The sequence below is a fragment of the Sciurus vulgaris genome (assembly GCF_902686455.1).
Source record: "Sciurus vulgaris genome assembly, chromosome: 6".
In the NCBI taxonomy this organism is placed as follows: Eukaryota; Metazoa; Chordata; class Mammalia; order Rodentia; family Sciuridae; genus Sciurus; species Sciurus vulgaris.
Window position 1 is genome coordinate 39,359,062 of NC_136466.1, and position 133,404 is coordinate 39,492,465.

The 133,404-nt window shown below is 37.4% G+C and overlaps 4 protein-coding genes across 9 annotated transcripts in view; 3 read left to right on the plus strand and 1 right to left on the minus strand.

The window, feature by feature from the left end:
- The window catches only part of CAMLG (calcium modulating ligand), an 8,867-nt gene extending 3,392 nt beyond the window's left edge, over positions 1 to 5,475 (plus strand). Inside the window, exons 3-4 of the mRNA XM_079145920.1 lie at positions 596 to 661; positions 4,743 to 5,475. Coding sequence (XP_079002046.1) covers positions 596 to 661; positions 4,743 to 4,934 — 258 coding nt within the window. The 3' untranslated portion in view covers positions 4,935 to 5,475. The remainder of the gene's footprint in view (positions 1 to 595; positions 662 to 4,742) is intronic.
- A 53-nt stretch (positions 5,476 to 5,528) lies between these two features.
- On the minus strand, positions 5,529 to 5,982 carry LOC306664158 (cytochrome c oxidase subunit 6B1-like). The gene has a single exon (XM_079144935.1). The coding sequence runs from the start codon at positions 5,905 to 5,907 to the stop codon at positions 5,647 to 5,649; it is 261 nt and encodes an 86-aa protein (XP_079001061.1). The 5' UTR covers positions 5,908 to 5,982; the 3' UTR covers positions 5,529 to 5,646.
- A 5,640-nt stretch (positions 5,983 to 11,622) lies between these two features.
- On the plus strand, positions 11,623 to 88,928 carry DDX46 (DEAD-box helicase 46). Of its 5 annotated transcripts, none has more exons than XM_079145333.1 (24): positions 11,623 to 11,811; positions 14,694 to 14,717; positions 15,610 to 15,798; positions 17,921 to 18,064; positions 22,551 to 22,647; positions 23,600 to 23,765; positions 25,628 to 25,779; positions 26,752 to 26,862; positions 27,693 to 27,858; positions 28,403 to 28,523; positions 29,284 to 29,459; positions 30,406 to 30,527; positions 34,164 to 34,242; positions 35,959 to 36,041; positions 47,802 to 47,966; positions 48,720 to 48,882; positions 57,531 to 57,724; positions 59,783 to 59,920; positions 60,192 to 60,341; positions 63,721 to 63,897; positions 65,421 to 65,639; positions 66,154 to 66,298; positions 84,728 to 84,801; positions 87,126 to 88,928. In XM_079145333.1, exons 1-24 carry the CDS (start codon positions 11,795 to 11,797, stop codon positions 87,171 to 87,173), a joined length of 3,120 nt encoding a protein of 1,039 aa, XP_079001459.1. In that variant the 5' UTR covers positions 11,623 to 11,794; the 3' UTR covers positions 87,174 to 88,928. The 5 variants fall into 5 exon arrangements, with proteins under 5 accessions (XP_079001459.1, XP_079001457.1, XP_079001458.1 ...); XM_079145331.1 differs by having other exon boundaries at positions 11,624 to 11,811; positions 26,749 to 26,862; XM_079145332.1 differs by having other exon boundaries at positions 11,624 to 11,811; positions 26,749 to 26,862; positions 63,721 to 63,894.
- Positions 88,929 to 101,022: 12,094 nt separating this feature from the next.
- On the plus strand, positions 101,023 to 111,001 carry LOC306663086 (UPF0461 protein C5orf24). Of its 2 annotated transcripts, XM_079143436.1 has the most exons (3): positions 101,023 to 101,299; positions 106,587 to 107,016; positions 108,709 to 111,001. In XM_079143436.1, the coding sequence occupies exons 2-3, from the start codon at positions 106,590 to 106,592 to the stop codon at positions 108,747 to 108,749; spliced, it is 468 nt and encodes a 155-aa protein (XP_078999562.1). In that variant the 5' UTR covers positions 101,023 to 101,299; positions 106,587 to 106,589; the 3' UTR covers positions 108,750 to 111,001. The 2 variants fall into 2 exon arrangements, with proteins under 2 accessions (XP_078999562.1, XP_078999561.1); XM_079143435.1 differs by having other exon boundaries at positions 106,587 to 111,001.
- The last annotated feature ends 22,403 nt before the right edge of the window (positions 111,002 to 133,404 follow it).

Here is a 133,404-nt window from a genome sequence, read left to right on the forward strand (position 1 = left end):
TTTTCGAGAGTTTTGTTTTTCTAGTTTTCTTCACTGTGAACTTTTCAACTGTAGTTCTCACTGCTCTCACTATACTGCCATCTAGTGATCTGTGCTCCTTTGTTCCTGTCATAATATTTTTAACTTTAGAAATAATTATGTAAATTAAATGTTACTTTGATCTTTTCCATTTTGCCCAAGAAGCCAGATCATCAAGTCGTTTTATCTATAGTAAGAGTAGCTCCTCATTTGAGGGCCCAAGACTGTAGCCATCTGAGTTCTTCTTTGCCCCAAAGTCTGCAGATTGAATGGTTTTCTGGACCTTTTAGGTATGCTTCAGGTGGTCAGGTGGTTCCCTCTAGGTGAAGGAGATTCATAATGTATTATACATCTAGCATGGGTTTATACTCTAAATAATTTAAACGGTAAATTTTTATGAGAGAAGACTTTTTTGGGGAAATTGAAAAAAAATTGAAAGAACTATATGATTTTCAGCCACTAAATTAGTATTTTATTATAGTTTGTTGCTTAGAATTTTATAGCTTTTGTTAGTTCAATGTATTGTGGTTCAAATGATTATGTTGAAAATATTTAATTTTATCTTTTATCTTCACAGTCCATATTTGCTCCATTTCTTACTTTACAACTTGCGTACATGGGACTGTACAAATATTTTCCCAAGGTAAATTAAAATTTTTCTAAGTTTGGTGATGTATTTAAATTGATTCACGACTAGCTAATTTTAAGAACTTGAAGAAAATATGGTCCTGCTGGGCACATTGGATCACTGATGTAATTCCATTCGCTCAGGAACCTGAGGTAGGATTGCAAGTTCAAAGACATCCACAGCAACTTACTGAGGCCCTAAGCAACTTAACAAGACCTCAGCTCAAAATAAATAAAAAGTGTTGGGAATGTGGCTCAGTGGTTAAGCACCCCTGGGTTCAATCCTCAGTACCAAAAAAAAAAAAACCACCTGGTTCTACTTGTAGTCTGAATCAGTGCTACTCAAAGTGTGGTTTGCCTGCCTGAGCTGATCTTCACACTAATTGTTTGTATTTCATGATGTATTAAGTTCAGAAAGTGAGTAATTAGGAATTTTCGTTGTGCTTTTACATTGCCATATGCTTTCGTTATATTTTACAAAAATATTGGTCCATGGTGGTTTGGGGTCCATAGTGTTTTAATAGTACTTGTCTAAGAAAAGTGTTCAATTTAATTACTAAGTAAGTTTGCTAATTCATTTTGTTTATAATAAAATTAATTTTTTAAATGAGTTCGATTATCTTACTGTGTCCGTTAGTGGACACTTGGTAACAATGCACTTTATCTTTAATGTGGAGAACAAGAAATATCTGGCCAAAATTATAGAACAGAATATGATGAGGTCTATATATGTGGTCTGCTTGACTGTAGGTATATTTAGTCTTATGGGGCTCGACTTGCCTGACATCCAAGATAACTTTACTTGTGTGATCAAGTTTCATGTGAATATTTTTGCTGAAAAATGGCTACTTGACTGTTTGCTTAGTCATTTTTCTTGTGTGTGCAGTGCTGGGGATCCAACCCAGGGCCTCATGCATGCTAGACAGTGCTCTACCACTGAACTATGCCCTCAACCTAGCTTAGTCTTTTTTTTTTTTGGTACTGGGGATTGAACCCGGGGTGCTCAACCACTGAGCCACATCCCTAGCCCTTTTAATATTTTATTTAGAGAGGGTCTTGCTGAGTTGCTTAGGGCCTCACTAAATTGTTGAGGCTGCCTTTGAATTTGTGATCCTCTTGCCTCAGCCTTTAGCCACTGGGATTATAGGCATGCGCCACCACACCCTGCATGCTTAGTCATTTCTAATGGGCCCACAGATCTGTTTGTGGTTTGCATGGATTTGAAACATCTGTGTTTTTGAAGCTCATATTGGTCAAATACAGAAAGTAAAACGGTAAAGAAAGAAATGTCATTTTTAATTAAAGCATTAGCTTAGAAGTTCATTCTTGGATTGGGAATGTAGCTCAGAGTTAAAGCACTTCCCGAGCATACATGAGGACCTTGGTTTGCTCCCCAGCACCACACAGACACATACACACACAAAAGAAGTTTTCCCTGTACTCATAGTGGTAAGCTCTCCAAGAAATATTAAGAGAAAAGACAAAAATGCAAAAATAGGATGGGTAGCATACTCCTTTTTTGTGAAAAGGAGGCAAAATAATTCATATTTGATTTTGTTTATATATGCATGAAACTATTAACAGTAATAGTATTAACAGTAATAATAATAGAGCTGTACATAGGTTACTAGGTAAATAGGGGGAGAAACAAGAAAGGGAGACTACACTTTCAACAAAATAACATTTTGTTATGGTGGTTTCTTTCTTTCTTTTTTTTTTGGTACCAGGGATTGAACCCCCAGGGGCGCTCAACCATTGAACCATATCCCCAGCCCTTTTTTCTATTTTCTTTAGAGACAGGGTCTCACTGAGTTGCTTAGCACCTTGCTTTTGCTGAGGCCGACTTTGAACTTGAAATCACTGCCCCACTGTGTCCATCTTGTTATGGTTTTTTTTTTTTTCCCCTTTTTTTGATGGTGCTAGGGATTGAATCTAAGGGCACTCTACCACTTAGCTACATTCCAACCCCAGCCCTTTTTATTTTTTACTTTGAGACAGGGTCTCACTAAGTTAAACTGCTTGTGCTGGCCTCAAACTTAGAATCCTTCTGCCTCAGCTTCTGGAGAAGCTGGGATTACAGGCATGTGCAGTGTTGCAGTAGTTTTTAAACACACAAAGAATTGTGCAGTGAACGCTTTTTATACTTACTATGGAGATTCTGTAATTAACATCTCATATTTACCATGTATCAAATTTTCTATTTTCAATTTGTCTCATTTTTCTTGCTGCACTTCAAAGTATGTTAAAGATGTACATATCTGTATACTTCACTCCTCTAACATAGCATTAACTACAAGTCAATGTTTATGGTTCTTTTTTACTTTTGGGGGGTGGGGGATTCTGAGGATTGAACCCAGAGGTGCTTTACCACTGATTTATATCCCTAATCCTTTTTTTTTTTTTAATTTATTTTTTATTTTGAGACAAGGTCTAGCTGAGTTGCTTAGGGCCCCACTAAATTGTTGAGACTGTCCTTAAACTTGCAATCCTCCTTCCTGTCTCCTTAGTTGCTGGGATTACAAGCGAACATTCCCTTGCCCAGTGGGTTCTTGTTTTGGTTTTGTTTTTGTTTTGTTTTTGTACTGGGGATAGAACCCAGGGATGGTTTTACACTGAGCTACATCCCCAGTCCTTTTTATTTTTACTTTTCATTTTGAGAGAGGGTCTTGCTAAGCCACTGAGACTGACCTGCTGGTTCTTTTTATTTAAGGTTAACTTTTTGTAAAGGAAATGCTCACGTTCCAAGTGAATGATTTGATAAGTTTTGGCAACCTTCAAAACTCAAGGTTTAGAACCTTGTTTCATCCCAGAAAGTTTGGTTGTGCCCCTTTCCAGGCACTCCCAGTTCTTAACCCACAAAGGTCTAATTTTCTTTTTCCCACCATAAAAGTTTTGCCTGTTTTAGCAATTAATATAAATAGGATTATATTCCTTTTTATGTTTCTACAAGCCTGAAGTCTGCATGACATTTTTGAGATTCATCCAAGTTTTTGAGTATATTTGTAGTTCATTCCCTTTTATTTTGGTGAGTAATAGTCAAGGGTACATATATATCCATTTGTTTATCTGATTTCTTTTTGATGGACATCTTGGTTGTTTCCAGTTTTGGGGTATTTTGACTAAAACATTGAAGAACTTTTCTTCTGTCTTTGTGGACATAGGCTCTCATTTTTCTTAGTTAATTATAACTTTAATTTTTATTTATTTATTTATTTTTAGACAGGGTCTCTCTGTGTTGCCCAGGTTGATCTTGAACTCCTGGGTTGAAGTGATCCTCCCACTTCAGCTTCCTGAATAGTTGGGCATGCCACCATATCCAGCCTAACTTTTTTATATTTTTAAGATTATTGAACCATGTGAGTGGTTTTCTTGATACCAATTAATAACTTTTTTTGAAAAGCAACTTTGAATTTTTTTAAAAAGTGAGATTAGAAAATTATATTAGGAAATAAATGTTTTCTCTTTCCCCAAAAGTATTCTGACTTGTTCAGTTACATCCTATTGCGTGTATAATCAGGTGCAAATTTCTTAGCATATCATTTAGGACCATTAAGGATGCTCCTATGATTTATTTACAAATTACTCACTGTTCTTCAATATGATCAGTATTCTTCTGCCTCTGGCTTTTGTTATGAGACTTAAAATAAGATTTCTCATTATATTTCTACCAATCTAAGTGCTACTCATTCTTGAGAAGACCTGTTTTCTGCCTCCTGTGGAATTATTGCTTGTGCCTTAATTACACAAAACTTCAGCAATTTCTATCTCCTTTGAGCCCTTGTGCCACATCATCCATGTCATTCAAAGCCCTAACTAATAATGATTTTCCTGTTTTTTGCCTTGTGCCACCATACCTATTTTAAAGTATTTGTGTCTTGTTTCCAAGATGATACCTTTTAAAAACTGAATCTTGTCTGCTATTGCGTAGTTTACTGATTTACCTATTATATTTTCAGTAAATGTTGGCATATTGTTTTGAAACTTCCTTAACAAGTTCTAAACCAGTTAGGCAAAAATAACAGAATTGATCATGTTTTTATAGAGTTTATGTAGTCTGCTGAAAGATGTAAAGTTAATTTGAATCTTTGTCTTTACAGAGTGAAAAGAAGATAAAGACAACAGTATTGACAGCAGCACTTCTATTATCTGGAATTCCTGCTGAAGTGATAAATCGATCAATGGATACCTATAGCAAAATGGGCGAAGTCTTCACAGATCTCTGTGTCTACTTTTTCACTTTTATCTTTTGTCATGAACTTCTCGACTATTGGGGCTCTGAAGTACCATGAAGGCTACAGAACTCAGAAGAAGCTTACCAAAAAAACCCAAACAAACAAAAAAAACCAATTTCTCTTCTATATTACAGTGTCTCTAAGAGAGTCATATCAGTTTACACCTTTATGTAATTTTATTTCTTTCATAGGGATTGTAAAGCCAATAGGAAAGGAATGACAGGTTCCTTGATTTGAAAGGGTTGCATTTGTATTAGTACCGCTATGAAGAATAGAGTACCTATGTCATTAATGATTTTCCTTGTTTAATTAGAATCCCTAGTCTATATATCTTTTCCCTAAATTCTCAGATTTGTAATCCCTCTTTTGGGGGCTGAGTTAGTGCTTTTGGGAGAGCAGATAAATATGGTCTCAGCCAACCCTGAAGCTTGTTTCCTCTATTTGTGTCATTCTGTCCTAAAAAGTGAAACCATCCTAAAAATAAAATGAAAGAAACTGAATTGAGTGTTAAATCACTTGATATTACATTTCCTTACAGATTTTTGTATGGTCTATTTGGTTAATACTCATGATATTAAAAACATACTTTCATTGCTCACTAAGTCTTAGTTTTTGTAATTTTATTTTATTTTTTTATTTTTATTATTTTTTCCAGTGAATTTTTATTAGTTAAGTCATGATTCAGCCCAGGGTACGAACTACCAAGTACCCAGGTCCCCCTTTACCACCCTGGGAGGACAGAAGACAGGAGAGGCAGGGTGGAACCAGTTCAGATCTTCCCAGGAAACGTGCCTTCTGCCCGGCGGTCATCCCAAGTCGAGACCCAGGATATGGGGCAGAGGGACTTGTACACACGCCAGTACCACTCACACACAGAGACATCACCCCCTTTCGCAGTCATTGCCTTCTGGCAGCGGTGGAAGTCTAGGTAGTTATGCCAGCATTTCCTGGTCTGATTCTGGTTGGAGAAGTGGCTGTCAAAAGGGGCAGTCTTATAGTTCTTGATTTTGATCTTGATGTCTTCTGCCATGATGCTGACTCCTAAAGACGCCCCTGCAGCAGTGCACAGCTCAATGTGACCCTTAGCAAAGACGCCAGGGTGAGACAGGAAACTAATTTTATTTTAAACCAGAGTAATGGAGAATAAGTATTATAATTTAAGTCTGTTCCTTTGATTTGGGATTAAGATTACAAGCACACATGTTTCTTGATTTCTTAATGAATCTAGAATCTAGAGAGAGATACAGAGCATCCTTAGAATTGTCACTTACCCCCCTTAATCCCTGGGAAGACACTAGTGGTCTTGAATTGCATGTTTACCACTTGTATTTCCTTAAATAAAAGGGGGGGGGGGGCGGGCAGGCATGGTGATGCATGCTTGTAATCCCAGTGACTGCATAGGTTGAGGCAGGAGGATTGCAAGTTTGAGGCCAACCTAAGCATCTTAGCAAGACTCTCGGCAACTGAACAAGACTGTTTCATTACCAAATTTTTATATCAAGAAGATCTCTAAGATATCTATTGTTGCCACTTTTTCTCTACAACTGATTGACATCCTCCTGATTATTTTGAATAATATCAGATGGAAAAGGAAATCTCTTAATGTTCAGAATAATTTAAAACCTTTTTAGAAATTTCAGAATTAACATGTATATGAGTTAAAATGACTGATACAGATGGTCATTTAAAGAGGACATCCTTCAACCATGTCACCCAGTGGTTTTTTAGTCTGATTAACTGTGTATCACCATTGGTATTAAAAACAGTAAGATGGAGAGGTTTCAAGATGGCAGCCTAGAGGGTGGCTGCATTTTATGTTGCTCCAGGACTCAGGATTCAAAAGAGGAGATATTGAGAGACTTGGGACCAACTCAAAGCAGTCGGGTGAGTCTCTCCTGTTGGGGAGGCGTCCTGGATGGGACGGTAGTCCCGGAACGCAGGGAACTTTGTGAAGTAGAGCTGCTGGCGAGACACCCTCCCCCCAGCTGAAGCAGTGAACTCAGACAACTGGGAGTGTCGTAGAGGAGGCCGCTCAGCACAGCGCTGGGACTCGGAGCAGCCACTGGGGCTCCGGTGGCTGTCCAGGGGAGGAGAGGCGAGGAGAGCTGTGTGGACTCAGAACACTGGGGCCTGCCCTGAGGAGGAGGAGGAGGAGGAGCGTGGCCGCTTGGATTCGGAGTGACTGCGCCAGAGCTACAGGCAGTTGCCAGAGGAGGAGCGGTGCGGCAAGCTGTTTGGACTCAGAGCGACTGCTTCTGAACACCGGGGCCTGCCCTGAGGAGTAGTAGGAGGAGGAGCGCGGCCGCTTGGATTTGGAGTTATTATACCAGAGCTACAGGATGTTGCCAGAGGAGGAGCTGCATGGCCAGCTGTTTGGACTCAGACCACTTCTGAACACCGAGGCCTGCCCTGAAGAGTAGTAGGAGGAGGAGGAGGAGCGCGGCGGGTCGTTTGGACTCGCAGTGACTGCATTAGAGCTCCAGGCGGCTGCTCAGAGGAGGAGGCGATTGACAAAAGGGCCAAAAATATGCAATGGAGAAAAGATAGCCTCTTCAACAAATGGTGCTGGGAGAATTGGAAATCCATATGCAACAGAATGAAACTAAACCCATATCTCTCACCATGCACGAAACTAAACTCAAAATGGATCAAGGACCTCGGAATCAGACCAGAGACCCTGAAGATTATAGAAGAAAAAGTAGGTCCAGATCTTCAACATGTCGGCTTAGGACCAGACTTCCTTAACAGGACTCCCATAGCACAAGAAATAAAAGCAAGAATCAATAACTGGGATAGATTCAAACTAAAAAGCTTTCTCTCAGCAAAGGAAACTGTCAGCAATGCGAAGAAAGAGCCTACAGAGTGGGAGAATATCTTTGCCAATCATACTTCAGATAGAGCACTAATCTCCAGAATCTATAAAGAACTCAAAAAACTCTACTCCAAGAATTCAAATAATCCAGTCGACAAATGGGCTAAGGAAATGAATAGACACTTCACAGAAGAAGATCTACAAGCAATCAACAAACATATGGAAAAATGTTCACCATCTCTAGTAATAAGAGAAATGCAAATCAAAACCACCCTAAGATTCCATCTCACCCCAATTAGAATGGCGATTATCAAGAATACAAGCAACAACAGGTGTTGGTGAGGATGTGGGGAGAAAGGTACACTCATACATTGCTGGTGGGGCTGCAAATTAGTGCAGCCACTCTGGAAAGCAGTATGGAGATTCCTCAGAAAACTTGGAATGGAACCACCATTTGACCCAGCTATCCCACTCCTCGGCCTATACCCAAAGGACTTAAAATCAGCATACTACAGAGATACAGCCACATCAATGTTCATAGCTGCTCAATTCACAATAGCCAGACTGTGGAACCAACCTAGATGCCCTTTGATTGATGAGTGGATAAAGAAACTGTGGTATATATATACAATGGAATATTACTCAGCCATAAAGAATAATAAAATCATGGCATTTGCAGGCAAATGGATGAAATTGGAGAATATCATGCTAAGTGAGATAAGCCAATCTCAAAAAGCCAAAGAACGAATGATATCGCTAATAAGTGGATGATGACACATAATGGGGAGAGGGAAGGGTTAGTGTTAGGGTTAGAGTTAGGGTTAGGGAGGGGGTCAAGTATGGAGGAAGGAAGGACTGTATAGAGGGAAAAGAGGGGTGGGAGGGGTGGGGGAAAGGGAAAAAATAACAATGAATCAAACAACATTACTGTATGTAAATTTATGATTACACAAATGGTATGCCTTTACGCCATGTACAAACAGAGAAACAACATGTATCCCATTTGTTTACAATAAAATTTAAAAAAAGTAAGATAAAAAAATAAAAAATAGATTAAAAAAAACAGAAAGATGATTATAAGTTTCTCAGAACTGGGTCAGAATCAAAATCTGCTTTGGAAGCCAGGGCTGTTTGTTCTAAGTGATGTATTCACCTGTGCTAATAGATAAAAGCAGTGTCCTTCAGGACAGAGAAGTAATGTGAATTTAACCATCATTTTATTGTGGACATGAATTATTTATGGCAGTGAGATTGCCTTGTTAATGGGTTCTCTCAAAGGGGAGTTAAAGTTTCTCGAAATGAGCTCAGGTCTAGATTGTCAGATGCCTAGATTCTAGTTCCAGCAAGATGAGTGAGCTAGGACTAAATGTGTTTCTTGAGTGTTTGTTTTCTTAAAATCATGAAATTTGAGTATGTGACTTAAAAATCTGTTCCAGCTATTAACATTAATTCTGTGACTAAGCAATATTTGAATTTTGTTACTTCCATTCCCTTCCATGTGACCTCACCCAGTCCATGGCTGTATCATACTTTATACAAAATGCTAGTAGCCCAATTCTCTCCCACTTCTGTTTCTCCTTGCACTGCAGATTCATATAACACCTTATATAGCCATTAGTTCCTGGAAGTCTAGTAGGCATCTCAAACATCTCACAAGCAAAACAACTGCTCATTTCTTTCCTTCCCCACAAAATGCTGCTCCCAAGCCTTTCTCATCTCCATACATTTACCACAATCAACTATAGCTCTTCAAAACCTGGGAGTCATCTACTTCCCTTTCCCTCACAGCTTACAGCCAGTTGATCAGTTTGTTTTGAGAGCTGCCTCCAGAATATATCTGGAATCTATTTCTTGTCTCTATTGTTTAAGCCTCTAGTGGTTTTCTATTTCTTTTTTTTTCCCTTCCTCCCTCTCTCCCTCTTCCCTCCTACCCTCCCTCCCTCCTTTCCTTCCTTCTAGTTCCTGCTACTTTGTCCAGGCTGGCACCTAAGCCCCTAGAGCAGCAGAGCAGCTGGGACTATAGGACTCTAGATGGCCTGTTTTTCTATTTCTCTTAGGCTGAAATCCATACTCCTTGCTTACAGCCTACATCCTAGCAATTTATGTGGCTCTGGTGCCTGTCCTTCCTTGGTGTTCCTCTGATCATATTAGTTGTATTTCCTTACCCTTGGATGGTGCCAAAGTCTCCACTCTCCATCTTCCAATCCCTCTTCAATGCAGCTCACTGCTCACACAGGTAGGCAACAGCCATAGGGGTGGGGGCAGGAATGCAGCTTGGAATCTTAGTCTTTGATTTCACTTTAAAAAAAAAAAATCTTTTTATTTGAGGTTAAATTTTAAATAGAATAAAATACCAATTCAAATTGTATAGTTTGCTAGGCATAGTAATTAGGCATAATCCCAGCTACTCAGGATGCTGAAGCAGGAGGATCACAAATTTGAGGTCTGCCTGGGCAATCTTCTTAGGTCCTGCGTCAAAGTAAAGTAGGCAGTGGATGTAGCTCAGTGGTAAAGGGCTTAACATGCATGAGGCCCTGGTTTCAGTCACTAATACCACAAAAATTAAAAAGTGTAGAGTTCAATGAATTTTAACAAATGTACATACATCTACACAATTGCCACAATAAGGATATAGTACTTTTCTATTTAGGTGTAAGAAAGTAAAACAGTACAGTCACATGCAAGGTATAAATGAGAGATTCTTCCCGAACTTCGTGACAGCTTTCTGCAAAAACTTGGGCATGTGTTCCACCAGATCATTAATTTCCAATCTTGGCTGCTTCAGGGTCTCCTGGGAAGCTTAAAAATTCCCAATGTTGCTGGATGTGGCACATGCCTGCAAACTCAGCCATTCAGGAGGCTTAGGCAATAGGATCCCAAGTTCAAGGCCAGTTTCAGCAACTTAACAAGGTCCTAAATAGCTTAGTGAGACTCTATCTCAAAATAAAACATTGAAAGGGCTGTGGCTGTAGCTCAGTATTTAAGTGCCCCTGGGTTCAATCTCCAGTTAAAAAAAGAAAAATAAAATCCCTTGTGCACAAGATCCAGACCAAGTAAGTCAGATCATCAGTGGAACCCAGGCATATTCATATTTGATTTGCCCTAACCATTCCCAGGGCAGACAATGTTGAGATATGCATTTCTTTTTTTTTTTTTTTTTTTTTTTTACTGGCACTTGAACCCAAGGACACTTTACCATTGGGCTACATTCCCTTTCTATCCCCTACAGGTATTTTTATTTTGAGACAGGGTCTCCCTAAATTGTTGAGGATCTACCCTAAATTTCAAAGGCTTTTCTTGAACTTGCGACCCTCCTGCCTCAGCCTTCCCAGTCGCTGGGATTACAGGCATGCACCATCATGCGGGGCAAGAACTGTTACTGTCTTTTGCTAATATATTTTTAGCTCGTGTCTTCCTTCACCAGGTTAACTCCCAGTAGGTGTTCAAATCTCGCCTGCAAGCTGAAAGGTCACTCCCTTAGGGAGCTCTTCCTTTCTAGTAAGCACTCTCCTTATGGTATTACATCCTCTTTGTTTTCAGTCATATGTATCCCCGGCCCCCATGAGACTGTAGGATCTAGCACATGCCTGGCACACGACAACACATACACATAAATGAGTATAAAGGAATAAAAAGCGTGAATGCAGAAGGCTGTAGCATTATTTAAGCTAGATTAAGGTGGACATGAATACACCCTCTGGGACAGCAGACTGTCCAGGAGGCGTCGGTGGCCTCTGCAGCAAAGTCACTCCCAAGGCCCGCAAGGCTGAAGCGCTGCCCTCCAACGCACCATCCAGACTCTCTTGTGTTGCGCAAACCTGGCAAGGGCATGTCCTTCCGGCTTGGTCGGCGCTGCGCGCCCTCCAGCCGAGAGGCGGCGCTGTGGAAAGACAGCAGCTTCCGGCCGGCAGTTTCCTCCCTTCTGCGGTAGGCGCCAGCACGTCCTGTTGTCGTTGGCTGCGTTGGGATGGCTGCCTCTGCTGTCTCTGCTACCAGTTCTTAGTGCTAGTCTTCGCCTGGCGCGCCGAGGGTAGCGGGTCTTTTTCCTTTGTTCCTTTCGCTTGCGGGTCGTCCTAAAAGACGCGGCTTTCCTGCAGTCGGCAGAATGGGCAGGGAGTCGCGGTGAGTTAGTGCGCCGAACGGGCGAGCGGCTTCTTGGGGTAGGAAGGAAGAGGCGGGAGTCGAGGTGGTGGCGGGGCCAGGCCTGGGGTGGCTACACGTGCGGCCACTTTGCTCCCCGGCCACTGGACGTGCTGGAGTCTTCGGCTGAGGGAATGGCTGTGCTTGGGTCCGTGATGGGCACATTCTTACCCTGCACTGCCATCAGCCGTTTTGAGCCCCTGGAGCGGGAGCAGCCCTCCAAGACGCCTGGGACGGGGTACCACATCAGGCCACTTTTTACCCCGGTCTCCTCAGACAGTAGTGAACCCAGTTGAATTTTTTGTCGCTTCGCATTTGCAACATTTCTCGGCTTCTTTCACTCTGTATTTTAGTTCTTTGTGCGCTGGTTGTCTTTTCCCAAGTCGATTGAAAGGACTGTGGGCATTTTTACCGCACCTTCAGCACTGTACATGACTGGCGCTTACTGGGCTGCAGTATTTGTTGCATGCATTTTTGCTTCGCAAATGGGTTTCTTATTTCTTTGTCATCTGCTTTCTATCTTATTGAAACTGCACTGGGAGACCTTATTAGGACTGTGATATCTCTTAAGAACCAGATAACTGGTTCAGGACCTTAACTTTTTTTTATCTTAAAGATAATTATTTGATATGTTTTTAGCAGTAAGTGAAAGATGCTATATATTTAGGGACAGTGAGGGTTTTGATTTGTTTTTAATGCTTAGTGTTTTATCGTGGCATAACTAACGTTCAGGGAAATGGACAAAGTGTGAGTAGAGCTTGATGAAATTTAGCAAAAATACGAATCGTGTAACCATCATCCAAATAAGGAATATTTCCTTAGCTACGGAAAATTTCCTGTGAAGACTTTTAAATTTCCCTAAAGGCATTGCCATTCATCTGCCTATTCAGACCAGAAATCTGGAAGTGCTATTTCTCTCATTCTTCTCTTTTGTTGCCTACATCTTGTTAGATTCTGCATCCTTTCCCCATTCCTGATCTCCCTGACTTGAGGCCCTTAATCCTTTATTGCTCAGACTCCTTGCCCCTGCTTCAGATTGATTGCTCTTGAATTATCATTCTTTGACCTGGCTTTTCTAATCATTAGATCCCTCATACTGCAGCCAGAGGGACACTTGTGAAATAAAAATATAATCAGTGTCATCTCTCTGACTTGTTTACAATAGCTCCTTTTGCTTACAAGATGAAATTCAAACTTTGAAGGTAGGCTTCAAGGCCTCATTCTAGCCTCTTAGTCTTCTGCCATACCCTTGTCTCCTAGGGCTTGTGTATTAGATTTGTTCAGGAGATAATGAAAAAGCTCATATGGGAAAGAGCAAGGTGTTAGAGAAATACCTAAAGAATCCAGTTTTCCTACATATATGGATTTCATGAAAGATTGAGAATTAGGAGGTAGATCTCGAAAAGACCCAGAAAATGAATCGATTATCAACTTAATTTTGAAGATAAGAATTTGTGAGCTTTTGAATAAGAAGTATGTAATAGGGTCAGAATTCTACTTTAGGAAGATGATCCTAGAAGCAGGAAGACCAGGAATCTTTTAAAGAAAAATCCTGACTGGTCACAGTGGCTTACACCTATAATTCCAGTGACTGAATGCTGAGCCAGGAGGATCCCAAAGTCCAGGCCAGCCTCAGCAACTTAGCAAGGCCCTGTGCAACTTATTGAGACACTTTCTGAAAATAAAAATAAAAAAGGCTGGGAATGTGACTCATTGATCAAGTGCCCCTGGGTTCAATTCCCAGTGCCAAAATTAAAAAAAATTTGCTAACTACTTAGATCTGATATGGATTAGTGACAGTGAAAACTCTGAAGAGGTGATAGAATGTGAAAGGAATTACAGAGGTGAAACTGGTAATGCTTGGTGTTTTATTGGTTGTGTAGAATGAGAAAAAGAAAAATATTGGAGATAACTGATGTTTTGAGCCTAGCGACTTGAAGTTGGGATGATAAATAGTTTGGGGAGGGAAAGGTAACAACAGATAATCAGGTGCAATCATTCCCTAATTGTCTTATCCAAGTTTATAGCTTTGAGTAGCCTTTGTACATTGATGGCTCTCCAGTATATTTTTCAGACCAAACCTCTTCAATTCCAGACTCATATTTTACCTATGTATTGTATATCTCCACTTGGATATCTAATATTCTGATTTCTTGCCTTCCTACTAAATGTATTTCTTCGTTCTTCTCATGTTAGTATGTAGCAACTTTATTTTTCTTTTTGGTGCTGGGGATTGAACCCAGGACCTCATGCATGCTGGGCAAGCATTGTACCACTGAGCTATATCCCCAGTCTTACTTACTTATTTTTATTTATTTTTTGAGATGGGGTCTTGCTGTGTTATTCAGACTGGTCTCGAACTTGTGAGCTCAAGTGATCCTATCTCCTCAACCTCTAGTAGATGGGACTCTGGGCTGGGCACTCATCACCATGCCCAGCGTAATAGCTTTCATCTTCCTCAAAATAAGTCCTTTATAATGTCATATAGGGGTCTCCATAATTGACTATGTTGTTATTTATTTGACCTCCTCTTCTGGCACTGTCTAGCTGATTCAACTTTGGCCTCAGCTGGCTTCCTTGCTGTTCCTTGATTGTGCCGAACTTCTCAATGACTTTGCACCTGCCCCTTTTGCCTAGAAAACTTCTCCCATATGTATCTACATGGTTCCTACCTTTATTTCCTTCAAGCCTCTATCAGGAGTGTCACTTTACTAGTGAGACCTTCTCTAGTCACCTGCAGTAAAGTAGCAAGCTTCCCAGTGTTCAATCTGTCTTTTTCCTTTGCTCTGATCTGTTTTTCTCTGTTGCACTTCTTGATATATTGCATATTTGTTTCTTTACTTGTCGGGCATCTCCTTTACCAGAACGAAGCTGCCTGGGACTCGAAGGTAGGAGCTTGGTCTATTTTGTTTGTTGTCCTTGCTTCCCTTTCAAGACAGTTTTCCACCTCTATATGTGCTGTAACAAAAGAGTTAATTCTTTCCTTTTTTTGGAACTGGGTATTGAACCCAGGAGGTGGTTTACCACTGAGCTATTTCCCCAGTCCTTTTTACTTTATTTTATCGTTTTTTTGAGACAGGGTCTCTGTAAGTTGCTGAGGCTGGCCTTGAACTTGTGATCCTGCAGAGTTGCTGAGATTACAAGAGTATGCCACCAAACCATCACACTTGACATTTAATTCATTGTTTTGTCCAATCAGAGCCAGATTTTTATTTTTTGTTTTTCTACATTTCAACCATTCTTAGTATCTCTGCTTGCCATTCTGACCAAAGCCATGAATATATTCTATTCATTTTGGTTCTGTTTTGATTCTTCCCCAAGAGAACTGACCATTGGGTTCAGAGCAGCTACTGAATACACAGGAGGACTCAGGGCAGAGCTATCTCCAAGCCCTCCTCCTGTTTTAAACTGCTTTAATAAACTGTTTTAGATTTAACTGAAGAACAATCTAATTTTTATTATATAATTACTTGATTACATATTCATTATGCCTGACTTTTTTTTTTTTTTTAATTTTGTAATTGTAGATGGACAGCATACCTTTATTTTATGTTTATTTTTATGGGGTGCTAAGGATCAAACCCAGTGCCCCACACATGCTAGGCAAGTTCTCTGCCACTGCGCTATAGCCCCAGCCTCCTAGCTTCTTCATTTTAAAAAAGTTTATAAAACCTTTCTGTTTTTAATTTGCCTCATGAGATTTTATTGGAAAAAACTAATAAAACAGTAGAATGCAAACTGTGTTTCCTTAGCTTAACTTTTGATTCCATGCCTTCGTAGCCATTATCGGAAACGATCAGCATCACGGGGACGTTCTGGAAGTAGATCTAGAAGTCGCTCACCCTCAGATAAAAGAAGTAAACGTGGAGATGACAGAAGATCTAGAAGCAGAGATAGAGACCGAAGGAGAGAGAGGTCTCGGAGCAGAGATAAAAGAAGATCTCGGTCAAGGGACAGGAAGCGTCTAAGGTAAGACATTAATCTTTGCAAGACCACATATAAAGTAGGCCTTCTTAACTAAATCAATCTTTTCAAAAAGCAAGTTTTGGATTTCAATTTACAGACCCATTTGTGAACTCACAGCTTTATCCGTGTTTGGTTATAGTCAGAAGGATTTGCCTACCAAGATTTTCTCTAACATTATTTTAAGTTTGGAAACTTAGTATTTCCTATAATCCAGAGAGAACCCCTGAAACCTACTGAAATAGGTAAAAAATGAAGTTTAAAAAAAAAAAGCAGAGGCTCTATTCTTACTCTGCCCCAAAGGAGCTGACTACTTGGGTTCAGAGCAGCAACTGAAGTAGACAGGAGGAGACAGCACAGAACTTTCTTCAAGCCTCCTTGCTGTTTTAAACTACTTTATTAAACTGTCTTAAGATTTACATTGAAGAGCACTCTAATTTTTATTTTACATTTTGATTGTATAACTACTGGCACTAGTTGAGAAGCCATGACCTTTCTGGAGATGAAAAATAGTCATTAAAAAATAATTTTCTCTACACTAAAAATTTTTCTTCTGATATGTTTTCTCATGAAAATAAGAAATGGAAACATGAGGCTCAATCTGCAGTACAATGACAAAAAAGAAAAAAAGGAAAGGAGGGCAAAGTTGTACCATGAACAGATTACAGAGCTGTGAACTGGTACTGTGAACAGATCACAGAAAGAATTTGACAGTATTTTTCAGACATTGGAAGGAGAGGATGCAATAGTATTATCTCGTACTCAGGTAAAGTATTCACCTATAACAATGTGGCTAATGCTAACTATTTAGCTTCATGTTATGTGGTCCCTCGAATAATTTCACACAATCACTTAAGTAAAATTGATCATTTAACATTTGGTCTTTGACTTTTTAGCGTGAAAGCAGAATCACAAAATTTTAAATCAAGAAGTATTTTGAAAGTATCTAGTTAAGTCTTCATATTTTATAGATGAGGAAACTGAGACCCAGAGAGTTGGAGATCTGACCATTGTTATTGTAACTGGTTACTAGCAGTACCAGTGAAATTCTTGCCTTCTAATTTTCAGATCAGTAGATCAGTAATCTTTTCATAGTCTCATCCTGTTCTGTCCATCCTTCTACTTTTTTTTTTTTTTTTGGTTTGGTGCTAGGGATCAAACCAAGGGCCTTGCACATTATAGGCAAGTGCTCTACCCCTGAGCTATAACCCGCAGCCAACATAAAAGTAGTACCATAATATTTTCATTGAGTATTTGCTAGACTTGACTTTACTTGTTTCTTGGGTGATGGGTAGGTGAAAGGCAGGCGATGGGCAGGCAAGAGGCAGGCAAATGGCGAATGATAGGTGCCAGTCAGTGAGCAGTCTGCACTCAAAAAGTAGTCAATGTGCTGGCAGACTGCAGATAATCGTAGTGGACAAATGGGGTAAACAGCAGGGGACTGATAAGCAGCAAAAACTGCCCCACTGAGAAACAGATATCCTCTGCTTGAAATCTGAGTTACGGAGTGACAAGGAACGCAGCCTCCCTCTAGTCCACCATCTTGGATCTCCTACTTGTTTCTTTTTTAGTTGTTTTGATCATTAATTGAAGCCTCTGCCTTTAATGATTGTAAATTTAATTATTTATTTTTGATACTGGGTATTTAACCCAGGGATGCTATTACTACTGAGCCTCCCCATCACCCCTTAAAAATTTTTTTTGTGACAGGATCTTGCTAAGTTGTTGAGGCTAGCCTTGAACTTGGTGATCCTCCTGTCTCAGCCTCCCAAGACTCCTGATTCACAGACATGTGATACTGTGCCAAGCAACAATGGTGATAATTAAGAAGCTTTGTTCAGCAGGGTGCTCTGGTGTATACCTATAATCCCAGCAATTCGGGAGGCTGAGGCAGGAGAGGATCGTATAACTGAGGCCGATCAGAACAACTTAGCAGGATCCAGTCTCAAAATAAGAAAAGAAAAAGAAAAAGGACTGGGGATACAGCTTGGTAGTGGAGTACCACACCTCCCTGTGTGCACTTACAAGCAGCACACAAGCAGCAGCCCTTTTCAAATGGCACAGAATCATGATCTGAAATAATAACTCCCTTTGGTTGTAGAATAAATGAAAATTGTCTCCCTTTCAGGCGTTCCAGAAGTAGAGAAAGAGACAGAAGCCGAGAGCGAAGAAGATCTCGCAGCCGAGACAGGAGACGTTCAAGAAGTAGAAGCCGGGGCCGGCGATCCCGATCTTCGAGTCCTGGCAATAAAAGCAAGAAAGCTGAGAATAGGTAATGTCGTGTAGGTTGGGAAACTGGCTCTCTTCCCTGTGACTCTTTTTTTTTCTTCTCCTCCTTTTAAATTTATTCTTATGAACAATTATTGAATTTGGCTCCTACTATGAACTATTGGCAGAATTTTAACCTAGTAGGTTATGAAGTTCATAATTTAGTTGGAAAATACTAGATTCTATCAGTTGTAATAATTAATACAGTTTACCCTTATTTAATACATACCATTAATGGTCAGAAATATGTTTTGTAGACATCTTTCTGGGCATTATGAATCTTCCTTTGAAATTATTTTCTTAGGTGATATTTCTGACATTTGTTGACCAATAACTTTGAATTTTTGGTATGCATTGCTGAAGTGATATTTAGGAAGGGTAAACTTTGCTTGTATAAATTAAAAATACATATTTTCTGGAAGTGCCAGTAACATTCAGTTTGAGATGTAATTTGTTTGTTAGACATAATACATTTACTATATTTCTTTATTCAATAGTTCTTTTTTGTTCTGGGGGTACTGGAGATTGAGTTCAACCACTGAGCCACATTTCCAAGCCTATTTTGTATTTTATTTAGAGACAGGGTCTCACTGAGTTGCTTAGTGCCTCACTTTTGCTGAGACTGGTTTTGAACTCATGATCCTCCTCCTGCCTCAGCCTCCCATGCCACTGGGATTTCTGCACCAGGCTCAATAGTTTGTTCTTTACCTATTGTTTCTTCACTGAGTCATAGGATAGTTAATATATGGGCTTAAGTTTGTTTTCTCTATATTCTTCACGTAGTTATTGATATTTTTTCTATGTTATTTTAAAATTTACTTTTATTTCACTGTTAGTGTTATACTATTGGAATTTTTAAAAAATTAAGAATAATCAGAAAAGGGAATGAAATATTAACATACAGCTTGTTAAAAAATTATAAAGCAAACACATACAGATCCACCAACAAGGAAAAGAGATAAAATAATGGTAGTGAGGTGTGGTGGTGCATGCCTGTAATCCCAATGATTTGAGAGGTTGAGGCAGGAGGATTGCAATTTCAAGACCAGGCTTAGTACTTTATTGAGACTCTTGTCTCAAATTAAAACAAATATAAAAGGTTGGAGGTTGTAGCTCAGTGGTAAAGTGCCCCTGAGTTAAATCCCAAGTACCAAAAAAAAAAAAAGTAAAGTAAAGAAAGGAAAAAGATAATATTGTCAGTATCCCAGCAACCTTTTCTTTCCCTTCTTTAATTCAGCTATCTACCTCCCTAGATAAATCACTATTGATTTTTTAAAATATTTTTAATTGTAGATGGACTCAATGCCTTTATTTATGTGGTGCTAAGAATTGAACCCAGAACCTCACACATGCTAGGCAAGTGCTCTACCACTGAGCCACAATCCCAGCCCCACTATTGATTTTTATGCTAGTAATTTCCTACCTGTGTTATCTGGAAAAATAGTTTGAATACCTGTTTCTTAACTTTACATGAATGGAGTCCTGTATTTTATGTCTTTGCTTAATATTGTTTAAGATTCATTTTTGTTGCTTCTGGCGTTAGTTAATTTTCATTGCTGAATAGTACTCTGAGGTATAAATAAACCTCATTTTGTCCTTTCTATTGAGATGGATGTTTGGATTGTTTTAGCTTTGGGCTATTGTGAACATTTTTGTATATATATGCTACAGAACACATGTACCAGTTTACCTAGGTTATGTATCTAGAATTGAAATTGCTCCATCACACGTATAGCTTTGTTTTTAGTAAATAATTCCGAATTGCTTTTCAAAGAGTTTGTACTAATTATACTCCCACCATCAGGGTATGAGAATTCTGTTGCTTCATACCTTTTCCAGTGTTCAAAATTGTTAGTCCTTTAAATTTTTGCGTGTTGGTTTTATGTGTAATAGCAATATCATTGTGGGTTTTATTGTTGTTTGTTTTTGTTTTTTAAGATAAGTTCTCATGGGCTGGGGTTGTGGCTCAGAGGTAGAGGGCTTGCCTGGCACATGCGAGGCAGTGGGTTTGATGCTTGGCACCAAATAAAAATAAATAAATAAAGGTATTTTGTCCACCTACAATTAAAAAAAAAAAGTTCTCACAGTGTTGCCCAGTCTGATCTTGAATTCTTGGGCTTAAGTGATCTTCTTGCCCCAGCCTTCTAGGTGCTAGGACTGTAGGCATGCGAGGCATGCCTGGCATTTTCATTGTTTTAATTTGCATTTCCCTGATTACAATTGAGATTGGGGACTTCTCATATATTTATTGGCCATTTGGATTTTCTCTTTTCTGAAGTATATTTCATTTTAAAAATTGATTTATGGGGGCTGAGGATATAGCTCAGTTTGCCTAGCATGTATGAAGCCCTGAATTCAGTTCCCAGCACCTAAAAAAAAAAAAAAAAAAAAAAAAGAGTAAAAATAAAAATTGATTTATAGGAGGTTTTTTTTGTTTTTTGTTTTTTGTTTTTTTAAGTGGCCAGGTTGACTCCTTCAAAATGTTGGGGACCAGAAGTGTTTAGAGTTTTGATTTTTTTTGTATTTTGGTTTATTTATATATTCATGATGAGATGTCTTGGGGATGAGACCCAAGTCCAAGCATAAAATTTATTTGTGTTTCATGTTTTATGCACATAGCCCAAATGTAATTTCATACATTATTCGTAGTGTATCTGCATTTAAAAAAATTGTTTTTGTAGTTGTAGATGGACAGCATGCCTTTATTTTATTTTATTTATTTTATTTTTATTTTTATTTTTATTTATTTTTATTTTTATTTTATGTAGTGCTGAGGATTGAACCCAGAGCTTCACACATGCTGGGCAAAGTGTTCTGCCACTGAGCTCCAGCTCCAGCTCATTGTATCTGCATTTTGAGTACAAGTTGTCATATGAAGTCAGGTGTGGAATTTTCCACTTGTGGTGTCATGGGTGCTTGAAAGTTTTGGATATTGGAGCATTTCAGATTTTGAATTTCAGATTAGTTTTTACTTCATTCAGATGATCAGAGATCTTATGCATTAAGAATAACATAGATACAACCCTAACAAGGGCAATACGAGAAAAGAAAATTCTAGGCTCCATTTAATATAAACATAAAGATTAGCATACCAAATCCAACAGTCTACATAAAACGTAACATCATGAATAAATTAGGTAATTTCAATAATGGAAGCATGGAAGCATGGTTTAATTTTAGAAAATCAATCAACGTAATATTCTGTGTTAATAAGACTTAAGGAGAAAAGTCATGTGTTAAATAGATTAAGGAAAAATATTTCATTAATTTAGCATATAGTCATGTTTTAAAGTTTTTTAGCAGAAATGAATAGAAAGGGCATTTTATGATCTCTTCATAAAATTAGAAATATAAAGGAACATAAATATTCTTGAAGAACAAGGTTGGAGGACTTCTGAAGTCTCTGAAGATTGTCAAAAAATTATAGAAATCAGGGCTGGGCAAATAGATAGTGGAACATGTAAAGAGCCAAGAAACAGATCTACATGATCATTTGATAAATGAAAGAGGGGCCACTGGGAGTCATTGAGGACAAGTTTTTAAAATAAATGGTGTTAGTTTCATTTGCTAGTCCACGATAAATAAAACCATCTACCTCACTGTGTGCACACAAAGCAATTCCAGGTAGATTAAAGACCAAATTAGATGGCAGCATTAAACCTTTACAAGTTTATGCTGGAAAATATCTTTTTTGTCTCTGTCTTCATCAAATCTGCAAGTATTTCTAAACTCAGAAAAGCACCAAAAAGTGGGGGGAAGATTGACTAATTTGATCACATTAACATTAAGACATTTTTATTCATTATAAGAAATCCTAAGTCAAATGCAAACCCATTGTGTTTTTTAAAATATTTTTATTAGTTGATGAACCTTTATTTATTTGTATGCAGTGCTCAGAATCAAACTCAGTGTTTCACACATCTAGGCAAGCACTCTACCACTGAGCCACCATCCCAGCCCCCCATTGTGATTTAAAAAAAAAAATTAATTTTTTATTTTAGTTGCTGATGAACAAAATGCCTTTATTTTACTTACTTATTTATTTGTTTTTAATATGTCCTGAGAATTGAACCCAGTACCTCACATAGGCTAGGCAAGTGCCCTACCACTGAACCACAACCCCAGCCCCCCATTGTGATTTTAAATCTTACTATATACATAAATTACCTTGCAAAACGTGAAGATCTTAGTGTATTTCTTTCTTTATTTAAGTTTTCATTTTCCTATTTAAATTTCATAATTGTTTTTTATATGGTATATTCACATTTTCTTGGTTAGATTTCCAAATAGTATTCCTTGCCATTGGTGTCAGGGATTAATTTTTTCATTATATTTTCAGGATTTTTTTAATGTAATATGAAAATGCAGTTGATTTCTGGAAGTTTATTTCTTACCTAAAAAAGTGAAGTACTAGTCTGTGAAAGCATTTTAAAATGAATGTTTCCAAGGACAAATAGATGACATCTCTCTCTCTTTCTCTTTTTTGGTAGGTCTAGGTCCAAAGAGAAAACAGAAAGTGGGGAAGGTTCTAAAGAGAAGAAAAAAGACAAAGATGACAAGGAGGATGAAAAAGAAAAAGATGCTGGCGTATGTTTACTAACTTACAAATAATCCTGTGATATCAGTCTTGTTTCCATGGTGACAAATTGTTTCCTTAGTGACATATAGCTTAATTATCCCCCACCTCTCCCCCGCAGCTTCCAGTACTAGGGATGGAACCCAGGGCACTCTACCACTGAGCTACATCCTTAGCCCTTTTTATATTTTATTTTGAGACAGGATCTTGCTAAGTTGCTTAGGGCCTTACTGAGTTGCTGAGACTGACCTCAAACTTGCAATCCTCCTGCCTCAGCCTCCTGAGTTGCTGGGATACAGGTTTGCACTGCCATACTTGGCACTTTTTTCCCCATTTGGGTTGGGTACTAGGGATTGGACACAAAACCTCATACATCTAAGACAAGTACTTTCTGAGGTACATTGCCAGCCCTGTGCTTAATTTTTAAATGTATTATGACAATAAGATAAACAGGAAGATAACATAATAGTTGTCCCCATGAGAAACTTTTTCTGGTAAAATTGCATTTTATACATATTATCTGTTTTTACTTGTAAAATGTGATTAGACCATGTAAATGTCAAATTGATCTCCAAAAAAAGTTGTATGTTTGTACTTCAGTATTTATTCATTTTTGTTACTGGGGATTGAACCCAGAGACACTTTACCAGAGGGCTATATCCCCAGTCCTTTTTATTTTGAGATACAGTCTCACTAAGTTGCTGAGGCTAGCCTCAAACTTGTAATCCTCCTACTTCATCCTCCCAAGTTGCTGGAATTTTAGGCTTGTGCTACCTGGCTTATGGGTTTAGTTTTAAAGATACATAATCTAGTAAATCTGGTGTACATTTAGCAGTTTAAATTTGTACCTTTTTTTTTTTTTTCCTTGTTTATATTTGGAGAACTTATTTGGACTATCTCTTGGAGTAAAACTGCTAATATTGGCTCTGCTTTTTATTTTCCCTCTCTCTTTCCTTTCCCAAGAACTTCGACCAGAATAAGCTGGAAGAAGAAATGAGAAAGCGAAAAGAAAGAGTTGAAAAATGGCGAGAAGAGCAACGTAAGAAGGCCATGGAAAACATAGGGGAATTGAAAAAAGAAATTGAAGAGATGAAACAAGGAAAAAAATGGAGTTTAGAAGATGATGATGGTATATTTATTTGTTATATTCCAGAATTATTAGTTAACTTCATATTGGGATTAGGGGACTTTTTTTTTTTTTTTTTTTTTTTTTGGAATTGTGGAAAATAAACATGATATATTTACAATTTAAAAGTAGACAATTCAGTGGTAATAAGTGTTGGAGAGCCATTGTAACCATTTATTTTCTGGACTTTTTCATCATTCTAAACAGAAACTCTATACTCATTAATAACTCACCATCGTGCCTCCCTCAGGCTCTTATAACCTTTATTCAATTTATTTTTTAAAATATTTTTTTAGATGTAAATGGACATAATACCTTTATTTTATTTTTTTATGTGGTGCAGAGAATTGAACCCAGTGTCTCACAAGTGTGCTAGGCAAGCGCTCTGCCACTGAGCTACAACCCCAGCCCCCCTTTTTTGGACTTTCAGTCTCAAAGAATTTGCCCATTTTAGGTAACTCATAGAATTGGAATCATTCAATATTTGTTCTTTTGTGTCTGGTTTGTTTCACTGAGCACAGTTTCTTCAAGGTTCATCCATATGAAACTTGCATGTGTCAGAATTTCTTGAATAATACTTCTTTGTGGTATAGGCCACATTGTGTTTATTCATTTGTTATTGGACATTTAGGTTGTTTTTGTATTTTGGTTAGTGTGAATAATGCTGCTGTGAGCATTGGTATGCAAATATATATATTTGGGTACTTTTTTTTTTTTTTTTTTCCCTTCCTTTCTTATTTTGTACTGGAGTTTGAACTCAAGGGCAATCTACCACTGAACTACATCCCTAGCCCTTTTTAAAATTTTTTATTTTGAGACAGGATCTTGCTAAGTTGCAGATGGTGGCCTTGAACTTTTGATTCTCCTGCCTCAGCCTCCCAAGTTGCTGGGATTACAGGCATGTACCACCACAAGGGACAGCTCTTTAATTTTGTTGTTACCAGAATGTTATAATGAGAGTAAATGAAGGGCATGTTTTCACGTCCCTCATCTGAAAGTTCCAAAGTGGTTTAAATAAATACATGGATATATCTATAAGTGATCATGATGTCTTCATTACATAAAATTATTTTGAGTTAAGAGTGATGTGCCATTTTTTCTTCCTGTGATTAGGTTACTTGAAAGAAAATAAATGATTGTAAATGTCATTTAGTCATATAACTATAAAATCTGAAACTGGAAGTAATTCTTGGTTTGTTTGTTTGTTTTGCAGTACTGGGGATTGAACCCAGTGCCTTACACTTGCTAGGCTAGTGCTGTACTACTGAGCCACATCCCAAGCCATGGAGATCCGTTTTCTAAGCATAATTAACATTCCCCACGTTTTTCTTTTTCTTTCTTTTTTTTAGTTTTATTTATTTTTATGTGGTGCTAAAGATCAAACCCAGTGCCTCACACATGGTAGGCAAGTACTCTACTACTAACCCCAGCCAGTTTTTCTCCCTTTTCAGTTAAGTAATTTATTAGCATTTCTTTTTCTATCATTGATACATTGTTGGGTTTGATGGTGCAGGCGTATAATCCCAACTGCTTGGAAGACTGAGTCAGAAAGACTGCAAGTTCAAGGGCAGCCTGGGCAAATTAGTGAGACCTTGTCTTAAAATAAAATATAAAAGGCTGGGGATATAATTCAGTGGTTGAACACTTGCCCTAGGTTTAATCCCCAGGAACCACCCAACCACCAGCAAAAAAATAGTAATGCATGATTTAAAAGTTTAAAAACTTCTAAGTGTAAGTATTGAACTGTAGCGAGGCTAGAGTAATTGGAAAGGGTGGACGTTAGCAACGGGAGAAAAGGTTAGAAAGGTAAGATGTGGTCTGTGTGAAGTATTTTAAAACACAAAGAATATATTCTGATATTTTAGATGATGAGGATGATCCTGCAGAAGCTGAAAAGGAAGGAAATGAAATGGAGGGTGAGGAATTAGATCCATTAGATGCATACATGGAAGAAGTGAAAGAAGAAGTGAAAAAGTTTAATATGAGAAGTGTAAAAGGTGGTGGGGGAAATGAAAAGGTATGGCATTTTTTTCTTCTTTTTAAAGATTTATATCCCACTTGGAAAACTTAATTTATCCTTGCGTTATCCAACTATTGATTTGTATTTTTAATTGAGTTGATGTTTTTTTTTTCTCCCTCACCTCAGAGATGACAATACTTTTTCTAAGTACCAGAGAAACTGGTGAATTTTAGTTGTAAATGTACATCAAAAGCCATTCTATTACCACCATCTTTGTTTAGTGTCTTTGTTTATATATTACTGTCTCATGTCCTTTCCAAATCCTCAGTGATCCCCTCACACTTTCCTTAAGAGCATTTATTACCTTTTCATATATTACATAATTTTTATTGTGCTTTCTGTTTTTTCCTCCTGCCTTCAAAATAAACTCCCAAAGAACAGTGACCTTGACCTGTTTGATTCATACAAACTCCCAGAACAGTGCCTGGCTTGTCTAATGAGTGAAAAGTATCATTTAATAGTATTTTAAAAATATATCATCATATCATGTGAGATATATTGTGGAATAAACCATGTATATATAAATGTGTTACACAATGTAATGTAATTAAACTACGCATGGTAGCACACTCCTGTAATTTACTCCCAGCGCCTTGGCTGGCTGAGGCAGGAGGATTGCAAATGTAAGGGCAGCCTTGGCAACTTAGTGAGACCCTGTCTCTAAATAAAAAGTGAAAAAGGATTGGGGTGTAACTCAGTGGTAGAGTGCCCCTGAGTTCAGTCCCTAATACTGTCAGGGAGAGGTGGGGGATTGTGTGTGTATGTGTATACATTTACATATAAAATGTAATTATATTACATTTAAAAGTTTATACAAATTAGAGGGGAAAACACACTGCTGTTTGTCTTTTCAATAAACTGTCACTAAATTAATTTGATTATAAATTGTGATGCCATTGTTCTGAATTTAGTGTATAGCTTGTTTTTCCCTTTTGCAAAACAATTTATATTGCTTTTTTATTTTAGAAGTCTGGGCCAACAGTCACAAAAGTTGTCACTGTTGTGACAACCAAAAAGGCAGTTGTAGATTCTGATAAGAAGAAAGGTGAGCTGATGGAGAATGACCAGGATGCCATGGAGGTGATTTTTTTTTTTTTTTTTTTAATTTTGACTTTATTCATGGCAGTATCGTACAAACATTTATTGTATACCATTGATGGAGTCATATTATTCAGTGTACAGAATATTATGAGGAACACTTGCTATTCTTAGTAATATAGTAGTATTTAAATATGGTAGAACATTCAGAAGTCTTTTTTTTTAAAATTTTTTTTAGTTGTAGGTGGAAACAATACCTTTATTTTATTTATTTTTATGTGGTGCTAAGAGTTGAACCCAGTACCTCACACATGCTAAGCAAGTGCTGTATCACTGAGTCAGGACTCCAGCCCCCTGAAGTCTTTCATTCTTTGCTCTATGTCGATTTTTTTCATCCCCTTCCCTCTTACCAACCTACATCAAGTATACAATATGGAGAGAAATGAAATGACAGAATGAATTAAATTTCTTACCATTAACATATGCTTTTTGCAAATTTTTTGAAAATTTATATAGTCAAAACAATAGCAAAATTTCATTAAGCCATCTTGGAGAATTACTGTAATTTTGTATTGCAGTATAGCTTTCTGTAAGGGCAAAGAAAAAAGGTTATGTTGTAAAACTTTGCAGGAGGTGTTATTTTTACTCTAAATGACAGGAGTCATTTCAAGTGATTTTTGAAATTAGGTTTTAAGTTCTGGAGTTGCACAAAAATCTCATGGGTTAAGTAGTCTCTTTTAGAAAGTATAAAAGCAAAAAGAGCCCAAGAGTAGTTTCTAGGAGAGGAGACTTTTAAAAGCTGGAACTGTTGCTTCCTATAAGAGGACAATAATAATGAACTTTTTCCTTTTTTTTTTTTTGGTCAACTAAAGTATTCTTCAGAGGAGGAAGAAGTTGATCTTCAGACGGCCCTTACAGGCTATCAGACCAAACAGAGAAAACTTCTGGAGCCAGTTGATCATGGAAAAATTGAATATGAACCTTTCAGAAAAAACTTTTATGTTGAAGTTCCAGAACTAGCAAAAATGTCTCAAGAGGGTAAAGTTCTTTTATTTGTTTATTGGTTATCATGGGATCAAAAGAAGGTACACTTCACTCTGCTTAGGAGTAATGTGGACAAACCTGTGAGTCGGAGGGTTTTATGGGAAATATTTTTTAAATGAGCAAAATTAATTCAGCTCTGTACTTGTTTTTAGGGTTTAAAAACGATTCATGTGAAGTTGACAATGAAATATTTCTGTTAGTCCTTCTGGTACTTGAGAGGAGACATGGTGAATATGAGTGTCATTGGTTGAAAAAGGGTAATTGGACAAGTCATGGTAGAATAAATGGCTGTATTACTTATTAGTTGTTTGTTATTGTAGTTTAAGAAAAAAATGAAAATCAGGTTGTTGAAATTAGAGTCATCCTTAGTTGTTTGCTATAGTAATTGCTTTAACTGACTCATTGCTTCCTCCTATAACTCTTCTATAAATTATGTTTGTTAATATCAGGGAGGAAAAATAGCTCATGATTCTTAGTTCTACCATGACTAATTGAAATAGAAGGCACCAGGAATTTTGATCTGGGTTTTGTTTTGTAGAGGTGAATGTATTTCGATTGGAAATGGAGGGTATCACAGTCAAAGGAAAAGGTTGCCCCAAACCAATTAAATCTTGGGTCCAGTGTGGAATTTCCATGAAGATCTTAAATTCTCTCAAAAAGTAAGTGGTTGTCCACATATTTCAATGTCTTGCTACTCAAAATTGCCCTTTCAAACAAATATCTCTTGGTTACATTTTTACTCTAATATAAAAACTTACTTTTGTTTTGTTTTGCTGGGTATTGGTGATAGGAACCAGGCCCTCAAACATGCTAGGCAAGCACTCTACCACTGAGCTACACCCCCAGCCTCAGTCTTTCTTTCTTTTTTTCTTAAATGGCTTTATTGAGATATAACTTAAATATAAAGCTTACTTTTTAAAAATGTTCTTATTTTTTGGTTTTGGGGATCGAACCCAGGGCCTTGCACATACTGAGCAAGTACTCCACTGTTGAGCCACACCACCAGCCCTGAAACTTAACATTTAAAGTATACAATGCAATGACATATTTATGGAGTTGTGCACCCATCTAATTTTAGAACATTTCCATCATCACAAAAAGAAACCTGTATATTTCCATCACCTCTACCCTGGGCATTCATTAATGTTCTGTCTCTATATGTTTAGTTATTCCAGACATCTTTATATTAACAGTATCATATAATATGTAGTCTTTTCTGACTTTTCACTTAGTATAAAATCACAGTGTTTTCAAGGTTCATTCATATTGTAGAATCTCTGAATACCTCATTCCTTTTTATTGCCAAATAATACTTTCTTGTATGAACATGCCACATTTTGGAAGAACTTAATTTTATGGGATTCTGGGGCAATAGGAGATCTCAATTCTTACCTTATCTTTCTTTTCTTTGTTTCTAAGGCATGGGTATGAAAAACCCACACCAATCCAAACACAAGCGATTCCTGCTATAATGTCTGGACGAGATTTGATTGGCATTGCCAAGACGGGAAGTGGAAAGACCATTGCTTTTCTGTTGCCCATGTTTAGACACATTATGGATCAGAGGTCATTAGAAGAAGGAGAGGGGCCAATAGGTACAATTCTTCTCATTAAATTAATTTTTGACATATCCTTATTGCCAGTTAATCAGAAAGACCTGATAGTCTATATTGTTCTTAAATATAACAATAAAGATGTCTTTATGTACAATTCCTTTATCATTTTGGCACTTTGGGGCTGATTTCCCCTTACCAGCAGGTGGAGTGAGAATCTTCAGAGCTCTGGAGTGACATCTCAGAAGTACAAAAACAGCCTCTCCTGGCACAGCTCAGTTTTTAAACTCTGACTCGGCAGGTAGTCCCCTCATGCATATATCTGTTTAATTTATGTTGAGGTCTGTTCTTAGCCCAATATCAGTGGATATATAAACTCAACATGGATAGATAATATGGAAATGTATTTTCCTAAGGTTTTTTTTGTTTTTTTTTTTTTTTTAATGACATTATAAGTCTGTAGTATCAGCATTTCATTCAGGATTAGGTCTTCAGATTCAGATCTTGATTCATTTTGGCAGAGCTATCTTCTGCAAATTTGAGTAGGGTTTTGGAAAATCGTTTGGCTCCTTTCTTGGAAATGCAGGGCACTGTATATTTCTTCTCTGTCTGAGCCATTCAGACCAAGGTTGTTTCTGGAAGCAGCGATATGGCTTCTACAACACAGTGAGTCACTTGATTTTCTTTGTTCTGTGATTTGCAGTTGAAAATTATGCATTCTGTTCAACCAAGTATTTTCCTGAAGGTTGAGTGTGGTATTTTTAACTTTCATTTATTTTCCTATAGCATGTTCTTAAAAATTTGCCTACCCTTCACCACAGTCTCTGCCATTACAAAGCTTTTGAAATAAAATTTTCAGAGTTGCATAAGAAAAAAAATTTTTTTGACTGAGAGATCTGACTTTTATTTCAGAAGTTAAACTTAACATTTTTAAACCTAGTCTCAAGAATTTTGGTACTTAGGCTTTTGACGTATTTTATCTTTTCAGCTGTCATCATGACTCCAACTCGAGAACTGGCTTTACAAATTACTAAAGAATGTAAGAAGTTTTCGAAGACCTTGGGACTTAGAGTGGTCTGTGTTTATGGAGGAACAGGAATCAGTGAGCAGGTAGTTATAACAGGAACTTTCAGTTTTTCCATCATTTCTCAAATTGAATGATTCAATGAAGTAAGAGTGATTTTTTACTTGAGTGTTTTGAAAAGTGACTCTTCTAAAACCTTAAAGAGAATTAGGTGTGAAAATAGTTTTAAGAATGAGTCATGTTGTGCAAAATAAATATGTTTTGGAAGTCTAAGTCTAATATGGTGACTGTGGTTAATATTGTATTATGTACTTAAAATTAACGAAAAGTAGTGTTTTTTTGGTACCTAGAATCGAACACTTAATCATTTAACTACATCCCCAGCCCCATTTATTTTTTGTTTTGAGATAGGGTCTTGCTAAGTTGCTTAGGACCTGGCCAAGTTGCTGAGGCTGACCTCAAATTTGCAATCATCCCACCTTAGGCACCCAAGTTGCTGGGATTATAGGCGTGCCCCACAATGCCCAGCTCCCCAGACCTTAATACATACATTGTATTTATGTTTTTACTGGGGATTGAATCCAGAGATGCTTTACCATCAAGCTGTATCTCCAGCCCTTTTTATTTTTATTCATTTACTTCACTTATTTATGTACTTACTTACCCTGAGGATTAAAACCAGGAGTACTTTACTACTGAGCTAATCCCCAGCTCTTTATTGTTTATTTTGAGATAGAGTCTTGTTGAGTTGACTTGTGATCTTCCTGCCTCTGCTGCCCATATTGCTGTTACTGACAAGGTCCACCCAGCTCTAATAATATTTTTTGTTGATTATATCTCGATAAACCTGGTAGAGCCACACACAGTGGCACAAACCTGTAATCTCAACTACTTGGGAGGTTGAGATAGGACGATTACAGTTCATCAACTTAATGAGACTGTCTCAAAATAAAAATAATATGTAAAAGGGAGTACCCTTCTACTAGAGTGCCCCTGGATTCAAATCCTAGTACTGCATGTGCCCTAGTGCTGACACACCCACACATAAAAGCTGGGTGGGAGGAGAATGATTATGTTAATGCTCTGTTTTTAAAATTTGGAGTCATTTTATGTTAGCATGTTCTTCCTCTTCTACTTGAGGAAGTCAGATATATTTTCCATCTTATAGATCAGGAAATATTGAGAAGGATTAAGTAAGTTTGACCAATTAGATTAATAAGAACTGGAATCTGCCCGAGGACCTACGTCTTCTGATTCCCAAACCAGCATTTATTGTCTCTAATGCATGTTGACATCTTCAAAAGTGGCAATGAATGGTATGCCGTAATATCACAGTTTCATCTGCATTCCTAAATGATTTTAGAAAGAATTATTTAAACCATTTTAGCTCTCTTTGGTTTGGCATTTCTCCAAGTGTCTTCTAAAGAATAATAGTGAAATAAAAGCAAGAATCAACAACTGGGATAGATTCAAACTAAAAAGCTTTCAGCAAAGGAAACTATCAGCAATGTGAAGAGAGAGTCTACAGAGTGGGAGAAAATCTTTGCCACTCATACTTCAGATAGAGCACAGATTTCCAGAATATATAAAGAACTCAAAAAACTCTACCAAGAATACAAATAATCCAGTCAACAAATGGGCTAAGGAAATGAACAGACACTTCACAGAAGAAGATCTGCAAGCAATCAACAGATATATGAAAAATGTTCACCATCTTTAGTAATAAGAGAAATGCAAATCAAAACTACACTAAGATTCCATCTCACCCCAATTAGAATGGCGATTATCAAGAACACAAGCAACAATAGGTGTTGGAGAGGATGTGGGGGAAAAGGTACACTCATCTATTGCTGGTGGGGTTGCAAATTAGTACAGCCACTCTGGAAAACAGTATGGAGATTCCTCAGAAAGCTTGGAATGGAACCACCATTTGACCCAGCTATCCCACTCCTCGGCCTATACCCAAAGGACTTAAAATCAGCATACTACAGAGATACAGCCACATCAATGTTCATAGCTGCTCAATTCACAATAGCCAGACTGTGGAACCAACCTAGATGCCCTTTAATTGATGAATGGATAAAGAAACTGTGGTGTGTGTATATATATATATATATATACACACACACAATGGAATATTACTCAGCCATAAAGAATAATAAAATTATGGCATTTGCAGGCAAATGGATGAAATTGGAGAATATCATGCTAAGTGAGATAAGCCAATCTCAAAAAACCAAAGGATGAATGATCTCACTGATAAGCGGATGATGACACATAATGGGGGGGTGGGAGGGGGCAAGAATGGAGGAAGGAAGGACTATAGAGGGAAAAGAGGGGTGGGAGGAGTGGGGGAAAGGGAAAAAATAACAATGAATCAAACAACATTACCCTATGTAAATTTATGATTACACAAATGGTATGCCTTTACTCCATCTTCAAACAGAGAAACAACATGTATCCCATTTGTTTACAATAAAAAAAATTAAAAAAAAAAGAATTATAGTGATATTTTTGTTTAATTAGAAGAAAATTTGTGGGTTTTATGATCAAACAAGTTCTGGAAATGTTGGATTATACAAAGTTAAAACAGGTTTTTTTCCTGCAAGACTTTCTAGACTGATGAACTAACGTGTATTGTGATACCAGGAAAATAGATGTAGTTAAGTGGCATTTTCTGAACTTATTTAAAATAAAATTCTTTCTTAAGACTAGTATCAGAAATATTTGATTTCCTTATCCTAATGCTATTTTAAATATTTAAACTTTTTTTTCTTTTTTTAGAAACTATTTTTGTAGTTATCGATGGACAAAATGCCTTTTTTTGTTTGTTTGTTTTTGCTTATTTTTATGTGGTGCTAAGAATTGAACCCAGTGCCTCACATGTGCTAGGCAGGCACTCTGCAACTGAGCTACACCCCCAGGCCAAACTTGGTTTATTTTCTAAGTTTATCTTTGTAATTTTTTGGAACACATCCTGTAGTAAGAAGTGCATTTAAAAAACAAATTAAAAAAATAGGAATACATTTATAAAATAACCTGATACAAGTATGCATATTAGATTTATATAAATCAAACAAAAGTTTTATCATGTGCTGAGTGTGATGGTCCCTACCTGTAATCCCAGTGACTTGGGAAGTTGAGATGGGAGGATCACAAGTTTGAGGCCAGCCTCAGCAACTTAGCAAGTCCCTGACTCAAAGTAAAAATTTAAGAAGGGGTAGAAGCATAATTCAATGTTTAAGTGCCCCTGGGCTCAATTCCTAGTACCACTCAAAAAAAAATTTTTTTTTTCATGTCTAGGGCCCTGGTATTTTCTATTCTATTTCATTATTTAAATGTCTGGTTGTGACTTATGAAATTGATTTAATGACATACTGATGGTAGTAACCCTAAATTATAAAAATGTTGATATGTTTCTTGTGTGTTTTACAGTATTTTCTTCACCTTCCTTTCTTGGTTTTGAGGGACAGTGGTAAATTAAAATTGGTAAAATTTTTTAGTTTCATTGATTTCAAATTTATGGCACCACGTGGTCATGCTACTCTTAAATATTCCATTGGTAGTGCTCCAGCATGCCAAAGAATTAAGTAGGAGGTTTTAGAGTCTTCTAGTCAGACCTTGTTTTGCTTGGTGGAGCCATGCAAGGACCAGATGCAAGATGTTTTAATCTGTTTAAGCATTAGTGATGATTGACTGGAAAATTTCATCTTTTTAATTAGATTGCTGAACTGAAAAGAGGTGCTGAAATTATTGTTTGCACACCTGGTCGAATGATTGACATGTTAGCAGCTAACAGTGGTAAGTCAGAGGTATTTTTTTCTTGTTCTGTTTTATTTTTGAATTTTATACATTTTTGTCAAAGCAGATATAAGAAACCATAAGGGGTTTCTGTGTTTCCTCTTAAAGCTGTAATATCTTAAATTTGTATTGTAATAAGTTTATTATCATATACTGTAGGTTTTTTTGCAATTCAATTTACAATTTTTTTTCAGAACCAACTACATCTGTTCTTTTTTAGCTTTTAGATTCTAAATCCATTTTTCACCTAGCTTTGCTTTTAAAATATTGGGAATACTATCCTATTTGTTATTATAAAATTTAGACTTTTTTTCTTTGCCGTATTTTACAATACTAGATAAATTAAGATATTGCAGCTTCAAGAAATTTTATCTTTTGTAAATACTGCATGTTTTTAGCTCAAATGTGCTTTGTTAAATTATTCCCTATCAAAACTGTTACTAAACTGTTGACATTATTTAACTTCTGTGGAGAAAGGCCCTTCAAGATTTATAGAACTGGGCTTCCGAGACTTAAACCATCAAAGGTAGGTAATTTAATGCTGTTCCCAACCTTGCAAAACTAATTGGGGCTGCAAATGTTAGTGTGAAATACTTAAATATTAGGAAGTACTTATTTTGGCTCATTTCTATTTTTTGATGAAAATGTTTTCAAAGGTTTCCATAGTGTTCAGTGTATACATAATAGGATAATAAAAGCTGAGTAATGCATGTTTCTAATAGCATTCTGCTTGAATTTCTGTATGAACTTAATTCTAATTCTACATGAAGTTGGCAAAGTGACGTTGAAATTGTTTGATAAGTCATTGTGCTTGTTTAGCATATGAAAAGTTTTGGGATGAATGCTGATTAAATAATCCCTTGTTTTTTCTCAATGCTGCATTAATTAAATCTCCTGAAATTCATCTTGATTAATTTTACCTTTTTCCTTTATCTGTCCTTTTTGGTTTATCTTTAATAACTATTTTATATGTGTTTTGCCAGGTGATTGATTCAACATTTGATAGCAATGCTTATATTAAAGTCTTTCGAAAGAGATTCCTGTATATTTACCATTCACTGGTTAAGAAACCAGGAATCTACTGGTTTAAATACAATTATAGTTATATCTTTGTATAGAAAAATGTATTTATATAATGTATTTTGTATTTAAAGTTTTTGTGTAATATATTAGTTACTTATGACATTAAATAGCTTCTCATTAATGATTTGACCTGCCCATTTAAGGAACTTCTAACTATATGGAAGTAGATGATAAAGTAAGATTAAGAGAAATTTTCTGCGTCTGAAGTAGTTAGCACTGGAACTTGCTTTCCACACATACGCTGTAATCTCTAATATGTTTTTTTCTAGGTGATGCTGTCAAATAATGGCTGATGTGGCTCGATGCTTCATCTCAGTCTTAGTTTTATGATGTGTTTTGGAGAGGGCTGTTTTCTGAATTTTACAGGTTCTTCAGGCCCTATGATGGTATGCAAGAGACGAGTTTGACAAAATAAAGGGCCTCATATACCCATTGTCAGAAAGTATTTGTCACTAGATTAAGATATTGTAGACCAAAATTTCTTTTCACTGTTTAAAAATACCTAACCTACCCCTCTGGTTAAGTCAGGCATTTTAGTTCCCTTTACAGTTTTTTAAGTTCTTGGTGGTCATAAAATGAATTGGGACTGATTTTTAGTTTTTCTTTTTGTTTTTATTTTTCTTCTCATCTTAGGTCGGGTCACAAATCTTCGAAGAGTGACTTATGTTGTTTTGGATGAAGCAGATAGAATGTTTGACATGGGTTTTGAGCCACAGGTAATTGTTAAGTTTCTTAAATGTTTTGAAATGTAATTATAACTGTGTAACTGCCATAAGAATGAAATATTTATGTGGTTTCTGAAATTCACACACATTTCTGTTGCCTGGAAATATTAGGGACACATGGAATTGAAATAGATATTTATGTTTCAAATTACTTATAAAACTTGCGCAGGCAGTATTTGTGTAACTTTTCCTTAGAAATCTAAAATCATCTTTAGTCAAACCAGAATTAGAAAATGGATAGAACTGGAGACTGTCATGCTAAGTAAAATAAGCCAGTCCCAAAAACAAAGTTTGAATGTTCTCTCTGGTATGTGGATGCTAAAACAATAAGTGGGGGGAGGGTAGAATAGAGGTTAATTGGATTAGACAAAGGGTAATGAAGGGAAGGGAGGGGAGATGGGAAGAGTAAAGACCAGAGAATAAATTGGACATAACTTTTCTATGTTCATATATGAGTACACCACCAGTGTAACTTTACGTCATGTTCAACCACAAGAATGGAATCCTAGAGTAAGTTATACTCCATGTACATATAACAAGTAAAACATTCTATAGTCATGTATATCTAAAAAGAAAAAATACAAAAACTAGAATTAGAGTACTAACCTTAAACTTTCATATTTTCTAGTTGTTATTGTCTTCCCAAATTGTTTTAATTGCTGCTTTTAACTACCCTTATGATCTAGGTAGCATGTGATATTTACATTTTCCAAACATAAAAACTTAGGTGCAAAGCATTGTCCAGGTTAGGTTTTTTTTGGGGGGAGTACCAGGGGTACTCAACCACTGAGCCATATCCCCATCCCTACTTTGTATTTTATTTAGAGACAGGTCTCACTGAATTCCTTAGTGCCTAGCTTTTTGCTGAGGCTGGCTTTGAACTTGAGATCTTCCTGCCTCAGCCTGCTGAGCTGTTGGGATTATAGGCATGCACCACTTCACCTGGCCAGCTTAGGTTTTTATATATCTCTTATATGCAGTTTGCTTAAATGCAAAATTTCAGTGATAGAAATTTATAAAAACTTTTTTTTAGAGGGAAGGGGTGCTAGATTTTGAATCCAGGGCCTTGTACACGCTAGTCAAATACTCTGCCACTGAGCTATACCCCCAGCCTTAGAAACACATTTTTGAAAGGTAGTAGAAATTTAAGAAGAGCAATGTGAGTCGTCATATTTTTTTAATAAAAATTTATAATCTCAGACTGCAGTAACATATATCTCCAGTATGTTGTTTCTAGGTACTATACACAGAAAAGAGCATACCATATTTTTCTCCTATCAACTTATTCCTTTTCAATCGTTGAAAAATATTTGAAACTTATATTTAAGCATTTTATTTTCCACAAATTTTCTTAAATTAGCAAAAAGCACACAAGTGCCATTTAGTCTCTCCTCCTAAACCTACTTACATTCTTTTCTCTAATACATGCCACACCTTAAAATCAGTGGATGAACCAGAAAAAAAAATTTGTGGGTGGGGGGGGGTCTGTTTTTTTATATTGGAGATAGATCTGAGGAGCACTTTACCACTCAGCTATACCCCTAGTCTCCCCCTTTTAAATTTTTGTTTTATTTAAAAATAATTTTTTTCATACATGTATATAGGGTAATAATGTCTGTCTCAAGCTACCACCCTTCCACTCCTAGCCCTTTTTATTTTTTATTTTGAGACAGAGCCTTGCAAAGTTGCTGAGGCTGGCCTCAAACTTGCAGTCCTTCTGCTTCAGTCTCCAGGTATCTGAGTGTGTAGGCATACATCACTGTGCCTACCTAACCAACGAACTCTTGAAAAAGACAATTAAAGAAAATACTCTTCATGGGTCACAGTGGCACGTGCCTGTAATCCCAGCCTCTGGAGAAGCTAAGGCAGGAGGATCCCAACAAGATTAGCCTCAGCAGCTTTGTAGGACTCTCGGCAACTTAAGGACACCCTATCAATATCACTTTTGCTGTTTTAAAAATATCCTATTATCTTCTATCTCCTTTCACACTCATAGGCTAACATTTAATAAGTCCTACCTCTTAAATTGCAAAATTAGCAATTTTCATTGATTCATACTCTTCAGACTCTAAGTAATTGTCATATGCTTATTTTAAAGATCCTCTAAAAGTTTAACCCATTAATCACAAAAATGGTCCCTGTGATGTTAATATGTATTTTGAAGCCAGGTGTATAATTCCAACAGCTCGGGAGGCTGAGGCAGGAGGGTCACAAGTTGGAGGCCAGCCTAAGCAACTTAGTGAGATTGTCTCAAAATAAAAATAAAAGGGGCTGAGGAAGTAGCTTAATGGTTAAGCACCCCTGGGTTCAATCCCTAGTACCAAAAAGAAACACAGTATATATTTTGATAAAAATTTCCTCTGGCTGAGATCCAGAAAGTCAAAGGTCAAATATTTTCTCTGATATGCATTAGCTAGTCCAAAATAAAGGAAAAAAGAAGAGAATAGCCTTTGTGGGGGAGAGATTCTATTAAAATAGAAGAAAGATCAGATCAGTGAAGTAGAGGAAGGGAATTGAAGGAGAGGGAGGAGGGACGGGGTAAGGGAAGAACAGTGGAATGAATCTGACCTAACTTTCCTGTATACATATATTCATGTACCACAGTGCAACTCACCATTATTAGCCACAAGACATTAATTAATAAAACAAAACAAAACTATAAATAAATAGCAGAAAGATCAGTAGAGGGAAGCAAACAGAGTGAGGGAAAAAGGGAGGTAAAGGAGAAATGCTGGGGACTGAATTAGAGCAAATTATGTTCTGTGCCTTTATAATTATATCAGAGTAAATCCTAATGTATAACTTAACCAATTTAAAAAATTCACATATTAAGAAAAAAGAAATTGTCCTGACTGGACTTGCAGGATGTGGGGACACCCACCTGTAACCCCATCTCAGGAGGTTGAGGTAGGAGGATCTCAGATTTTCTTAAAAAAATCACATTATCTGACCTGTTTTTGTCAGGGTTCATTGTGCTGTTTTTCTAAATAGCTGTCATCTGGTGAACTTCATCATTATGAGGGTTCCCTTTGTTTCTCCTTTGTGTTGGGAGTCCCAACATTCTGTATCCTAAGAGTTAAATCTTTTCTTTATTAATTCATTTTAAAAGATTTGTTCTGCTTATAGGTTTAGAGTCTCCAAATTGATTTTCTCTATGTTTTGGTCTGTGAGCTTAGAGGCTTTCTGTGGTAATCCCTTGTTACCTACCTACATTAAAGGGGTGGGGAATTGGTGACCTCAAAAGTAATTTCAAAGCTTGTGCTAGAATGAGACCCAATGACTTTGAGGTTCACTGTAGTAATCTGGTAGTGTTTTGTAGTTAGAGACCTTTCAAGGTTAGCATTTTCTGCCTATCATCTTGAGCTGGGCAGTTTTCCCCAGAGAAGTCTTAGCCAAGCTTGCCTGGAGTGGAGTCTGCTAGTTCTGAGACTGGGAAAGAAGACTTGGGGGAGAGTTGGGATTTCTTACATTTCCTTCTAAGAGTTTTATAATTTTAGGTCTTATCTTTAGGTCTTTAATCCATTTTGAGTTAATTTTTTACATGTTGCTAGTTTCATGTTCAGTTTCATTCCAGCATGTGGATATCCAGTTTTCCCTTACTTGAAAGTTTTATCTTTGCCTCCTTGAGTGGTTTTGAAACTCTGGTCAAAAATCATTTGAGGGCCAGGCGTGATGTTGCATCACTGTAATCCCAGCAATGGGAGACTGAGGCAGGAGGATCACAAGTCTGAAACTAGCTTCAGCAATTTAGCAAGGCCCTAGGCAATGTGGGGAGACCCTGTCTCAAAATAAAAAGGGCCGTGGATGCAGCTCAGTGGTTAAGCGCCCTGGGTTCAGTTCCTGGTATCTCCCCCCCACACCAAAAAAAAAAAAAAAAACCACTTGATCATATATGCAAGCCTTTATTTTGGGGTTTTCTCTTGTATTCTGTTGGTTTATATGTGTTTCTTCATGTTAGTACTACACTTGTTTTGATTACTGTAAGTTTGTAACAAGTTTTAAAATTGGGAAAGTTGAGTTTTCTAGCTTTCTTTTTATTTTTGTACCAAGGATTGAACCCAAGGGGGCTCAACCACTGAGCCATAACCCCTGTCCTTTTTATTTTTCGAGACAAGATCTCACTTAGTTAGTTGCTTAGGATCTTGCTAAATTGCGGAGGCTGGCTTTGAACTTGTGATCCTCCTTCCTCAATCTCCCAAGCTATTGGATTACAGGTGTACACCACTGTGCCAGGCTCCAGCTTTGTACTTTTTTAAGGTTGTTTTGGTTCTCAGGTTCCCTTTATTATCCCAATGGTAGGATGAGGTAGCTAGCTAGCTTTCTTTTCTCTCTTTTTCTTGTGTATATTGGTGCTAGGAATTGAACCTGGTCTCTCATGTGCAGACATTCTTTCAGTGAGTAACATCCTCAGTCTGTGTTTTTATATTTCTGTAAAAAATGTCATTAGGATTTTAATAGGTATTGCATTGAATCAGTAGATTTCTTTGGGTAGTATTAACATCTTGGCAATGTTGTCTTCCAATTTGTGAACATGGAGTGTATTTCCACTTATTTATGTCTTTATTTTAGCAATATTTTGTAGTTTTCATCTTAAAAGTCTGTTTTTATTTCCCCCCTGAACTGGGGATTGAACCCAGGGGTTCTTAACCACTGAGCCACATCCCCAGTCCTTTTTTTTTTATATTTTATTTTGAGACAGGGTCTCACTAAATTGCTTTGGGCCTCACTAAATTGCTAAGGCTAGCTTTAAACTCACAATTCTCCTGCCTCGGCCTCTTGAGCCATTGGGATTATAGGTGTGTACCACCTCACCCAGCTCATCTTAAATCTTTACCTCCTGGGTTAAATTAATACCTAAGTATTTTATTCTCTCTCTCATTTTTTTGTTCTTTGTGGTGCTGGGGATGAAACCTAGGACTTCATACATGCCAGGTACTTTTCCACTGAGCTATATCCCCCAACTCCATTTTCTTTCTTTTTAAAATTCTTTCAGATGTTATTGTAGATAGTATTTTTTTTATAATTTCCTTTTCAAATTATTTATTTTTAGTGTATAGATTTGCAAATGATTTTTGTGGGTTGACTGTGTGCCTTGCTACTTGCTGAACTCATTTTTTAGTGAAATCTTTATGGTTTTCTACATTTAAGATTAATTATAAACAGATAGTTTTAATTCTTCCTTTCCAATTTGGTTGCCTTTATTTTTCTTGGCTATCTCCTCTGCCTGGAACTCCTGTCCTAGTTCTATGTTAAATAGAAGTGGTGAGAATGGGCATACTTGCTGTGTACTTGGATCTTAACTTTCAGTTTTTCTCCATTAAATATGATGTTGTAGGTTTTTCATATGAGTTTTCTTTTGTTGAGGTGCTTCCATACTACTACTAGTTTATTGAGTGTTTTTAGCCTGAAAAGGTGTTGTATTTTGTCAAATGTTTTTACTGCATCAATTGAAAGGATCATGTGATTTTATTCCCTCCTAACATTCTTGTTAACATGATATATATTAACATTAGTTGTTTTTTGTATCTTGAACTATCCTTGCATTCCAGAAATAAATATCACTTGATTGTGGTGTGTGATCCTTTTAATATGCTGCCAAATTCAGTTTGTTTTTATTTTGTTGAAGATTTTTGCAGTAGTGTTCATAAAGGTATTGGTGTATAGTAGTATGCTTGTCTGGCTTTGGTGTCAGGGTAATGCTAGCTTCGTAGAATGATTTAGGAAGTGTTCTTTACTTTTTTGGAAAAGTTTGAGAATAAATCGTATTAGTTCTTTTAATTTTCGGTAGAATTCACTAGCAAAGCTATAAGGTCCAGAGCTTTTATTTTATGGGAAGATATTTTTGCTTAGCAGCTCATTCTCCTTAGTAGTTGTAGCTATTCAGATCTTGTTTGTTCAGTCTTGGTAGGTTTTGTGTTTCTGGGAATTTGTCCATATCGTTGAGGTTATTCAGTTTGTTGATATATAATTATTTGTAGTACACTTTTATAATCTAATTTTTGTAGACTCTGTCATGTCCCCACTTTGATTTCTGATTTTAGTAATTTTAACCTCTCTCTTCTAACGGTTTGTCAGTTTTGTTTCAAAGAACCATCTTTTTTGGTTTCATTGATTTTTTTTTTTTTTTCTCTTTTTTTCTATTCTATTCTGTTCTCTAATTCACCGATCTCTCCTCTTAAACTTTTTTTTTTTTAAACTGCTCTTTATTATTTTCTTCCTTTATGCTAGCTTTGGGTTTAGTTTGTTCTTTTTTCTAGGTATTTAAGTTGCAAAATTATCTTATTGGTTTGGTATGTTCCCCCCCCCCACCCCTTCTTGAGACATGCTGTCACTGTGTTGACCAGATTGGTATCCAGCTCCTGGGATAAAGTGACACTTCTGCCTCAGCCTCCCAAGTAGTGCCTACAGGCAAGCATCATCATGCCTGGCTGTTTTTCTTTTTTTGGTCCTGGATTGAACTCATGGATGCTTTGCCACTCAGCTACATCTCTCATATCTTTTTTATTTTTTATATTGAAACAGGGTCTGTGTCTTGCTGGGGGTCTCAGTAAATTGCTAAGACTGACCTGGAATTTGGCAATCTTCCTGACTTAATTTTCCAGATCCCTGGTTTACAGACATGCACCACCTCACCCAGCCTGTTGTTTTTTAATCTAAGCATTTATAGCTGCAAATTTCTTCTTTCGGGGCTGAGTGTATAGCTCAGTGGTAGAGCATGCACGTTATATCCCCAGCACCCCTAACCCCCAAACTTGCCCCTTATGCATTGCTTTTGCTAGGTCCCATAATTTTTGGTATGTTGGATTTTCCTTTTCATTTATCACATTTTCTCATTCCTCTTGTGATTCAAGAATGTGTTTAATTTCCACAAATTTGTGAATTCTCCAGTTTTACTTCTGCTAGTGAGTTCTAATATCCCATTGTGATCGCAGAATGTACTTTGATACATATTGTATCCTAGAGACATACTATGCCGCTGAACTTCACCCCCTCTTTTAAAATCTATTGAGATTTAATTTGGCCTAACATATTATCTTGGGAAATACCCATGTGTACTTGAGAATGGGTATGCTTTTTTAAATATAGTATTCAGTATATGCCTGTTAGACTAGTGGCTTATTGTATTAAGTCCAATTTCCTTTTATATCCTTTCTATTTGTTAGTTTACATAAATGTGTCATGTTGAATCTTCTAGCTATATCAGACCTTTTATTAATATACTATCCTTTGTCTGTGGTAACCTTTTTTCATTTAGTCTATTTTTTCTCATATTAACACAGCCACCTCTGAAATATTTTTTATTTTCAGTTGCATTCAGTTTGCATTTTAAATCTAAGATATCTTGTAGACAGCATATTGTTGGATCATATTTTTATGCATTTTATGTCTTATGATTAGAGTTTAATCCAACTACATTTAAAGTAATTTGTAATAAGAAAGGGCTTTAATTTTACTGTTTGTTTTTTATGTGCCTTATAGTTGTTCGTCTTTCATTACATGTATTACTGTCTTTTATCTTTCGTTGATTTTTGGTAGTGAAATATTTAAATTCTTTTCTCATTTCCTTTTGTGTATAATCTAATTTATTTTCTTTGTGGTTTCCATGAGGATAATACCGAACATCCTAGAATTATAACACTGATTTTAATTTGTATCAGCTTAACATCAATAACATAAAAAATACCTGCTTTAGCTGGGGATATAGCTCAGTTGGTAGAGTGCTTGCCTTGCAAGCACAGGGCTCTGGGTTCAAATCCCCAGCACCACAAAAAAAAAAAAAAAAAAAAAAAAAACCAGGAAAAAGGAAACCTGCTTTATAACTCCATCCCCACCTATTACAGTTGATGATGTCACTATATTACAGTTGATGCCATTAAATTACATTGTGTGCTTCAAAACATAAGCTAATAGTTCTATTCAATGCATTAGTCTCTTAAATTATATAGAAAACAATGTTACAAAGTGAAGTTACATAGTACTAGCTTTTAGATTAATAAATTTACAATATGTTCTTCTTTTTATGAAGAAAACAAAAAATGTAGTTACAAAAAATTGTTAAGATAATACTAATGGCCAGGTGTTATGGTGCACATGGGAGAATGAGGCAGGAGAATGGTAAGTTTGAGGCCAGCCTCAGCAATTTAGTGAGGCCTAGAAACTTTGTGAGACCCTGTCTCAAAATAAAAAATAAAAAAGACTGGGGATGTAGCTCAGTGGTAAAGCACCCCTGGGTTCAATCCCCAGTTCCCCTGCCAAAAAATATAATACTAGTATTCCTAGCTAGCTGCCTGCATACTTCCCTTTTTTGAGTTCTTTAGTTCTTCATTTGCCTGAAAGTTATTGTCCCGTGTTTTTTCATTTTACCTTGAGGACTTCCTTGTGCATTTCTTGCAAGGCAGACCTGGTGGTCATGAACTCCCTCAGCTTTTGTTTATTTGGGAGTGTTTTAATTTTTGTGTTGTTTGTCCTGACTTCTCTCCAAAGTTTCTGGTGAGAAATTTACTGATACTTCTGTTGAAGTTTACTTGTATGTAACAAGTTCCTTCTTTCTTGTTGCTTTCAAGATTAGCTGTCTTTGTCTTTAGAAAGTTTGATTATGATGTTTCTTTTCTTTCATCCTTTCTTTCCTTCTATTTCTCCCTCCCTCCCTTCTTTCCTTTTCCTCTTCCTCTTCCTTTCCTATTTGAGCCTGAATGATGCTATGTTGCCCAAGCTGGCCTCCAACTGGTGGATTCAGGTGATCTTCACTCCTCAGCCTCTTGAGTGGTTGGGACTATGGGCTTGAGCCACTGAGCCTGTTTGTTGGGTGTGTCTTTCAAAGTACAATTTTGCTACCTACAGGATTCTTGGTTGACAATATTTTCTTTCAACACTTTGAAATTATCTGTCCACTGACTTCTTGCAAAGTTTCTGGTGAGAAATCTACTGATAATTTGTTGAAGTTCACTTACAGGTGACAAGCTCCTTTTTTCTTGTTGCTTTCAAAATTTTCTGTCTTTGTCTTCAGAAAGTTTGATTATGGTATATCTTAGTGAGTGTCTTTCTGAGTTCCTTTTACTTAGACTTCAGTTAACTTTATGAATGTTTAAAGTCATGTCTTTCATTAAATTTGGAAGTTTTTGTTTTTAATTTATTTATTATTTAAAAAAATTTTAGTTGTCTTTATTTAATTTATTTATTTATATGTGGTGCTGAGAATTGAACCCAGTGCCTCACACATGCCGGGCAAGTGCTCTACCACTGAGACATAACCCCTGCCCCTGTAATTTGTTTTTTATACGACTAGGGATTTATCCCTAGGGCACTGTACTACTGAGCTACATTTCCAGCCCCTTTTCACTTTGACACATGGTCTTGCTGAGTTGCCTAGGGTGTTCTCCGACTTTTTATCCTCCTGCCTCAGCCTCCTGAGTCGTTGGCATTATAGGCAAGTATCACTGTGTTTGGCAAATTTGGGAAGATATTTCAGGCATTATTTTTCAAATTTTTTTTTCTGCCTTTCTATCTCGTTTCTTTTGGGGCACCCATAATGTATGTATTGGTCAGCTTGATGGTGTCCCAGGGGTTCCATGTGTTCTCCCTTTTCTTAAATCTTTTTTTTTGTTCTGCTTCTCAGATTTAATTCTTTCCATTATCCTGTTTTCAAGTTCATTGATGCATTCTTCTGCATTCAGATCTGCCTAGATGACTAGTAAATTTTTCATCCATTGTACTTTATAGCTTCTTTTTGTTTTCTTTTAGGTTCTTCTTTTTTTGATGTTTGCATTTTGTTCATGCATTGGTTTCTTGATTTTTCTCTTTATCTTCCTGCAGTTTTTTTTTTTTTTTTTTTTGGTGTGTGTATCTGTGTGTGTACGTGTGTGTATCTGTGTGGTACTGGGGACTAAACCCAGGGGTGCTCTGACTGAGCTACATCCCCAGTCCTTTTTAAACTTTATTCTGAGACAGTTTTTGTCTTACTAAATTGCTCTGACTGGCTTTGAACTTGTGATCTTCCTGCCTCTGCCTTCTGTGTCACTGGGATTATAGGAATGCATTACCATGAGTAGCTCCTATAGTTTTTTGTTTTTTGTTTTTTTTTAATTACTTCTAAGACAGTTGTTTTAAAGTTTTTATCTAGTAGATCTGCCACTGGGTCATCTCCATGGGTAGTTTCTGTTGATTAATTTTTTTCCTTTGGTCTGTACTTTCCTGTTTGTGTATCTTGCAAGATTTTGTTGAAAACTGGACATTTGAAACTAATAATATGGTAACTCTAGCAATCAGATTTTTCTCCCTCCCTAGGGTTTACTTTTTTTTTTTTTTTTTTTTTTTTGTTATATTCTATATTTGTGCCAAGGGTTAGACTGAGGCATAAACTTAAGGTCTTCTCGTGTCTTCTCTGCACTTGTACCTTCTCCTGAGTATATGTGGTCATTTTTTAATTTTCTCTGTGTATTTGGTTGGTTTTGAATGTCCTAGTCTTTTTATTTATTTTTTTTTTTTTTTTTTTTTTTTTTTTGCAATAGGGTTTCATTTTGCCCAGGCTAATCTTGAATTCCTGGGCTCAAGTCCTTCCTGAATATCTGGGACTACAGGCATGCCCTGCTATGCTGACTGAATGTCCTAATCTTGTTTTATTCATTTATTTATTTTTATATATTCTAATCTTTAATGTTTGGGTGCTAAAGGGGGAAAAGGAGAACAATGAAAGGAAGAAAAAGTGGGTCTTGAACTTTAAAATCTCCTGGAATTCACTTCAGCTGTAAGGGGAGGATCTCACAGCAGTTGGAGGGGATGGGTGGAACAACAGAAATTGCCTCTTTGTTTCTACCTTAGTGATGTAAAGTAGCTGGCAGAGCACATATCCTTGATTTTTGGCAACTCTGGATTCCAAAAAGCTATGTGTAGTCTGCTCCAGGAACATATTCAGGGGACCTGTGTGCAGTGGGGCAGGGGGCATAAGATACAACTACTACTGTGCTTAAAGCTAAAAATATCCATAGTTTACCTTCCAAACCCTCCCCTGGAAGTTGTAAACTTTCAGAACTCAAAAAACCAGTACAGATTCTGCCATTGAAGTAGTTGTCGAGAAAGAGAGAGAGAGAAAGATTCTTGGTGCATCCACTCTGCCATCTTTTCTTTTTGTGTGTGTGTGTATGTGTGTGTGTGTGTTTGAAACTGAGGGTTGAACCCAGGGGTACTTTACCACTAAGCTACATCCCCAGTTCTTTTAATTTTTTAAAATGTTGGGACAGGGTTTCACTCAAGTTGCTGAGGCTGGCTTCAAACTTAAGATCCTCCTGCCTCTGCCTCCTCTCTCTGGGATTACAGGTGTGTGCCACTACGGATGGCTTTTGTGTGTGTGTGTGTATTTGTTGCACTTAGAACAGTGCCTGATACTTGAGTGCTCAATAAAAATGGGTTAAATAAATGAAGGAAAATGGTGATAACTGTAAGTATTAGTTACATCCTAGATATAGTTTGAAGATGAGACTAACTGAATTTGTTAATGGATTATGATGAGATGAGTGACAGAGAGAGTTTATAGATGACATCTAGACTTTCGACCTAAGTGTGCAGTTGTCATTTCTTGAGATGGTTCAATGGAGAACATCAAATTAGGGGAATAAAGTGAACTGTGATATTCTAAGATAACAAGTTTAAAAGTAACTGAAATAGTTGGTCTCAAAAGTTTCTTCTACTTGACTTTAACATTGTATGAGCTTTGGAAACTACACTTAACCATATTTATTTGTGTTGTTTTCTCAGGTCATGCGCATTGTGGATAATGTCCGTCCTGATCGACAGACGGTTATGTTTTCAGCTACTTTCCCAAGAGCTATGGAGGCTTTGGCTCGCAGAATCCTGAGTAAGCCCATTGAAGTACAGGTTGGAGGCAGAAGTGTGGTTTGCTCGGATGTGGAGCAACAAGTGGTGGGTACTATCTTAGGAAATCCCTAGTTTCTTTGATGTTTAGGCAGCATTTGTGATCTTTTTAGAATCATCGTTTGTGAGCTGGATAGTTTCTAAAATTTTGCCAGGTTATTTGATTATGTGGAACTCACTATTTAAACTGCTCTTTTTATTTTCTTTCTCCAGAAATGGGAGACTGGTAAAATAGAAATGTAACACACCTATCTTAATCTTTGATTACTTATGAAGTTAAGAGATGAGTAAACACATGATTGCTTGCTTGTATTTGCAAACCTGTTACTCCATGAAGATTTAGAATTTCTTTCTTTTTTTTTTATTGCTACCAGGGATTGAACTCAGGCACTCAACCACTGAGCCACATCCCCAAACCTATTTTGTATTTGTTTTAGAGACGTGGTCTCACTGAGTTGCTTAGTGCCTTGGTTTTGTTGAGACTGGCTTTAAACTCACAATCCTCCTGTCTCATCTTCTTGTCTCAGCCTCCCGAGCTGCTGAGATTATAGGTGTGCACCTTCGCTCCAGGCTAATTCCTTTTTTTTTTTTTTTTTTTTTTTTTTTTTTTTTTTTTTTTTTTTTAATTTTTAATTTAACTTACTTGTTTTCCAGTTAAAATCAACATTTTTCTAGCTCTTCCTTAAAATATAGAAAGGTATTATTTTGTATTTATTCATCACAAACTAAATGAGTATTTCTGTCTAAAGGAAGTATTTTACATTTTTACTCCAATAAGTTGGTGCAATTTGGTGTTTTTAGATTGTGATTGAAGAAGAAAAGAAATTCTTGAAGTTACTTGAGCTTCTAGGCCATTATCAAGAATCAGGATCTGTCATTATATTTGTGGATAAACAGGAGCATGCTGATGGTCTATTGAAGGATTTAATGAGAGCATCTTACCCTTGCATGTCTCTTCATGGAGGTAATGTTTAATTCTACTCACACATGGTTTTAAATACTTAACTTGCCAAGCAGTGTGCTGTTTTCTGAATAATAATATTTGCTTTGTTCTCTGTAATTTAGAATTAAATTTTATATTATGTATTTCCATTTTTACTCATAGAAGCTTTCTGAGATCAACAATCAGAAAAAGTAAATGAGACAGGCATACATTGGATTTTTGTGTGACTTTAGGTATAACTTCAGCATTGTTATGTATACATGGGGCTTAGAACACATGTGGAACAGGTACAGTTTTAATTACCCTCAATTAGGTATTCTGACTATATAGTTTTGTATTGTACTACTTTGGAATTTAGAGGCAATAGTCATTTATTTTCTTATAATTCTGCAATTTGGGCAGAATGTACATCTAGTTTGTGTTTCATGGCTTTGTAGCTCATTTGGGTCTTGAATAAGGGGCTTGGGATCTACTTTCAATTTGCCTCACTTACATGGCTGGCAAGTTGGCACTGGCTGTTAACTGGGAGATTAGTCAAGCTATTGGCCAGGTGTTCTTTTGGCCTGTTAGGTTTTATAAAGCCCAAGAGGCAAGAAGCACAAGCTGGCAGGCCAGTAAGGACAGTCCTGGGAATTAACAGAGCTTTTACTTCTTCCATATACTGTAGGTCAAAATAGTTCCAAGACTGGTCCAAATTTAGGGGGATGGAGATATAGACTTCACCTCTTAACAAGAGAGTATCTTACCACATGCAGAAGATCATGTGGGCAGGAGATACTTGTGCTGTCATCTTTGGAATAGTCTACCATACCTGGCTTCCTATGGGATAAAATTAAATGGGCTTGTATTCATTTAACTTTGTAAAAGCATTTGTTTTATTTATTTGCTCTACTGGGGATTGAACCCAAGACCTTATGTATGCTAGGTAAGCACTCTACCTCTGAACTATATCACCAACATGGCTAGTTAACTTTTAATGTTTGAAAATGAGTTATATTTTCCTTTTTTAAAAAGATTATGGTGAATATACATTACATAAAATTTACCATTTATTTATTGGTACTGGGGATGGAACCCAGGGACGCTCAACCCCTGAGCCACATCCCCAGCCTTTTTTAAAAATATTTTATTTAGAGATAGAGTTTCACTAAATTGCTTAGGGCCTTGGTAAGTTGCTGAACTGGCTTTGAACTTTGAATCCTCCTGCCTCAGCCTCCTGAGTCACTGGGATTACAGGCCATGTTCCACTGTGCCTGGCTCAGATTTCCTTTTAAGACTAAATAATATTCCATTATGTTTATATACCACATTTTCTTTATTCATCTGTTGATAGAGACCTGAGTCTCCTTTTGGCTATTAGGTATGTTGACACTGAATGTGGTGTACAGGTATCCTCTTATGTCTTCAGTTCCTTTGGATGTATGCCTAGGAATGGAATTCCTTGGTCATATGGTAAGTCTGTGTTTAAATTTCTGAGAAATTTTTAAATTGAGTTCCATAATGATGCTACCATTTGATATTCCTACCAGCAGTGTACTGGCGTTCCAGTCTCTCTACATCTTGGCCAACACTTGTTGTCTTCGTTTTTTTGGCAGGGTGGGGGAACTGGGAATTGAACTCAGGGACACTTGGCCACTGAGCTACATCCCCAGTGCATTTTTAATATTTTATTTAGGGATGGGTTCTCGCTGAGTTGCTTAGTGCCTTGCTTCTCTGAGGCTGGCTTTGAACTCGCAGTCCTCTTGCCTCAGCCTCCTGAGCTGGTATTTTAGGTGTACAACACTATTCCCTGCTGTTTTCCATTTTTTTGATAATAGCCATACCAGTGGGCATTATGGCATATCTCATGATTTTGATTTGTACTTCTCTAAGAAGAAGTGATGTTAAACATCTTTTTTATGTCATGGCTATTTGTATATCTTATTTGGAAAAATGTATATTTGAGGCCTTTATCCACTGTTTAATTGACTTGTTTTGGTTTTTGCTATATTCTGTATGATAATGTGTTACCAGCTGTATGATTTGCAGATGCTTTCTCCCATTCTGAGAATTTTTTTCTCTTTGGATACAGTCTCCTGAGTACCAAAGTTTTATATTTTGAATCAGTTTACTTTTCCTTTTGTATCTGTACCTTTGTTGTCATATCAAAGAAATCATTGCCAAATCCAAGATTATGAAAATTTTACCCTTTGTTTTTCTTCTAAAAGTTTTATAGTTTCAGCTCACATATTTAGAACTTGGAGGGATTTTTCTGTCCTTTTTTTCTTTTATTTGAAATCAAGCCAAGCTGGTCTTGAACTTCTGGGCTCAAGTTATCCTCCTACTTCAGCCTCCCAAATGACTGGAAATATGGTGCCATTATACCCAACTTGATACATTTTTATTTAATTTTTGTATATGGTGTAAGAAGGGGTCCAAGCTTTTGCATCTGGCTACTTGGTACCCTGTTAATTAATTGACTGTGTTTGTGAGGATTTGCTTCTGGACTCTGTGTTCATTTCCATTGGTTTATATGTCTGTTATGTCTTGTATGCCAAGGCCTTTCATTATAATTTGATCTTTTTTGCATTTACTTATTTTAAAGAGCAGTTTTAGTTTCATAGCAAAGTTGAGCAGAACTTTGGGTTGAGAACTTAGGGTTCTCACATGTCTCCACCCCTCCCCCAGCCTTCCTCACTATTAAAATCCTTACTTGAGAATGGTACCATTGTTAAAAAATCAACAAACCTGGGACTGGAGTTGTAGCTCAGTGGTAGAGTACTTGCCTAGCATGCATGAGTCACTGGGTTTGATTCTCAGCATCACATATAAATGGTGCACATGCTTGTAATCCCAGTGGCTTGGGAGGCTGAGACAGGAAGATCATGAGTTCAAAGCCAGCCTCAGCAACGGCAAGCACTAAGCAACTGAGTGCGACCCTATCTCTAAATAAAATACAAAATAGGACTGGGCATGTGACTCAGTGGTTGAGGGCCTCTGAGTTCAATCCCTAGTACCCAAAAAATAAATAAATAAAGGACCATGGACAACTAAAAAAAAACCAAAACAAAAATTAAAAAAATCAACAAACCTACACTGATATATCATTGTCATACAAAGTCCATAGTCCATTAGGGTTTACTGTTGATGGTGTACATTCTATTGAGTTGACAAATTTATATTGATTTTTGTCCATCATTACAGTATCATGCAATATAGTTTCACTGGTCTAAAAATCCTTCATCACACTCTCCCCTTAACATTGGCAATTCTAGTCTATTCACTTTCTTCATACTTTTACTTTTTCTAGATAGAAAGCACTACATTTATTTTTTAAATTAGTCTCAAATAACTAGTGTAATTAATATTGATGCATATAACTTTAATTTTTGCCATACTGGCATCCTTGTCTTAATTTTTTTTTTCTATTTGCAGCAAAGATTCTAGTCCAGAATTTTGTTGTTTCATACATTTGAAACATGGGCTTAGGTTTCTCACCCATGACAATTTTCTTTCTGCTGCTTGTTATTCTGTACTTTTAAATTTTAAATGTTTTGATTAAAACTGGTTTGTCCTTGTATGTTTTGTGCCTCGAAATTAGTTCTTCCATTTTGCACATAAAAGAATGATATGTTAGGTGAGATAGTTTTATCACATCACTTCTTAGTTGTGATTGTTCTGAATCTTTATGAAGGAAAAGTAGAAGTTTTGATTTGATTATATCTTCTTACTAAACTCTGTTCATGTACAAGTAAATAAAGTCCTAGTTGATTTAGATGTTTATAAATGTAGAAATTATTTTAAGACCCTTAAAGAAGTGGTAGAGGTGTAAACATGAAATTTCTAATGTGCAGATGGAATTTTATATATATTACATAAGTGTGCTGGCAATATTGAGAAGTGTGGGTGTTCACATATCTGAAATGCATGTTTTTTGTTGTTGTTTTTACCTTTGTAGAAGAAAGAAATAACAAACATCAAAACATGTGGTCCGTCTTCCAAGGATTATTAGAATTGTTAAAGATGCTGATGACTTTGGAATGTGACTAAACAAGAGAGAATATATTGAATATGTTCATTTGTGAGGATGCAGACTATATTTTTATTCTTTCTTTCAAGACTGAGCTCCATAAAGAGCCAGCTTATTTGATAAAACTAGCATTTAATGACTTAATAGCTCTTTATTTCTGCTTATTCTGTATAATGAAGAGTAAGCTTAAATATATAGGACTGTCTTCTGCAGAACTGCCTGTAGTTGCTCAGGTCTAGAGGGGGAGGGGTAAGTGGTGGGAGATAATAGGAGTGTGCATTGTGTGTTCTACCCACTGTTAGCCTTCTTAACTGGAGAAAAATTTCTCAGTACCACAGTCAAAACATTTCACGGTTGCTTGACTTTTTCATTAAGAGATTTGTCAGAACAAGACAATTGTAGTTTATGAACAAATTACATGAAGAACATGTGGTTCTTGATACTATATTTTTTACTTATCACATGCCAACACTCACTTAAAGTGGATTTAAAAATGAAAGAAAATATCTGAAAATATTTTGATTAAACCATGACTGAAAATTCTATTTTGTCAGTCATCTATTTCTTCAATTTTGCATTAACATTGAATAATTAAGCTTCTTCTTTAAAGCATCCTTGCATGTAATATGGTAAATTAAATTTGGAAAGCATTCCAGTGGTTTCTGCCTCTTCATAATTATGGTGTACAAGAACAGAGACTCTAGAGGGCAGAATGCTTCTTTGAGGTGTTTGACATGCACGATTAGTATTTTTTTGTTTTTTACAAATAACAAAATATGTACTTAACTGCCTTAAATTGTGAGAAAATTTTATTGTTTCCACAACAGGAAATCCCAAAGCCAGATGATTCCAGATTGTACCATATGAGTGGGTTCAGCATCACCAATGTTTAGTTTCTACACTGCCACCTTAGACTGTGCTTAGTCTTTTGAGTACAAGTTGTACATTTTGAATCCTAGTTTACTTTTCATATTGTGTATGTATTTGTTGTCTTATCAAAGAAATCATTGCCAAATCCAAGGTTATGAAAATTTTATCCTTTGTTTTTCTTCTAAAAGTTTTATGGTTTTAGCTCATGTGTTTGGAAGTTGGAGGGGTTTTTTTTGGTCCTTTTTTTCTTTTTTTCCTTGTTTTGAGATCAACCCAGGCTGATCATGACAGCAGGAAGGCTGCACAAGTGCAGTCGTCACTTCCAGGGAAAGCAAGTTTAAAGAAGAGACTATTTCCATGTATGTATATGTTACACAGAGACACACACACTTTTTTTTTTTGCTTTTGTCAGTACTGGGGATTGAACCCAGGGGGCACTACCATGGAGCTAAATCCCCAGCCCTTTTTTATTTTTTATTTTGAGACAGGATTTTGCTAAGTTGCCCAGGCTGGCCTCAAACTTGGAATCCTCTTGCGTCAGTCTCCCAAGTTGCTAGGATTATAGACACAAGCCAACATACCTAACTCTCCTAATTTTTAATTACCAAAATTTTCAAACATAGAAAAATCTGGGAAAAAAAAATACGGTAAACACCCTTATGTCTAACAGTAGTTTCTCACCGTTAACCTCTGTGTGTGTATATATGTGTTCTTCTGGTATTCAAACCTGCTAGGCAAACTCTCTATCACTGAAACACATCTCCAGCCTTATAGTTAACATTTAAAAAAAAAAAAAAACAAAACTCTATCACATCTTTAGCTATCCATTCATTTTTATTAATAAAACTCATCAAATTTTATTAATATGTATTAATTTTATTAATATATTTGTAGCATCAGTTCAGCAGTTCTACTTCAATAGTATATCATTAACACTATTTCAAAATTGTTTTCAAAAAATATATATGTATGTATATATAATACATACATATATATATATATATAGGCTGGACTTATGGCTCAGTGGTAGAGTGCTTGGCTACAGTGTGTGAGGCACTGGGTTTGATCCTCAGCACCACATAAAAAATAAACAAATATAAAGTTATTGTGTCCATCTACAACTAAAATATTTTTAAAAGTAAAACTGTATGTGAAATATAGTGAAATGTATGGATCTTAAGTGTATGAATTTAATGAATTTTCATCAGTGCACATAATTTGTGAAATGCAAAGCCTATTAAGATATAACCTCAGAAGTTTCTCTCTGTTAATCCCTCTTCCTGCCAACAAGAGTCAACCACTTTAAACTTTTTTTTTCATATAGATTAGTTTTATCTGTTTTAGAGTTTCAGACATGGAATCATACAGTATATGTACTGTTACTTTTATGAGGTAGCACATGCTTTTTAAGATTTGTCCATGTTGTTGCATGTGTCCGTTCTTTTTTCTTATTGCTAAATAATATTATAGTTATTTCTTCAGGACACCTGGGCTGTTACTTGGATTTTGTCTGCTTTAACCACCCCAAAGAACACACCATAATTAGCATACAGAACTTTTCCATTACCCCACAAAACTCTCTCATCTTGTTCCTATAAAGATTTGTACCCTCTGGCAACCCTTGTAGCCTTTTTGTTTGTTTTGTGTGGGTTTTTTGTTTCATTTTCTTTTGTTTGCTGTGGCTGGAGGTACTGCTATTTTCTTTTTTTTTCTAAGTAGTATCAGTACATATCCTTTTTGCAGTTGGTTTTTCTTTTTCTTTTCTTTTTTCTTCTTTTTTTTTTTTTTGTGGTACTGGGGATTGAACTCAGGGCCTTGTGCTTGCAAGGCAAGCACTCTACCGGCTGAGCTATCTCCCCAGCCCCAAGTTAGTTTTTATTTACTCAACATAATAACTGAGATTCATCTAAGTTGTTGCCTACCTCATTTTGTTTATTGCCGTATTTGTTTATTTTGTATTCATTGTTTGGCTGTACCACTTCTTGTTCATCCATTTAAGGACATTTTGGTTGGTTCTAGATTTTAAAATTAAATGGGGCCGCTGTTAAATATTCAAGTAAAAGTTTTATGTGAATCTAGATAACCAACGATGGAATTCCTGGATCATATAGTAAATGTATCTATGGCCGGGCTCAGTGGTGCACACCTGTATTCCCAGTAGCTCTGGAGGCTGAGACAGGAGGACTAAGAATTCAAAGCCAGCCTTAGTAATGGCAAGGTGCTAAGCAACTCAGTGAGACCCTGTCTCTAAATAAAATACAAAATAGGGCTGGGGATGTGGCTTAGTGATTGAGTGCCCCCCACAAAAAAAATGTATCTATGAATGATTTCCTTTGTGTGTGTGTGTGTGTTTGTTTTTTTCCGGTGCTGGGGATTGAACCCAGGGCCTTGTGCTTACGAGGCAAGCACTCTACGACTGAGCTATATCCCTAGCCCTGTGTGTGTTCTTTTGTTCATTTAGCTTCTAGAATCTACATTTATGTCTTGTACCTAATTTGGGAAATTCATGACTTGTTATTTCTTCATTTTTTTTCCTGCCGTTCTCTCCTCTTTTTTGTTCCTCCAATTTTGTATGTTTTACCTTTTAAAATGATTTCACATGTGATTTATTCAGTCTTTTTTTAGCCTCTCTCACTTTGTAATTGAGATTGGGTAATTTTTTTCCTCTATCTTTAGGTCCACTGACTATTTTTGGTTTTCTTCATCATTTTTAATCTATAGGCAGTTAAGTCCTTCTGATGAGGATATTTTGTTATTATATTTTATAAATTTATTTTAGTTGTTGATGGACCTTTATTTTTGTTTATTTTTATGTGTGGTGCTGAGAATCGAACCCTGTGCCTCACACATGCTAGGCGGGTGCTCTACCACTGAGCCACAACACCAGCCTCAATTGTTATTTTATGGTGCTAGGAATCAAGACCAGGACCTCATGCATGATAGGGAAGTGCTCTACCACTAAGCTATTACCCTGTACACACACACACACACACACACACACACACACACACACACATTGTATTTGTATATTTATATATATATATATTTTTTTTTTTTTTTTTTTTTTTTTTTTTAATGTATTGCTGAGGATTGAACCTAGTCCCTTGCACATGCGAGGCAGGTGCTCTACCACTGAGCTACAACCCCAGCCCCAGTGAATATATTTTTGATTCTCTTGTATTGTGTGTGTGTGTGTGTGTGTGTGTGTGTGTGTGTGTGTGTGTGTGAGAGAGAGAGAGAGAGAGAGAGAGAGAGAGAGAGAGAGAGAAACACGCTGGGTATTGAACCAAGGGCCTCATGCATGTATTTTGTTAGTTCTAAACTTTCCAGTGGGTTCTCTTATATTGTTTTTCTGATTAGATTTTTGAGACATTCATTATGAGCATTAAAAACTCTTTGATCATTGTTGTTATAGGTACTTCAAAAAAATCCGTTAAATATAGCATCTGCATTATTTTGATGTCAGTCTCTAATGATTGTCTTTTCTCTTGATTTTGTTTTCTGTTTTTCTATTTGTATGTCTAGTAATTTTGTTTATACACTGGACTTTGTGAATAATACATTGTAGAGATTCTGAATTCTTACGTGTTCCTGAAGTCTCCGCCTCACTGCATCCCAAACAGCCTCTCAAGTTGCTGGGGTTACAGGTGTGCATAACCACACCCAGCTCATCATGGAATTGTTTTAGTCTGTTGATTTATTCTTTCATCCACATTTAGATTCTTTCTCTGTCAAAGGGAATGGGAGATTTAATTTGAACACGTTCTATAGCTCTTCTCTTTACTTGCAGGTATTGATCAATATGACAGAGACAGCATTATAAATGACTTTAAGAATGGGACCTGCAAACTTCTTGTGGCTACTTCTGTTGCTGCCCGAGGTCTAGATGTGAAACATTTGATTCTTGTAGTAAATTACAGCTGCCCCAATCATTATGAAGATTATGTACACAGAGCAGGACGGACTGGAAGAGCAGGCAACAAAGTAAAAGGAATTTTTTTAATACTTCATTTCTTCTATATTACAATATAGGTGTTTCTTTAGTGTTTTAAGGAGTTACTAACAGGAGTTATGGCAACAGTTTAAAAATCCTTGATTATCACAGTGTGGGGAATGGATGAGGTTAATCACTTACATATATGTATGTAATATATGTTATTACATATATATGTGTGTGTATATATATATATACATATATATATGTGTGTGTATATATATATATATATATATATATGCCTAAGTCTTGTTGAAATGATGAGATACCTAGATATTGTTAACAGTTTTGTCTCCTTTTAGTTTTTTTCACCCTTGTCTAACTAACAATTTGTATATGCACATACGTAAGTATATAGTATGGGATGTTTCATGGCCCTTTCTTTAAAAAACATGAGATTATAAATAAACCTATCCACATACACATCACACATAGATATATATGTTTGTCTTCCCCCTGCCCTTTTTTTTTTTTTTAAACTGGGCTAGGGATCAAATCTAGTGCCTTGTGCATGTTAGGGAAGTGCTCTGTCACTGAGCTACATTCCCAACCTTGTTACTTGCTTTTTTGACTCACTGTATTCTGGTAACAGTGTGACCATAAGTCATTCTTTTTGAAGGCATCAGAATATTGTTATTGGAGACATTGATTTTGACATATTTGACTTTGCAACTTTGGACATTGCATAATGGAGTAACACTACTGTTAATTGTAGTAGCTTACATTTATGGTATACTTATGTGCCAGGCAGTATCCTAAATTCTTTACATATATCATCTCATTTCATTCTCCAAACTTCTCTTTGAGGTAGATAATGACTTCATTTTATAGATGCAAAATTATGGCTCATAAAACTTAAGTCACTTGCCCAAGATTTCATAGCTCATAAGCTGTAATGACATTTATTCTTTTAAAAACCTGAGATATTTTGGGAACTTGGTAAACTTTCTATTAAAGATCAAGTACTAAAAACTCTAGCCTTTTGGGGGCCAAATTCAGTCTCTTTTACGTTCTTTTTAATTTCTTCCTGTGGTCATGGGTCAAATGTGTTGACTAGATATTTCTAAAGTAAAGTCTTAAACCATGCCTTTATAGGTTACTGTTGGAGGCAGTGTATTTGTGAAGATGACCACCTGAATATAGTCTACTACTCTTCTACTTCCACTCCAGTCTTTCTCGCCTACACCAAATGCTGATGGAGGCATGAGAAGCCCTGGGCTTTAGAGAATCTCATGGAGATCATAGAACTGTTTTGTTTTGCAAAATAGTTATAAAAATGAATAAATATATGTAAACAACTAATTTGTGTATATAATGAAATGTGTTATACACACATACACGTTTTTATCTTTCTTTTTTCTTTTGCAGTACTGGTAATTGAACCCACAGTCACTTTACCACTGAGCTACATGCCCAGCCCTTTTTATTTTATTCTGTATTTTGAGACAGGGGTCTTGCTAAATTGCTGAAGTTAGCCTCAACTAGTTAGTTGCTGTCTTCCTGCCTCAGACTTTCTGGTCTCTGGGATTACTAGCATGAGCTGCTGCGCCTAGCCTCTTTAGTCTTAAAGGAATATACAGAATGCTGTGTCCTAGGAAGTTAAAATGGGTTGAAGTGGTATAGCAGGTAGTAAAAAGATGATATTAAGCAAAAAAGAGAAAAATAAAATGTTATATTAAAGAAAATTAATATGGTAATTCTATTATATATGTGTCTCAGTTTTTATATTTTTTACTTATTCACAAAGAAATTAGAAATTTTCTTGCTTTATGTATCTTTGGGGACCGGGAGCATTGAGCTTGGGACCTTGCACATTCTAAGCAAGTATTCTACCATTGAACTACACCCAGCCTGCTTATTTTATTTTTAAATGTTGAATGTAGATATTTTCCTTTGAACTATTTAAGAATTTAATAGGACTCTGTGGTCCTTAAAGTTCTTTAGTATTGGTGTCAGTCTCAGTATTCATTAGGTGGTTCATATTTTATCTTTTAATAAGTAGGATTTGTCTTACTAATGTCTAATTTTACTTCTTCATTATTCATCAGGGATATGCCTATACTTTTATCACAGAAGATCAAGCTCGCTATGCTGGTGACATAATTAAAGCTCTTGAATTGTCAGGGACTGCAGTGCCTCCTGATCTAGAGAAACTTTGGAGTGATTTCAAAGATCAACAGAAAGCTGTGAGTTTTTTTAACTTGTGTTTCTTTTATGCAAATCACAATTGTGAATACTTGATACTTGCACATCTTGATGGAACTGTTTTCATTTATTTATTTTTAAAGAGGAAAAAGTGAAAACAGTCCTTTGGCTTTGTTTGAACTTAGTGTTTTGTGAAGTCCTGTAGAGTTCTTAGTTTTTCTTATAGGCTAGGTGAAGCATTTCTATTACGTTGACATGTACCACCTTAGAAAATATTCAAAATCTCTAATTTTTAAAATTTTTCTCTGAAAGGAAGGAAAAATAATTAAAAAGAGTAGTGGGTTCTCTGGTAAGGGATTCAAATTTGATGAAACCGAACAAGCTTTGGCTAACGAGAGAAAGAAATTACAAAAAGCGGCTCTTGGTCTTCAAGATTCAGATGATGAGGATGCTGCAGTTGATGTAAGTATTATTCTAAGTTTCATTCATGTTAATTAAAGTAATATTCCTTTTGTACAAGAAGTCTGGCTATAGGCTTGTTGAGAAAGCCAGTCCCTAGAAACTGGCATGTACCTTCCCAATATTATTCTCCCTGTGTATATTTGTATTTACTTATTTTCATTTAAAAAAAGATTATATTGTTTTGTAACCTTTTCAACAACAGTTTGTAGAAATATTTCCATTTTAGTAAGTTCACTTATGTTATTCTTAGTGACTTCATAATATTTATTACGTGGATGTTTCAGAATCAAATGAATCAATATATGGATTATTTTCATATATTCACTATTTGGAATATACTATTATAAACTATATTTCACTGTGCATTTTGCATGTTTAACTTTTGCACACCTACCAGATTAACTCTTGAGGATTAGTTAATAAGTAGAATTGCTAGGCCAAAAAGTTTATCTTATTTGGTCTTAAACATTATCAGATTGTCCTCCAGCAAGGGAGTATCAGTTTATCCTCATTGTATTGGTATGAAAGAATGCCTGGCTCCCATACATTTAAAAATATTGTATTCATATTGTTTTTTGATGTTATTGCTGCTGCTATGTTGGTATCAGGTCTTTCTTTGTGGCCCAGACTGGCCTTGAACTCCTGGGCTCATATGGTCCTCCTTCCTCACCCCCCAACCTCACCCCCCCACCCCCAATAGCTGGGATTACAGGTGCATGCTACTGCATCTAGCTACCAATGTTTTTTATTCTTTTCAAATTGGGTAATTATCAAATATCCTTATTGATAGTAATACTCAGCATATATTGAGTGCTACTAAGTAGCACATGTTATACCAAGTGCTTTCCCAGGGATGCTTCATTTACTTCCTCACAGTCAGCATACAAGGTACATACTCTCAAAGGATTTGCCATTTAATAATTGGACAGACTGAGGCTTAGAAAGAAATAACCTTTTCAGGTTTACACAGTTAGTGTTGTTCTTATCAAAGCCTATGTTCTCAGCAGGTTAAAGATTTCACAGAGTAGTTTTAGAACCCCAGTCCTAGGAGCATTAGAAAAGAATATGTCCGTTAATAGTGGAAAATCTGTCTAGTATATACAAATAATGTACATCGAAGGATATGAAAAATTCTTAAGGAAGCCCATTTAATTTGCTTTAACCCTGAAAATTTCCAGTGCATTTGATCATCTAACATTTTTTTTTTTTTTTTTTTTTTTTTTTTTTAGTTAGATTAAACCTTATCTTGCTTTTGGGAATTAGGAATTCAGCTTCATCTTTGCACTGAGGAAATTGAGGCTCTATAAAAGTATTTGGTCCAGGTCTATCCAGGGAAGTAAGCCTAGCCAGGACCAGAACCCTACTCTCCTATTATTACAAGGCCATTTCTCTTTAGTATACCCATTAGCTCAAAATTCAAAAAAGTAAGTGTTTTAGTTATCTTTTACTATGTAAGAGATCAATACAAAACTTAGCAGGTTAAAATAATAAGCAGTTATTATCTCATAGTTCCTGAAGGGCAGGAAATTGGATGTTTAGCCAATTACTTCTGACTTGGACTCTCATGGGTTGCGGCCAGATGGTTGGCCCAGGCTGCAGTCCCCTGATAATTTGACTGAGGCTTCTGTAATTCCTCACTCACTTTGATTTTTACAGGATGGCTCTTTTCTCTAGTCAGTCTGTGTATCCTCAGGCAGCTGGCTTCCCCCAGAGAGAGTGATCCAAGGAAGAGGAGAGGAAGCTTTATTATGACTAGTCTTTGAAGCTACACACTGTCACTCCACTTTGTTCTGTTAGAAGTCACATTTCATCTCACACTCAAGGGGAGGCTCCACCTCTTAAATAATTTGTAGCTATGTTTTCAGACCATCTCTTGTTACTTTTTATATTACTTTTAACAGTTTTTAAAATCTTGTGATTAAATGTTGATTGTTTCTTTGATTGTTAAAATAATAAGTAACTTTTTTAAAAAAAAGTGAGTAAAGTCAAGAGTAAAATTACACCCATTGATTAAGGACAGTGCACATTCCCCTTTACTGATTTCACTTATTATTTGTTTAGGTTTTTGTACCGTACATGCTATTTAATTTAGAACAGCCAAATGTTAGGTTTAAAACTAGTTGATAATTAAAATCTTTGCATAGATAATGAAAGTTTTTTTAAAAAGCTGTTGGCTTTCAGTAAAAGGGCTTTCTAAATTAACCTTATTCATCTTTAACCTCAGAGAAACTTTTCTCTGCATTCAAAATTGAGAAAATAAAACCTTATTAATCTAATGTGAATTTATGAGGGAATTTGTGTCTCTAAAGAGTGCCATCAATCATGGTTGGGAAAGAGGCAACCTTTTAAAAGAAGTGCAGTATCCAGGCATGATGGCTGGTGCCTGTAGTCCCAGCAGTTCAGGACTCTGAGGCAGGTGGATCACTTGAGCCTAGGAGTTCTAACCCAAGCTGAGGAACATAGTGAAACCCTGTCTCAAAAAGAAAGTGCACATATCCTTGCCTTTAACTGCATGAGGGTTCATGTGAGTTCTGGAGTGTTGAGGCCTTCATCACTGCTCTTAACCTTTATGGGGAAACCAATCTTCATTTCTTTCCTTTATTGATTGAGAAGAATAAAGCAGTAAGCCCTCTTTTTTGATTGTGTTATCTAGTTTTTAAGGCAAATCCAGTTACATTTTAGAAGTTAAGACTGGATATCCTGCCTGCAGATCAAGTTGTGCCATCCTGGGATTCATTCATTCATTCATTCATTCATTCATTCATTCATTCATTTTTACATATTTTTTAGTTGTAGGTGAATATAATACCTTTATTTAATTTTATGTGGTACTGAGGATCAAACGCAGGGCCTCACGTGTGCTAGGCGAGCACTCTACCACTGAGCCACAACCCCAGCCCCCTCAGAATTATTGACTGTATTTCTGCTTGTTTCAGGACATGAGTTATAGCTTCTTCTAGCCTCTTTCTTTGCAATATAATTTGGCCTCAAGGTCTAAACCCTAGAACAAATCAGCTGCATCATAAGGACTATTTTGTATTGGCAGCACATGTTTCTTCCTTTACTAAATTGGGGTATGTTTTCTGGACCTCTTAGAAGTCTGATTAAATGGTTCTAGCAGCATTGTATCTCTTTTTGCTTGCTTGCTTGCTTGCTGTGCATCTATCTTTCACCATAGACAACAGATTATTGAAATGAAATATATCACCCTCAACAAATAACGTCCATTTTCCTATTGATCTGCATAACTGAATTTAAATAAATATAAATGTCTGATTTTATCCTTTTGGTGGAATCATTTCTCACTTGTTCTGTAGAAATTAAATGGGCATTTCTAATCTAGTTTTTACTAATCCTTCCTGTTTTTTCCTTGGTCTAGATTGATGAACAAATTGAAAGCATGTTTAATTCAAAGAAGAGAGTAAAGGATATGGCTGCTCCTGGAACATCTAGTGTTCCTGCTCCAACTGCAGGAAATGCTGAGAAATTAGAAATTGCTAAGAGATTGGCTCTTAGAATCAATGCTCAGAAGAATTTGGGCATCGAGTCTCAGGTATTAAGTAATTTGTTCCAAGTCTCAGTCAGTACTTTTCCTGATTCTTCTTTTTTGTTTGTTTGTTTGTTTGTTTTGTTTTGTTTTGGTGATACTGGGGATTGAACCCAGGACCTTGTGCATGCTAGGCAAGTACTCAACCACCTGAATTATATCTCAAACCCCTCAGTCAGTACTTTTGATTTAGATATTTTTTAGGAATTATGCTGAGCATAAATGAACAAGTTTTCCTAGAAATTGAGTTTGTGAGAATATAGGATTCTTTGATGATTGCATTTGAATGACATTGCTAGTATAGTTAACTGAGCGACTTCATACCTCTTATGGAGTACCAGTTAGGCATGTTAGCCATAGATAGTTTTTATAGAGCAGGTGAGCATGTTCTAAAAATCCAAAACCCAGGGTTGAGAATGTTACTCAATGGTAGAGCATTTGCTTAGCATTGCTCAAGGCCCTGAGTTCACATCCCCAGCTCTTCAAGAACAAAATCAAACAGAATGCTCCAAAATCTGAAACTTTTTGAACACCAACCTAATGTTCAAAAAGGTTTGGATTTTGTAGCATTTTGGATATCAGATTTTTTTTATTAGCCACGTTTACCTTAAAGTCTGTGCAGATATTCTTAAAATATCCAGATAAAACTCTGAAATCTGAAATACTTCTGGTCTCAAGCATTTCATATAAGGAATATTCAAACTTTACTAGATTCTGATTGGTCTTCCCAAAATCCAAGGTAATTCTCTCTTTCTTAATCTGTTCTCGTTGACTTGAGTCTTTGGGCATGGAAATAGCTCCTGAATATGTAAGCACCTGGTTACATGACTCAAACTAATGTGTGTTTAAACTATACAGAAATGTGTTTTTAAAATATTTCATGTGGCGTCTTTTTCTTGGAAGCATTTGTTTTAAGTAAGAGTAAGTTTTCATAGTATTCCCAAAGAATGGCTTATTAATTTCAACAGTATTTTGAAGATATTGTGTAAGTCATTCACTATAATTTCTTGAATGTTAGTTGGGTCAGTGGGGAAGGAGAAGCTCAGTGATGTTAGTGGTACAAAGATTCTAATTCAAAGGAAATACCTAGGAGTCAGAGAATATGTAAAACAATTATAGAAATACCAACTTGTATCTGCTCTTAAGAGTTAATGTACTGATCCAGAGCATATCTGAGATCTAATAGAATATTTAAAAGAGAATTGAATGTTTCTGAGTTTTCTCATCAAGGATAAGGGAAATACATTAAACTTTTAGTTATATATAATGCTAAATTGAGCATATGAGTGGGACAATAAGTAGAAAATGCTTTTTTGATGGGGGGGGGAGAATAGTGCTGGGGATAAAAACCAGGGCTTTGTACATGGTCTGCAAGCATTACACCACTTTGCTATAACTCCAACCCCCAAAAGATGCTTTTATTTCTTTATTTAAACAGAATTAGTGACTTCTCAGAGAAAATTTGTGGTGAGTTCTCTGGTTTTGTCTCTGTCCTCATTTGAGATTTGACTGTAGATCTTCTTTAACTACAGGATGTGATGCAACAGGCCACCAATGCAATTCTCAGAGGTGGCACCATTCTGGCTCCCACTGTGTCTGCAAAAACCATTGCAGAACAACTTGCTGAAAAGATCAATGCAAAGCTCAATTATGTGCCTTTAGAAAAACAAGAAGAGGAGAGACAGGATGGTGGACAGAATGAATCTTTTAAGAGATATGAGGAAGAATTGGAGATCAATGACTTCCCACAGGCAAGTAATAGATCTAAACATTTTTTATATTGCGAAGAAGTTCTTGCTTCTTTAGGAACAGAAATCCTTCCTTGAAACACATGAACAACTGGACCTGATGACACACACACCTATAACCCTAGTGATTTGGGAGGCTGATCAGGAGGATCATTAACTCAAAGTCAACCTTAGCAACTTAGTGAGGCCCTGTCTCATTTAAAAAATAAAAATAAAAAGGGCTAGGGATGTAGTTTGGTGGCAATGGGTCCCTGGGGTTAGTCCTCAATACTGCAAAATAAACATGTGAACATTTTAATAGCTACTTCTTTTTTGCCTAGATGGGGAGGCAGCAATTGAAATCAATTTTTATGAATATGTTCTAGGTATATTAGGATCTAAAGGAACTTATGATGTGTGCATGTGTTATGATCTTAATATTGACCATGATATTTTACCCAACATAATCTATGTTAGCATACCATATTTTTAAAATCTTTGTTATGAAGTGATTTTTTTTCTCCCACCCTTCTTTTAGACGGCTAGGTGGAAAGTTACCTCCAAGGAAGCTCTACAGAGAATCAGTGAATATTCTGAAGCTGCAATTACAATCAGAGGAACATACTTCCCTCCTGGCAAAGAACCCAAGGAAGGAGAGCGGAAAATTTACTTGGCAATTGAAAGTATGTACTATTGGTTCTGTTTCAGGCTTGAGTTGGATCAAAGTTGACATAGATGTATTACAGAGAATGTGATGTCAGTTCTAGGAAGGACTGAAAGAAGGAATACCTAAAAGAAAAAAATAGTTTCGTATATTATTTGAAGTCTTTTTTACAAGTCCATAAATATACAAAGGTAGAATGATCTGTGTTTGGGACTCAAATTTGAAAATCACACTAAAAGGAAGACTGACCCATTAATTCTTAGAGGTTCAATATTCCAGCCAAAGTTTAGGTTAGAAAATAAATCAACTCTTTTCGTCTGCTTAATGTTCAAACAAGTATTGTCTTTGAAGTTATACACAATGAGTTCATTCATAACTTTAACAAAACAACAAATGAACAACTAATACCACGCCTAAAGGATATAAATAATGCTTTATCTAAGAGCAACCAGGATTGGTTTTCAACCCTAATTTATAATACTCCAGAAGGAATTTATTCCATTGGCATCTTCCATCTTGACTCCCACCCCCACCTCCCCGGGGTTGTTCAATTGCATAGTAGGGCATCCTGACCTATTTTGTTTATATTTAATCTGAACATTTTTGTAATGGACTTAGAAAAATGTTTTTTTTGTGGATTTTTTTTTTAAAGTTCATGTGTAAGAGAAGCAAGGCAGAAGGAACCGAACCATTTGATAAGTGAACCATTTATTCTGGCATCATGTCTGCTGCATCATAGCATTGTTCTTAGTACAGAACCCAGATTGCTAATTTGTTCTAAATGTCCCCATTTAGAACTGGTTTTAAAATTTGTCAGCAGTCTTGTTCCATTTAAGACTTAAAGCTGAAATAATGTCTGTTTTAGGTTTTAATCACTATTGGAACTTGTAAAATTAAGGTAAAATTCAGATTACATAGAACTCATTATTTTGTTTATATTTAATCTGAACATTTTAAAATGTGCAATCTAGCTGGTTATGGTGGCACATGGGTATAATCCCAGCTACTCTCTAGGCCAAAGCAGGAGATCACAAGTTCAAGGACAACCTGGGCAATTTAGTAAGACCTTGTGTCAAAATAAAAAATAAAAAGAACTAGGGACGTATCTCTGGTAGATCTTTTGCCTAGCATGTGTGAGCCCCTGGGTTCAGTCCCAATTATCAAAATGAATGAATTGGATGAATGAAAGAAAGAAACAATTCATTGGAGTTTTTTTTTTTAGTGCATTCATAAAACTTAATGAGATGCAATGACAGCAGTGTTCAGAGAGAAATTTATTGCTATGAGTGCTTCAATTATAAAAGGTCTTAGTTACTACCTTCTTTTGTGCTAGATAACTTTTTTCTTTTGTGCTTTGTGGGATGCTATGGCTCAAACTCAGGGTCTAGGCATGCTAGGCAGGTGCTCTACCACTGAACTACATCCTCAGGCTGACATCACACTCCTGGGCTCAAGCAATTACTCTTCCATAGCTTCCTGAATATTTGTGTGCCATGTTGTTTTGCCCTATTTCCTTCTCTCTCTCTCAATATACATGTATATTTGTTGTTGTTTATTTTTGTAGTGAGAATCCTGGTTTACAGTTAACATCTTAATATATAATAGTGTAGATCAATTAATACCAACTTAGTTTTTGTTGCTTTTTGTTTTATATACTGGGAATTGAACTCGGCCTTGTGCATGATAAACATGCTATACCACTGAGCCATAGCCACAATCTGTGATCTTAGTTTTATAGCAACAAAAACTTTGCTCCTATAGTTCTGTCCCATTGCTTTTTTGTTACTACTGTCACAAAATACATCTTCATATGTACATTCTAGTCCCTTCAAGGTAAGATTTATAATTTATGAGGTGCTATAAACTATAAAGAAGACTGACTTAAATTTACCTATGTGGAAATTACCTTTACTGGTATTCTTTATTTATTTCTTTTTCTTAATATATATGTGTGTGTGTGTATATATAATGTTGGGGGCTGTGCCATGAGGACGGTGCCAGAACGGCACCTGATCACATCGGCAGCGAGGAGGTTAATTGACATAAGCACACTCAGGTGATTCATTGTCCACATACACAATGTATGTGCATGTGTTCTTGAGCACTCCTAATCGTGCCTGCTGGGACATCTAGCGTCTTGCTTAATCTTTGCATAAGAGGCGTGGCCCTGCCCTCCGCTTCCTGGAGGTGATATAAGCGGGCCGTAGGTGGAAGGCAAGGAGACAGCAGAGCAGCAGCTAGCAGGAAGAAGCGGCAAGCAGAAAGAAAAGACAGCAGAGAGCAGCAGCTAGCAGAAAGAAGCGCAGAGAAGCCATTAGCAGACAGGAAGAAGAAGAAGCGGCAAGCAGTTAGAAGCAGCAATTAGGGGCAGCAGCAATTAGGGGCAGCAGCGGAAGGCAGATCACACAGCGGAGAACTGAGAACACATCTTTAGGTTGCAGAGCACAGATCGCAGTACGCGGGACGCATCACTAAGAAGCCCCACAGATAGACGCACCCTTAGTTCACAGGATGCAGGACGCACCTTTAAGAAGCAGTAGAAGCCTAAGAAGATATAGATCTCTGAAAGTGTAGTCTCTCTCTCTTAAGCAAAGCCTCTTTCTCTCTCTCCTCTCAAAGCGAGTAAGCTTCATTTCCTCTATCCTCTATAAATAGACAAGCAAGCAAGGAAGCAGCCCAGAGATAGAAGTAGCTCAGTTTCCAGTCCACCACCCGTAAGACCCACGCAAAATGTTGCTGCAGGCGGTGACAAATATTTGATACCACAAAGAGCCGTGGCATTTTAAGATGTTGATGGACCTTTACTTTATTCATTTATTTGTATGTGGTGCTGAGAATCGAACCCAGTGCCTCACACATGCTAGACAAGCACTCTACCACTGAGCCCCTATGCTTGCTTTATTTCTTCATGTGAATTCAGATTACTAATGTCTTTTCATTCAGTATGAAAGATTCCCCTTAGGATTTCTTCTAGGACAGGTCTACTAGCAATGAACTCTACTGTTTTGTTTAACTGAGAATGTTTCGATTTTACCTGTAAAAATAATTTTTTCTACTTTCATTTTTGGTAGTTGGTTTGTTTTTGAGAGGAAGTCTTGCTAAATTGCCCAGCCTGGCCTTGAACTTCCAAGTCTTGCTTTATTTTCCTGGTTAGCTCTGAATACAAATACAGGCTTGTACCATCATGTCCAGCTACACCTTCATTTTTGAAGTACAGTATTCTGGATATAGAGTTGGTTGACAGTTTTTTCTTTCAGCACTTTGTACGTCATCCTCAGCCTTCTGACTTCTGTGGTCTCTGCCAGTAGGTGATGTTGCTTTTCCAGGATTCTTTCTTGTGTGTGTGTGTGTGTGTGTGTGTGTGTGTGTGTGTGTGTGTGTTTTGGTACTGGAGATTGAACACAGGTTTCTCTACCACTGAGCTACCTTCCCAGCCCTTTTATTTTGAGACAGAATCTTGCTAAATTGCCCAGGCTGATCTTGAACTTGCCATTCTCCTGCCTCACCCTTCCAAGTAACTGGGTTACAGGCATGCGCTTTTGCTCTGGGCTTCTCATTATGTTTTGACACTTTGATATTTTTTGAGAATGTTCTACTTGGATTTGGGGCAGGGAGGGAAGTATTTAACCAGGGTACTTAACTAACCCCCCTCCCTGAGTTACCTCCCCAGCCTTTTAAAATTTTGGGACAGAGTCCCACAACTTGCCCAGGCTGGCCTGCTATCCTGCTTTAGCCTCCTGAGTAACTGAGATCAAAGGCATGTGCCACCACACCCAGCTCTACATGGTTGGGGTATTTTGTTTTAAGATTTTGGGGAGGGCTGGGATGTAGCTCAGTGGTAGAACACTTAACCTAGCATGTATGAGGCCCTGGGTTTAATCCTCAATACTGGGAGGCGGCGGTGGGGGGCGGGAATGCTGGTCATGTGGCGTGTACCTGTAATCTCAGTGACTCAGGAAGCTGCAGTAGAGGATTGCAAGTTCAAGACCAACCATTAAATTTAAGAAGATGCAGTCTCAAAATATAGGGCCAGGGATGTAGCTGAGGGTAAAGCACTTCTGGGTTAAAAAAAAAATATTTTAGATGTATGAATTTCATGTTTTCATCAAATTTTTGGTCATTTCTTCATGTATTCTTTTTCTCCTTTTGCATCTCTCTGAAACTAGTTATGCATATGTTGGTACATTTGATGGTGTTCCACAAGTCTTTTAGGCCCTGATCATTTTTCTTCATTTGTTTTAATTCTGTCTTCTTGACTCAATCTTGATTGACCTATCTTCAAATTTTGTAATTCTTCTCTTTGCTTAAATCTGCTGATGAACCCCTCTGATGCATTTTTTGTTCCAGTTACTGTACTTTACAACCCCAGAATATTTGGGGGGAGGTGGGGATACCAGGGATTAAAATTAGGGGCACTCAACCACTGAGCCACATCCCCAACCCTATTTTGTACTTTATTTAGAGACAGGGTCTCACTGAGTTGCTTAGCACTTTGCCACTGAGGTTGGCTTTATACTCATGGTCCTCATGCCTCAGCCTCAAGAGCTGCTGGGATTACAGGCATGCACCACTGGACCAGGCCCCGAATTTTTTTTGGTTCCATTTTCTCTCTCTTTCTTGGGTGCTGGGAATTGAACCCAGGACTTTGTGCATGTTAGGTGTATATTATTACCACTGAGCTATACTCCCAACCCTATTAATACATTTTTTAATTTGTTCTTTTTAAATATACATGACAGTAAGTGTATGTGAGGATCCATTCTTGTGGTTGTCCATGATGTGGAGTTACACTGGTCATGTACTCATATGAACCTAGGACAGTTATATCTGATTCATTCTATTATCTTTCCTATTCCTGTCCTGCCTCCCTTCCCTTCATTCCTCTTTGTCTAATTCAGTGAACTTGTACTCTCTCCCCCCTATTGCTTGTTAGCATCCACATATAAGAGAGAATATTCTATCTTTGGTTTTAGGGACTGGCTTATTTCACTTAGCATGAAAGTCTCCAGTTCTGTCTATTTGCCTGCAACTGCCACATTCTTTGAGGCTGAATAATATTCCATTGTGTATATACCACATTTTCTTTATCCATTCATCCATTGTAGGGCACCTAGGTTGGGTTCATAACCTTGGTATTATGAATTAAGCTGCTGTAAACATTGATGTGGCTGTGTCACTGTAGTATGCTGATTTTAAGTCCTTTGGATATAAAACAAGAAATGGGATAGCTGGGTCAAATGGTCCAAACGGTGGGTCCGTTCCAAGCTTTCTGAGGATCTCCATACTGTTTTTCAGAGTGGCTGCACCAATTTGCAACTCCACCACAATGTATGAGTGTGCCTTTACCCCACATTCACACGAACACTTATTTATTATTGCTTGTGTCACTTGATAATAGCCATTCTAATTGGAGTTAGATGAAATCTTAGGGTGGTTTTAATGTGAATTTCTCTAATTACCAGAGATGATGAACACTTTTTCATATATTTGTTGATCACCTGTATATCTTCTGTGACATGTCTGCCCATTTCCTTTACCCGCTTATTGGTTGGGTTCTTTGTACTTTGGTTGTAAAGTTTTTTAAGTTCTTTATAAACTTTGGAGATGAGTGCTCTGTCGTGAAGTGTGTATATGCAAAAGATTTTCTCCCACTCTGTAGGCTCTCTTTTCACATTATTGATTGTTTCCTGTGCTGAGAAAAAACTTTTTAGTTTGAATCGATCCCATTTATTGATTCTTGCTTTTATTTCTTACACTGTGGGGGTCTTGTTAAGGAAGTCTGGCCCTAAGCCAACGTGATGGAGATTTGGGCCTACTTTTTCTTCTGTTTGGTGAAGGGTCTCAGGTCTAATTCCTAGATCCTTGATCCATTGTAAATTGAATTTTGTACCGGGTGAGAGATAGGGGTTTAATTTCATTTTATTGCATATGGATTTCCAGTTTTGCCAGCACCATTTGTTGAAGAGGCTATCTTTCCTCCATTGTAAGTCTTTGGCACCCTTGTCTAGTATGAGGTAACTGTACTTATGTGGATCTGTCTCCATGTTTTCTGTCCTGTGCCCATTGATCTACCTGTCTATTTTGGTACCAGTACCATGCTGTTTTTGTTACTATTGCCCTATAGTAGAGTTTAAGATCTGCTATAGTGATACCTCCTGCATCACTCTTCCTGCCCAGGATTGCTTTGGCTATTCTGGGTCTTTTCTTCTTCCAGATGAATTTCATGATTGCTTTTTCTGTTTCTATGAGAAATGTCATAGGAATTTTAATTGGAATTGCATTAAATCTGTATAGCACCTTTGGAAGTATGGCCATTTTGATAATATTAATTCTGCCTATCCAAGAACATGGGAGATCTTTCAATCTTCCAAGGTCGTCTTCAATTTCTTTCTTTTAGGTTCTGTAGTTTTCATTGTAGAGATCTTTTACCTCTTTGGTTAGATATATTCCCAAGTATTTTATTTTTGTTTTTTGAGGCTATTGCAAATGGAGTTGTTTTCCTCATTTCCCTTTCAGATGTTTCATCACTTATATATAAAAATGCTTTAGATGTATGCATGTTGATTTTATATCCTGGTATTTTGCTGAATTCATTGATGAGGTCTAGAAATTTTCTGAAGGAGTGTTTTGGATCCTCTAAATAGAGAATCATGTCATCAGTAAATAGTGACAGCTCAAGTTCCTCTTTTCCTATTCGTATTCCTTTAATTTCTTTAGTCTGTCTAATTGCTTTGGCTAGTATTTCAAGGATAATGTTGAATAGAAGTGATGAAAGAGGGCATCCCTGTCTTTTTCCAGTTTTTAAAGGGAATGCTTTCAGTTTTTCTCCATTAAGAATGATGTTGGTCATGGGTTTAGCATAAATACCTTTATAATATTGAGTTATGTTCCTACTATCCCTATTTTTTCTAGTGTTTTGATCATGAAGGGGTGTTGTATTTTGTCAAACACTTTCTCTGTGTCAATTGAAATAATCATATGATTCTTAACCTTAAGTCTGTTGATGTGATGAATTACGTTTATTGATTTCCGGATGATAAACCAGCCTTGCATTCCCCAGATGAACCCCACTTGATTGTGTTGCACTCTCTTCTTAATATGTTTTTGGATGTGGTTTGCCAGGATTTTGTTAAGGTTTTTTGCGTCTATATTCATCAAAGATACTGGTCTAAAATTTTCTTTCCTTGATGTGCCTTTGCCTGGTTTGGGTATGAGGGTGATATTAGCTTCATACAATGAGTTTGGTAGGGTTCCCTCCTTTTCTACTTCCTGGGATACTTTGAGAAATATTGGAATGAGTACTTCTTTGAAGGTCTTGTAGAACTCAAATGAGAATCTGTTGGGTCGTGGGTTTTTCTTGGATGGTAGGCTTTTGATGGCTTCTTCTAATAGTTCATTGCTTGATAGTGATCTGTTTAAATTGTGTATGTCCTCCTGGTTCAGTTTGGGAGGATCATATATCTCTAGGAATTTGTCAATGTCTTCGGTATTTTCTATTTTGTTGGAATATAGATTTTCAAGTAGTTTCTCATTATGTTCCATATTTCAGTGGTGTCATGATATTTCCTTTTTCATCACAAATTTTAGTAATCTGAGTTTTCTGTCTCCTTCTCTTTGTTAGTGTGGCTAAGGGTTTGTCTATTTTGTTTACTTTTTCAAAGAACCAACTTTTAATTTTGTCAATTTTTTGAATTGTTTCTTTTGTTTCACTTTCATTGGTTTCAGCTCTAATTTTAATTATTTCCTGTCTTCTACTACTTTTGCTGTTGTTGTATTCTTTTTCTAGGGCTTTGAGCTATAATGTTAGGTCATTTAGTTATTGATTTTTTATTCTTTTCTTGAATGCGCTCCATGCAATGAATTTTCCTCTTAGTACTGCTTTCTTAGTATCCCAGGAATTTTGATATGTTGTATCATCATTCTCATTTACCTCTAAGAATTTTTATCTCCTCCCTGATGTTTTCTGTTATCTATGCTTCATTCAATAGCATATTATTTAGTCTGCAGTTGTTGGAGTAATTTGTTTTTTATTTTGTCATTGATTTCTAATTTCATTCCATTATGATCTGATAGAACACAAGGTAGTATCTATTTTTTTGCATTTCCTAAGGGCTGATTTGTGGCATAACATATGGTCTATTTTTGAGAAGGTTCCATGTGCTGCTGAGAAGAAAGTGTATTCACTTATTGATGGATGGAATATTCTATATATGTGAAGTCTAAGTTATTGATTGTGTTATTGTGTTCTATGGATTCTTTGTTTAGTTTTTGTATGGAAGATCTATCCAGTGGTGACAGTGGTGTGTTAAAGTCACCCATAATTATTGTGTTGTGGTCTATTTGATTCCTGGAATTGAGAAGGATTTGTTTGATGTACATGGATGCACCGTTGTTTGGGGCATAAATATTTACGATCGTTATGTCTTCCTGATTTATGGTTCCCTTAAGCAGTATGAAATGTCATTCTTTATTCCTTCTGACTAACTTTGGCTTGAAGTCCACTTTATCTGAAATAAGGATGGAAACCCCCGCTATTTTACTGAGTCTGTGCATGTGGTAGGTTTTTTCCCATCCTTTCACCTTTAGTCTGGATGTGTTTTTCTATGAGATGAATCTCTTGAAGGCAGCATTTTGTTGGGTCTTTCTTTTTAATCATTTCTGCCAGTTTATATCTTTTGATTGATGAGTTAGGCCATTAATGTTCAGGGTTATTATTGAGATATGATTTGTATTCCCAAATACAAATTCCCAAATAATTTGGACTTATTTTTGGTTTTTAACTTGGCTTGGTTTCTCCTTTGAATGGATTTTTCTTTAAGGTAGTTCCTCCCTTTGCTGACCTACATTGTTGTTTTTCATTTCCTCCTCATGGAATATTTTGTTGAGAATATTCTGTAGTATGGGATTTCTATTCATAAATTCATTTAACTTTTATTATCATGGAAGGATTTTATTTCATCTTCAAATCTAAAGGTTAGTTTTGCTGGGTATAGGATTCTTGGTTGGCAACCATATTCTTTCAGAGCTTGAAATATGTTGTTCCAGGCCCTTCTAGCTTTTAGAGTCTGGGCTGAGAAATCTGCTGAGATCTGTATTGGTTTCCCTCTGTGTGTAATCTGATGCTTTTCTCTCGTGGCCTTCAAAATCCTATCTTTATTTTGTATGTTAGGCATTTTCATTATAATGTGCCATGATGTGGATCTGTTGTGATTTTGTGCATTTGGTGTTTTGAAAACCTCTTGTATTTGATTTTCCATTTCATTCTTCAGGGTTGGGGAATTTTCTGAAATTATTTCATTGAATAGGTTGTTCATGCCTTTGGTTTGTATCTCCGTGCCTTCCTCAATCCTGATAATTCTTAAATTTGGCCTTTTAATGATGTCCCATATGTTCTTGAAGGTTCTCTTCATGATTTCTTATCTCTGTTTGGGCAACTCTGTTTTCAAGATTAAATATTTTGTCTTCATTGTCTGTAGTTCTGTCTTTCAAGTAAGTGGTCTAGTCTATTGGTGATGCTTTCCATTAAGTTTTCTATTTGGTTTATTGTTTTCTTCATTTCAAGGATTTCTGTTTGTTTTTTTGTTGTTTTGGGGTTGTTTGTTTGTTTGTTTGTTTAGAATCTCTATCTCTTTGTTGAAATGATCTTTTGCTTCCTGCAGTTGTTCTTTCAACTGCTTATTGGAATGATCATTCATTGCCTGCATTTGCTCTCTTATCTCATCCTTTGCTTCATGAATCATCTTAATCATGTATATTCTGAACCCCTTTTCTGACATTTCTTCTACCGTGCTGTCACTGTATTCTATTATAGAATCTTCCTTTTTCTTTTCATGTTATTCATGTATCTTCCCCTCTAGCAGTGCAGATCTGGCGTATTGCAGTTTCCCCCCTATAGGCTTATAGTGACCCTATAGGTTTTCCAAAATCTTTTCTTTAAGGGGGAGATCAATGTTAGCAGTGCCCAGTACAGACAATATGCAACCCTAAACCAAATAGCCCCTAGGAAGACGTTAACAATGTTGTCATAATAAACAGAAGAGTTCAATTATTATCTACAGTATAAGAAAAAGATTTGCAATAGGTCTGCAGTTTCTAATGGAGGATAAAGAGGATGGGGAGAGGTGTAGGATATAGCTGTTAATGGGATAAGAAAAGAGTATATAGAAGTTCTAGATCGTACAAAGAGTGAAAGTGTAATCAAAAGAAGTTGGTTGTTAGCATGAGAAAAGGGAGAAAGAGATTCTGAGGAAACAGGTAAACAAAAGGGAAATAGAGCAAGAAAAGTAAAGAAATAAAAACAAATTATTTTCAAAAAGAAGAAAGAAAGAAAAAAAAAATCTGTTTTATAAGAGTCAGGCTTTAGTAGCCTGATGTATGAGAGGTACCTGACAATGAGCTTCCAGTCTCCAGCAGGCATCTCAAGATGAGATTTGCCCCACCTAAAGATGGGAGCTACTGCTTCCAGGATAATCCAAGATGTCTGCTCTGGCTTCCAAATGTGTTGGCAAATGGGGAGCTGCAGCTCGGGATGTGGGCATGGTCGGCTGGAGGTCTTGGAGGTTGGGTTGGTCTGGTTGAGGGATCCTAGAGGCTGGGCACAGTCAGTCGGTCTGGGGGTCCCAGAGGCAGGGAGTGGTCGGTCGGGCTGAAGTGTCCTGGAGACAGGGTCAGTTAGTCCGGCCAGTGGTCCTGCAGGTTCTGGCTGTTGTCTCAAAATGGCGGCAGCCACATGTAATCAAACCTGCAGGTACTTTGACAGTGGACTTCCAGGCAACAGCAGGCAGCTGGCGATCCACTGGCGGTCTGTGGTTGGTCTGCAGGCGCTGTCCGATGATCAGCAGTTGAACCTCAGGTAGTGGGTGATGGGAGGGTAAAAGGCAGGTGATGGACAGGCAAGAGGCCAGCAAATGGCGAATGATAGGCGCCCATCAGTGAGCAATCTGCACTCAAAAAGTAGTCTATATGCTGGCAGACTGCAGTTGATCACAGTAGACAATGGGGTAAACATTAGGGGATTGATAAGCAGCAAAAACTGCCTCACTGAGAAACAGGTATCCTCTGCTTGAAACCCGAGTTATGGAGCAACAAGAAATGCAGCCTCCCTCTAGTCCACCATCTTGGATCTCTCCCCTGTATATTTCTTGACTATTCGTGTATTTCTTCTTCTGTGAAGTGCTTGTTCAGTTCCTTTGCTCATTTATTGATTGGGTTATTTATTTTTTTGGTGTTAAGTTTTTGGAGTTCTTCGTATATCCTGGAGATTAATGCTCTATCTGAGGTGCCGGTGGCAAAGATTTTTCTCCCATTCTGTAGGTTCTCTCTTTAAGTTCTTGATTGTTTCCTTTGCTATGAAGAATCTTAATATCATCCCATTTATTGATTCTTGATTTTACTTCTTGAGGTTTAGAAGTCTTGTTGAGAAAGTTGGTTCCTAAGCCAATTTGATCGTTGGGCCTGCACAGGGTCTCTGGTCTAATGCCTAGGTCCTTGATCCACTTTGAGTGGAGTTTTGTGCAGGGTGAGAGGGGTTACATTTCATTCTACTACACATGGATTTCCAGTTTTCCCAGCACCATTTGTTAAAGAGGCTATCTCTTCTCCAATGTATGTTTGTAGTGCCTTTGTCTGTTATGAGATAACTGTATATATGTGGGTTTATCTCTGTGTCTTCTATTCTGTTCCATTGGCCTTCATGTCTGTTTTTATGCCAATATTATGCTGTTTTTGTTACTATAGCTCCATAGTATAATTTAAGGTGTATAATTATAATTATAGTATAATTATGATGCCTCCTGCTTCACTTTTTGCACTAAGGATTGCTTTGGCTATTCTGGGCCTCTTATTTTTCCAAATGAATTTCATTATTGCTTTTTCTGTTTCCATGAAGTACATGATTGGTTTTGTTGTTGTTGTTTTTGATGTTTTTGTTTTGTTTTGTGGTGCTGGGGATTGAACCCAGGACCTTGTGCTTCCAGGTTAAGCACTCTGCCATCTGAGCTATATCCCCAGCCCTCAACATTGGAATTTTAATAGGAATTGCATTAAATCTTATAGTGTTTTTGGTAATATGGCTATTTTGACAATATTAATTCTGCTTATTCAAGAACATGAGAGATCTTTCCATCTTCTAAGGTCTTCTTCCAATGTATTTCTTTAGTGTTCTGTAGTTTACATTGTAGAAGTCTTTCACTTCTTTTGTTAGATTGAGTTCCAAGTATTTTATTTTTTTTGAGGCTATTTTGAATGGGTTAGTTTTCCTGATTTCTCTTTCAGCTGATTCATCATTTTTGCATAGGAATGCAATTGAATTTGTGGTTAATTTTATATCCTGCTACTTTGTTGAATTTGTTTATGAGTTCTAGAAGCTTTCTGATGGGAGTTTTTTGGGCTTACATAGAATTATGTTGTTGACAAACAGGGATCGTTTGAGCTTTTCTTTTCCTATTTGTATTCCTTTCTTTTGTCCAATTGTTCTGTAAGCCCTATTATTTCTGTCTCTTCAATGTGATATTCTCTATTTTGGTAGTTATGATTTTCCTGGTTTTCTTTAGTTCTTATTTTTTTAATAATGGTATTTTTTTGTTGTTTTTGTTTTTAATTGTTGATGGACCTTTATTTTTATTTATTTATGTGTGGTGCTGAGAATCAAACCCAGCACTCCATACATGCTAGGCAAGTGCTCTACCACTGATCTACAACTCCAGCCCTCTTTACTTTTTTTTTTTTTTTTTTTTTTTGTCCTTTGTGGTGCTGGGGATTGAACTCAGGGCCTTAGTGCTTGCGAGGCGAGCACTCTACCAACTGAGCTATCTCCCTAGTCCCCTCTTTACTCTTTATAGTTCTTTGTCTAAAGTTTCTTTTAGCTATTTGAGCTAAAAAAATTTTTTATTATTAATTTTTATTACTAATTTTTTTCACTCTGGTATATGGACCTTGTTTTCTTTTTCATTTGCATGACTTTGAATTTTTTTGTTGAAAACTGGATTTTTTTTTTTTTTTTTTTTTGCCATGCTGGGGATTGAACCCAGGGCCTTGTGCTTGTGAGGCAAGCACTCTACCAACTGAGCTGTTATTACAGGCATGAGCCACCGCCCTGGGTGAAAATGAGAATTTTGTATGTATTGACTATAAACCAGAATCTCCCTTCTCCCTGTTGTTTATTGCTGCTACTCGTGGTAGTTGTTTGTTTAATGACTTTTCCATACTAGTTTTGTATAGTTAGTATTGAAGTCATCTAGTAATAACAGATTTCCTTAAATGCCTGTAAAGGAAAAAATATATTAGTGTTTTTAGATATGCTGTCTGTCTACGTTGGGGCAAGCATTCATATCTCACCCAGAAAGTTTATAACTGCATTATCTTTTACGCTTTGACTTGCAGAGTCTGCTGGTCTGTGTACGGTGAGAGCTTAGGATCGTCTCTATCTTTTCTAAGCATAGGCTCAACTGTGAGCTTGCACATGGCCTTCTAGATGCTCACGAATTGTGGGAGCTTTACCATGGCTTTATTCCCCAAAGCATTTCAGTTGCCAACCTTTTTTCCCTAGCTTTTTTGTCTTTTGCCCCAGCCATTTTCTCTTGTCCCACAGGGTAGTGGCTAATGGCTAATGCATTTACCTTTTGACAAGTGTCTCCTCCCCACTGAGTAGCTAACTGCCTTCGCCCTTGGAGAGTTTAAGTTTTGTGAAATACAGGCAAGCCTTTGAGCTGGTCTTTCAGGGAAAACCACCAGACAGATCAAAACAAACATTTCTTTGAGAATAGTGTTCTTTCTGATACCAGAAATGTAGGCTGCTGCTATCCTGAAAGCTTTTAGTGGGGAATGGGTGAGGGTGTTTGAGGGGTTGTGGGGTCAGGATAAGTTAAAACACTGAATACCTGTTACTGAGATGCAGCTGTTTTTGTTTTTCCTCGAGTGTTTGCTTGGTTGCTGCAAAACTTTTGATTAGTTCCTAGAGTTTAAATAAACTGACATGTTTTGCATTTTTAATCCCAGTTTTTGTAGAGGGACTGACTTGGAGATTTATACTCTGCCATTTTTACTTAATACAGTCTTACTGATAGATTTTTTTGAGTTAATGATGAATTGTGGCAAAAGTAAAACTAAAATGCAACCTTTTTTATTTTTCATGTATTCTGCCAGTGTGTTGTTGCTATATGTATTGTTTCTTACATATTTATAAATATACATAAAGGATGAGGGTCCTTAACTAGGCAGATTGCATTTTTTGTTCATGCTTGTAGCAATGAGAAAATGATATATCTATTTCAAGTAAGATTTTTTGGGGGTTTTTTGTTTGTTTTTGTTTTTGTGTTTTACAGTACTTGTGATTGAATCCAGGGCTTTGAGCCTGTTAGGCAAGTTCTTTACCACTGAGCTACATTCCCAGCCCTTTTTTTAAAGTTTCATTTTAGGTCAGAGTCTCACTGAGTTGCCCAGGCTGACCTCAAACCTAAAATCCTCTTGCCTCAGTCTCTCAGGTAGCTGGGTTTACAGTCGTGCTGCACCATGTCCAGCTTTAAATCAGGTTTTAAAATGGCATCCTTTCATGTATCCTGAAAGAATTTTGGTCTGCCAGTGGCTCATTCTGTTTCTAAATCATGTGACACCATTCATTCAAGAGTAGAAAATGGCACCTAGATCTTCAAGCAGAGAAAATTAAACTGACATCTTTCTGTCCTGGCAACTGGACAGGTTTTTGCTATCGTATCCATTAGACCATACAAGATGGAGACACAATGATATGCAGAGGAATCTGGTAATACAACTTCTGGTATACATGGAGCCAGACCTTTAGTCTGTGCTTGAATGTTATAGTAATCATTAATTAAAACCCATATTTTATTTATTTATTTAGGTGCCAGGGATTGAACCTAGAGCTGTTTAACCACTGAGCCACATCCCCAGTCCTTTTTAATATTTTATGTAGAGACAGGGTCTTGCTGAGTTGCTTAGGGCCTCGATAAGTTGCTGCGGCTGGCTTTGAACTTGTAATCCTCCTGCCTCAGCCTCCCAAACCACTGGGATTACAGGCGTGTGCCACCATGCCCTGCTTAAAACCCATATTTTAAATGTTTGCTTTAATGAAGAGGTAAACCAGAGATATGATTATTTGCTTTGAAAAGGGATCTTTTTTTCCTGTGTGATTGATTTATTAAAAGTAGTTTCCTTGTGTAGTATAGTTAAATTTATATATCATAGTTCAATTTACATATAGCTTTATGAAAACACATCTCCTATACTACTAGTTGCCATAAAGTGAAATACCTACTACTGTATTCAGTCCACAGCTTCTGCTTGCTTTCCTTTCCATCTAGTATGGTTCTGGTCACTTCTCTCCACTGTCAGCCACACTCAGGAAATAACATCTAATTTTTATAATAATCTAGGAAAATTTTTTCCCTTTAAAAAGTAACCTCATCAAAAACAAATCTTAAAGAGTAAACTAGAGACATAATGATGCTGAATAAGAGTTGGGGATTGGTAATTAAAATGATCTAAAGCTTTTAGAATTTTCAGAGATAATTAGATTTTTTAAAGGATCATGTAGTTTTTGAAACTCCAGGCAAACTCAGCTAACAGGATGAAAACAGGTGTTGGTAGTGTGGAAGGAGCCTAGTATCATCTGTTTCTAGTTCTGTAATTGGAGAGACCCCACTGCCTGGCTCCTTGAAGGCTCTGTGTGGCTCAACAGCTCCAGGCCTCCCACCAGGCAGAGGGAAGGAGAACAGGAAGGACTTACATGCCTAAGTCAGCCTGTATAATTTATATAGCCTGTTGTGTGACCCTCTCTTTTTACTAGTGGAGAATCCCTTAAAAACAACCAGAGTTGTTTTAGTACCAATGAAAGGAAATGCCCCTTTCTCATGGCTGCCTATAAACATGTGTAACCTATTACCTAGAAAAATTACATAAGTCAGAGATTTAAACATCCAAATTGTCAAGCTCTAACTAAAGCAGGAATGTTATACTTTTGAATCTAGGTAAGCCATGATTTTTTTTCTTTCTTTTAAAAATATTTTTGGTTGTAGATGGACACAATACCTTTATTTTATTTATTTACTTTTATGTGGTGCTGAGAATTGAACCCAAGCACTCTACCACTGAGCCACAACCCCAACCCCTGATTTTCTTTCTTTTTAAAATAACACAAGAATGTCAACAATAAGTTTCCCAGCAACTCATGCCAAGCAACTTATTTTCCTCTCAAATTTCACTTTGGTTGTAATTTTCAGTCTGACTTAGCTCTTACTTCTACCCCACCAGCACCCTTATCCACTTCTTTTTCTTTCCAACACATCACCTTCCTTACGTGCTTTAAAAAAGTTGTGCTTAGTGGTGGTGGAAGTGTAGGGCTTAAATGAAATAAATTGCTATGACTTTACAGCCCTCCCCTTGGCCTTTTCCTGTTTGTTAAACTGTTGCCTCATCTCTCTGGAGTCAGAAAGGTTAGTCGCTTCTAATAAGGGGGGGAATTTATCTCCTTTCTTGTGAAATCTTTCCTTGAGAGAGATGAGAGAGAATTAGCTCTCTATATTGCAATACAACTTATCTGTTTACTCTTTGACATTTCAGGCTCTCTTCTTTTTTGTCCAGCTCTTTCCTATTATGAATGTGCCCTGTGCTTTGTACCTATACTTACCTACTCCCTGGTTTAGTTCCCTGCTTCGATCCCACCACACTTATCTTTGATGACTTTTTAGTCAAAATTAAATTTCATCCACTCTTTGCTGAAAACACTTGGTCTTCCTCCTGGATTCAGTATTTTTCTTACAGCTTCTAACTTCCTTCACTTGATAGTCAACTTCTAGTATCTAAATTTGTTCACTATTCCCATCCACTCAGAAAAAACATCTTGTCCATTGTCCCTCAGAAATATGCTTTCATGGTGGTGTGAATATAGTATTGTGAGAACACTGAGGGAAAAAGCACTTTACTTGGAGAAGTTGGGGAAAGTTTCTTAGAAGTGAAATTTAAAGTTGTTCTAGGAGCCAGGAGCAGTGGCACACACCTGTAATCCCAGCTACTCAGGACGCTGAGGCAGGGAGGATCATAAGTTCAAGGCCAGCCGGGGCAACTTAGTGAGACCTATATCAAAATATAATTTTAAAAGGGCTGGGAATGTAGCTTAGCGGCAGAGCACCACTTAGTTCCATCCCCAGCATCACAAAAAATGGGGGGGAAAAGTTGTTCTGGTAAACTGCTTCCTACTCATGCTGTTGTAATAGTTTTACAAGTTTGTTTTTCTAATAGTCTGCAAGATTGTAAAAGGCATGAATGAGTTCTTTGTGTAATGAATCTCATAGTATATCATATGTGTGCTAAACATTTCTGGAATTAGTAACTGAACGAGTGTCTCCAGCCCCCTCATCCAGAAGCTTCCTTACAAGTGTTCTCTAATGCTTTTTTTCCTGAGTGTGCTACGCTTCTTTTACTCTTCAATAATTAAGCCTGCTTTTCTTAATTCTGTACCATTATATATGTGGTTCCTTTTGCAAAATACTTTTTTTGTTGTTGTTGTTCTGGGGATTGAACCCAGGGGCACTTGACCACTGAGCCACATTCCCAGTGCTATTTGTTTGTTTATTTATTTATTTATTTATTTATTTATTTATTTATTTAGGGTGCTGGGGATCAAACCCAGGGCCTTATGCTTACAAGGCAAGCACTCTACTAACTGAGCTATCTCCCCAGCCCTATTTATTTATTTTTAAAAAATGGAGATGGACAGAATGCCTTTATTTTATTTGTTTTTATGTGGTGCTGAGGATTGAACCCAGTGCCTCACTTGTGTTAGGCAAGCACTCTGCCATTGAGCTACAGCCTCAGCCCCCCAGTGCTCTTTATATTTTATTTTGAGACAGGGTGGCACTGAGTTACTTAGCGCCTTGGTAAATTGCTGACTTTGAACTTGAGATCCTCCTGCCTCAGCCTCTCAAGTTGCTGGGATTACAGGTGTGTGCCACCTCGTCCAGCCCTTTTGCAAAATACTTTATTCTGCTTCTCCCACAACCTGGAAGCCCTCTTTTCATCTTTAAGACTTTGTTCAGATGACATCTTCCTCACGCATTTGCAGACTTCACAGAACACACAAAAAAGTTCCTGTAAATATTTGTTAAATGAATAAACCAAGGAAGTTGTATTTCCTCTTAGCCATATTCTTTTCTGAATATATTGCTAATCAGCTTTTCTCAGCTGTTTTTAATCAGTACACCAGAATTCTTAATGCTACAGCAGTGTGAACTCCATTGGTTACATCTGAGACTCTAAAAGTAATCAGCATAATAAGCAGCCATTTATATAATGTGGTTGATATTCTACGAGACATTGAAGTTATCTTTCCTGGCAGTACAGTGTTCCTAAAAGTCACCTATTATATTTCCTCCATGACTCTTACCAATATCCAGCATAGTTCTAGTAATGTGAATGATATGTTTTCTATTACCAGGTGCTAATGAACTGGCTGTGCAGAAAGCAAAGGCAGAAATCACCAGGCTCATAAAGGAAGAACTGATCCGACTGGTGAGTAAAACACTTCTTAGGGGCTAGTTTGTTTTGTTTTGTTTTGTTTTTGCAGAGGGTACTGGGGATTAAACTTGGGCACTTGACCATCCAGCCCTATTTTGTATTTTATTTTGAGATAGGGTTTCACTGAGTTGCTTAGTGCTTCACTAAGTTGCTGAGGCTGACTTTTGAACTCTCAATCCTCCTGCTTCAGCCTCCTGAGCCACTGGGATTATAGGCATGCATGACTGTGCCTGGCTTAATAAATGTTTTTATAATAAATGCTCAAGGCCCTGGGTTCAATGCCCTGTATCACAAAAAATGTATATTTTTTTGATCTATACTATAAATACAGTTAAGTACATAAATCATGAACATATAATTCAATGATTTTTTTTTACATTGGAAACTAAGCACTTTTATGTACTCACTAACCAAATCCAGAAATATTGCCAGCATGCAGAAGCCTTCCCCATGCCCCTTCTACTATTTATCCCCCTCAAATATTACCATATTGTAACTTTTAAAATTGTAGATTTGTTTTTGTCTGTTTTTGAACTTCATGTAAGTGGATTCATATGCTATGTATTCCTTTTGTATTATTATTGTTATAATACAAAATATATTATTTTTGAGGCTATCAAGCCATGTTATTGTAGTAGCAATAATTTCATTTTCATGACTATAGTATTTAGTTTTATGAATATGCAACAATTAACTTGCATAGTACACTTTGGGATTATTCCAGTTTGGGACTTTTATGAATAACACTCCTACTTCCATGTCTCTTTGGTATACATTAATAACACTCCTACGTCCATGTCTCTTTGGTATACATTATTTTGGTATACATTAATAGGCTTTTTTCTTAGATATATATTTTGGGGCAGCATTGCTTTCTATAAAATATTCAGAGGTTAGCTTTTTAGTAGACATCACTAAATGTTTTTCCACACAAGTTATACCAGTTTACTCTCCTTCCTGCAGTGTATGAAAATTCCAGTTATTCTGCATCTTTGCCAACATGTGGCTTTGTCAGTGTTTTTAAACTTGTGTAACATGAATTTGATTTTGGAAAGGCAGCCCTTTACAAACTACCTTTCCAAAAGAGACAGATACATCCTTGTATCTTCAGTGCCAGTTAAAGCTTATAAATTTTTTCTATAACACATATTTTGGGATAAGGGTTTATTTTTTGTTTGTTTTGGTACCAGGGATTGAACCCAGGGGCACTTGACCACTGAACCACTGAACTACATTTCCAGCCTTTTTTTTTTTAATATTTATTTAGTTGTCAATGGATCTTTTATTTTTATTATTTATTTATTTATTTGCTTATTTATACGTGGTGCTGAGGATCGAGCCCAAGGGCCTTACACATGCTAGGCAAGCACTACCCCTGAGCCACAACTCCAGCCCCCCAGGCCTTTTTTATTTTTTATTTAGAGACAACTTTCACTAAGTTGCTGAAACTGGCTTTGAGCTTGGATCTTCCTGCCTCAGCCTCCCAAGCTTCTGAGATCACAGGCTTGGGCCACTGTGCTCAGCAGATAAGGGAATTTTTAAAGGAAATCTTAGCCTTACTCTTAAAAGTGTTTTTGAGCAACCCAGTGTGAATCCCAGCAGTTCAGGAGACTGAGGCAGGACGATTGTAAGTTCAAAGCCAGCCTCAGCAATTTGGTGACACCCTAAGCCACTTAGAAAAACCCTGTCTCAAAATTTAAAAATGAAAAGGGCTGGGGATGTGGCTTAATGGTTAAGTGCCCCTGGGTTCACTCCCTGGTACACAAATAATAAATAAATGTGGTTTTGAGGGCTTTTCTAAAATTGCATTTACAGAATATTCTTTCAGGGGATCAAGGGCTTAAGACTATTTCACCAATGAGTGATAGAAAAAGAACCACATAGTTGCAGATGCTACCACCCTTGAGTTGATTTACAACATACTTGTTAACCAGACATAGTGGTATACATGTACCACTGTAATCCCAGCTACTGGGGAGACTGAGGCAGGAGGATTGCAAGTTTGAGTCCAGCCTGGGGAACAGTGAGATCCTTTCTTAAAGTAAAATTTAGAAATGGGGGACAGATATGTATCTTGGTGATAAAGTGTTGCCTAGCATGCTCAAGACCTTACGTTCAATTCCCAGTACTGCACAAAATAATAATATAGATATGAATAGCTATCACAGAGTGAATACAAAAAGATGATCAGTTCATTGAACAGTTTCTTCTGCCTCAGTGCAGTAATAGCAACTTTTCTTTAACTATCTGATAGAGTTTTATAAATTGGTAAAGGAAATGATCTTTTCTGACCATGTACCTTTTATTTTCTATTGCAGCAAAATTCATACCAACCAACAAATAAAGGAAGATACAAAGTCTTATAAACATTTAGAAAACACTTTTTACCTGTGCTGGTCTGTGATCTATGTGGCAATTGTCTGAAGTTTACAATGTATTGTAAATTAAGATTTTTAAAATTCTGTCTTGCTGATTTTTTAAATACAAGAAACCAGTATTTGCTAAAGAAATCTTCTGTCAGTAAGTACCCCACAATTATTCAAACTGTATTTAAGCAGGTCTGTTTTCAGAGTATGGTGTCCTTTAATGTAAAACAAATATTAATATTTTAAATATCTGGATAATATTCCAGAGGTTTGAAAAATGGAAACTTTGGGACTTTCTGTTGAAGGTATTAAAGCATACAAGTCACTAAGGGGCTACTCACCCTCTTTCGGTGAAATTGCAATCATCTGAGAAATGGTAAAATCCTTCGTCATATTTCGTGTCAACCCCCACCCCCTTGAGCTTAAATCTTACTTGACTCACTGGAACAAACAAACTGGATTTAAGAATGTTAAAATAGAGATTTTACAAAATAAGTTTAGACTTTTTGTTTTAATTGTTATCATTATAAATTGGCAATAGTTGGACTACTTGTAGTTTTTGTAAATTAAAGATTTGTAGTATGAGAATTTCTTGCATTTCCTTTCAGTGCAAAGAATTTTAGTATTTACTCCTTTTTGGTTCCCTTTGCAACCTCTGGCTCTATGCCTAGGTAGTAAATCATTTTTCATCTTTAAAAGAAAGTGATTGTAGCCTGTAAATATTCAATATGATTCCTTCCCCCTCCAAAAGTGTTTATTTAGACATCTGTACATATGATATGTACAAATGCCCTACTACTTTTAATCTGATTTTCCTTCAGGATTATTGAGTAGGTGGTGAATTTTTTTTCTTTAGGAATGTTAATATATACCAGTACCCAACTTTTAGATAAAATTTAGCATTTCTTGGTGAAATTTAGTGCATAAGGGATCAAAAATTATATTTTTGAGCCCTCAAGATCAAATTCCTAAATATTCTAATTTAAATGACTATAATTGGGTAATCTAGTATTCTTTTCAAGACTCCTGGTGTATTAGAATTTCATATTGTAACTTCTTGAAAAAAATTTTTTCAGGAAGTAAATAGGTGCATTTCTTAAATTAAGAGACAGAAAAGTTCTTTATTCTTGATTTACAGTTTTAGAAAAGAAAAAATCAGAGCCTACTTAGTTAAAACATCTTAATATTACCTTCAGTGGCTAAAATGGCAATCATTACTTCTTCAATATAAAAGTATCTGTACTAAAAACAGTAAGATATAATTGCAAAATAGTCTGAGGACCCTCACACATCCACTTTCTTTCTTGAAGAAGAGATAAAATTCATGTAACAACGCAACCAAATAAACCATTTACTCTAAAATTCCAGGCATCATGGGCTCCTTTTTTCCACCCTTGCTAGTTTATTTATTTACTTATCTTTATCACCAGTGGCAGTTTATTTTCTCTAATAAAATATATCACAGTCCCACATTGGTGACAATTGGTGCTCCCTTCTGCCTACTGGATCACTTTGAGATTCAGAGGTTTACATCATTTTAGCATTTCCTTCATGTTTGTATATCTAGTTGTAATGTGCCATTAATAGTATTTTGCTCTAAAATGAAACAATTCTGTTAGTACATTTTTTTAGTGTCAAGCTGACTGATTTTTAAAATTTGAATGATGTACAGACTTTAATTTGTTTTTTAATGCAAATCAATATTTGCTCATGTTTTCTTAATTCCTTATAAAAATAAAGTCAATTCAACCTGCATTTTTCTAATATTATCTTTTCCTCTAATGCTTTGTCTTCTACTGTTTCTCTAACTTTGTTTATATTTGTAGACACTTGAGAGAAGTATTATACTCAGTGTATCTTTATAAAAATTTTCTAACAGTTTACTATCTAAAATACTTAGATTTCTAGTTCTAAAAATGTCTTCCTGAAGAAGCCTCTTAGTCTTTGCTACTCCCCCCCTGGGGATTTGAACCCAGGGTCTTGTGCTTGCAAGGCAATCACTCTACCAACTGAGCTATATTCCCAGCCCCTAGGCTTTGATATTCTTATTATTTAGCCTAAGTAAATGTAGATGAATTAATAGGTTAATTTGCCTGTTAGAGTTTTATGCAGTGGCACTTTGGCTTACAAATTGGAGGTTGGGCTGGGGGTGTAATTCAGTGGTAGTGTACTTGCTCAGCATATAAGGCCCTGAGTTTGATCCTCAGCACTGCAGAACAACAAATAAAAGTGGTGGTATAGAATGAAAGGACACTACCAAAGTTCTCCCCAACTCCTTTTCATGTTTTTTTTGTTTGTTTTTTTGTTTTTTGGGGTTTTTTTTTGGTGCTGAGGGTTGAAACCAGGGACACTTAACCATCCTGCCATATCCCCAGCCCTTTTTTATATTTTATTTAGAGACAGGATCTCACTAAATTACCTAGGGTCTCCTATGCCGCTGGGATTACAGGCCTGGACCACTGCACCGACTCTTTTCACACATTCTTCATTGGCTTTGTTGGTGTATGCATGATGTTCATCTAATAGTCACAGTGCTTCTGTGACTTTTGATCTTTCTTTTGAAGCAGCAGTCCCTGTGTTTAAAGAGTTGATTTTTTTTTTTTTTAAAGGAGACCCCGCTCTTGATTTTTAGATTTTATAAACCCCAGTAAGATAGCTGAGGTCTACTTGTAATCCATCAGCATTTGCAATTGCAAAGCTTCAACATGTAATTCAGCTGTGTCTGAACTCTTTTCTGGTGTCCAGCTTTGCTTTATAGTTACCAGTGAAGTTCCTTTAGTGACAGATTTAGTGTTCCCTAAAAAGCTCATGTGTTAAAGTCATTGCAGCTTGCATAAGATAGGACCTGGGGGTAGAGGGAGGGTAAAATGGTAGTGGAAGTGAAGCCTAGGGTAAATAGCTACATTTTGTTTAATAAAATGCCCTGTTTTGCTGCTATTGATTGATTGATTGATTGGTTGGTTGTGGTACTGGGGATTGAACTCAGGGGTGCTCTACCACTGAACTCTGTCCCCAGCCCTTTTATTATTCTGAGACAAAAATCTCACAGTCTCTTAGGGTTTTGCTAAGTTGCTGAGGCTGGCCACTATCTTGAGATCTTCCTGTCTGAGCTTCCCAAATTGGTAGATTACAGGTGTGTGCCCCAAATTTTTGGCTTGTTTTGCTTCTTTTTATATCATGTTAAGTTCTTAGAGCGGGCAAGACTTCTGAGTGACTTGCCCAATGTAGTCTATTAAAAATACTCTTCTCTTCTGGTCTCAAGTTAGGTGTGATGATGCATACCTTAGTGCTATCTATGCAGGAGGCTGAGGCAAGAGGATCATTTGAGTCCAGGAGTTTGAAACCAGCCTGGGCAACATAATGAGACCCCCATCTCAATGAATAGTATAGAGACAGATACATTAACTCTGGAGCCACAAGTTCTTTACATTTTGATATAGATTTGTTTAAGAATGGGAATATTCTGGTGTGAGAAGGTAACATTTATCTATGAAAAGAGGATGTATAGTGGGGGCAGGGTGGCGGGGGCACATGACTGCAATCTCAGCTACTTGGGAGACTGAGGCAGCAGGATCACATTGTAAGTTTAAGCAATTTAGGGAGACAATGCCACAAAATAAAGAAGGAAGGCAGGGTGTCCTGTGTTCAATCCTCAGTGTTTCATAAAAATAAAAAGTGGGGAATGCTTGTGTGCATATAATGAGAAAGAAAGAGGATGAATGAATGTATTGAGGGGTAAGGGAGGGTTATGATTTGAATCTGAAATGTTCCCTCTAAGCTCATGTGTTAAAGGCAATGCAGCAACCTGTAGAGGGAGGAGCTTTTAGGAAGTGATGGGATCATGAGGATTTTAATCTCATCAGTAGATCAACTCATTTGATATGTTAATAATTCAAATGGACTACTGGCTGATTGACTGATGGTGTGGCTGGAGGAAGTAGGTCACTGAGGGCATGCCCTTGGCCATGAGCTGAGGTTTCCACCACCACATTTTACGCAGCAGCTGTGGTGTTCTTCCTCACCTCAGGCAATGGAGCCAGCCATAAACTGAATCCTCTATAACTGTGAGCCAGGGTATATCTTTTCCTCCTCTAAGTTGATCAGGTATTTTGGCCTCAGTGATATAAAGCTGACTAACATAGGTGGGTGTTAACTTTTTATTTAGTTTAATTGTAACTACCAGAAAACCTTGCCAGGCACAGTGACCCATACCTATAATCCCAGCAACTCAGGAAGCTGAGGTGAGAGGATCATAAGTTAAGGCTAGCTTCAGCATCTTAGTGAGACCCTGTTTCAAAAAATTAAGAAGACTGGTAAAGCTCATTGGTAAAGCACCCTTGGTTTCAGTCCCCAGCACCAAAAACAAAAACAAGATCTTACTGTGGTGGGACATTTAATTTGAATATAATATCATATTCTTAAACACTGCTGAGTGAAATATCTGTTCAACTCCTAGGCAGCTCTACGGAGCTAAAAGTGGCTAAATTTCCCTCTCTAGCTAAAGAGTTTCTGATATGTTGGCAGTTATGGATACTTGAAAGTTTTGTTATTTTTGTTGTTTCCCTATATCAATTTATAATTTTCCTCAGGCAAGAGTCCCAGTAGGAATGTGAAGAAAAAGTGTCAACAAACATTCTTTACAAAATCCCCACAATATCAGTGGGTGAATACTGTCAAACCTCATGCCTAGTGAAGAATTTACTTTGGAGTTGGGGATATAGCTCAGTTGGTAGAGAGCTTGCCTTGCAAGCACAAGGCCCCGGGTTTAATCCCCAGCACCACCAAAAAAAAAAAAAAAAAGAATTTACTTTTGATTATTTTTCTTGACCCTGTTTCTTCTACATATGGCATCAACTTATAGGAGTTCATGATTTTGAAACTCGGCCCTTCAAGAGTAAATTCTAACTGCACTAACTTTGCCATATTGGAGAGGGAAAATAAGTATTTAGTAAAGAGAAGTTTAGCTGGGCGTGGTGGTGCACACTTGTAATCCCAGCTACTCAGAAGGCTGAGGACAGGAGGATCACAACAAAGCCAACCTCAACAACTCAGCAAAGCCCTAAGCAACTTAATGACACCCTGTCTCCAAAAAAATATTTTAGATTTAAAAATGTTTTAATATTTTATATATGGAAGTACCTAGTAGCCTGCTTTGAAAACTATTCTTTTCATAATCTTGTATATACAAAAGAAATATGAGGATTCAATGCAAAAAAGTACATTCTTTTCACAGAAAACACTTGCTTTGAACTTGGTAACAGATTTTTAGCAACCTTCCAACTCCAGGCACTAAAAACTGCAGCCTTAGCTATTAAAGTGTCTTTGAAATTTATCCCTGAATTCCTAAGATGTGCTCAGATACCTTTCAGCCAGCCCAAGGATCCCTGAAGCAGAATCTTTTTCTAATGTTTTTGTCTGTGTCTTTTGAGAGCATAAGCTCTCAAAACTACCCTGTGAACTTTTCAAGAGTCTTCCCACCCCCGAGACTAACCCAGAGCCCAAGTCTCTCTCATGGGTTTTGATTTGGAAAGCTTGATTGCAGATGGATGGCCTGGGAGTTTCAAAGAGAGCATACATGGTTCTATAATTTTTTACTGGTGTAATGTTGCTATTAAACACGTGTCTGGGGCATTAATGATTCTTTGACACACATTCAAGTTAGAGAACCACTGACAGCCTTCCCTTTTCTTTTGTGTGTGTGTGTGTGTGTGTGTGTGTGTGTGTGCTGAGGATTAAACCCAGAGGTGATTTTCCATTGAGCTACATCCTCATCCCTTTTTATTTTTTTTTATTTTTAAAAAAATATTTTTAGCTGTGAATGGACACAATATTTTTTAATGTGGTGCTGAGAATTGAACCCAGTGTCTCACACATGCTAGGCAAGTGCTCTACCACTGAACCACAACACCAACCCTATTTTTATTTTTTATTCTTGCTAAATGTTGCTTAGTATTCCTTAAGTTTCTGAGGCTGACCTCTAACTTGGAGTCCTCCTGGTCTCAGCTTCCAAAGACATTGGGATTATAGGCAAATGCCACTGTGCCTGGTTGCTCTTTGATTCTGATGGCCTGTGATCTGAAACAGTGATCTCCAGAGTGGGACATATGCACAGTAATCCATTGGGAAACAGAAAGAAAATAGGAAGCTTCTGTTTTTCATTTTAAATCTCACCCATTTTTTTTAAGGTTTTCTTCTTCTTTTTTTTAAAATTGGCAATGGACCTTTATTTTATTTATTCACATGTGGCACTGAGAATTGAACCCAGTGCCTCACACATGCTAGGCAAGCACTCTGCCACTGCCACAACCCCAGCCCTCCTCTTCCTTTAATTTTTTTTTTGTGAGTAAATTTTTTCATAATACATTGTATATACTTACCATTATACTTTTGGTATAACAGTTCACACCAAAAATTAATGAATGTACACATATTGGGAGGGGGGGCACTTGGACATTCCAATCTTGGTCTTGCCAGCCTCTAGAACTGTGAGAAATAAAGTTTTGTTTTTTGTAAAATAGTCTGTTGTTTTTTTATACAGACTGGCTAGACTAAAAACACTTTTAAGATTGCTAATACAGCACTCTACAGCCAGTTGCTACGGATAAAATCTAGAAAGCAAGATTCGTTATTTCCTATATTTATATTTCAGTTCAAGGAAGTATTTAAGAACATTTGCAGCCTCAATGGAAAGGTCTTTAGAGTCAGGCAGCTCCCAGATTTGGACAAATACTTGTTTCATGGTTTTTCTCTCACATTTACACAATCACCATTTGTCATTACAAAGTTTTGTTAAAACTTGATTGGGGTTGTAGGTATATCTCAGTAGTAGAGACCACTTGAGTAGCATAGGCAAAGCCCTGGATTTGATCCCCATTACCGCAAGTAAGTAAGTAAGTAAGTTAAGTAAGTAAGTAAGTAAGTAAGTAAATAAATAAATAAATAAATAAATAAATGGTGGTTTGTCTCTGTGATCTGGCCTGCCTTGGGCCACCAGTCTAGTCACCCATTGGAGAAGTAATAAAAAATATTGGATTGAATTTGAAGTGTGTATGCTATGGAAGAAAAAAATGTTGGGAGGTAAGTCAAAGAGTGTTACATTTGAAAGTATGCTTTTGTTGCAAATAAGCAGCAATAAATGGCTATGCCCTTGAAAAATCCTTTACATTAGACACTAGTACGTTGTACCTGTTTTGTGTGTACTTTGACACTTCATTAAGACCAACCTGAGATAATTATCAAAAACTAGACCTACTGGTTTTCATAATGTTAAACCATACTCTGTTCATTATTATTTTTTTTGTTCACCTCAGTAGAATGTAAATTTCATGAGTTTAAGGAACTTGGGCATCCTACAGCCCCTTGTACCTTGCATTCAATTAATAATTGTTGAATTAACTTACTTGCCCATAGTCACACAACTAGTAAGTGGCACACCTCAGATTTAAATCTATATCTTTACTCAAAGCTTGCCTGTCCAATTTAGTAAATACTATATAGGAAGTAAAATGCAGTGCATGTATTATATTTTAACTTTTTTCAGTTTGGCCTACTCATCAAGCAGGATTACCATTAGAATTTGTCAATACTATTTTTATTATATATACTCTGCTACTGAAGGGACAGGAAAAAGGATGTAGTTAATGTAAATCTTGACATAAAGTAGTAACGAGTAATTTAACCTTAAGAACAGGTAAGTGTGTTAGTTATCTCAGCAGCATTCAACTTAAATTTTACCTTCCCTTTTCATAGTCTGAAGTAACATTTAATTGGCATTCCCTTGCCAAGTCTTCTACCATGTCTTAAACTGGGAATATTGGGCAGAGTGGAACCTGCCAATAATCCTAGCCACTTGGAAGGCTAACGTGAGAGGATCACTTGAGCCCAGGAGTTGGAGGGCAGGCTGGTAATGTGGCGAGACCCATATTAAATAAATAGGAAAGCATGGTGTTACGGTTTGGATTTGAGGTGTCCCCCAAAAAGCTCACGTGTTAGACAATGCAAGAAGGTACAGAGGAGAAATGATTGGGTTGTGAGTCTTAACCCTGATGGGGATTAATTGAGTGGTAACAGAAGTGGTAGGGTGTGGCTTTGGGTATATATTTTGTATCTGAAGAATGGAGATTCTCTGCTTCCCTCTGCCACACTCTTCTGCCATGATGTCCTCCTTCCTTACCTGGAGCCCTGAGGAATGGAGCTTGCCATCTAAGGATTGAGACCTCTGAAAGCATAATAAACTCTTCCTCCTCTACAGTTGTGCTGGTCAGATACTTTTAGTTGCAGCAATAAAATAGCTGACTAAAACACATGGTAATAGTCTGTACAGTTTTTACACAGTAAGCTGTCCAAATCCTTGCATCAATGTTCCGGCACCTACTAGAGTGACAAGTCACTACTTGTCACTACCTTTTTTTTTTTAAATAAGTATAACTATAAAATCAATAAAGACATTTGCTCTGGCCAATGGATCTAAGCTTTTTAGGACTTATATCTATGTATCTTAGAGTGTTCTTTAGATACTGTTCAGGGATTCTGAAAACTAGAATATGAATTTTGAACATTTTCTTTAACAGTCATGTTTTTGGGAGTTGAAAAATATTAAATTAAAACCACCCTAAGATTGCATCTAACTCCAATTAGAATAACTATTATCAAGAATACAGGCAATAAGTGTTGGCGTGGATGTGGGGGAAAAGGCACACTCATACATTGCTGGTGGAGTTGCGAGTTTTTAAAAATATTCGTTTTAGTCATAGATAGACAAAATATCTTTATTTTATTCATTTATTTATATGTGGTGCTGAGGGTCGAACCCAGTGCCTCACCCATACTAGGCAAGTGCTCTACTACTGAGCTGCAACCCCAGTCCCTGGAGCTGCAGATTGGTGCAGCCACTCTGGAAAGCAGTATGGAGATTCCTCAGAAAACTTGGACCCACCACTTGTCCCAGCTATCCCACTCCTCGTTTTATACCCAAAGGACTTAAAATCAGCATACTACAGTGATGCAGCCACATCAATGTTCATAGCAGCTCAATTCACAATAGCTAGATTGTGGAACCAACTGAGATGCCCTTCAATTGATGGATGGATAAAGAAACTATGGGATATGTACACAATGGAATATTACTCAGCCCTAAAGAAGAATAAAATTATGGCATTTGCTGGTAAATGGATGGAGCTGGAGAATATCATGCTAAGTGAAATAGGCCAAGCCCCAAAAACCTAGGGTTAAATGTTTTCTCTGATAAGTGGATGACAGTACATAATGTGGGCAGTGGGGAGAAGAATGAGGGAACTTTGTATGGTGTAGAGGAAAATGGGGCAGAAGGCAGTGGGAGAAGGAAAGATAGTAGACTGAGCAGACAGTATTACCCTATGTATATGTATGATTACATGAATGGTGTGAATCTACATTATGTACAATCAGAAATGAAAAGTTATACTCCATTTGTGTATAATGAATCAAAATGCAGTCTAAAAAATTTTGAATAAAAAAATTTATAGGTATGAATCCTAAAGAAGACTAGCTAACTACTTTTTCACTTCCAAAATAGCTATGTGGTCTTCTCTTGCTCTTTTCCTCAGCGAGATGTAATAATAGCAAAGTGTTTATTGGATTGTAGCAAACTTTTCTGAAACTAAGGGATCTCATAAAGGAGAAAAAGCATGATAAGGAAAACCTAAAACTGGCTGTTTTAGACTTCACTTCCTTTTAAAATCCATTGTCCATGCTTCTTACAGGTTCTCACACTTTCTGTGAAGTTAGGGGTAGCACAGCAGCCCGTAAGTCTCCTCTCACTTCTGACACCTATCTCAAGTTCAGGAGTCCCCTGAAACTATCTTTCAGATCAGTTTAGTAGAAAGACAACTCACTGAAAGGTGTTACATACCATAGTGTATTGCAGTGAAAGGATACAGATTAAAAGAAGCTAGGGAAAAGGCCCACAGGGTGGAGTCCAAAAAGTTCCCACTGCACAGCTTCTAGTTATACTCTCCCTTTGAAATCCTGGTCAATGTTAATTTTTTTTTGGCAACTGTTTGTGCCAATATGCCAGCCTACCAGAAAATCCTACTTTCCCAACCAGGGAAGGTCATTTGAGCCTTGGTGTCTAGTTTTTATTGGAGGTCATCAAATAGACATCTCAGTCTCCAGTACCTCAGGAGGTGGAGCTGACACCCTGTGACTCGACACTGCCACACTAAATCACATTGGTAGATCAACATGACTAAAAGCCTCAGTCCAAAAAAAGGAAAGAAGAAAAACCACTCAAGCCCAGGGAGCTGGCCCACACCTGTAATCCCAGCTACTCTGGAGACAGAGGCAGGAGGATTGCAAATTCAACGCCAGCCTGGGTAACTTAGTAAGACCCTTTCTTTAAAAAGTAAAAAGGACTGGTGCTCAGTGGTAGAGGTTCAATCCCCAGTACCACAAAAATAACAACAAAACAAAACACTATCAAGCATGACATTCAAAGGCTTAGAGATCACCTCTAAGAAGGGTAAAGGCAAGTCTTCTCTGTGGGAAAGATTAAATTCTTTACTATATACTTGCCCACCTACCTTGTAGAAGTACCTGCTGTCCTCAATTTTAAAAATATTCTCTCTTCAATTCTCCCCTAGCTTTTCACCAGAAGTAGAAATAACAGCATTTGTATTTGCCAGGATATGCCAGATTATGCTATAGTAACATCCCAAGTTTTCTGATTTTCAAAAACAAGTTTATTTCTCATTCATACTAAATTCAGTTAGAAGAAGGAAAACTTTGTGAGATTTTTTGTTTTTGTTTTGTTTTGTTTTACTCCATGATCCAGGATGACATAGCTGCTTTAACATCCTAATGGCAGAGAAGAGTCTTGGAGGGTCTCACACTTGTCATTTTCTTTGACCAGTGCATGTCACATGGCCATAGCCGACTTTGAGAGAAGCGTGGCTAACAAAGTACAATGGAGCTAAAGAGCAGAGATTAGTTGTCATATGGCATCCAACAAAGGCATTCCAGAGGTCTGTTCTCTGCAATTGAGGGTCTTGATCATCCTAAATGAGCACCTTATCATACAGGCATCATTTGACTTTGGGCAACTTGGGTGAATAAAACTAAGATATGGGTAGACACTAATAGCTAACTGCCTCCATCTGAGGTCAAACAAGTAGAGCTGGCCTGTAAGCAGTTGCCTAAAAAGATGATACATTCCTACATAAGAAGTTAAAGTTGTCTATTTTAATGACTACTGTGAAGATAGTTCATAGATTTTGCCGAAGCACTATTTTGTGTGGTTTTAACACTCATCTGCTCCACCAAATCTGTAAAATAGGTGAACAATATAGCATAAATGAGCACATGTGTCAGAAGGTAGACCTGGAATGAATTTTTCCTTCCCTGATCAATTGCCCACAGGTGAGGTTTACCAAATGACTGGTGAACCTTGTTTTATATGTGAAAACGGTTCCCGTTTGGTAGCTAGATCTGCCCCTAAAGAAAGATCCCTAGAAGTTTTCTACTAACATTTCCAGGCTCAGTGACCCAGGAAGAGATGTCTCTACAAAGTAAAGTGGCAGTTTAAATCCACATTGTTCCACCAATGTAAATGTACTTACTGTTTCTCCTGTGGGTGCCTCAGTTTCTACTCCACCAATCTATGTTCAGCACCTTGAAATCCCAGCTCCAAACTCAAATCTGCAAGTCTCCTCAGCTAGCCCACTCAACTCTACCAATGAGAAATGTGATAAGTACTTTATTTTTATTCAAGACTTTATTGGAATATCAGTATTTGATTATTTTAAAAAACAAACAATTTGAGCTTAAGATCTTTTATGGAAAATTTAAATATTTGGAAATAGAATAGTATTATGGACTTGCAAGTACTGAAGGGTACTTTAAATAGACCTATTATTTAATTTCACAGCACCACAATGAGCTTATTGTCTTTATTTCACACATGGAACAGCAGTGTCTTGCCCAATGTAGCACAGGAGGCAAATGGCAGAAAGGTACTCAGGTCCAGGAATATTAGACTTCCTGTTATTCTGGCTACCATTACATTTGATATGCAAATCACTTGACCTTGTTAGTATGAAAGTTTCTGTTTCTTAAGTGTTTTTATGTACAAATGCTATTTTAGGCAAAAACTGAGTTACAGATCTGAAATAGTTATGATGTATTTATTGGGGTGCTATAATGTACTCTCACAAAACACTAAAAGAATAAAAAGCCTTGCTTAAACTTTTTTTTTTGGTACATTACTTAATACACCCTGAAATTTGTATGCATATTTTACTGTTTCTTACATTGATATGTTCCTTTTTTATATAAACAATACAAAGCACAATCAGTTCTGGTTTCTAGTATTTTATAGAGATTAAAATGTTTAGAATCATGTTATGAAACCCTGTTTTCCAGAAAGTTCTACTTTCCCAACCAGAGAAGTGCACCTGAGTCTTGGTGTTCAGAGTTTTTTTTGAGCTCATCAGGTAGGCAATAGACCACGTGGTAGCTCTTAGCCTCCAGCCCATCAGTAGGTTGAATGAATGGGTTAGATTGTTGTGTTGTGTTTGACTTCCCTCCTTGTGCTTTCACTCAAAAAGTTGTTGCTCCTTTCATTCCTGGATTCAGAACACCACCTGGTAGTGGTAGAGGTCCCTGCTCATGGTAGAGCTCAATGCTCTGTTGTTTCCTCAAAAAGCCTTTAATGCATGGGGGAAAAACAAGCCATCTCCCTACCCCCTCCCCACTGCTTAATAAAGTGATTTTTCCTCAGTATCTACACTAATTCTAGATCCTCTTCTTTCTGACAAGTAGAAATTCATAGGAGGGAACTGAGGAAGCTAATCCCTCTGCTAGGTTGGTTTTATATGTGGTGACTGACACACCAGACATCTTTTTTTTTTGGGGGGGGGGGGCCGCTGGGCAATTGAACTCAGGACTTTACACAGGCTAGGCAGGTGCTCACCACTGAGGTATGGTTTATTCATTTTGAGGCAGGGTCTTGCTAAATTGACCAATCTGGCTTCGAACTTGCCATCTTCCTGCTTCAGTCTCCTTAGTAGCTGGAATTACCAGTGAGCAAGCCAGACCAGACATCTTAAAAAAAACATAAAAGGAATAAAAGGAGTTTGTAATCAATCTACTGCTTGTCCCATCACTTCCTTGCATACCGGTGGAATGAAGAATATGGCAATTCTGAAGAGCCAAAAATGTAAAAACTTAAAATATGGTACAATGTTCCACGAAATGAGGCTTTATCACATGATCCTAGGTCTGAGGGTCCCAACGCCTAGAATTTGAATATTCTCATTTTGTTTTCAGATGGAGATTTCCCCCTACCCATCCGTTAAGAAACTAACGGGGGGGCTGGGGAGATAGCTCAGATAGAGTGCTTGCTCTGTAAGCATAAGGCCCTGGGTTCGATCCCCAGCACCCCCCCCCCAAAAAAAAAAAAAAAAAAAAAAAAAAAGAAACTAAAGGGTACAGACCGATAGTCCCTTAACACGTTGTGGGTAGTCTCTAGCACAAGTCATTAGACAAGCTGTTTCTGGAACGAAAAACTGTTGGGTTCAAATCCTGACCATCATTTATTACTCCTAAGTTGTAGAAATGAGGTGAGTGGAAGTTCCGACAACACAACTGGGGTGAGAATTCACATAAGCAACGAACGAACATTTCCCCTTTTAGCAGAATCCTCCAACCCAGCTAACGCCGACCGAAAAGCCCAAGCTCCGATTGCCGGTCAGACCCGTTCCACGCCGCGCAAGCGCAGCCAGGCCGCCTGGAATCCCTCCCTGAACTCGCGCGTGCTGGTCGTCGGCGGGAGACCGGGTCTCGCGATGCGTGTGTACGTGCGTGTGCGTGCGCGGTCCTCGCGAGCTCGCGCACGCTGCCTCTTGCACTACGGGGCTGTGGCGGCCTCTTCCTCCTGGGTCCGGGGCCGCTTGGTGCGCGGTGCCCGCGGCGGGAGCTGGGCGCAGTGTTGGCCTCGCCACCGCTGCCACTGTCACCGCCTGCCCCTCGGTCTGGACCCTTTCCTGTCCCGTGCAGAAGCAGTGACTGGGGACGAAGCGACACCAGCGTGAGGTTCCCAGCCGATGGGCAGCCCCTGGACGCGCTGAGGGGCCGGGCTTCGAGTGGCCGAGGTAGGTGAGCGCGCGGGTTCTCCGTCTGGGGTAGCGGCGGCAGGGCTGCGGCGCCCGCCGGAAACGGGAGGACCGGCGTCTGGTAGCTGATGAGGAGAGCGCCCCGACCCGCGCCTGCCACGGGCTCTGGCCTGACCCGGAGAGAGCGCACGACGCGGACGTAGCCTGCCTTCCCGGTGTGGAGCCATCACGGGAAAAATTCCTCCTGCGGCGGGGCGGGGGAGGGCTCACCCTTTCTTTTCTTTGAGAGGTCAAAAACCGCAGTCCTCCCTCCGCCTTTTAAATAAAAGCCTGTTTGAGATTGGCATCTAGACGAAGTGGCCTGCGGACTTCGACGATTGCGGAACTCAAGAGTGGACAGACAGCAGGTTACGAATTTTGTTATTGGGAGGGTACACAGCCTTCTCTCTACTGTGGGCGCCTGTGTTCTGCAAACTTGTTATTGCTAATGCGTTAGTAATCCCTTTTGGGCACACAACCGGTGGTACATTTTCGAACGCCTTATGTCGAATAAGGATTCTGGCACTGAGGAAACTGCGCCGTAGGGCACGATTAAGGAGTGGAAAGAAGACAAAGGAGGCCGTTATTTATGTTCTGTCCTTGTATCAAAACTTTCGGTAGTAGGGCAGGGCATATAGCAGCTGGCTTTTGCTGAACGGACCTTCAGAGTGGTTGAAATGGGTCACAACGAACACTTTCTTTAGTTTTATAAAATCATACGTGGTATGTAATTATTAACCAAATGATCTGAAGAATATATGTCTGAGAATTGTGTGATGTTATCTTTAGAGAAGAGCATAACTTAGGTTTCTTGAAAGGAAGGTTTTCTTCATCTTCAGAGAGCTCATGAATGCCTTTGAAGTTACTAAAAATAGTTATAGTTCTTTATGTTGGCAGTAATGACTGCCACATTCAAGATAAAGGAAAGGAATTCTTTTACAAAAAAACAGCTCACTGAAAGACTTTGAGAGTTAAAAATACACAGTAAAAATCGTCAGAAACATCAAGTTTTAGCTTATCCTTAAGAAATTCAAATTTAGTCATGGTAAAAATACCTTGAAGCTCCTCCTACTCTCCTACTTTTCAGTGAACCATTTTAAAAGATATTCTTTAATTTGGTAGCCAACACAGGCTATTCTATAACTCTTGGTTTCCATTCATTCCACACTTTTTAGAAACGTGGTTGTCAGTCTGACTTTCTTCAGAATTGTGGCATGCATACTTTCAAAGAAAGAATCAAGAATTGTTAGCTGGCACTCCCTGGAGTGGAAGGAGGAGGGCATTATGAAATGCAAGGTTAATGCTTATGTATTATGCAAAGACTGCATACAGGCATTTATACCTGCATATAAATACACATGATGGTTAGGCACACAAGGATCTAATAGTGCTGATTCATGTGTTAATAAGATTGAATTCTGAAAATTGGATTGATTTTTTTTTTTTTTTACATGAGTAATTGTCATTAAATTTCTTGTTCAGTTCATTTGTTTTTGGATAAACAGAATACAGTACTTATATGTTGACAATAGCAGGAAAGGAAAAACATAGAAGATCCACGCTTCAGAAGTATTCTTTATGTCATTGTCTTTACATTGGAGTACACAGCTTTACACCTGTCCATTTTTGTGTCCTGGTCTTTAAAATACTGTCTTGTCTGGAATTGGCCTTCTATAAATGTGAATTGTCAGAAGCAAAATAACATAATACAAACTGAAGGCATAAATTACTGGAGAATATTAAAAGAATTAGAAATGGGTCCTTTTTTTTGTTTTTTAATTGTACATCTGATTTTTAAATTTTTTTTTTCCCAGTGCGGTTTGGTATCTGAGTAAAGGATATGTGGCATCATTTTGCCTCTAAAAGCCTAATATAGTGTAAACTGAGACTGTATAGCCTAAGCACTGATAGATTGTGAATGTTCTCATATATTAAGATAAAATGAGGTAAAGGAAGTAAGGTCCAGAAAGAAAGTTTTGTGATACGACTTAAAAAGGAAAGAACTGGGCTAGGGATATAGCTCAGTTGGTAGAGTGCTTGCCTCACAAGCACAAGGCCCTGCGTTCAATCCCCAGCACTGCAAAAAAATGAAAGAACTGTAAAATATTAAAACAGATTATAGACAAATATTTTCTTCCTTAAGTGGCAGTCTTATCTGTGGGAGAAAGAACTTGTACACCTTTTGTACTCTGAGTGTCTCAGCAGGATCAGGATGATTTCTGTTTTTGGGGGGAAGGGTAGTTGTTTTTACTTCCTTTTTTGTTTTGTTTTGTTTTGTTTTGTTTTGTTTTTGCAGAGCCAGAAATTGAACCCAGGGACTCACACATGCTGTGCAAGTACGCTACCATTGAGCTATACCCTAAGCCCAGTTTTCAAATAATAAAGTTGAAAAGGGTTCACTTTTCCTCTTACAGTCCTCTCACAGGTCTGTGGGTTTCTCCTTGTATTTGCATATGATCTCTAGTTCAACTTTATGGGCAATAAACTATTATTTTGATTCCTATTTAGTTCTTGTATATATTTCTCAAGTAGTGTATAAGTTGAGGAGAGAAATGTGTGTGGTCCTTTTTTCCCATTTGGAAGGCAAATCTGTCTCTTTATATGTTGCCAACAGAAAGATTTGTTGGTGTTTGTACTGGTAGGGACTAAAGAGATGAATAAAAATTTAAATAGGAATATTTTTTAAGTTGGGTCTTATGTTTTCATTGTAGTATAGCTGAGTGATTCTTGTGGTGGGGAGTGATTTGGCCCTCCAGGGAACATTTGACGATGTCTGGAGAAATTTTTGGTTGTCACAAATTGGGGGAGTGGGGAGAGAAGATGTTGCTGCTGACATCTAGTGAGTGTAGGCCAGGGTTGCTGCTTAACATCTTACAGTGCACAGGACAGACCCCCACAACAATTTTCTTACCCAAATTAGTATTGCTATTGAAAACCCTGTATACAAATATATATGATTTCTATACTATAAATTGTTGGTTCAAAATTCAGATCATCTAAATTCATATTTGACTGTACCATTTCCTGGTGTGTGACCCTGGCAGGTTGCTTAAAAGTCTTTGCCTGTTGCTGTAAAAATAGTCAGTAATACAAATTTCTCATAGGATGTCCTGAGAATTGAATCAGATAATGTGCAAAGTACTAAGCTTACTGCTGGGCACATACCAAATGCTCAAAAACTAACTTTAGGTTAATGTTAAAATGTTTGGAACTTATCTTTAAGTTCTCTCCTTACTTCTTATCTGATATTAGAATTGGAGCTGGTAATGTGATATTTAATATGCTAGTGCTTTTTATATCTTTGGGAAGTGAGTGAAAAAATATTCTTTTTAGTATCTGTATTTGGCCCAGTCTTGTTTTATATTTCCAGGTTTATAAAGCTCTTCCCATAAACAAGTAGCTTCTCATTTTAATTATTTTTCCTTAATAGTTAAGACATTAAGCCAGCTGCCCAACTGTTCTATATCTGTTAATTCTCAGAAAACATTTAGTAATCCAACAGAATTTGATTCTATGATTTGATTCCCAATTCCTTTTGCCTTTATGAACTAAAGCAAGTTTATAGTGGAATCAGTGGCACATGCCTTTAATCTCAGTGACTCAGAAGGTTAAGGTAGGAGAATCACAAGTTCAAGGCCAGTCTGTGCAGCTTAGTGAGACCCTGTCTCAAAAAATAAAAAGAATTGGGGATGTATCTCTGTGATAAAGTGTCCTTGGGTTTAATCTCCAATACAAAATAAATAAGTAAATAAAGAATAATTAAATAAAATAAAAATTAAAAGCGCTAAGGGTATAGTGTAGCTCTATGGTAGAGTGCCCTTGGGTTCAGTACTACAAAATCATCATCATTATCATAAAAATTTAAAAATAAAATGTGTTTACAGTGCTTTGGGCTCACTGTTTATGACCTCTGGTAGTAACTTTTCATAACTGAGGTCTCGATGCAGTTATACATATATGAAGGGTGCAGGCAACATTTAACAACTTGATACTGAACCTTAATATACATTTGTGACTTTTTTTCTAAATCCAAATTGGAATCCATATCTTTTCTTTCTTACCTTGTTGCAATGTAATACCATAGTCTCCATAAGGCTATGGCTGTTTAGGGCTGGCTTGTCATGAGATGGTTGCTTTTTTTTTTTTTTTCAAATGATACTGAGAATTGAACCCAGGGGCACTTACCTACTGAGCCCTTTTTATTACCCAGCCCTTTTTATTTTTTATTTTGAGACAGGGTCTTACCAAGTTGCTTAGGGCCTTGCTAAGTTGCTGAGGCTGACTTTGAACTTGTGATTCTCCTGCCTCAGCCTCTGGAGTCACTGAAATTATGGGCATACACTGCATGCAACTTAATACATTCTTAATATAGAGAAAGAAATCACAGGGATATCCTCGTAGTCAGAGACTTTAGACTGTTCAGGGCTCCTGTAAAGGAAGAAGAACCTCACAATACTCACTATCAGGGAAGAAAGCAGTGTTGCATATTAGAGATTTTGTCTTCAAAATAGGAGGTGTTTTATTATGGTTGTTACCCGTATTTTTGTAGTATAAGTCTATGAATGTGTGTGTGTGTGTGTGTGTGTGTGTGTTACATACACATATAAAATGTTCACTCATTTTAGTTAATGGGAACCTTCATTAACCCTTTGTTGGTACTGCCTTCTGTTTTGATAGAGGACGTTTGAAGGGAACATGTACCTTGGGCCAAGAGATTATGTTCTTTGCTTGGCACATTCTGTCCTTTGTAAAGTGTAACATACACTCAGGGTTCTGTTTAAATAATAAATTATAATGATGGCCTGTCTCTTTTGTGGGAACTGTGGTCAGGTTAGAAATATACATGTTAGAAATATAATAAAAGACCAAAGGGAGGCATTCTAAGAAAGTTAGGCAAAGTGAAAAAAAGAATCAAATTAATGAAGAGTTCTTGGCATTATTTTTATCCTTTTGGGGTTTAATAATCTAAAAGAAAAAATCTACAAAATGTAACACTTGTTTTCTGCTTATACCAGTTCCTAATCAGAGAATATTATGACTACTAAATTAGTATTATAGTTGAGTTATCTTATATGATGCTTGTTCTACCCATGATTAAATTGAGAAAAACAAGGATCTTTGAATCTGATGTGTTTGTTTATAAGTGGTCTGGAGTCCTGCCCATCAGCCTAATTTTAGGTAGTCTACATAGTTGTTGGAAGACAGACTATTTTCCCACTGAATGCTGTCATACAGATATGTATTTGTGTATGTGTATTTATGCATATTTGTTTCTTATTTTTGGTAGAAAATGATGCATCCAGTTGCCAGCAGTAACCCAGCATTCTGTGGGCCTGGCAAGCCTTCCTGCCTCAACGAAGATGCCATGAGAGCTGCTGATCAGTTTGACATATATTCCTCCCAGCAAAGCAAATACAGCCACACTGTCAGCCACAAACCAATGGTTTGTCAGAGGCAAGACCCATTAAATGAAACACACTTGCAGCCTACCAGTGGCAGAAGCATAGAGATAAAAGATGAACTAAAGAAAAAGAAAAATCTCAACCGATCTGGTAAGCGTGGCCGGCCTTCAGGAACCACCAAATCAGCAGGATACCGGACCAGCACAGGCAGACCCCTGGGAACTACCAAAGCGGCTGGATTTAAGACAAGTCCAGGCAGACCTTTGGGTACAACTAAAGCTGCGGGATACAAAGTCAGCCCAGGGAGACCTCCAGGTAGCATTAAAGCTCTATCCCGTCTTGCCGATCTTGGTTATGGCTGTGGCACTGCTGCTTTTCCTTATCCTATGATGCATGGCAGAGCAGTTCATGGGGTAGAGGAAACCAGCAGCGAAGTCAAGCCACCCAATGAGTGAATGAGGCAGGAGAGGAGGGCCAGGTTTAGGAGATTGTGAATAATCCCAAAGCTTCATGGTTTTATTTTGACATGAAATTTTACATCCTGGGCTTTCCAAGTTTCTTTTTCTGTTAGATTTTTTTCCCCCTGCTTTTGCTCAGAAGCTGCCATATGCTGACAGGTACATTCAGGGCATAGCAGTGGCACTGTATTTGTACATAGGTTCAAGCATAACACCTAAGTAAATCATTTTTGCTTTTCTTTAGAGTTATGATTGCGTCTTCTGTTTCATTACAACTTTTGGGCCATTCTAATAGATGCTTTATATGCTAAACACCTGAAACCATTATACCTATTAGTTTGTGAAGTAAGCCTACAATATAATAAAGATAATATCTAAGGTATTTTTAACTGGTGGAGCAAAAAAGCAAACTAATAATTCAGGATTACTTGAGGTAATGGCTGTGTGAATTTTTGTAGCATTCACTTTCATGAGACAGTACACAGCTGTTTGTATGCTTTGGAATTTACATAGACTTCAGATGTTTAAAAAAACGTCTTTTTGGTGTTCTGAGTTTAAGCAGCTTCTTATTTATTGATCTACATGGCATTAATTGATTTAACCATTATTCCTAAAAGAATTCTTTAGTGTTTGCCTCTTAGCAGTGATAGGTTATGTATTTTTAATTGCCTAAGAGCATATGTACCAAACACTACAAACAATTCATATTTACAAAAAACTTAAACTGTTTTATAAAAACTGCACATTACATCTCTGGTGAAATACAATGCATTCTGAGAATAGCATTTTTAATATAATAGAAAAAATTTCTTAAGGTCTGCATGTAGTTATAGTCACTATATTTTGCTTTTCATATACTGGGTGGATTTTAAAGTATTATGTTTAAAAACATGTATTAGTAGTGTTTATTTCTTTAGAATGTTTTTTAGTTTTTCTGAGAAGTTGTCCCATTGCATTAGCACTTACTATGTTTTCAGGTTTATATCTACCAAAGGGCACAATTTGAGTGGTAGACTGTAAAACAGAATGAACTTTCCTGACAGAACCCAAATATTAAGAAATACAGAAATCCATCTATGCATGAAACATGTAAAAGAAAATGTTGCTTAGTCTAATTAAAAATCTTATTGTGGCTCTTGTGAGACCACTTTGTCCAAAACAGTTTTTTCCTTCATCAATGTTTGCTTAAAGCAAAACAGAAAAGAGGAAAAAAGTGTTGGGCAAATATGTACCGTTGGGGTAGAGGGAAATCTTTCTTCCCTTCTTTCTGAAAGTAATATTCCTTGTTAATAACATTTTATTCATCCTGAGTTTGTTCTAAAAAATATTCTAAACTTCAGATTTGAAAAAATTCCATTGAACTTTAAAGATACAATGTTTATACTTTCCATTTTAAATGCCTTTGAGATTAAAATGTAGATTTGCAGGACCCAGAAACTTTTAAAATAATTAAAAACTTAAAAGGGCAAATAATGTGTTGGTTGAGCTTGCTCTCAGTTAATGCAAACTGATTGCAAATGGATGTCATGTTTCATACCTTTTTTATCAGGAAAAAAGCAGCAAGCCTTCAGGTGTTCCAGTGATGCCTGACACAATGAGCTGGACTTTATGCTGCTCTTTACAGTAAGAGGTGTTGCATTTTATGTGGGGACTTTGTGCACTGGCGACTAAGACAGTGACCTCAACAATATTAGCTTTGCACAAACCATAGCAAACAATGTTGGATGACTACATAATCAATTGTAACATTCTGGCAGCTAAATTGCTACAAAAGTTTCTTCTTGCAGAAGCTTAGAATATAAAACTTTTAATAATTTACTCAGAACATTATAACTTCTGACACACACAAATGCTTGCATCTTTATTCATGTGTTCATGTATCCAGTTCTCTTCCCTTAGTTGTTTCTCAAGATGATGTTTCAGCAGTGGCTGCTTAGAAATCCTTTCAAGCTGGTTCCTGAAGACAGTTGTTTAATGTATACCATTGTCAGGGATTTGGTTGCATGTTAAGTCCATTAGACATTACCCTTTCAGTTTCTTTTCATTCCGATTTTGTTAAACATGCCCTTCCTTTCATCCTCTGCCCTTTCCTGCATTCATTCCCTCTCACCCCAGCACATCTACTCAGTGGTGCTGTGCTGTGTGTCAGAAGATAAAGCAGGTGTATTATTGTATAATGAATTTTGTATACATGTTTATGAAATGGTGAAATCAGCTAAAGGAGGTATGTTTGTAATAGTCTTTATTATCAGGAGCTATGTCCCAGGAAAAAGGGGGGACAAATGGCTACAGTTGTGAATGGATAACATGGTTTAGAAAGCCAAATTACTGTTCATGTGAGCATTTACCTGGAATATTAGATCTATATGCTGGGGAACATCTCCTGATTTCACTTACTTTTCTCCTTGTGAACAGTTTACTGGTGCCATGTTGAAGAGAAAGACATATAAGTGATAACATGAATGAAGTCTTAAAATATAAAATATTTTTACTTCTATATAATCTAAAGACTACATTGGGCATCTTTTGTAACACTGTCTCTTGTCATGATAAACACTGAAATAGCATGTTAAACAGTTGCCTATACTTTTAATATAATCAGTTGGGGAAAACTGCCCCCCCCACTGTATTATTGTTCCTTAAAAGGTAAATTGCTAATTTTAAATCCTTAATTCCACAAAATAGGTTTCACTATTCTATATTAAAACTGTTGGTCAGAAAATGATCTGCTAGTCAAGTAAGTTTGCTTTACTTTTTTCTTTAAAAAATATTTTAACATGCCTTATTTATTATTATCACATTAACAGGCTAATACAGATGAAATTTTTGTTTTTTGACAGATGAAACCTTGCATAACTAATCTTTAGTATGGGATGATTTTGATACTATTTTGGGGGTTTTCACTGCATATTAAAAATATTGGCACAGTGTATTGGAAGAAAATAAGTAGTATCTTGTTTAATTTTTAATATTTGGGGATATTTTTAAAATCAGTGTTTCAATTAGACTAAAAATTCTATTTTTTATTTACATTTTAAAAGAAACATCTGTCAAAGTAATATTCATTTCAAACTATGTTTGTGTAAATTACACATATTTTCATGAAATAAGAATAGAATTTCTTTGAGCTAACAAGGAAAAAAACATCTGGATCCATTAGGTTAAGGGTGATTCATCCAGTGTAAGAATAACCAGTGTATGAGCAAAAACAAAAATAATAATAAAAAACTTCTTTATGTTCTGAGAAGCTTTAAAGGAATAATTCAGGGGATATTGATGATAACTGCTACTCTGATAGTCATTGTTTCCATATGCAGTAATTTTATGATCCCTCTATAAATATGTGTTCACAATAGTTGTTTAAAACATTTTCCTTGGACAAAAAAGTTTCCATGCTATTACGTTTTTGTTTTTATTATAGCTTAAGTATTTGCTCTTATAGTCTAGAATATATCTAAATCTTGCCTTGGTTTTTCCCCTCTACTCCTTTCAAGTAAACAAACCTATGCTCTCACACATAATGTATTTGAGTTTTTGATAATTTAATGCTATAGTAAATCCAGTGTGTGATTTAAAGTAATCAGACCACTTTGATTCTTTACGTTTTCACAATTTCCTTTTCCACAGATACTTATGGCGAAAATAATTACCAATTACCTGATAATAAGCACGCTGTCCTCTGCTGTAAAAAGTCTGAATAGATACTGTGTATGTTTTTATGTCCATGAACTTGAGCTACTCGTGTGCAATTATGTGTATGGGAATGGAGTAGTGTTCATGATTTGTATCTACATCATCATATGGATGTATATTTATTAATAAAGTCATTACTTTAAAACCAACTATGTGTTCACTACTTTATTTTTTAGCATAGTACCTTTTCATGTAGAGTAATAGTAAATAGTAAACCTTTTTCATGATTGTACATAGTATTTTTTTTTTAATTTCACATTCTGAAACCTACCCTTCTAAACATTTTTATTTTTCTTAAAATAGTTATACTTTTACATCTTTGCAAGTGTATTTAGTTGTTTTCCCATTTTCTTCCAATTATTAAGATACATCAGGCTAATATTCTAAGGCTTATATTTAAATTTAAACATGATTAACCGCTTTAGTTTAAAAACATTCAGGCCAGGCTTGATGGTGCACGCCTGTAATCCCAGCAGCTCTGGAGGCTGAGGCAAGAGGATTGAGAGTTCAGAGTCAGCCTTAGCACCTTAGGGACACCCTAAGCAATTCAGCAGGATCCTGTATCTAAATAAATTATAAAAATGGGCTGGGGATGGTTAAGCCTGCTGGGTTCAATCCCTGGTACCTCCCCCCCCAGAAAAATTTATATATTAAACATGGCTCATTGTATTCCAATTTTTTATGTTAACTTTATAAGAGATCAGCATGTGCATCTTTCATAATTGTCAAATACCTGAGACATTAAACTATATATACTTTCCCCTGATTATTTGAATGTATAATTGCTTTTCCCATTTTCTCCGAAGCCTGCAGATCATCTAGAACAAAAGTTGGCAAACTACATCCCGCTGTTTTTGTAAATAAAGTTTTGCTGAAATATGGATATTTGTTTACAGATCGTCTATGGCTACTTGTGCATTACAGCAGTGGAGTTGAGTTGTGACATCAAACCTGCAAAGCCTAAAATGTTTACTATCCCTTTCCTTCATGAAAAAACTTTAACAGTCCCTTATGTAGAAGGATAAATTGGAATAGAAAATAGCAAATAAAATTTGAAGTTGATGAGCCAGGCATGGTACATACCTGTAATTCAAGCTACTCCAAAGGCTGAGACTAGAGGTTTGTACATAATCTACCATACATCATAGCCTAGCAACACAGTCCACTGTAGAATGCTGGTTATTTACTGTCATGATTAAGCACATGACTGGGAGCTGCAGCTAGCTGGCTGCCACTGCCCAGCATCACAAGAGAGTATCATATCCCTATCACTAGTCTGGGAAAAGATAAAAACTCAAAATATAGTTTCTATTGAGTGTACCTAAGTAGACCCATCGTAGATGGTGATTGTACAAGACATGTACAAGACAATGGCAATCGGTGAATGAGGACAGTTTTGTTTCTGAACTATGCAATATTTTTTTCTTTTTTCTTTTTTTGCGGTGCTGGGGTCAAACCCAGGGCCTTGTGCTTGCAAGGCAAGCACTCTACCGACTGAGCTATCTCCCCAGCCCTTGAACTATACAATTTTAATTTCCTTTTATTCCCTCTTGCACTTGCTAGAATCATCAATACAGTGTTGAACAGAAATAGTGAAAGTAGGTGTCATTGACATTTTCCTGATGTGAGAGGGAAAATATTCACTCAACATTATTAAACATTATTTTAGATGTACATTTATGGTTGATGTCTTTTAACAGATTGAGGAAACTCCCTTTTAATTTTTTTGTTTGGTACTGGGGATTGAACCAGGGGCCTTAACCACTGGGAAAGGCCTTTTTATATTTTATTTAGAGACAGTCTCACTAAGTTGCTGAGGCTGGCTTTGAACTCAATGATCCTTCTGCCTCAGCCTCCCATTGGGATCACAGGTATGTGCCACCTCACCCAGCCATTTTAAGTTTTTTGAGAGTTGTTTTAAATCATGAATACATGTTGGATTTTGTAAAATGCTTTTTCTGCATCTATGCATCATGTCATTTATTCTGTTATTCTACAAACGTGTTTTCTACAGCTATGGCCTATTACATCAGTTGATTTTTGGATATTAACCCAGTCCCATATATTTCTAATATATATGTGGTATAAAATTATTTTTATATATGTTGCTGAATTTGGTTTCTTTTTTAATGTTTTAAAAACATTAAAAGGTTAATGTTTTCTTTTTCCTTTTTCATTTTTTTGTTATTTATTTTTTGAATGTTGGGGATGGGTTCCATCCTCAGCACCACATATAAATAAATGATTAAAATAAAGGTCTATTTGTTTCTGTTGGTACAAAACACATTGAATCTGGATTTGAGTCCCTGCACAGTTACTAGCATGTTACCTTTGTCAAGTTGCTTTTTCTTTCTCACCATCAGAAGTGGAGAGAAAGAAATGAGAACAATGTAAATGGGCAATTTCCATACTGACTCAGTTTGGAAACTAAAATACCTAACTCAGTACTCAGCATATTTTCTTATGCCGATTTAAATTTTGTTTATTAATTCAAAAATTAAATTTAAATATCTTGAATTCATTTACATGAAAATGTTTTGATGTATTGAAAATGGATATTGAATTCCTGATCCACACAAATGGTTGGAAATAATAAATTATTGTTTTAAGACACCAAGTTTTTGCTGGCATTGTGGCTCAGTGGTAGAGCACTTGCCTAGTATGTGTGAGGCACTGGGTTTGATTCTCAGCACCACATATAAATAAATAAAATAAAGGTCTATTGACAACTAAAAATATATTTTAAAAAAGACACCAAGTTTTGAGATAATTTGTTATGCAGCACTAGATAACAACATGAATCACTCACCTAAAGAATATCTAATTCATAAAATTTCCCTCAAAACAAGGTTAAGGGGCCTGGAGGTGTGACTCAGTGGTAGAATCCTTGGTTAGCATGAGCAAAGGCCTGGGTTTGATTCCTAATACCTCAAACAAGTGGAAGGTTAAAACTAAATCATGCTAATAAATTAATAACCACTCATCGACTATTGCCTTTCTTCTAGACAGAGAAAATAGCTTATCTGCATACATCTTTTCTCCTGTTACAATGGAGAAGGTCATCCTTTTACTGTCTCAAGTTTATCATTCCCTGGAAGTTTATCTTCCTTCTTAGGGATTATCCTCTTTCCTGTAATCTTAAACCTCTTCCTAAAGGATCCTTTTCATTAGTGTTTAAGTGAAACCAACCTAATTTATTTGAGATGGAGCCTTACTGTATTGCCCAGGTTTGACCACACACTTCTTTCTGGGCCCAAGCAATTCCACCTCAGCCTCCTAAGTAACTGGGACTACAAGCATGCAGCACTTGCCAAGTTTTAAAATCAGCTAACTCAAATCTAATACACAAGCTATTACAAAAGTATTGATTATATGATAGAATGTGTCACCTTTCTGTTACTGACATACCTTTGATAATCAACTTGATAGAGAGGAAAGGCTTATTTTGGCTTACAATTTTGTAAGTTTTGGAGATTTCAGTCTATGATCATTTGGCCCCATTGCTTTTAGGCCTGTAATGAGGCAGCTCATCATGACAGGGAGCAAGCATAAGATGGGGCATGGTCTTGTCTCATGGATAGGAGGTGAAAAAAGAGACCAGGGTCTCACAATCTTTTGAGGGCACAGCCCCAAAGACCTGAAGACTTCCTATAAGGCTCTACCTCTTAGATGTTCCACCCCCTCCCAGTGTTGCCAAGCTGGGGACCAAACCTTTACCACATGGGCCTTTGTGGATATTTCAGATGTAAACTATAGGATAACATCTGAAGTAAATTAGTGATTGTATAACGTGTTATGAAGTCTTGAGTTTAGCTGGTGTTTTAACCTTATCTCAGTCAACAATCCCCTATGTGACACTGACCAAGAAGTTTTCTGTTTCCTACTGAGTCAAATGGAACTGACATCTGTAGGAAAAAGCTATCTGAGAGAAAATGTGCCAAGGACTTAGTGCCCAGATTTGAAATACAGAATTTTACTGCTGAAGTTTACACTTGTGATCATACCAGGTATCATCTCATGTATAAGAGTAAAGCCTAATTTTGAGTTGGAACAAAATTTAGGGTGCATGTTCTGAACAAAGTTGAGAAGTCTGATTTTTTAAAGTTTTTTTTTTTTTTTTTTTTTTTTTTTTTTTTTAAACTACATTGCTCTGATTTACCCTTTGCTTCAGGTCACAAATCTCTAACAGTTAATATTTTGGAAATATAATAGATTATTGAAGAACCTCAGTTTAACCCCCTTTTATTATAATTATAAGGAATGTTCAGTATTGACAAAATAGTTCATTGGGTCACCCTAAGTCAATCAAAATACAATATTAAAATGAAAGTTGGAAAAATTACTATGAATATATGTCCAAAGTATTGATTTATAAATTAATTCAGATATTTTCTTCAGATTAAAGATATTTCATTGCAAAATAAAGTAGCTACTTATCTTCTAAAATAAAACAATTGCAACTCAGGAGATCAAGGCAGGAGGATTGCGTTCAAAGCCAGCCTCTGCAACTTATCAAGGCCCTAAGCAACTTAACAAGACCCTGTTCCAAAATTATAATAAATAAAAAGGGCTGGGGACGTTGCTCAGTGGTTAGTCACCCCTGGGTTCAATCCCTGGTACCAAAAAAAGCCTTTAAGAAAAATGCTAAGGATTGAACCCAGGGCCTCATGCATACATGGCAAGTGCTCTACCACTGAGCCACATTCCCAGCCCAACAATGCTTTTTAAAATCTGTTTCTGAGGGTCAGGAATTTGAGAGGAGCTTAGCTAGACAGGTCCAGTTTCTTAGGCAGTTGTAGTCTGATGGGGAATTTGGAACAACATAGTGGACAGCTCTCTTCCTGTAGTCTGGGCTTTTCTATTCAAGCTAGTTTTGAGCTTCCTCAGACTATGGCATCCTCATAATAGCCCAACTGTGTAGCCTGATTTATGACTGCAGTGTAAATCTTACCACAAAAAAGGATGGAGAGTATAGCTTCAGGAGTCATTCAGAATCATTTCTGCTACATTCTCTTGATTGTGAATGAATCACAGACCTATCCGGATTGAAGGATAAGGGAATTAGATTCACCTATTGATGAGGCAAAGTTACATTATGGAACAGCATGTCCAGTGGGGGGTTGCTGTGGCTCTTTGGAAGATACACTTTCCACTGACCTTAATTAAGCAAAGCAAATACTTGTCTGTGTGTGGGGGTGGGGGTGGGGAAGAGGAGATGGAGAGAGAGGATTTCATAACTCATTAGATTTTGGGCATAGAGACTAAAGCAGGAGGATCACTTGAGCTCATGAGTTTGAGACCAGCCTGGGCAACATAGCAAGACCTGCCACCCCCATCTCAGGAAGAAAAAAAATCTAGGCAAACCAATCAAGAAAGATAAACTAAATACCAGGAGTACAGTTGTGTGTGCACACATAAAACAATTCCAATTATTATCAACCTTTTGTATCAACAATTTCAGGCCATATGTACTGGTAGATAGATCTAATTCTAGACAAAGGTAGAGAATGTTCAACCTTTTCTACCTGCTAAAAACCTGACAGAAACAGGATAAACCTGAATGCAATTTTCTCACTGAAAACAAGTGCATGTGCCACCTGGTGGTGAAATAATCAAATAAGGATTTGATCCTGTTGACTGCATTTATTAGTTGTCTTAGAGGGTGTGTATATAGTATTTATTGAAAGACGATGATAATTCTAACATCTACGATAATATCGGTACAGGTGGGATGTGGTGGCACACGCCTTTAATCCCAGTGATTTGGGAAGCTGAGGCAGGAGGATCACAAGTTTGAGGCCAACCTCAGCAACTCAGCAAGGTCCTAAGCCACTTAGCAAGACCCTGTCTCAAGAAATAAAAAGGGCGGGGGATGTGGCTCAGTGGTTAAGCACCCCTAGGTTCAGTCCCCTGTTCAAAAAACAAAACAAAACAAAACAAACAAACAAACAAAAACAATGCAAACACATTTAAAGCACAAACGTAGGGAGGAGGAGGATATAAAAAGGAAGAAGTAACCACAGTATCCATGTTGGAACATCCAGATGAGTCAAATCAGCTCCTTTTTATTAATCTTAAATCCCTTCAATGCTGTGTCCATTTGGCTTTAAATGCACTCTCAAATCAGGTAGGGAGAGTGTGACAGAAAATTAAAGCAGGATAGATCTGTTAGGTACTATTAGGGATGAGGAGATAGTTATTCAAATGATGACTGTTATGGTCTGGATCTGCTGTGTCCCCCAAAGTCTTATGGTGAAACATGCCCCCCACATACATTCAGATGTTGGGCTTTTAGGTAATATTTAGATCATGAGGACTCTAACCTCATCAGTGGATTAAATCCATTTGATGGGTGAATGAACTATTGAGAGGTGGGACCTAGTTGGAGGAAGGTCACTGGGGCCCACCCAGCTCTGGAAGGATTTATCTTCTCCCCAGCCCCTTGCAAGTTCCTTCTCTGTTTCTCTCTCTCTACTCCTTCTGTTTCCTCCTCCCCAGCTACATGGGTTGAGCAGCTTTCCTTCTCCATGCCTTTCCACCATGATGTTCTGCTTCACCTCAGGCCCAAAGCAATGGGTCCAGTTGAAACTGACCCAAATTGAATCTCTCCTTAACTAGAAATGCTAGGTGGGTTTTTTTTTTTTTTTTTTTTTTTTTGGTTGTAGATGGACACAATACCTTTAATTTAATTTATTTATTTTTATGTGGTGCTGAGGATCAAACCCAGAGCCCCACATATGCTAAGCAAGTGCTCCACCATTGAGCCACAACCACAGCCCCATCTAAGGTGTTCTTGTCAGGTATTTGGACCACAATGATGACAACCCGCCTACATGACTGGACTGATAAACTCTAGGACTGCAGGCTGTTTATCCATGTTCATTCTCTCAGATCCTCCTGAACCCACATGTGGACTTCTTATATCAAAACCATGGCAGCCTATTTAGAATATAAAAATCATCCATAGGGTCTGGTCTAACAGTCTCTCTTTGAAGGGAACAAGGAGACCACGGTTATTCCAGTGGAATTGTATGATCCAATTAATTATAACTATCACTTTGAAGTGTTTACTGAGCTCATCACTTTTACACTCATTTAATCTCTATGGCTCTATATATATCAATCCCATTTTTCAGATGAAGAAACTGAACTTTAAAAAAGGTTACATAGCTGCTGACCCAACACTATTATAAGTGCTGGGATTCATCACTTGACCAAACAGCCCCGTTTCCCCTTTACATTGGTATACCATCCTACAGACTGCTGAAAAGATCTTTAAAATATATTTATATTTTTAAGCCTCTTATAATAACTTTGAAAGCCATACTCTCTGTATTGATTTAGCACTGGGGGCTCCTCCACATTTGCTTTATTCAATTTTAGGAGGCCCTTTCTGACAAGTTGGGGGCCATTCTGTCTGTTCCCTTTGAGAATTTCCTCTTAGATACCCCTACCCTGTGTCTCTGCTTGGGAATACAGATCCCTATTCCTCTCCTCCCCAACTATGCCTTATTCATTTTAAGCCCTTTCCTAGCTATATGCTTGAGTAAATTCTACATCCACCATGAGTCAAAGTCAGTGCTTATGTCCCCAACTCTGGGTGGGTCGTTTAGGGAGGAGAGGATTGCCCTGAAAGTGAGTTAGTGTAGGGGCAGAAAGACTATGAACCCTTTCCTTCCCATCATAAAGATCATGGTTAATACTCCTATAATAAAGAAAAACACAAAAAATTAATTTAATCATAGTTCAGGATATGAGAGTCTTTGGAAAGAAAACCCAAAGGGGAAAATGCCTTTTTTGTGCTTACATTGGATGAAGACTGGTCAGTCATGTAGAATGGAACTGTGAAAAAAGGAACTGCATGTACTAAAGGGGAAACACCTAGCAAGGTCTCACTGTTGTAGTGTTTCTTCCTCCTGCATTTGGGGCAGGATGCCTCTGGACTGAAGGTCTGTGGCCTCTTATTAGACAAGAATAGATCAGAAAATATCTTTTTCTTTCTTCTTTTTTTGATTGAATCCAGGAGTTCTCTTATCACTGAATTACATCCCCAGACTTTTTAAAAATTTATTTTGACATTATCATACATCAAAACTTAGAGTCAGGGAGATCCAAGATGGCGGTCTAGAGGGAGGCTGCGTTCCTTGTCGCTCCGCAACACCGGATTCAAGCAGAGGATATCTGTTTCTCGGTGAGGCAGTTTTTGCTGCTTATCGATCCCCTGCTCTTTACCCCATTTGTCTGCTGTGATGACCTGCAGTCTGCCAGCATATCGACGCCTTTTTTGAGGGCAGATTGCTCACTGTCAGGCGTCTATCATCCGCCATTTGCCTGCCTCTCGCCTGTCCATCGCCTGCCTTACCCCTATCCATCACCCAACGCTCAAGGTTCACCTCCCGATCGTCCGACAGCTGCCAGCAGACTGACCACGGACTGCCAGGGGAGAACCAGCTGCCTGCTGCTGCCTGGAAGTTCACTGTCACAGTACTTGCAGGTTTGATTACATGTGGCTGCCGCCATTTTAAGACAAGAGCCAGGCCTTGTAGGACCCCTGGCCGGACTGACTGAGCCCCATCTCCAGGATCCCTCAGCCCGACCAATCACTCCCTTCCTCTGGGGCCCTCACATCAACTGACTGCTCCCTGCCGCCAGGACCCCCAGACCAACTGACTGCGCCCTATCACCGGGACCCCAGACCGACTGATTGCACCCGGCCTCCAGGATCCCACAACCACACCAAACACACCCGACTGCCAGGACCCCTGCCGGCCCAATGGCATCCTGTCTCCAGGACCTCCAGCTGATCACGTCCACCCCTGAGCTGCAGCTCCCCATTTGCCAACACATTTGGAAGCCAGAGCAGCCATCTTGGATAATCCTGGAAGCTGTAGCTCCGATCTTTGGGTGGGGCAAATCCCATCCTGCGACGCCTGCTGGAAGCTTGAAGCTCATTGTCAGGTACCTCTCATACATCAGGCTACTGAACACTGGGAGGTTTCATTACAATATGACTATTATACAGTAGATTTTCTTTTTTCTCCTTTTTTTTTTAAAAAATAAGTTTTTATTTCTTTACGTTTCTTGCTTTCTTTTCCTTCTGTTTACCTGTTCCCTCAGAGTCGCTTTCTCCCTTATTTACATGATGTTATTGTCCCCATAGGGGCTATTTGGTCTAGGTTTGCATAGTGTCTGGTTTGGGCACTGCTAATATTGATCTCCTCTTAAAGAAAGGGTTTTGGAAACCTATAGGGCCACTATAAGCCTACAGGGGGAAATCTGCAATACCCCAGATCTGCAGTCAGTGCTAGAGGGGAAGATACATGAACAACATGAAAAAACAAGGGAAGAAAATGATCCAAACAAATCTAGATTCTATAGTAATAGAATCCAATGACAGTATGGTAGAAGAAATGTCAGAAAAGGACTTCAGATTATACATGATTAAGATGATTCGCGAAGCAAAGGATGAGATAAGAGAGCAAATGCAGGCAATGAATGATAATACCAATAAGCTGAAAGAGCACCTGCAGGAAGCAAAAGATCATTTCAACAAAGAGATAGAGATTCTCAAAAAAAACCCAAACAAATGGAAATCCTTGAAATGAAGGAGACAATAAACCAAATTAAAAAACTCAATGGAGAGCATCACCAACAGACTAGAGAAGATGGTAAGAAATCATGAACAGAATCTCCAAGAACTATGGGACATCATGAAAAGACCAAATTTAAGAATTATTGGGATTGAGGAAGGCACAGACATACAAACCAAAGGAATGAACAACCTATTCAATGAAATAATATCAGAAAATTTCCCAAACCTGAAGAATGAAATGGAAAATCAAATACAAGAGGCTTACAGAACACCAAATGCACAGAATCACAACAGATCCACACCAAGGCACATTATAATGAAAATGCCTAACATTCAAAACAAAGATAGGATTTTGAAGGCCGCGAGAGAAAAGCATCAGATTACATATAGGGGGAGACCAATACGGATAGCAGCAGACTTCTCAACCCAGACTCTAAAAGCTAGAAGGGCCTGGACCAACATATTTCAAGCTCTGAAAGAACATGGTTGCCAACCAAGAATCCTATACCCAGCAAAATTAACCTTCAGATTTGAAGATGAAATAAAATCCTTCCATGATAAACAAAAGTTAAAAGAATTTACAAATAGAAAGCCTTCACTACAGAATGTTCTCAACAAAATATTCCATGAGGAGGAAATGAAAAACGACAATGGAGGTCAGCAAAGGGAGAAACTACCTTAGAGAAAAACCACTCAAAGGAGAAACCAAGCCAACTTAAAAACCAAAAATAAGCCAAATGACTGGGAATACAAATCATTTCTCAATAATAACCCTGAACGTTAATGGCCTAAACTCATCAATCAAAAGACATAGACTGGCAGAACGGATTAAAAAGAAAGACCCAACAATATCCTGCCTGCAAGAAACTCATCTCATAGAAAAAGACATCCACAGACTAAAGGTGAAAGGAAGGGAAAAAACCTACCACGCACATGGACCCAGTAAAAAAGCGGGGGTTTCCATCCTTATATCAGATAAAGTGGACTTCAAGCCAAAGTTAGTCAGAAGGGATAAAGAAGGACATTTCATACTGCTTAAGGGAACCATAAATCAGGAAGACATAACGATAGTAAATATTTATGCCCCAAACAATGGTGCATCGCTATACATCAAACAAATCCTTCTCAATTTCAAGAATCACATAGACCACAACACAATAATTCTGGGCGACTTTAACGCACTGCTGTCACCACTAGATAGATCTTCCAAACAAAATCCAACCAAAGAAACCATAGAACTCAATAACACAATCAATAACCTAGACTTAATAGACATATATAGAATATTCCATCCATCAACGAGCAGATACGCTTTCTTCTCAGCAGCACATGGAACCTTCTCGAAAATAGACCATGTGTTATGCCACAAAGCAGCCCTTAGGAAATGCAAAAAATAGAGATACTGCCTTGTGTTCTATCAGATCATAATGGACTGATAGTAGAAATCAATGACAAAGTAAAAAAGGAAATTACTCCAACACTTGGAGACTAAATAATATGCTATTGAATGAAACATGGATAACAAAAAACATCAGGGAGGAGATTAAAAAATTCTTAGAGGTCAATGAGAATGATGATACAACATATCAAAATCTCTGGGACACTATGAAAGCGGTACTAAGAGGAAAATTCATTGCATGGAGCGCATTTCAGAAAAGAATGAAAAGTCAGCAATTAAATGACCTAACATTACAGCTCAAAGCCCTAGAAAAAGAAGAACAGAATAACAGCAAAAGTAGTAAAAGACAGGAAATAATTAAAATCAGAGCTGAAATCAATGAAATTGAAACAAAAGACACTATTCAAAAAATTGACATAACAAAAAGTTGGTTCTTTGAGAAAGTCAACAAAATAGATAAACCCTTAGCCACACTAACAAAGGAGAAGACTCAAATTACTAAAATACATGATGCAAAAGGAAATATCACAACAGACACCACTGAGATACAGAACATAATGAGAAGCTACTTTGAAAATCTGTATTCCAACAAAATAGAAAGTACTGAAGACATTGACAAATTTCGAGAGACATATACTCCTCCCAAACTGAACCAGGAGGACATACACGATTTAAACAGATCAATATCAAGCAATGAAATAGAAGAAGCCATTAAAAATCTACCATCCAAGAAAAGCCCAGGACCAGACGGATTCTCAGCGGAATTCTACAAGACCTTCAAAGAAGAACTCATTCCAATACTTCTCAAAGTATTCCAGGAAATAGAAAAGGAGGGTACCCTACCGAACTCATTCTATGAAGCTAATATCACCCTCATACCCAAACCAGGAAAAGACACATCAAGGAAAGAAAATTTTAGACCAATATCCTTGATAAATATAGATGCTAAGATCCTTAACAAAATATTGGCAAACTGTATCCAAAAACATATTAAGAAAATGTGCACCACGATCAAGTGGGGTTCATTCCTGGAATGCAAGGATGGTTTGACATCTGTAAATCAATAAACATAATACATCATGTCAATAGACTTAAGGATAAGAATCATATGGTTATTTCAATTGACGCAGAAAAAGCATTTGACAATATACAACACCCCTTCATGCTGAAAACACTACAAAAAATAGGGATAGTAGGAACATACCTGAACATTGTAAAGGCTATTTATGCTAAGCCCATAGCCAACATCATTCTTAATGGAGAAAAACTGAAACCATTCCCTTTAAAAAAAGGAACAAGACAGGGATGTCCTCTTTCACCACTTCTACTCAACATTGTCCTCGAAACTCTAGCCAGAGCAATTAGACAGACTAAAGAAATTAAAGGGATACAAATAGGAAAAGAGGAACTTAAGCTGTCACTATTTGTGGATGACATGATTCTATATTTAGAGGATCCAAAAACCTCCTCCAGAAAACTTCTAGACCTCATCAATGAATTCAGCAAAATAGCAGGCTATAAAATCAACACGCATAAATCTACAGCATTTTTATACGCAAGCGATGAAACAGCTGAAAGGGAAATGAGGAAAACAACTCCATTTGCAATAGCCTCAAAAAAAATAAAATACTTGGGTATCAATCTAACCAAAGAGGTAAAAGATCTCTACAATGAAAACTACAAAACACTGAAGAAAGAAATTAAGGGAGACCTTAGAAGATGGAAAGATCTCCCATGTTCTTGGATAGGCAGAATTAATATTGTCAAAATGGCCATACTACCAAAAGTGCTATACAGATTCAATGCAATTCCAATTAAAATCCCAAAGACGTACCTCACAGAAATAGAGCAAGCAATCATGAAATTCATCTGGAAGAATAAGAAATCCAGAATAGCTAAAGCAATCCTTAGCAGGAAGAATGAAACAGGAGGTATCACAATACCAGAACTTCAACTATACGACAAAGCAATAGTAACAAAAAAGGCATGGTATTGGCACCAAAATAGACAGGTAGATCAATGGTACAGAATAGAGGACAAGGACACAAACCCAAATGAATACAATTTTCTAATACTAGACAAAGGTGCCAAAAATATGCAATGGAGAAAAGATAGCCTCTTCAACAAATGGTGCTGGGAAAACTGGAAATCCATATGCAACAGAATGAAACTAAACCCCTATCTCTCACCCTGCACAAAACTCAGCTCACAATGGATCAAGGACCTTGAAATCAGACCAGAGACCCTGCATCTTATAGAAGAAAAAGTAGGTCCAAATCTTCACCTTGTTGGCTTAGGATCAGACTTCCTTAACAGGACTCCCATAGCACAAGAAATAAAAGCAAGAATCAATAACTGGGATAGATTCAAACTAAATAGCTTTCTCTCAGCAAAGGAAACTATCAGCAATGCGAAGAGAGAGCCTACAGAGTGGGAGAATATCTTTGCCACTCATACTTCAGATAGAGCACTAATTTCCAGAATATATAAAGAACTCAAAAAACTCTACACCAAGAATACAAATAACCCAATCAACAAATGGGCTAAGGAAATGAACAGACACTTCACAGAAGAAGATGTACAAGCAATCAACAGATATATGAAAAAATGTTCAACATCTTTAGTAATAAGAGAAATGCAAATCAAAACTACACTAAGATTCCATTTCACCCCAATTAGAATGGCGATTATCACGAACACAAGCAGCAATAGGTGTTGGCGAGGATGTGGGGAGAAAGGTACACTCATACATTGCTGGTGGGACTGCAAATTAGTGCAGCCACTCTGGAAAGCAGTGTGGAGATTCCTTAGAAAACTTGGAATGGACCTACCATTTGACCCAGCTATCCCACTCCTCGGCCTATACCCAAAGGACTTAAAATCAGCACACTACAGAGATACAGCCACATCAATGTTCATAGCGGCTCAATTCACAATAGCCAGACTATGGAACCAACCTAGATGCCCTTCAATTGATGAATGGATAAAGAAACTGTGGTATATATATACAACGGAATATTACTCAGCTATAAAGAATAATAAAATTATGGCATTTGCAGGTAAATGGATGAAATTGGAGAATATCATGTTAAGTGAGATAAGCCAATCTCAAAAATCCAAAAGAGGAATGATCTCACTGTTAAGTGGATGATGACACTTAATGGGGGGTGGGAGTGGGACAAGAATGGAGGAAGGAGGGACTGTATAGAGGGAAAAGAGAGGTGGGAGGGGTGGGGGGGAAGGAAAAAATAATGGAATGAATCAAACATCATTACTCTATGTAAATTTGTGAATATGCAAATGGTATGTTGTTACTCCATGTACAAACTGAAACAACATGTATCCCATTTGTTTACAATAAAAATAAATTTTAAAAAAATTTATTTTGAGACAGGGTCTCACTAAGTTGTCAGACTGGCCTCAAATTTGTGATCCTCCTGCCTCAGCCTCCTAAGTAGCTGGGATTACAGGCCTGCACCATTGTGCCTAGTCAGAGAATATATTTATGGCTAGCTCAGAGACAGAAAATATGGTGATTTTAGAGAGATATTTCTTGGTTTTATGGCTGATTTTGGGGAAAAGGAGCCTATTTCTATGACTTATTTTGTGGAAGAGGAATTTTAATTTCTGAGAATGAGGAAGGTTCAATTTCCCAACCATATTTTTCCTCTTTAACAGAAGTCGGTCTATTTATACCAACTACTTCCTTTAAAACTTATAAAGGGTCTTTCCTGCAGCCTTTGTATGGGCAGAACCCCAAGCTCTGACCACTATATGCCCTCCATCCTCCTCCATCTTTCTGTGGAGCACAGATGAATCCAACATGCATGATCAGATGAGATGTGTGTGAAGATCCTGAACCATGAGCAATAATCACCAGTGCACCTGTGCACACAACAGTCAAACCATTAAACTGCCTAATATCTCTCAAAAGCCTGTCCAGGATCCCTATCCACTGTGCTGTTTCTCATAGGCTCAAGCATAGGCATTAATAAAGCCTCATTCCTTTGGTATTATTTGCCTCTTAATGATTTCTATCTTGAAGGGAACAAAAGAACCCTGAGCTGATTGGCAACATTCTCGGTGACCCAGCTGGAACTCTCACCTTAGAGGGTCCCAAAGAGAACTGACAGCAGCGACAACCAGTGTGGAGCTGCCTTATGGCTGACAAAGCATCAGCCTGAACCTTTGCTTCATGTCACCACAACCATTAGGTTCTGCCCTGGCGGTCCTCTGCTTGAACAATAGTGTTGCTTTGTGTTCTATTGCTTTTATCCTTTGACTTCTCTTATGCCTACATTTTAAGTTCTGTTTATTGTTGTTCTGGTTTAAAGTTTGAGACTTGCATCCCACAGTAGCCATTTGCAGGGAGGGTGGATTTGGGCTGTAGTGGTCCCAGTCTTGATCATCCTGGTATTTTAGACTACAGGATGGGTTGCACCTCTCTGGCAGGCACCATTTTGGTTTCAGTTTTAGTTCTGTCCTTGAACCTTCCTGAGCCTGGCACACCCCTGTTTTATGAGTGCCTTTGATTCTTCCTGTTTTCTTCTCCATGTCTTTATTTGTGGGGACCTGAAACTTGTCAGATCTTGTGCCATTTGGCTAATCAAAGCCTGTCTGCACCCTCAAGTGTTGTTTCTATGGATGATGTCTGTATTCTCTCTGGGAGATGGCCCTTGGAGATCCTGAGATTCCTGTCTTTCCTCTTTTTGCTTGTCTTATAAAACACCTCCTTTCCTGCTTTTCATTTGAAAGAAAGCATGAACTTGAACTCAGCAGATCTTGGACTTAGTATAGGATTGAGCTTCTTGAGGATTTCTTAAAAGTTCCAGAACACCATCAACAGCCCAGTGGAAGCTTACTTTTCTCTTTCTACTTTTACCTTTTTGTCTTTTTGCCAACATCTTTATTCATAGGCCTCACAGGACCACAACGGTTATTGAGCCCATTCTCGAGGTTTTACATCTATCGTATGAACCTCTGATTGTTGGCCACTGACTATACAGATATGGGAAATTCTCTGGGCATTCTGAAAGACTCGCCCCTTGGCTGTCTGATAGCTAACTGGGACCAATTTAAACTTCATGGTATCAAGAAAAATAAGATCCCCCCCCCCCCCAAAAAAAATGGCCTACCTTTGTACAAGCCAGGGACCATGAGCATTGGCTAAAAAACAGGTCCTAAACTATACCACCATCTTCCATCTCTATCTGTTTGTAAGAAGAAGAAAAGGTAGACAGATATTCTCTATGTCTGAACATTTATGAAACTATGTCAGGACCCAGACTGAGGGACTCCTGTTGGGTCTCTGTGGTTATAACCTCTAAGTCTCTTAAGTCTACAGACCACCACCCAGACATTCTAATTGACTCTTGCCTCCAACCAGTGCCCTGCCAGCAGCCTAGTCCCTCTCCTCAGAATTCTGCACCTCCTTCATATCCAGCACAAAAATCTACTCCACTCCCTTCAGCACCACCCTTTCTGTCTCCTGAATCTACAGACAGCTGTTTCCTGGCTCATTCTCCCCTCACCCAAAGCAGAAGCCTCTTCCTCTCTGTCCCTCAGACCACCTAATCCACCCATCCCATCTCTAATGGAACTCAGGTCAGGAAACAAGTAGACACCCATCCTACTCAGGGGAATCTATGGGAATCTATCTGCTATGGGAAGTGTCAGATGGAGATGGAGGAATTATTGGGGTGCATGCCCCCTCCTTAGTAATGGACATGGCCCAAAATAAGGAAATTAACTTTTCAGAAAATCCTAATAGATTCAGGGGTGAGTTCTTTAAATTGAGTTTGATCTTTGTCTTTGCTTGGAGGGATGTGATTGCAGTACAAATTGTTGCACTCTTGATGAAAATGAATGGATTCTTAAAAAGGTTGTTGAAGCAATTGGTGCTGGAAAAACTAGAAATTCACAGCAGCAGAATTAAATTGAACCCCTATCTCTCACTGTGTACAAAACTCAACTCAAAGTGGATCAAGGACCTAGCTATTAGACCAGACACCCTGCACCTACTAGAAGAAAATGTAGGCCCAATCTTCCATCTTGTTGGCTTAGGAACTGACTTCCTCAACAAGACTCCTAAAGTGCAAGAAGTAAAATCAGGAATTAATATTCGGGATGGTATCAAATTAAAAAGCTTCTTCACAGCAAGCAATCAAGGATGTGAAGAGAGAGTTACAGAATGCGAGAAAAAATCTTTGTCACCTGCACCTCAGATAGAGGAATTAATCTCCAGGGTATATAAAGAACTCAAAAAACTTAACTCTAAAAAAAACCCAAATTATCCAATTGATAAATGGGCTAAGGAACTGAACAAGCATTTCACAGAAGAAATATGAATAGTTAAGAAACATGAAAAAATGTTCAACTTCTTTAGCAATTAGAGAAATGCAAATGAAAACTACACTGAGATTCCATCTCACTCTAGTCAGAATGGCAATTATCAACACAAATTAAGATAAATGTTGGCGAGAATGTGGGGGAAAATGTATGAGTGTACGCTCATACATTGCTGGTGTTACTGCAAATTGGTGCAACCACTCTGGAAAGCAGTATGCAGATTCCTCAGAAAACTTGAAATGGACCCATCATTTGACTTACTTATCCCACTCCTCAGTGTATACCCACAGGATTTAAAGTCAGCATACTACAGTAACACAGCCACTTCAATGTTTATGGCAGTTCAATTCACAATAGTTAAACTATGGAACCAACCTAGGTGCCCTTCAACAGATGAATGGATAAAGAAAATGTGGTATATATACACAATGGACTATTACTCAGTCATAAAAAGAATGAAATTATAGCATTTACCAGCAAATGGATGGAACTGGGGACTATCATACTAAGTGAAATAAGCCAATCCCCCAAATCCAAAGGCAGAGTGTTCTCTCTGTGATATGCAGGTGCTAACATACAAAGTTCATTAGATTAGACAAAAGGGAATGAAGGGAAGAGAGAGGGTATGGAAATAGGAAAGGGTAGGATGAATTGGACGTAACTTCCTGTGTTCATATATGAATACATGACCAGGGTAACTCCACATCATGTACAATCACAAGAATGGGATCCCATTTAGGATAAGTTATACTCTATGTATGTACATGTCAAAATACACTCTATTGTCATATATGTCTAAAAAGAACAAGTAGAAATAAATTAAAATAAAATAAAAAATAAAAAAGGTTGTTGAAGTAGCTGATGGGTTAAGCAGATAACACCACGTAATATAATGTCCAATAACCTGAAGAATGTGTGGTTCTAGGCATAGATCTAATCGGGACTCCCAGGAGCTCATACACAGAGCTAGAATGGAATATCTCATAACCTGTGTTTCTTTTCTTTCTGGTACTGGGGGTTGAACCAGGGGTGCTTTACCACTGAGCCACATCCCCAGCCCTTTTTATTATTACTGTATTTTAAATTTTGAGGTTCTTGCTAAGTTGCAGAGGCTGGACTTGAACTTGCAATACTCTTACCTCAGCTTCCTTCATCTGTGGAATTACAGGCATGTGTTATCATGACTGGCTCTAACTTGTGTTTCTAAGGGAATGCATAGTCAAACTTGTTAATTAGGACAAAGTTGAGGTCACCCAGGAAAAGGAAGAAAATCCTGTGGTGTTCTTAAGATACCCTATGAGAGGCCTTCTGAAAATACACCAATACTATTCTGGAATTGGTGGAAGGAATGGCTTTGATGATTATGCATTTTATGATGTAAGCTGCCCCAGATAGCTGAAGGAAAGTATAAAAGCTTGGGTAGGACCTCAGACCCTGCTGTTGGCCTTGGTAGAAGAGGCCTTCAAGGTATGTAACAATAGAGATAGGGCAGAGGAGTCCTTGAAGGACAGAAAACTAGAAAAAAAAAAAATATCCTGGCTACCCCAATTTGCCCATGAACTCAGGTTAATATACAAGGCTCCCAAGATCTACAGTCAGCTTCCAATGCAAGCTGTGGTTCCAAGGTCAAAACCAGTGTGCATACTGACAAAAGGAAGGGCACTAGAAGAAGAATTGTTTTGATTGTCCAAGAGAAGGCCAGCTGGGCAGCAACCCACTTCAAGCCCAAGTCCAAGCATGGTCTCACAAGTGGGAAAACTGGCACCTGGACTGAAGAGGCTTGAGGATCCTTCATGTTCCACTGTGCCCAAGAAACAGCACTACCATGTCAGTAACTCCTGACATTACAGGCAGGGAAATAATATTTTATTGGACACAAGAGCTACCTATTCTGTCCTGATGCAAGCTATTGGTCCTCTTCCAATGTTGGCTTGCATGATGATGGGTGTAGATGGGCAGCTTAAGAGAAGTTTTACTTTTCCCCTCAGTTGTAAAATTGGTCCTAAGCCATTGCCCATTTCTTCCTATATGGTTCACCCCTGTTAGGGAGGGATTTTCTTAATAAACTGGGTGCTTCTATTTTCCTAAAGGAAGAATAGGTAACAGGTTTCTGCAGAGCCAGGATAAGGGATTTATCTACTAGTCCTCCTTGAGAGTTCCAATTCTCAACTCCAGAACCTTCCTGACAACATAAAGGCCCAGTGCAGGCTTCAGTTTGGGACACTGACTATATAGATATGCTATAAATATAGACGCAGTTAAGGTACAACTGAAACCTGGAACAGACTAATCTTGGAAAAGGCCATACCCTCTCAAACCCTAAGCTCTAAGAGGACTCCAATGACTATTGCAGAGGGTTCTTTTTTTATTCCACATGTTTTTATTTTTTTAATTTATATTTCTTTTATTTATTTATTTTTTTAATTATCTTTTTTTGACAGTGATAAATATTTTTTAAAAAATTTTTGTACATGTGTATAGGGTAATAATGTCTATCTCATTATGCCATCCTTTCCATCCCCACCGCCCTACTCCTCCCCTCACTACCCTCTGTACAATCCAAAGTTCCTTGCAGAGGGTTCTTAAACACAGGCTCATTAGGCCTTGCTGGTCTTCTTGCAATACTCCTATCTTGTCAGCTAAAAAAAAAAAAAAAAAAAAAAAAAAAAATCCTATGGGGAAATACTGATTTGTTTATCACCCCCATTGTTAATGAAGCAGTCATCACCATCTAGTCCCTAAACTTCATACCCTGCTTACCCAGGTCTCTGGGAATGCCCAATAGTTTATAGTCCTAGCTCTAAAAGATGCTTTCACTTATATTCTCTTCCATTAAGAATCACAGTACTGGGGCTGGGGTAGTACCTCAGTGGTAGAGTGCTTGCCAAGCATGTGTGAAGCACTGGGTTAGACCCTTGGCACCACATTAAAAAAAATAAAATAAAGGTATTGTGTCCGTCTAAAACTAAAATATATACTGTGATACATATATATCACAGTATCGGGCGCAGTGGCACAAGCCTGTAATCTCAGCTACTTGGGGGACTGAGACAGGAAGACTGCAAATTTGATGCCAGCCTGGGCAACTTAGTGAGACCCTGTCACAAAAGTAAAGTGGGCTGGGAATGTAGCTCAGTGGTAAAGTACCTCTGGTTCAATCCCTAGTCTTACAGGAAAAAAAAAAAAAAAAAAAAAAAAGAAAGAAAAAAAAAAAAGAAAAAGAAAAGGAGAAAAGGCTGGTGGGATGGAGGGATAAAAGGGAGCCCCTCTGCTGAGATGAAGATTGCTAGCAGGCACTGAAATCCTCAAAAGTAAGCTTGTCCAGGCCCCTGCATTAGGACTCCCTGACAAGGAGCAAAGTTCAGAATTATATAGTGATATACATTGCTTGGAGACATTCACTTACTAAATCATTTCAAAAGCCCTTTGCCTGGGACAAGGTCAGCAACTTAAATATCCTTGTGGAAGTTCATGGCCCATTAACGAGGCCATGCCCTCTTCCCCCAGTATCATGGGGGAAAGACCTAGAGACCAGGAAAATTCAGCTGCTCTTTCCAGTTGTGCACCCCAGGGCAAGATCTGGCTATGCAGCCTCCCTGCAAATACCCACCTGGCCACAAATTCTATCACCTGCTTCCTTGGTGAGACTCTAGCCTATGATTGTACTGATAACCTGTGGCTCAAAAGTAATTGCACTGTGGAATTCCTTGTACCCTAGGACATTTCCATATTTTCCCCAAACCCACTTCTTTTATATGTAACAAAAGGGCTATTGGCCTTATCTTGGAAGGCAAAGGGGCCATAGTAGGTATGGATGCACCATGGAGAGGATCTGCCTGTCATGAAACCACCCTGCACAATCTAACCACAACTGAAACAGTCACCCCAAAAACCTATGAGACTCTTACAGGACTTAAGGTTTCCTTAACTTAGCAAATTTGGTCCTTGACAATAGTCCAGCACTAGATGATCTCCTAGTAGAACAGGGTGGCACAAGTCCTGCTACTAATACTTTCTGCTGTACTTAGATAAGTATTTATGCTTAGGACAAATTGAGGTAAACATTAAAAAGATCAGACCCAGAAGGTTTGCATTTGGAAAGTTGTAAGGAAGGCTTTGCCTGGTATAATAACAGGGTTTATACCCTTTCTTGGACCCCTGTTAGTTATCTTATTATTGATGCTCTTTGGTCCTTATGTTATAAACCTCTTGGTTTAAATTTATTTCCTCCAGGTTACAGCAGCTCCATGTCAAATTGAAGGTTATGTAAGGTTTTCAACCAATACCTTCAAAAGAGGAAATGGGACTTTATTGGTCATTAGAATAGTTAGCAAAAGATTTTTACACCTCCAGGTAACCACAGGTTGGAAGTGCTTGGTCAGCAGGAAAGAGTTACAGAAGATATGGGGTGGGAAATGAGAATAAGAAACTCTCAGGTTCCCAATCATGTTTTCTGCCTTTAAGAAGCTAGTTTGGCCATATTTACACTACCTTTCTTTATTTAAAATTTTTTTTAGTTGTAGATGGACACAACACCTTTGTTTGTTTAGGTGGTGCTGAGGTCGAACCCAATGCCTCATGCATGTGAGGCAAGCGGTCTACCACTGAGCTACAACTCAAGTTTGTAAAGGGGCTTTAAAAGTTTGTAAAGGGGCTTTCCAGTAGCCTGTTTTATGACCTTCCTGCGGTGGCAGTAGTGAGTCTTCCGCCGTCTTCCAGAAGAGCAGACAGACCCGAAAGGCATGAGCTTATAACCAATCACCGTGCCAAGTGTAGACCCGGTACCGAGGTGCCTAGAGCAAAGATGAGATGAAATGTGTGTAGAAATCTGAACTATATGCAACAACCAGTAGTGCAGGCTGTGTACACAACCAACCAACCCATAAAAACTTGGCCCACCATCTCTTCTAAAAGTCGGTCCAGAAACCCTATCTGCTGTGCTGTTTCTCTTGTGCTCAAGTACAAGCCCTAATAAAGTCTCATTGCTTTGGTATGATTTGCCTTTCGTATTTTCTGTCTTGGAGTAAAAGACCCCTGGGCTGTTCGTCAACATTTCTATGACTTGCTTGGGGTGAGGAAGAGAGACCTTGGTTCTGAGGCCGCTTCTGAAGAGGCCTTCCAATGTCCCTTACTTCAAAGTACTCAGCATGAGTGTCATACTTTGGGGGATTGCTGAGAACCTACATTAGTTAAAATGAACCAACAAAAAACTC

Bases quoted from the DNA above. Each gene is read 5' to 3' on its own strand.
- LOC306664158 (XM_079144935.1), bottom strand. From the start codon at position 5,907: ATGGCAGAAGACATCAAGATCAAAATCAAGAACTATAAGACTGCCCCT.
- DDX46 (XM_079145331.1), top strand. The intron at 57,725-59,782 runs GTAAAAGGAATT...ATTATTCATCAG, and splicing joins CTGGAAGAGCAGGCAACAAA to GGATATGCCTATACTTTTAT. The intron at 60,342-63,720 runs GTAAGTATTATT...TCCTTGGTCTAG, and splicing joins ATGAGGATGCTGCAGTTGAT to ATTGATGAACAAATTGAAAG.
- LOC306663086 (XM_079143435.1), top strand. From the start codon at position 106,590: ATGATGCATCCAGTTGCCAGCAGTAACCCAGCATTCTGTGGGCCTGGC.